This window comes from Acomys russatus, chromosome X (assembly GCF_903995435.1).
Source record: "Acomys russatus chromosome X, mAcoRus1.1, whole genome shotgun sequence".
Classification (NCBI taxonomy): Eukaryota; Metazoa; Chordata; class Mammalia; order Rodentia; family Muridae; genus Acomys; species Acomys russatus.
In genome coordinates, this window is record NC_067169.1 from 84,451,550 (window position 1) to 84,595,728 (window position 144,179).

At 37.8% G+C, this 144,179-nt stretch overlaps 1 protein-coding gene and 1 pseudogene across 2 annotated transcripts; one reads left to right on the forward strand and one right to left on the reverse strand.

Annotated features, from left to right (window-relative positions):
- Positions 1 to 7,308: 7,308 nt before the first annotated feature.
- On the reverse strand, positions 7,309 to 120,283 carry Ammecr1 (AMMECR nuclear protein 1). 2 transcript variants are annotated; one of them, XM_051140889.1, is made up of 6 exons: positions 119,766 to 120,280; positions 69,568 to 69,678; positions 27,420 to 27,534; positions 13,150 to 13,240; positions 11,760 to 11,856; positions 7,309 to 9,404 (listed from the first exon to the last, which is right to left on the reverse strand). In XM_051140889.1, exons 1-6 carry the CDS (start codon positions 120,233 to 120,235, stop codon positions 9,290 to 9,292), a joined length of 999 nt encoding a protein of 332 aa, XP_050996846.1. In that variant the 5' UTR covers positions 120,236 to 120,280; the 3' UTR covers positions 7,309 to 9,289. The 2 variants fall into 2 exon arrangements, with proteins under 2 accessions (XP_050996846.1, XP_050996847.1); XM_051140890.1 differs by lacking the exon at positions 69,568 to 69,678 and having other exon boundaries at positions 119,766 to 120,283.
- On the forward strand, positions 96,275 to 97,130 carry LOC127184565 (protein FAM162A-like; annotated as a pseudogene).
- Positions 120,284 to 144,179: the final 23,896 nt, after the last annotated feature.

A 144,179-nucleotide genomic window follows, 5' to 3' on the forward strand; every position in this document is an offset into this window, starting at 1 on the left:
CCAGCTTACGCCAGTACAATGTCTATTTAACCTTCTTCAAGGCTACTGGAGCAGATGAATGCAACCCACCTGCAGAAGAGCAATGCATTCTATCTGAAAAAATAAGCTGGCCCATATCTCTTAAACCTGTCATTCGGTGGGAGTGCTATTATTAGATAGGCTAGGCCAGACAAAGACAGCAAGGCATGTGGCTTCACTTACACTACGAGTGAAGGCTATACACTTTTGCCTTTGCCTGTGTAAAGAGGCATCTGCCCCAGGGTTACAATGCCTTTACAAAGAGTTCCTAGAATTCCCTTGGATGTTTGAAGTACTGAGTGTGTGGGGGAAATATTTGCATTACTCAATATGGCACTGGTCCTCAAAAATATAGGGGTTTTAGGGCTGGACAGATTCCTCAGTGGGTAAGAGCATGTACTGCTCTTCCAGAGGACCCAACACCCATGTCTAATGGCATACAACTTCACAATATCTGATCTTCATGTCAGTAGGATCAGATACCTCTAGCCTCTGTGGGTATCTGCACTCATGTGTGTATGGTTTCTGTATAATAGTACTTTTACACACACACACACACAGAGAGAGAGAGAGAGAGAGAGAGAGAGAGAGAGAGAGAGAGAGAGAGAGAGAGAGAGAGAGAGAGAGAGAGAGAGAGAGAGAGAGAGAGATACACACAGAAAATACATTTTTCATGAAGTTTCCCACTCCTTCCAGTTCATGCCACTCTCTTTATATTCTGCCAGGCTAAGCTTGAGTGGGCACCATTATGTTCCCTCTCAGGTATCTGGCCAGGCCCCAACTATGTCTTAAGCTGAAACCCAAAGTGTGTATGTACCATTGTGGATCATTCCAGAATATACCTTAGGGGGAAATACAAATTTCACAAAAAGTGACAAAAATGTCCAGTTTCAGAGCCACCTGATATTCACTCAGTGGCCACGATTCAGCAGTTGTCAGTTCACATGGCATTTATAGAATGGCTGTGTTTCCTGTCTCAAAATAGACCCAACTTAGTTTTGCTTCCTTGCCCTTCCTACATAGCAGGTGAGTAATAAAGTTGCCCCGATTTCCCTTTCCTTGTCATTTGACTTTGTTATTCTTCCTCTCCTCCTGCCCCATGAAGAGATTTTTGCCTCCTATGGGATCGGCATTTGACTAGGAATCTTGCTGTGTGCACTTTCATCTCTGGCCTAAAGAGCAAATGGTCTAGACTCTGTCTCTTCTTATCTCTGTCCTCTGTCTTGGCTCCAGGAAGGGCCATGTGCTTCTCAGAGGGCAGGTTCACAGGAAGGAACATGATTTTCAGCTTCCGAATACCATTCTGCATGTCCATAAACCTTGTTCTCGAATGATCCCAGAGACCTTGCACGTTTCTCATTGGATTAAAACAGGCACGTGGTGAGCGTAGGAAAACCATCTGTTTCTACTCACAAATCATTATTGTGCTTCATACAGAGGAGTTTATGGCACTGGCAAGTTGGAGGGCCAGAAACTAAAATGCCATTTTTTCTTAACCTTGGTTTGAGGTGAAACCCATTTAGAAAAGATGTATGATGATAGGGCACTGCTGCCTGGGTATCTGAAGGAGTTTGGCAGCAAGAGCTAACTTGTATGCCCCTCCCAGATTAGTAATTTGTTTTCTGCAATTACATGATAGCCATCCTGCAAACAAGTGAAGCACTGTGACTCTAAGGCCACAGACACTCAATAAATATTGATGGATTACATTGAGCCTGACATTTGGGAGGAAAAGGCCAAACCTGGCATCTAATGACAGCTTCCCAGTGGCTCTCAAGGATACCTCGCAGTTGGGACTCCAGCTGTCATCTTTGGATTGACCTGTGAGGTCCTTGGGTTATTGTAACTGTTCCAGTTTTCCACAACACAATTCAAACAACATGCTTACATTTGTGTTTAAATACATACTATTTTAAAAATATAATAAAAACTAAAGAAAACACCTCATGGGCACTTAGAAGGGTAATAGATACCCACTGGTGAGTTAGCAGAAGCAAGTTGACTCGTTTCTGCCCAACCACAAGGGCGATAACTGTTTCCTGCTGGAACTTCCAGTAAGCTTTGACTGATTGGGTCAGAAGGTTGTAGCTGGTTATAGCTTAGGCTGATATGGACCCACTGCTATGAGATTGTAGGCACACTATCATGCCTTGTTCTTTGTGCAAATTAAAGTCTTCTTGCTATTGCCCAGCCAAACTAAACTATAGAGTCGTGAAACTAGCTACCACTGCCATTCCTCTCCCCAATCACAACTGTATTGTGGTCATTGAAGCGGCCTTATTGTTCTTAACATGATAAGCAACTGGCATCTATTTGTACTGTAGAGGGATGAAATACCACTTTACATCTATTTTTAACATAGTCAAATGATGACTATGATTTGGATTAAAAAAAAAAAAAAAAACCAAACAGCTCTTTCTTCCACTTTGAAAGGAAACTAATGGTTGGACAAATTAGCCACCTCTTATGACCTAGATGTGTTGAAAAGGGAGCAAGAGTTCAAGGATGCCAGGGCAGTTGATGAGTACAGAGGCATTCAAGGCAGCCAGTATCCAGTTGTATGCTGCAAACTTAGACAGCAGGCTTTCTATCTCCCTCAGTCTAAGTATGTAATCAGTGGCCAGGACGAAAATCTGCAAATGCAGGTCCACACCTGTTTACCATAGAGCACATGCCGGTCCTCTCACAGCTCTCTGAGTGGTCTCACTGAAAGAATTGAAGGTACACAGGATCCGCTGAACACTTGAGCTCCAATCACCTTCTGTGATTTCAGATACTAATGACCAATCACAGTCCAAATATATTAAATGGAAGATTGCAGAAATAAACAAGTATTTGTGTTTTGAATTGTATTGTGTTAGAGGTAGATGAAGAAATCTGCCACCACTTCACCTGTACCTGTGCAGGATGTAAGTCATTCCTTTGTCTACTGTACCCCCTGTACCTACCTGTTAGCCACTCAGCAGTCATCTCATTATCAGACTGACAATTGCCAGACTGCAGCATTTGAGTCCACAGAACCCTTATTTTACTTAATAATGGTCACAGATTCAAGAGTAGTGATGCTGGCAATTGTACTACATCATGTTAATGCACCTATTCTTAGTCACTCAACTCCTATTGTGCCTATTGGAAATCATGCTATATTATAGGTAGTTATAGGAAAATAGTGTATATTGGGGTTTTCCATTGCCAAGTTTCAGGTGTCCATTCAATGACTTGGCATCTCTCCCCCACAGATAAGGAATCTGTATCCTGTTCCAGGGCCATTTTTCATGGTGGTGCAGGGGATGAAGTCCAGGGTCTCACACACCTTAGAGAGAAACTCTGTATCTGAGCTATACCCCCCCCCCCTTACAGGGTCATTTTAAAGAGATGGCATACAAGGTTTTTTTTTTTTTTTTGGCAAAAGTAGCCTGGCCTCTAAATGGTACTTAAGAAAATTCCTTCCACTTCTTATATTGGGCTTAGGAGCTGGAAAGTAGGGAGCTGCATGTATGGAGGGGGGCCTTCCAACACAGTTATCAAAACACCACCACCACCAGTGTAACAAGGGCTTGCCTTAGCTGCAGCCTTCCATTCAGCTTTCCCTCTTGGAAACTAAAAGGCCTGGACAAACCCAGGGCCATTCTCAAGAATTCAATGATCCAAACTCATACAGGGTTCAGCTCACAAACGTACAGCTAAAGCAACCAGCAGGATCCATGTTGAACAGGCAGTCATTTGTCACCAGTTCTCCTATCTGGTATCTGAGAACCAGGGGTGCTTTCCCCTTAGCACTTCCCGCCCCCCTCACACTGGCAGGATCCTACGGTTATGATGTTGTCCCATGAACACGGAGAAAGTGTCTCAGCCTCCAAAGCTGCACTTGCCTTGTGAAGTAGTAGAGCTGTTTAAAAGGTGCCCAGTGAGGCATGAAATCTAAAGATGGAATACTGAAACTTAAGGAAGCACTGAGGGAGGTGGAAAGTGATTAGTGAAGCTGAAATCTGCCCAGACCATTGAGTTCACTATTGATGCTATAAAAAGAAAGCTGTGGGCTTGTTTTATTACTCTATTCTACCTGAAACTATTAATATGGCTTAAATGATTAGGAAATCTTAATGTCCCATTAAACAGAAATGATGAAAATGAATAAACCACAAGCAGATAATGATTGTCTTAATAGAGTACCATCCCAAACCACAATAGTTCTTTCGGGTGTGAGATGGATGTTTTTAGCTACCATGATTGGGATAAGCACATGCTATAAAATACACAGGGTACTAGAACTCTGAGGCTGAAAAATTCTCCTATTCATATTCAAGTTAACACCTAAGTCTGAGACATGCAAGATGAGCGCACAATAGCAAAGGATTGATAAGAGCCAGAGGTATGCCAACAATTTGGTTGGTAGCCTTCCCATACAGAACAGACACAAGCAGCAGCTGCCAGAGATCCACACCACAAGTAGTTTTTTCCTTGATGCAAGATCTTATCTCGCCCTTGAAAGTCACAGCACTAGCTGCCTTACCCACAAGCCTAGGCATTTTCCCCAAGCTGGAAGTCACTGGTAAAGTAGATGGTGCTTGTCTCAGTATGGGCCATGACCGTTGTGTGCAGCCAGTGGGTGGCCACTATATTAAGAACATTTTCAGGACCCAATCTGTACTCAGAAAAAAGGGCCAGGCCTGATGTTAAAAGAAAGGGTTTGCACTTAATCATGTGTTTTCTTTATAGTTTACCAATGTCCCCCACCACCTCATGAATGATCACCCTTGGTCTCAAAGTGACTTTGAGGCCAGCCTGAGGCACAGGAGAACCCGTCTTTTAAACACAGAAGTACCATTGAGCCTAACATCCTATCATGAGGCTACATAAATAAATAAATCCAAAACAAAGATTCAGTTTTAACATTTTATTGGGTAAATGATTTAAAGGTAATAACAATAGTGTCAAAACTACTTCAATATTTTTCCCACAGCCATACCTTACAGACCCACATAAACCTTTTTCATTTTTTCTTTTTGTTCATTTTTTAACATTTTAAAGCCATACATGTCATATAAAATGCCCACTTCCAATAGCTTCTTCAGACTAGTAAGCAATCAAGGTGTAAGGAGGGAGGACCTAGTTATAATGAAGGGGTTTCAGATACTCTGCAACGTCTCACTGTAATCAAAACACCAGGCTACTAAGGGAAGGAAAAGCTACTCCAGGTAGCTTTTTGCTTGTTACAAGTCTCACCATTGCATCACCAAAAACTCTTTATGCTGGTGACCAATTCAAAGTAATTCTGGGGAACATATAAAACACTAAAATAACTTAGAAACTAGATCCAAATATCTCAAAAGTAATCAACTTTGATATACAAAAGCAGTCAGAGGTGGTTACAAAAGTAATTTTTGTTTGTTTTGTTTTGTTTTGTTTTTCTCAGTGCGTCTATGTACCAGCGCAGTTACTGGGTCTGGAGCAAAATAAGAGGTTTGTTTTCTTCTGAAACAGTAATAAAAAACAAGGAAAACATATCTTTGTATATAAAGAATCAATGCTGGTCTTAAGAATAATGTAATCAGAAACCCTTAAATCGAGAGGCACACAATGGGTTTCCACTTGTAAAAAATAAAAGGAAAGTCACCAGTTTGTTTAAATGGAGGAGATGCTCACACTCCTCAAATAAACTTAATTCATTTTAACATCACTAGCAAAAAATCACTTAGAAACTGTACAAAAATAAAAAAGTTAACACATTTAATCCTGCAAGGTTTTTGTAAGGACTGGAAGGCAGGCTTTTGGAGCAGCATTTGGGCATGGCTGGGGGCTTCTTTGGTTTGATCTAACACACATAAGAGATGGAACCTATTCCAGATGACAGTTTCGAATTCTTGCACATTTGAAGACAGGAAAAGAGGCCAGTATACAAACTTCCGGTGTGCTGTGTGTGTGTGTGTGTGTGTGTGTGTGTGTGTGTGTGTGTGTGTGTGTGTGCACATGGGCGCGCACATGCCTTCATGTGTGCATGCATGTGCGAGTACTAGCATGTGATGAAACCATTTGCATTGGACTGGACATCCTAGGTAAGGGGTCGGGGGGGGGGGTAAGGTGGGGAGAGCAAGCCTTGCACTTCCTCCATCATTTTCACTGACCTCCTCAGGGTAGGGGAGATTGGAGAGGGTAGTAGCACAATTGTGCAATCAGAAGGCCACTTAAGGGGGGGAGCAATTGTTCTTTTCAAATCTGATACCTGGCTGACCTTGTTTAAGAACAGTAAAACCTTCCAGAAGCGGAAGCTTTGCTACATACCAAAATAAAATACACACTGTTTTCCAAGAAAATATCTAGTTGTATTTGGGGGCAGGGGAAAGGAAAACTTAACTGGAACTAATTAACATTTAAAAGGGGGCTCTGTAAACTTTGTGCTACTCAAATGAAGTTCAAGTATTACTTCTGAGCTGTTTAAAGATCACGGAACTCATACAATATTCTGGTGATAAAGAGTGCAATTCACATTTGTGTTTCTGAACAAATAAACCACAACTGGCTAGAACACAACTTGTGCAATTAGAATCTTTGTCTGAGTTAAAGACACATGCTACATATTTCCACATGTTCAAAGTTATTTCAAACCACATATTTAACAGCTTTGTAATATACAACAAAGTGAAAGGGCCTAGCATTTGTTTGTTTGAAGCACACCATTATAGTTTGTATAACACCCTTTACACTACAAAATCTTTAATCAACAGCTACTTAGACACAAAAATGCACTGTGCATCAACTTGAATACAAAAAGGAGACAAAACTATCCTTTTCCCCCAAGCCATGGTGGGAAATATTGCTGACCTCGTCCTTTGAAGCCTGCAGGATGGTTATTCTTCAGTATAACATTATTACACTGGTAAGAAAATCTGTATAACATCTGCATATATCAAGGATTTTTTAAAAATCTGATATGATTTTAGAGTCCGCATGACCAGTCACGTGACCTGCTCAAGATTGATTAGCACCGTTAAATACATGAGCACACACATATGCATGTATGCACGTGTAAGTATATTTATACATACATGTATATATGTATGTGATAGATCTTTTCTTTAAAAACAACAACAACAAAAAACTAGCCATAAGCTCACCCAGGATGAGGAGCTGTTGAAATGATGAGATGACGGATAAGATGGATTTCGCAACAATATTGGTCTATTCTGTCTCTCTTCAGTTTGTATGTTACACTTAATTTTTTCTTTCTTTTTTTCCTTTTTCTTTTTTTTTTTTACTTTTTTCTTTTCTTTCTTTTTTTTTTTCTTTTTTTTCTTTTTCTTTTTTTGCAGCAGACAATACCATTTAGCTTGTGCTTACTTTCCCTTTAAGGGCAAGAAACATCAGGTAGCCAGCACTTGCTTTTATACTGAAAGACTAATCTATTCCCAAAATGTGTCCAGGTAGAAACAACAGAACTTTAAAGCTTGTTCTTTCTAAAGCTCAGCAGCTTATTTTGTCTCTACAGTCGTTGGAACTGGCTACTGAGAGTGCCTTTCAGGCTAGCAATTGGCTTCTTACTTAAGGCATCAGAACTGAAAATGGTTACTTCAACAATGGATGCTGTGGATGAAGGAGTACCAAACTTTAAAGAACTCTCATCAAAAACTGAAGCTTTGCCCTGGTGACAAAGAGAATGAATTCAGCCAATAAACTTACAAACTGCAAAAAGATTTTCTGAACTACCAGCCTGTCACTTGTCACAGCAATTAAATGTATAAGCTTGAACATTTCAATAATCAGCGGTATGTCATAGTTTTAGAATATACATTCTGCAGCATAAATTCATTCACCACTTGTTATATTGACTTCCTGTTTGAAAAAATTATATATTTCCCAAATATATATCTATATACCTATATATGCATATATACTACCATAAACAAAGGTCATCTTTTGCCAAAATCATCTGTGGGTTTTCCTGGGGATAAACATAAGGGCTTCCCATTGACATTGGTAAGTTCTCTTTGATTGTGCCATGGGAAGGATAGCCCTATAACTGGGCTGGGTTCTAATTAATATATCTGAATGCCATCCTTACAGGTCCAACACAATATCTGTCAACATAGAAATGTGTTTCTATCAAAAGTATGTAGTGCAGAAAGAGATTCAAACTCTTTATAGATTCTCTGAAACTCAGCATTGTCTCCATGAGAGAAAAATTTGAAATCATAGTATGCATGAACTTTTGTTTCACTAGATTATCTTTATCACATCTTAGATAGTAGCTAAAGTTGTCTCTGACCAATTATGACTCATTGAAACCTAAAACTAACAAATTTAAATTAATACAAAATAGACAAATGTCTTTTTGGTTATCTGCTCAAAATAATTTTTTTTCAGCTAAAAAAATACTTTGGAGTAAGGAATTTGTGTAATCTGCTGTTTCTTATATAGAAACAATAAAAATTTATAAGAATAGTTCTCTAAATTGCCTTTTTAAACCCCTCTTAATTTGACTTAATTATAGTCTTTTCAAAGGCACTAAATTCTGCATCTGATCTCTTCCTAATATTGGCTGCCTTTCAAAATGATTTCTGCAGCCCATTTGAAAGGTAGCGTATGCTTTTCTAAAACAGTGTTTTAGTTTGTAAGTTGGTTCTATAACATGAGGCAGTCTCTTCTACAATAACCAGCACAGAAGGCATAAATGAGTTCTTGCTCTCTGTGACAAGTCCTGTCATGGACCTTTGAATGTTCATTACGTAAACTAAAGCTCACTTATTTTAACCATGGGAAAAACGTGTTCTTGACCCAATTAATAAACTGTCATAGCAAAGAGAATTTTAGGCAAATTCAAGAGTAATATACAAATACCTGAATTTGTTATGAATTAATCCCCAACTCAGCTATCAAAAAATGACTGTCTTAAAGACAAACCTAATAAATCCTCAAAAACTGCATATTTTCTTCCATCCACAGTCAAAAGAAGGAGGAAGCAAAAAAGAAAGAAAACAGAAACCTGTCTGAAATAGTAAAGCAAAAATATACCTAATATTGTAAGAAAAGAAAAGCTGTATGTGCTGCAAAAAAATCAGTGATGTAAATTAATAAAATGCGATCTTCTTAACAAATATCATTCTCCTACCCGTTACCATGATGGTCTTAACTGACTATGTCAAAGCTTCACCATGGCAACGGAAACTATCATCATAAAATGGTACAGTAAAAGAGATAGCTAGACCAAGAAGGTGTAGGGTCTCCTGGGAAGAGGTCTGCAGAGAGGCCCACTGACTGGTTGTGCGGCTCAGTGTCAGGAATAATGGTTGTATGGCGGAAGGGGATGCCCAATGCCATTTTGGAAGTGATGATGCTGGCGGTGAGCAAGGTATTCAGCGTAACTCAAGGTCATCTTTTCACTGCGGTACCTGAAAGAGAGTTGGGGAAGAGAAAAGCTAACATTAAAAAAGATGATGACATGCTATTATCAGAGGCAGAGGGGCCTAAGAAGTCATTTTACAGAATGGGAAACAGTTCCTTGCCCGAAGTCACAGTTGGTAAATAGCAAAGCTGAGATCAGAACACAGGAATCCAAACTGAGCCCAGTGCTCTTTCTGCGCTACTGCCCTTGTTTAATGTGCTCTCATTCTTTGGGCTGCCTTTCTTCAGTGACCTTCCATCCCTTCCCCCTTTACTATTCCTTTCTTGGTCCACATATCTTGGGTTTTGCTACTATGTTACAATATATTGGTACTGGGACTGTCTCTTTTGCCTATATCTATTGGTCCATTGCTTTGGGTTTCAAGATAATAGGCATGGGTACTCTCCTTCCTACTTTATCAGTTGCTCAGTGCTCTTTCATTCTGCTTCTGTTCTTTCGTGGCTGTCAGAGACTGCATTGGGTTCTGTTGGAACTTTCCATCATAGTCTCACTTATCACTTGTTCTGTAGTCTCATGGGTTATTCCCTGGGTCTGTCCTTGCTTCTCAGATGGTTTCTTATCTCTTTGACAGCTGCTCCTACTCCTACCTTGGAGACTTCTCCTAGGTTCTCACGCTTGCTATTTAGACTATACACTCTGCCCTCCTCAGTGCACTGGGATCTGTCCTTACACCTTCACCTTTGACCTGCTCACAGAATATTCCAGGCTATCAGCTGTAACATGAACTTTATACATATACATTTTCAGTAGCATGCTAGACAGTTCTATGCAGACACACCTCAAATCCAGGACTGCAACATAAACCTAAGTCTTATTTTGTAGTGCCTCTATTTTTTTTTCAAGGGCTGACGGTGATTCTTTTACCTTGCCTCACTCATGCCTAAGTGATGGCCACGTACATCATTTCTTCCACAGTCTGCTTCTCTGGCCTAGCGTCCCTATCCTGCTGTTATAGCTCCAGTTAAAGGCTTACATCACATTTGTTTACCCTGTTGCACAGTTTCTTAGATAACAAATGTTTCCTACATCACTGACCTGTCCCAATCCTATACTTCCTAAGTTCATTTTTTTCAAGATAGGGTCTCTACATAGTCCTGGAACTTACTATGTGGACCAAGATGGCCTTGAACTCACAGACATCCATCCCGCCTCTGCTTCCTGAATGCTGGGATCAAAGGCTCGTACCACCATATCTGTCCTGAAGTACATTTTTAAAAATTCCTATAATGGACATTAAATGCCTATAGACTCGGGTACAAAATGCTTAGCCTAGAATGTCAAGCATTCCATGGTCTGGGTCAATCTACTTTCTGGACCTCATTTTTCTTTAATGACATTTATTTTCCTCCTCCTCCTCCCTTTTTTTCCGAGTCAGGGTTTCTCTGCCTCCGCAAGTGCTGGGGACTCTAGGAGTGCACCTCCTCAGCTTAATGATGTTTCTTATGTGCACTGAAGGACCAGCCAAATCATAGTTATTCCGTAAACCCAGCTTTGCACTCTACCACCTACACGCTCTGATTCACAGCAACCTTCAGGGAATCCCTTTCCTCCCTTGCTTTCTACCTGTCAATTTGTCTGCCCATTCTTCAAGCCCAGATTTAAGTTCCCTCCTCTTTGAGGTCTTCCATTACCTGCTGACTTCCCCAGCATTATGATCCTCCACATCCATAATATTCTGCCTTGTAGTAGTAGTAATTATTTTTATTCAAACTATAAACTTGGGGAGGACAGAAATGGGGACATTCTCAAATTTGTAACTCTGCAGAGCTGAGTTACAGGCACATAATGCAGTTTTCTGGAATTGAAATAAATGGAAGCAGTAACCCATTTTCTTAAAATGTTCAATACTTTTCTTTGTAAGTAAATATCCCTATTATGCCATGATGAAATTTATTTAGCATTCAAGTTCAGCTCAATTGTGCTTTTCAATAAGCTTTCATAGTAGACTCCTATCACTGCCAAAATTCTAAGGTTAAATTTAAATTTTAGGACTGCTCATCAGAATCCTGGAGTTCTGCTACGCGATGTCAAAAGCTAGTGAACAGCTAATTCTGGTACTTTCTCCAATAAAGTAGTTTAAAGTCTCAGGGGGTTGCTTGTACAAAGCCAGAATAATCACATGGAGTTAAAGATGGAAAGGATGGGCTCATGTATCGTGCAGTATTTACTGCCAAGCTGAGTTCCATTGTATCCACTCTCAGTATGGCCCTGCCACTTGTTTCCAGTATTTTAGACAAGCATAGCAAGTATAGCTTGACAGACTACAAAGAAAATCAAAGTTATGGGCATATACTTGGACATGTACCCGTTAGTCTTGTGGTACAAAATGCCATCACAGTACCTGGTCAGCTTTATGGTTTTCCTGAATTCATTAGTAATTGGAGCTTTATACCCTCCTTTCCTCAGTAAGGAGTCTATGGTCTGAATATGGTCCCATCCTGTGGAGAGGCAATCAGATAAAATATCAGTCAAGCACGTGCCACAAAGCACTTCTGGTTAAAGACAAAAATGACTTTGTGGAGGTCAGCTATCTCTGTCACCAAATGTCATCAAGTCCTTTGGTCCTAAAAACAGTCATACAGAAGAGCTAAGGTTTTATTCTTGTACAGAATCAGGTTCATGACCACATGTCTTAAACTGTCTAAGAAACCATTCAGTCCTGTCTCTGTAACAAATCACGTCTACTGTACTCTTCTCCAATGGCCATACCTTCTAAAGGGAGGGAAAGCCTAAATAAATAAAATGACTTGTGTCAACTCATGGGTATTTGGGGCTCCCATAACTATTTCCTGGTAATTGTTGGTCTTAATGGCATCTTTTATGCTCAATGGTCTATATTTGTGTGAAATATCCAATGGCATTTTATTGTTTCTGGCATGAATGCTATTCTAATATCCTTATGAACTTGATGATCCTGTTGTATTAAGACATTTTCTAAAGCAATCCAAATAACTCTTTGCACAACTGCCTTAAAGATTAACATTTTCATCTGAGGATTAACACATTAAAATTTATCATTATTATCTCTCATATTTATATGAGCATACATGGGAAAAGCACATTTTAAAGACTGTCTGAAAAGATAAGCTCTACAGAATTTTTAAAAAGCATTCATTTGAACTCATGTGAACATCAAATTTAGTAGTGGCTGGGAAGAACCACAGTACTAAAGTGAAGTTGTTTGCTGCCACTATATTGGTTCAAAAAGATGTGTGGTATATCTGTGCAATAAGAAAATTACTTTTGATTATGAAGTATAGAGTAAACATAAAATACTTCATGTATTCACAGTGCTCCCAGTCTTAATGGGATGCTTACAGTTCCACTATTCCCAAATGAGTAATGGCAATCTCATAAGAAGAATGACATGGCTGTGTCTAAACCTGTTAATGCCACGATCATAATTACTGCACACTGGTGCATGGGAAAATTGTGTTTCAAAGTAGTAATAAACTGTTGCCTAAAATAGACCCCAACTTTTTTTTTTTTATAAATCTGTGCCATTTTTAAAGGTATGCATTTATGAGTATGCTGCCAAACGTCACTGCAAAAACTGTAGAATCTGTGTGAGTGATTCACCAATTTGAGCCAGCCATTGCAGCAGCAATGATGGAAAAGTTGGTTATCATAGTTTGATGTTGATCAATTATCAGACAGAACTGCAAGGTCAGTTACTGCATTGCAGCCTGTTTAGAATCATCACTACAGCATATAAAATAAAGCAAAATGACCTTGTTCCTTTGCAACCTCCGGTAGGTAGGTGGCGGTGCGTTTTGATCCTTTTTCATTGATGAATTCTATTCTAATGCCATGCACACCCACCTGAAAGAAATTGGCAGTTTTATTAGCACACACTTCTTCATGGAAACAGAAAGAAAAGGTTAGGATTTAACTTTAAGGTTCAGTGTAATTTCCCTTCCCCCTTTTAGATATTTTTACTTTTCCCAGAGCTGAGGACCAAACCCAGGGACTTATGCTCGCTAGACAAGTATTCTACCACTGAGTTAAGTCCCCAGTCCTTTCCCCTTGTTTAAATATGCATCAGTTTTCTGTTTTCCAAAGCTTTGACTTTGGATTGGAAGGCCAGTATGATATCCATAGAGTGAAAAAACACTGACTTGCATGTGTCCAACATATGTCAGGCTATGCTATTTTGTTTAGAAATCTGAAACAAATTATATGCACAGAGTAGGATAGTTGATGGTAAGAATCTTGCCACACCTCCCAACCTGGAATGAAGAAGCTTCTTCAAAAACATACCAAAACCCCATGTAGTCACATTCACGACTTCAATTTTTGCACGGACTCACTCTCAAGCTTTAGTTCCTTTAAAACCTTAACTCATATGTAGGCAAACCAACGCTGTCTGATAAGCCGGAAAAGGTATACTGGGCTGGATGGTACACATGGAAGGCAAGCCAGGAGGATCATATATGTAAGGCTAACCCATCCTACACAGTTAGGCTGCAGGGTAGTCTGGACAACATGAGACCCTTCTTTAAAAAAGGACTAAAAAGGAATGAAAAAAATCAGACTGTAAGTTGCATTATATCTTTCAATGTAACAGCAATAAAGACTTCACATTAGCCTGTGACAGGGCATTTTTTTTTTTTTGTAGTTTATTATCCAGCCCAGGAACCACTATAACATTTGAAAGTATGAAACTTTTGGTGATACCCAAAAGGGAAGTCTATTGGCTGTGGGAAGATATGCTGTTACTATATTTGTTTTTTGTTGTGTTTTAAGGCAAAACCAATGTGCTTTCCTGTCAATTAGCATATACTCAGAAAGAGGCTGTCTTTTTCCCTCATAGAATAAATAGTACACAAGGCTAACAAAATTAGCCAAAGTTCTTAACTTCTTTGGAAAAACTAATAATAAAAAATGAAAGATGGAAGAGCACAACCACTCTTCCATTCTCCCATGTCTCTAGCTGTGGCACACCAAGAGTCCGCAAGAGCAGAGCATAAGGCTGTATAAAGTACTGGAGAGCAGGGGGAAAGGCAGGCACACACTATTTTCAGGAAAGACTAGTGAAGACAAATGTTTATGCTTTTCATGTGTGCGCATGTGCGTGCGTGCGCGCGCGCGTGCGTGTGTGTCCAGAGAAGGTGCCAGTGAGAACCTCTTTTGTTCTGCCCTTAGGCACAAGTTTTTTTAGTTCTTCAGGGTACAAAATGTCCCCTGGGAAATGGATTTCATACATCTACCCCTTGAGCCTATCAGATTTTTTAAGCAATTATGTTTTTTTAAAAATTGTTATTATTAAAGTGTATCCCTGTGCCCATTTCATCTATTCAACATCAACATCCCTATGAATGTCCTCCTACTAAAAATGCAACCAGGACAGCTGTTTAAAAACCATCACCGTAAGGCTTCTCAGACGCCATGGGAAGTGACTGGATAGCTGAGAGGAAAGATGACTGTTTGGTTATCAAATATTTCCAAAATGAAGGGCATCTACCAATCTCCCAGTGCCTGACAGAGCACTGAGTCATTGACAAATGGCATACTTTTTCTATACTAACTTCCTGATCAGTGACTCTGAGAGCTTCTTCTTTGACAATATCAAATGCTTCATGATTTGTTTCTTCAAAATACACAGCACAAGTAATTTATGGTCCATCACTCACCAGAGTGAAATTTGAATCTACTTCTATCAAAAATCTGTCATGTTAAGATTGAAAAAAAACTGGTGTGATTAAGATAGCTAGTTAAAACTCTGAGATGGGTTCTTTGTCTGCACAGTGAGCAATATTTAACTGTCTTGGGGTGAGGAAGGGGATAAAAACTTTATCTGAAGCCCAGGGCAGCTCATGTTTCAGCGAGTATAGTTTGAAAAAGGGGCAATTTCTGAAGGTGATTTTTAGCCTAGTTAAACTAGATAATCTCTAATAACCACGCAAGCTCTGACAAATTACAAGCCTACATATTGAGGAAAAATTATTAGTCAGATCAAGGGGTAGTTTAGACATATAAATCCTTTCTTTATAGGAACACATTCTTTTCAACAGCAATCTCTGAGATTTTCAAATCCTAGTAATTTAGTAATTAAAACAGGCTAAGACTAATTGTATGGTATATAATTTGCTTCTTGAAAAACCTGTTTATATGAGATCAAACTTGAAGGACATGTCAAACAAAAAAAAATTGCTCGCCAACAGGATTGTTTATTTACTTTTGTATTGTGAGAGGGCCCAGGCATCCAATTTGATTTAAAAAAAAAAAACAAGTTTACTTTTCTGGGTTCCTATGATTTGAACAACAGGAAGCTCCTAAAAACACGGTGATTTTTATGTAACTGCTTTGTGTGCAGCAACAATTTTAATATGTGTGAAAGATACTCCACAAAGCTAACATTCTTTTTGGCATTTGTTAAGCAATAGCTTTTTCATCATGCTTGGAATACAGATGTCAACAAATAGTTACACTGAAGAATCAAAGGAGAGTGGAAACTGGTGTTCTGTGAAAAGCACCCATTTCTGATCAGCCTATGGAATTCATCGGCTTTGCAAACTAAGTCTTCTTCACCAAAAAGAAGGCTGTTTGAATATGAAAAGGCCCTAGTAAGCATCTGTGTATGAACCCTTGGTCTCTAGCTGATGACCTTTAGAAGGTGGAGCCTAACTAGAAGAAGTAATTTGGGGTAAGGAGTGAGGTTTCATAGCTTGATCTCAGTTCTTGTTCTCTACCTGCCTGCTTCCTAACTGCTGATGCAATGTGAGGTGCCACCGTGCCTTCCCTACTATAATGGAGTATATTCCCGATGGAGCTGTAAGCAAAAACCAACGCTTTCTCCCTTAAGTTGCTTTGCTGGGCTGTTTTTTCACAGCTATTGCAGTTATCAATGAGGTATTGAGTTAGTTACATAGAGCATCAGGATTCCCTGAAGCAAGTCTGCTCTCAAATTACCTTAGTAGCTGTTTTAGGATCGAAAAAGAGAAAGTATCTAGGAAAAGAATGACAATGAAATAGTAATATATCCCTAACTAATTGGACCCACTCTCCAAAAATGTAGGCAAGTTGGCAAAAAAATTGGAGACTTACAAGGGACTCTGCAGGTCAGTTTCAAAATGATTAGACTGAGGGAAAAAAATGCTAAAAGATCAAGACTGTACTTTTGCTATGTAGAACTACAAATCAACTAGAGTTGTAATAAATTACATGTAGGAGTTATAGATAAGAGGATGTGGAATTAAAGAGAACTCTATTTGTGTGTGCTGAGAGAACATTAAGACCAGTTCAACAGATTTCTATTTCATGCTAAAAAGAAAGCCATATTTATTCTGAGCCATTCCATAGCAAGCAATTTTTACTAATGATATTATACAACCTTTTGTTCTTAACATTGTTCAGAATGATTACATATCACGGTTAATGTTGGACCCCTAAATATATTATTTTGATTATTCCCTAGTTGATTATCCAGTTTGGGGATTTTGTATCGCTGAGTCTACTGGGCCTCAACCCCCATCATCATCCCTTCTCTCTTTGTTCATTCTATCAGCAATGTGGGTACAGGGAAAAGAGATACACGCAAATTAATCCATTTTGCTTCATAGTAAAAGGTTTGGTAGAAGAGATTATAACTAATGGCTGAAATGAACCGAGACTGCCTGCAGATTTCATTTATCCTCATTATCTGGCCCCTTGTTAGAAACGTGGGCTTCACTTAAAGTTATTATTCTCTAATGCAGTGACCCTCAACCTAAGAGCATTAAAAAGTGCCCTCTTCCACTCTGTCGCAATACATGGTCCATATTATATTCTCTACAGCTGCATAGTCAAAGCTTAATAAACCCTCGTCTATCTGTAAAGTAAGTGTTTGTCCTGCAATACGTTAGCAGCACGACTGGTGAGCCTAATCAGTGAGCAGACAATCTGAATAGGTTAAAACATGATGAAGAAAAAAGTCATCTGGCCAACAGTATAATTGCCTATAAAAAGTGTGAAGCTGAATGGGCTTCATGAAACCTTTGACTACTGGGGTCTACAATTATGTCCAAAGTCCTGACCTTTGAAGCTAAATCTGCACCTGATGATATTTTGGCTAAGAATATCAGTCAATTTCCTCGGATGTTATTTTATCAGCCAGTGGCAGGACCACTTCCATTAAATCCCATTTTGGGACCTCATACTCTTTCAACCGTATGGCTCACCATACTCCTTTCCAGTGAGTTCATCTTGAATAACATACAGAAATATATAGCAGGAGGTCAAAGAATTAAAAGTTGTTTGGCAGGCCTTTTGGATGAAATTATTTGGCAAAATATACTTTGTAATTAACAACACAGCCAGTTACTGGCCATTCACAAAAGACTGACCTGCCAGGCTTAATATACCAGCACCATTGAAGTAAATGAAAGGACTCAGGTCTTAATGAGAGGAGCAGGATGCATGGCACACTCCCAACTCTTTCAAGGCTTCCACTGCTGATGACAAACATATGCATCCAGAAAGAAGCCTAGGGTATTGTGGCCAGAAAAAAATGCTGCATAGGACAGTCTATAGATCTGACCTAGAGTCTGTATCTCCCATTCTTCTAGGTAGAAAACTCAATGCTTCTCGTCTCTGAAAATACCACAAACCCACAGTGCTCTATATTGCTCTCTCAAACTCATCACATCACAGTACATTTTGTCCCTCTCCAACTCAGCCTTTAACAAGAGTGACTTTTCCTAGTGAAAGCAAATTCAACATAAGAGATAGCAATACCTCAAAGCTGGACTTGCTTACTTCAAGTTTGTAATCTAGAATCATTCTGTGGGTAAGATTTTACTTGTAGAAGCTGATAGTGGTCTGTATAGATACTACTCAGTACTTATATTCAAACTTAGTAGTACCAAAATGTTTTTAGCTGGGCGGTGTTGGTGCACACCTTTCATCCCAGCACTTGGGAGGTAGAGACAGGTGGATCTCTATAAGTTTGAGGCCAGCCTGGTGAACAGAGGGAGTTCCAGGACAGCCATGGATGTTACACAGAGAACTCTGTCTCAGAAAAAAAATTCAGACTGCATATTCTGTAGATCCTCCATTCAAAATCTGAGTCATGTGGCTAGATGCATCTCTTTGCCCACCAGTGTGAGCAGAAATTCTGGAGTTCTGCAGGTGTCTATCTGGTTAACAGGACCCCTTTAGAAACTAGCTAAGTTACAAAATTTTAAAGTCTTTCTAGTATTTAGATTTCTTTCTTTGTTCCTTTCTTTTTTTTCCTCCCTTCCTTCCTTTCCCTTAGTAGCTTTTAATTTGTAAACTGTAACAACTGTGACCATGAGTATTTTTGTCCATAAGAAATTCACCCAGGGACTCCTTTTTAGAAGAAGGGAAAGGAGGAAAAGGCGTTGTCGTTGTCCTATAATCCCTACTATGACTAACAGGTAACTTAGCGACTTAAAAATATTTTTCTCTCAAACTGAGCCAAGAAGAAGTGCATCTTAGCTTGCTTTTATCTGTTACACACCCAGTTCTCGGAGCACTCTCAATACCCCTTGAGAAGTCTGGTAGAAAAAATACCAGGAATATAAATCAAAAGGGATAACTGTTTACAAATTCATCACTTGGACATTAGTAATAGCGGAATATAAAAACTTGCCTACGTCATGTACCTCAGCTAATGAATTATTTTTTTCTTGTTATGTAACAACAACCGCAAGTGTCCACTTGAATAAAAAATATATATGCTGCTCTGGTCAAAAATCCCTGTAAATTAGTCACCTTATCTTAGGATGAGTAAATTAGTCACCTTAGCTTAGCAAGAAATTAGTTCAGCCTCTAAGGACCAGCTTTTAGCTTTTGTAGTAATGTCAATTCACATAGGAGACTTAGACTTATCTATAAGGAATACAAGCCTGCTAATTTAGTCACAAAGGCCCATGAATAAAAATCAGATATAACATTCATTTTATCTAACAGCTTGACACTAAAGTCCTGAATGGTCTGACAATAACCCTTATGAACTTCCAAAGAATCTATTAGATTTGAAATAGAGCAGGATTAATGTAGTGGTGCATTAAAAAGCTATAGAAGGATTAATGTAGTGGTGCATTAAAAAGCTATGAAGCCAAACATATTTATGGATCATCTGCAATGAAAGATAATATTCTTACTCAAAGGTTTACAGTGAACAAATGACAGCTCAGAATGTAATTATAGAAAAAAAATCCCACTTCTATACTATATGGCTAATTATACTAAGCATTCAGAAAAAACTGAATGCACTGAAGCTTCCCAAGCAAAGTTCAGGTAACATAGGTGACCTTTTTATTTAAAGCCTGTTTTTCATCAAAAGTTATAAGAATTCATTCCTACCATTTAAAAAAAAACTAATGATAAAGGATAAAAATTTAAGTATGAGAAAAGTGAAGTTATTTATATTTTTCAAAACCTATAGCTATGACTTAGTGTACTGTTCAAAGGCTGGGGTTGTGAGAGCATCTCTGGTCAAACACATTCTGTCGGAAATATTTGCCTGATAAGAAATTAAGAAAAATTGTATCCAAGTTCTAGGTGTACATTGACTATGCGGCTCAATAAGGGTTAGCTTAGTTTACCAAAGAGATTTTTTTTTCTAAACAGTTATAAGGGGGTTGGAGTTGTGAAAAAATTAATCTTGACACAAGGAAGACAATAAAGAAACTATACTGTGTCCTTCTACAAAGCAAAGTACTATTTGTAAAATGAGTATCTTCCTAACTCAACTGTTTTACTTACATTTAGATGTAAAATGCTGACTTAGGGGAGGAAATGACACAGTAATAGAGACATTAATAGCTTAGAATATTTTGTTACCAAAGAGAACTCTTTGTGAAAATGAAATGTAGAATGCATAATTTTAAAAAATGGACTCTTTGACACTTTTTGGCCAACATTTACATTGACAATGGTCATTTCAAAAGTTAGGGGGCTCTTTTTATGATTTCTAAATGGCTGATTCATTCTCTGGATGTAAAATAAAACAGAAGCCATTTTTTTTTAAAAAGGGAGTCTGTCACAGAACCATACTTTGTCCAAAGACCTTAGTCCAACCTTTTCAACTTCCGAGTATAGAAACTGAGGTCCAGAAAGGTCACAGAACTCAAGCCTCCTTTTTCTTAGAATTCAGCACTTTGAAAAAATTCAATGTTGGGGATACATGCAAACTGCATATGAAAGAACTGTAAAAGCCTCCAGGGAAGGAGAAGGAAGGCAGTCTGGATTGTGTGTGTTTGGGGGGGCGGTGCGGGGGAACCAGAAGAACTTCCTCCACCAAACAATACAGACAGGAAGGCAAGAGACCTGAGAACAGACTCTGCTGCTCATTCTCTAAGGGTCCAAATGGACAATGCAAATATTAATGGACTAAACCTACATCTAAGAAGTTGTTTTACTGCTTACTTTTCTATTAGGCTTCTTGTTCCCCAGGAGCCCTTGTTGATACCCAGAAAATCCACTGTAGATGGCCAGTAAGTACAAAGCATTCCTTCCCCAATATTCCACAGCACTCCACCAACACTCAAAGCAGAACTTCATGACAAGGACTGTATTTCCATCACCACAGTGGCATGTTCCACTACATCTCAAGGTTTTTCTGAAAACAACAATGAGGAGCAATATCCAGATATACGTAGACTGTTTTATTTATTTGTTGTTGTTGCTTGTCTTGTGTTCAAAAAGGCAGTACTTTCAGGGCAGAGGAGAATCAGAACATAATGTACATCATAGTTGCAGAAAAATAATCAAGGGGGAAGCAAACCGTATACATGCAACTAGAAGTCATCTCACTTGGTGAATTTGTGAGTCATGCTAGCCATCTGTGTATGAATGGGGACTCTGTTTTCGGTTGTACATTAAGAGGATCTTAAAAAGAAGAAGAAGAAGAAGAAGAAGAAGAGGAGGAGGAGGAGGAGGAGGAGGAGGAGGAAGAAGAAGAGATAAGCAGAGGAGGAGGAGGAGGAGGAAGAAGAAGAAGAAGAAGAAGAAGAAGAAGAAGAAGAAGAAGAAGAAGAAGAAGAAGAAGAAGAAGCCGCCTTTATGGGGAAGGAGAGTGAAAGGGAGAGAATATTAGCTTCTAAACTATAGGGGGTATAATGACAGTAGCCAATTTGTTCATCTCATCTGTTTATTCTCTTGAAAGATGTTACAAAAGCGCCCTATTATCACTGCAACCAGATATATCAGAGATGGAACTGTGATCGCTCAAGAGGTGTGCATTAGAGCTTCTTTTGAAAATGAAGCACAGCTCTCTGAGTAGCAGGAGTCCTCAAGGCTCACATATAGTGACAGATGCTTTGTTATATTAGGGACACGGAGAGACTAGACACATGAGGTCCAGCTTTAATAGTCCAGGTACAGATTTTTGAAACACACAAGAAGCATGCCGGCCAGCCCCAGTAAGCATGGGTTGATTCCATGTAAGAGTGATGTACTAAAAATGAACCAAATCCAGCTGTCTTTGAAAGCCAGACAAGGAAGAAAACATCTTCAGGTTTGTGCAAGTGCCATTCATTTAGCTAAATATGATGTAACCTTCTACTTTAGGATATGTTAGAGAACATTTGCTCTTCATGCCTTTAAATGATCTTCCCTCTAAAGTTCAGAAGAAAATGATGCCTGATTATAATTTAGAAGATATTTTGACTCCTATCAGCGATGTGGTACATTAGATCTCAATAAAATTATGGGTTGCATGCATGCCATCCAGGACCTATTAACACAAAGGCTGTTCACGTACAATATCCTGAATATGAGCAGTTGAGGTGACTATACCTAGAACAGACTCCCCAAATGCCCATTGTCATTTGTCTTACACCCTTTCCCATTGTTTTAAAAGGAAACACAAATCCCAGTGAAGCTACACTAGTTTCAGGCTATGTGTCATTTTGGAAGGGTACGACACACTACACAAAGTTTTCTTTCATTCTATTTTTTTAAAAGAATTTGTGACTGTATATATTTATTTAACTTTCTTTTTTTGTTTTTTTTTTTTTTGGTTTGTTTATTAATTTATTCTTGTTACATCTCAATGGCTATCCCATCCCTTGTATCCTCCCATTCTTCCCTCCCTCCCTCCCTCCCATTTTCCCCTTACTCCCCTCCCCTATGACTGTGACTGAGGGGGACTTCCTCCCCCTGTATATGCTCATAGGGTATTAAGTCTCTTCTTGGTAGCCTGCTATCCTTCCTCTGAGTGCCACCAGGTCTCCCCTCCAGGGGACATGGTCAAATATGAGGCCTCAGAATACCACTCAGCTATTAAAAACAAGGAATTCCTGAAATTTGTGGACAAATGGATTGAGTTAGAAATGATCATAATGAGTGGGTTAACCCAGAAGCAGAAAGAATCAAATGGTATATACTCACTTATATCTGCATACTAGCCCAAGGGGCATGTCCCACGAAAGCCTTCACTTACCAGGAAATTGGGACAGAGGGGAGGGCATCCTATTGGGACTCTAGATGAGAGAAGCATGGGATAATAGCAAAGTAGAAGGATACAGAGGGTCCTAGAAACCTACAAGTAGAACATTATGATGGGCAGATTTGGGCCCAGGGGTCCCGCTCAAACTATGACACCAGCCAAGGACAATACAGGCGGTAAACTTTAAACTCCTACCCAGATCTAGCCAATGGGCAGAACATTCTCCAGAGTTGAGAGGAGAGTGGGGTATGACTTTCTTTCATTCTAAAGTGCCACGTCTGTCAATCATCCCGCCATTAGGAATTAGCGTAACTGTCAGCAGAACACAGAACAGTAGTGGCGATAAGTTCTAATGCTCAAACATGAGAGATTATGTTGGAATTCTCCCTGGGAGAGTAACTGTCCTCATTTAACAATCATTGTAGCCTTGCAGGTGGATATCACAACACATCAGTTAATGAGCATTTTCCCCCAAATTACTCACTTTTCATCCCTTTAAATGATTCCTTTAATTAGGGATTCTACTGAAGTAACAAATGCCATCAGTGGGCCCTATTCCAACTTCTGCTTATAACAAATGTACTATCTTAGTTTTTCTTTAAAATTCTCTATTAAAATTCTTTAGTAATTTTATTTCCCCTACGGTAAAAGCACACGCAAGACTCTGTATTTCACATTAAAATTAAATACAAAAATAGGGTACTTATTCAGGTAAAAGAGTTCTAATTATTTGGCAGTGTGAAATTTCTCAAAAAGAAGGTTATAGCTTTCATAATACAGCTTGGCTTCTCAAAATGAAAGATCAAAATATATAATTAACTAATATACAAAGATAAGCCATAAGGCCATCTTCATGTTTTCTTTTGCAAATAATCAAGTATATCACTAAGCATACAAATGTATTGATACACAAAGAATTGGAGAAACATAGTTTAGAATACCCAAATCCAATGACAGGACGTGTACATATTTCCTACAGATGCAATGTTTTCCAACCATCTCAGTCTGCAGCTGCTAGAATCTGTGCTTGTAGCTCCCACAGATGCTACTAAGGTTCCGACTGTATTAAAAAATGAAATGGTGAGATGAGGGATTATATTCCTTTTTTATAATTTAAAGTTTTCAGTTTTCTTCAGTTCTTCAGTAAGTCAAAATTACTAAAGATTCTCTCTCTCTCTCTCTCTCTCTCTCTCTCTCTCTCTCTCTCTCTCTCTCTCTGTGTGTGTGTGTGTGTTCATAAAAATTTATTTTACTATTTTTATTCTAGTAAAATACAAATTAAATTCACCATTTTACGATTTTGGTTTTATATTTGAATAATTTTAAAGGTATATAATTGAGTGACATTAAATGCATTTATGCTCTCATATAGCCACCACTAATTTCAGAACTTCTTCAATACTACAAATGGAAATACTGTACCCACTAAGTAGTCACCTCTCATTCACCCTTTCCCCAAGTTCTGACAATCATTGCTCTATTAATCTTCCTACAGATTTGCCTATTCTGGACATTCCATATAACTAGAATCATATAGTATGTGGCTTTTTGTGTCTGGCTCCTTTTATTTAGCACAATGCTTCCTAGGTTCGTCCATGGATTACAGCTGATATGGATATACCTAATGATAAACAGTTGGGTTTTCACTGTGTGGTTATTGTGAAAAGTACTGCTATGAGCATTCTTGTGTTTTTGCTTCAAAATCTGTCTTAAATTAATTTGGGCATACATCTAGGAGTGGAATTGTATCAGCTTACAACTAAAAATATTTTAACATCCATTCTGACACCCTGCTTAAAGTAGCAATATTTTTCATAATTAGTAAAGGCAATCTTAGGCTAACCTTCCGCAAAGGACAGCATTCCATTTTAACCACAATACTAGTGAGTGTACCAAAAACTAATTCCTATTCTTATAGTTAAAAATGCAAATGTTAATCTTTGAGAATATCATTCTTAGAAGTTTCCAGGGTCTTATTTTAAAGAGTGATGAAATAACAGAAAGAGATAGTCTTTTTCTCCTAGGACAGGCATTCCAGCAGTGTGTAATTCACTTTCAAATGCTGATATACTGAAACAACAAAACCATGTGTATTGTTTTAATTCAACAAGAGAATGTTACATAATAAGTAAAATATTTACACTCCCAAACATCAAGTCGAAAGAATATAGAATCTTGCAGAGATTCAAGCTGGCAGATAGTGACCACAAAAGATAAATAGCACTTGACAGAATACATAGTGCTAATATTTCAAGTGTCGAACTTCCCATCCACTGCGCAGAAAACAGATGCATCTTATGAACATCAAAGCCAAGTAGCAAGGTGAAAGCTGTTGAGTGTTTGATGTGAACTAGAGGTGATGTTACTAATTCTGTGCTTATTCATATCTAGCTATCAATGGTTGGGGGTCTCAATTTTTTTCCTGTGAAATACATACACATTTATTTAATATGCATACACGAATAAAACGTATTCATGTGTTTACACATGCTCAGACTGTATTTTCAACTCCGTGGCTGCAAGTAAAAGTAAAAGTACTGTACCTTTCCCATCCCCTTCCCCCATGTTCAGTTACCACACCACCACTGTATACATGACATTTTTCAATCTAGAAAGGAAAAATTAAACTCTGCATAGAGAAAAGAAAGCAATAGTCCTGAAACAGTAAAAATAGCCATGTAGACTAGAGTAAATGTTCATCAGTGGGGACATGAATTGGAGCCATTAAGTAAAAACTACTGGGGATAGTTCCTTAACAGCAGTAAACTTCTCTTTTAAAAAAGCTAACCAACCAACAAACGAAAAACCAAAACCCCGAAAACACCTGAACAGGCCTGGTGTTATGAAGCACACCTGTAATCCTGTTACCCAGAAGGCAGAGGGTAAGAGGAGGGTCTTGAGTTTGAGGGCAGTCTGGGTAACCTATCTCAAGCAAACAAACAAAAAGGTTGATGATAGAGGGAAAGAAGAGAAGAAGGCAGGGAGCATCACATAGGAATGTAAAACTCAACACAAAATAAAGTAGAAAATTTTAGTTCTATAAAAGAGTTGACATTTTTCAAATTTCCTAGTATTAAACCCCTTCCCAGATCTAGCCAATGGTCAGAATATTCTCCACAGTTGAGTGGAGAGTGTGATACGACTTTCTCACGTACTCTGGTGCCTCACATTTGACCATGTCCCCTGGAGGGGGAGACCTGGTGGCACTCAGAGGAAGGACAGCAAGTAGCCAAGAAGAGACTTGATACCCTATGAGCATATACAGGGGGACGTAATCCCCCTCAGGAACAGTCATAGGGGAGGGGAATAATGGGAAAATGGGGGGGGGAGGAATGGGAGGATACAAGGGATGGGATAAACATTGAGATGTAACAAGAATAAATTAATAAAAAAAAAAAGGAAAAAAATTATTTCATTTCTTCCTTTATAAAGATCCTAGGATGCTTTCATGTTCTGATAATGACACGGAAAGCTTATCAAAAGACCCAGAACGGACATTTTCATCCTCTTCTACACAAAAAGTTATAAAATAGCTCTGGTGTCACAAAAGTCATTCCTATCGGAGCTCTTCTGAGACGAATCTCCAGAATCTTATTCTGTGCACAAAAGTAGTAAACAGCAGTGGATCAAACCATTGGTAGTCTCACAGGAGATAACAGAGAAAGCAAAACTAAAACTCAAGGCCAGTTAACTGTGAGGACAACGATCTACTTCCAAGGCAATCTCAGTACCAATAGAAATGATTCTTCAAAACCTGCAGAAGGAAATACTCTTGTAAGGATACAGGAACCCTGTTCATAAGTGGGGTGCAAGAGGAATCCATTTATCAACAAATTCCCCTTGTTTCATTCTTCTACCTCTAGTTCCTTTATACCTTACATATATATTTGTCTGCATCATCTTGTCACTGCAGTACTTTTAGAATACAGTCTGAAACACAGCTGGTATTCAAGAAGACAGGCATGACCGCCACTCCAGTATTTCAACCCCCAAAGTAAATCACCATGAGAACTTTTGAATCCCACTTAGTAAAACAGACCAAAAATATGATTAATTATGGGTTTCTCTGAGGATGGCGATGCATAGACATACTCTGGATAGAACAGTATTGTCAAGGTAATTTCAAACGTGTATATTAATGTAGCCGCAAATAAATTCACATTATTTCATTCTAGTTTACTAAGACTCTGCTGTTGTCCCAAACTGCTTCCTCCCAAGTGGCCCACTGTGCTACCTCTTGTTGCTTCTTTCTAACATGTGTGTTCTGACTGCCTGATCATTGGCGGTGGGGACAGCACAGTGCACTGGAACGGAATGGAGATACAGGGAGAAACAGATTCCAGCCAGTCCTTCTCACTACTTATTAACAGCCTTTATTGGGTGCTTAGGTGAGGCAGGAGGATAAAAGTGAACACCACATTCACTTCGGAGATTCCAACACCACAGGGTACACTGCCATTTATAAAATCCTTCGCTCATATTTCATTGTTCTATGGGGAGCTTTATTTCTGTGTTAGAATGGATGGAAAGCCTTATTTTCTGGACCCAGTTGTTAACATCTACTCAGGAGTCACCTTCATGTAAGGTGTCTATAATCAATCTTACCTCCCAGTCCAAATAGTCACAGACATCTTCAAAGTTAGTGAGCAGAGACACTGAGCAAAAAAGCCGTGGCAGCTCATCCCTTGTCATTGGTGGAAAACGGCTGTCTTTAAGGGCACTGTTGAAGACAGAGCAGCGATTAAAGTCATCAGTGGGTAGTAAGGTTCCTAAGTTCAAATACTAACAATCATTTGAAAGACATAAATAACCAAGAAGAATTGGAAATGTATGAAAGATGCACAAGTGATCATCAAAGGCATTTTAAATCCCAGAGACTTTACAAGTCACTATTTTTCATTTAACAGATTCTGTTTCCTGGTCAATCTTGGGACTACTTCAACTGTGCAGAGTTCAACCTCCCAAAGAGTAGTTTCTTTATGTCTTTCCATGTTATCTTTAAAAGCAGAACGTGCTTGATTTATGTTTGAGGAGAATAAAAAAAAAAAAAACTAGAGTATAAAAAATATGTTGGAAGGCCTCTGAACCAATGATTAGAAGAGAAAAAATGTATATATTATCATATATAACTGACAGCTTATATTGAAAATCACATTGTAAAATGTAAAAAAGTTAATACAAGTTGCAATAGTTACCACAGAACATTAAATAACTCAAAAAGATGAATTTTTCATCAAGAAAAAAATCAAAGAAAATGAAAGTAATCATTTAAATCACAGACTAAAAATAAAAGTATTCAGTGTGCCCTATAAAGGACAATTGAAGACGGGGTTAAAAAACCGTGGAACTACAAGAAAAAGGGCTCATCTGTATAACAGAAGTCTGATTAGGAGAGCATGAGGTCATTAATCCTATCAGTGGAGTTCTGAGTTTCTGTGTACATCAACTCTGATTAGACCCTTTAATCAAGTACTACTGTGCCAAACTCTGGAGAGACCCTTGTAAAGGATAAAAAACAGTCTTCTTCCAAGAGTAGAAGAGCTGAATCAATGGCACTCTCCCCCATCCCCCTTTACTTTCTCTCTGTCTGTCACATACACCATGTTCCTTGTACTTTTATAGGAAACCACTTCCTGGTCAAGCAAAACATACCTCTGATTATCTAACATATAAATGGAACTATTGACACAGTATGTTAGGAACCCTTTTCACTGGTTCATTCTCTATATTTTATATGTATAATATATAATATGTATATGTAATATAATCTATATTACAAACTCAGAAATAACAAAGTCCCATGACCATCAGAAATAATTTAATTCCCTTTTAAGCGACTCCTTGCACTTTTTGTATTTTTAATACAGGTTCTCGTTATGTACCCTTTTTTCTCCCTCCCACTTTCTGTCCCCTCCTTGGCATTTCTGAAACTCACTGCATTTAAAATTTCAGTGCATTTTGGTCCCATCCCACGATACAAAAGAAAATCCACTTAGGAAGATACAGAGATGTTATATATTTATAAAGTATAAGTGCCCTTGTCATTCAAGAAGTCAAGATCAACCAAGGAAATTGGGAAGTTGTAAACTCACACTCTGAAGGCAGCATTTCCCTATTTTTCAATTCAACACCATAAATTGCCTATGGTTTGGCTCCTTTTATTTTCCTCTTGACAGTAAAGTTCTTTAAAAAATGTTCTCCAGCTCTCATCCAAAGGCAAGCTGAAGACATACATATATTTAACTACCTCTATTACACACAGACACTGTTAGAAAGTACTAATATCTTGCAGAAGTATCCCCAGCATAAGCAAAAGGGCAATCACAGTTTTCAGTCTTCCCATTAAAAAGAACGAAAAGAAAGAAACATCTTTATACTTAGTATCATATGAAACACAATTCTTGGAGTTAGGTAAGGGTTTTTTTTTTTTTAATTGTGGTAAAGTACTCATAAAACAATGTCTTAATCATTTCTCAAGATCTGTGTTCCTGTAAAATTAAGTATATTCACAGCTCTCACCACCATCGAGCTCCAGAAATTCACCGATTCCTCAACTGAAACAATATACCCATTAAACATTAACTTCCCATTCTTCTCTTTCCTCCAGTCCCTGGCATAAAATATAAGTTAAGCATACTTTTATAATTTCAAATAGTTATGCTATAACATACTTACTTTTGTTTTTATTATAGTAGTCACATATCACTAAACTCACCCTTTTAATGTACTCAATTTGATGAGTTTTAGTATATTTAGAGTTGTACAGCTATGTCTTACTCAATATTAGAGTATTCCATTACTTCATAAAGAAATCATTGACAATGAATCTAAGTTTTCTCTAATACCAGTTTCCTGGTAACCACAAATCTACTTTTTGCCTTCACGGATTTGCCTATGCTGGCTATTTCATATATGTAGAATTAGACTTACAACAAAGTAAAAACAATATTTAAAAATAAAAATATTGCCTTCTGCGTTTGGTTTATTTCACTTAGCATAATGCTTCTGGGACTTCATCTGTGTGTCAGCACTTTATCTTTTCTATTATCTAATAGTATTTCATTATATGAAAAAACATATTTTGCTCTTTTTCATGGATGGATGAGCATTTAGACTGTTTTCATCTTTGAGCTATTATGAATTGTGCTGTTGTAAATATCTACATAAGTTTTAATAAAGACACAATTCTTCATTTCTCTTGGGTATGTAACTTATAAGTAGAATTACTTGTCATTAAGGCAATTCTGCTGAGCTGGAGCAATGGCTCATCAGCAGTAAAGAGCTCTGGCTACTCTTCCTAGAGGACAAGGTTTTGATTCCCAGCACCTACCTGGGAGCTCACAACCACCTGCAACTCCAGTATCCCTCTAGTTCCAGGGGATCTGATGCCCAATTCTGAACTCTATAGGACACAAGGCACACATCTGGTGTACAGACATGCTTGCAAGGAAAACACACATCAAATAAGCAAATCTTTAAAATAAAAATGTACTTCTGTCTTTAACTTTGTGAGAGTTCCTACAAAGGCCCGATGATTGTGCAGTCCCACCTGCAATATATTAGGGTCCCCATTTCTTGACAACCTCACCAATGTTTGTTGTCATCTATTGCTTTCTGTTTGTGTGCTGTTTTGTACAATTCTGGGCCTGTTTTAAGGAAATACATTTTGCATCCAGCCCTATCTTTTTTTTTTCTTCACTAAAATAATACATGTAATGAAATTACTATACTGTTAATTTCTCAGTACATTGTAGTAAGTTACTCGATCTGCCTTATTTCATAAACTGACTGGCAAAGGGGTAGTAATTCAACTCCAATAAAGTTTAACCTATTTCAAATGGATGCATATTTCAAGTACCGAAAATGGAACAAGTTGTTCTCATGCTGTGGAGCCTTGCTGCTCAGTCACTCTAGGATTTAAGAGGAAAAAAAGGGATATTTAGAACAACAAGTGAGGTAAGAATGGATAGAAAATGACAGTAGTACTTCCCTAGCCTAAGATTCAAACACAGTGCTTCAAAGCTCCAAAATAATAAATAAAGGGACATTAGTCAGGATGGGAATCGTCTGATTGTATCAAAAAATTCAAACAAAAATTTTGGTAGTCACATTTTCACCCATCTCTAAGTAACTTTTCATTAAATTTGTGAGCAGAGAAACATCAATGGCTCTCAATGCAAATACGTGGAGAAATACACTGGCAATGGAAGCCTAGCAAGGATTTAAGGGATCCTAAAGAGATAAAAATTGAGCTGGACACTAACCTCCCGGCTGTCAGGCTGGTGTGACCAGCTGATACACAAGAGAATCCAGCTTATCTCAAGCAAGCTCTTTTTAGAATACACTATACACACTGATAAACCATGGGATTTGGAGAGGACACTGCAGTTTGAAGTTGGGCAATGACATATATGAGGTGACCCAATGAAGCCTAAAAAGGAAGTTAATTCTATAACTCAAATTTTTAGGGTCACGTCCAAAATTCTTTCTAGTATCCACATGTTATTCTTTACTTTTGAATAGGTTATCCTTTGACATTTGAAAACGATACACATGCCTTACTTGGCAATTCTGATCTCAAACCCGCAGTGTCTCTGCCTAAACCAAGATACACAATCTTCCAGGGGCATTCATTAGTAGCCAAATGGCAAACATTCCTAGATTTCTTGGCTATTGGAAATCTGCAAGAATAAATTATTAATATTGTCCATTGAAAACATTTTACACTCAATGAGTATCTGCCAATTTAAATTCTAGGGAGTTAAAGAAACCCACAAGAGGATCTAGTAGTAAACTGATAATGAAATCACTTCTCTTTGAAGTGATAGGCAGCCATTTTCTAATGTTTAAATAGTACTAGGGAAAATAACCAATATGTTTATGCACAAAATCAGCTGGCTGCCCCATCAGCCAGATGATGGATATGAAAGGTTTAAAAAACGATTTAGTTCAAATACCACATTCAAATGTATTCAGTTCAAGCTGGCACCTTCCCAAGCACACATTTCACATAATTGGGAAGCAGAGTTAACATCTGTCAAAGTTAATATCTAATGTCAAACAGCACTTCAATGAATACGTTAAGAAAAGAAGACTTCAGCTATCAAGGAATGAAGAGGTTTGTGTGAGTGTCTGCTAAAAATGAAACAAAACATAGCTGAAAAGAGGTACAACATTAGCTATTATGAGGCTCATCCTAAGTAATATTATTACAGGCAACAGCAATGACTGAAATACACCTGTCGAGACATTCATTCGCTTCCCAAAACAGGGTTCGTTAATCAGTTAAGCAGTGGGAAGTTACCAAAGTGACAGGGGCTTCCTATTATAGACAGCCATTTTGCAGCGCAAGTAATTAAATCTACAATTAAGCACTGCTATTGAAATAGGTAAAGAGAAGCAAGTGAAAAGTGCATTTTTAAAAATTCTTTCTGAGAGGTTTAGGCCATTAGGAAATGTCTTGTTTTGTCATTTCCAAGCATTAGGACCCCTGGAACAGAATGCATATGTGATGTGCTTGCCCCTCAGAAACTTAGAAACCTAGAATCCCGAACCTACATCTGAAAATTTATATATAGATTCCTTTTCTCATTGAGTAGTGTGTTTTAGCTTTTTCAAATTCAAGAAACAATGGGACACACAACAAAATGCAAATATGTAAGTACTGCTCCAACCTAAGCACACTGCCAGCAGGAGAGAGGAAAGAGAACTTGCTTTTGGTGAAGGCTGTGCAGGGAAAGGAAATTTCCAACTCTACATCATATGCACAGTTACCTGACCACAAAGTGCTATTTCCTTAATAGTTATAGAGGCAACCTACTGGCTGCATAAGAAACATTTCTGTTGGTGAATTTTGATGCCCATTTTAGTGTGCTATAATAATGGGCAATTCATAAAGAATGGTAAAAAGAACAGAGGGCTAGGATAGAAAGTATAGGGCTGAACTAACCACAGGGGCTCTGAAGCATAGACTGGGCCTTGGCTCTCTACACAGATGGCGCTGATGGGCAGCTCAGGCTTCCTGTGGGTCCCCTAGTAAGGGGCTGGGGTGGGGAAGAGAGGCTGCCTCCCAAAGCCACATGGGAAGAGGCTCAGTCCTGATGAGACTTGATGAGTTGAGGTCGGTGGGGCTCCCTTTTTCTGAAGAATAGGGAAGGGGGGGTGGGTGAAGAGGGAGGGAGGTTGGAAATGGGAGGAGAGGACAGAGGGGGCTATGGGCAGGATGTAAAGTAAATAAATTAATTAATTTAATAAAAGAGCAGGGCTGACAGGAGGGAAAAAAAGAAAAAGCCTTCGGGAGTGCTATCACCCTGCTGGCCTTTTATTAGGGTTCTTGGATTCTTAAAATGCCTGCATATTTATATCATAGTCTCAAAAAATAAAAATAAAAAAAGAAAGAAGAAATCATGTTTTAAAAGTCTGTGCTCTTTGAGGAATCTCCTCTTTGGGCAACGGTATCATCAGAATCTTCTCTGTAGGCTGCAAGCTTTTTCCTTATAAACTAGAGGGATTGGCTGTAAATTTGATTTAGTAGAGCAAGATGAATATTGTAAAATACTGCTACCTAAAGAAACAGATGGCTAAGTGTGCATATGGCAGATATAGCTCATTTCCTCTTACGCAGTGTCCACATAGTGCTTTCTCTGAGGAGTTTCAGCATTACTCTACCCTGGTTTTGGAAACAAACAACTTGAAACCATTTTTTTTTTAATTTTACTTTTTCTGATGAAAATCTTTAAAATATATTCTGCCAGAGTAAATGGTAATTTACTTTTCACTTTATGAGTCAGGTTCATCTTTAAGACTCAACATGAATTTGAGTCATTCATTACTACACACGATAAGAACACTACTCTCGTCATATTGGAAAGGAAAGACTGTGTGGGTTTGGAAAATAATTTCCATTTTGGCAAGGTTCAAATCAAGATTATTTCTGATTCTAAGTGACTGCAATACAATAATAAGCTGGTGCAGACTTAAAATCTTCCAAGGAGTACACCCTCATTTAAGCTAAGGTACTATAACTTACCTTTTGTTGCTGTTGGGTTTTGTTTTTGTTTTTTGAGACAGAATCTTACTCTGTAGCCTTGGCTATCCCGGAATTTGCTATTGTAGACGAGGCTGGCTTTGAATTTAGAAGTCTACATGCCTTTGCATAGGACTAGAGGTGTCCTGAGGTTGAAGGCATGCATCACCACACCCAACTTGTTCAATTTCTTCAAACAGTGTCTCACTATGTAGCTCAGACTAGCTACCAATTCACAATATTCCTGCTTCAGCCTTACAAATGCTGGGATTACAGGCAAGCACCTTCACACTTGTCTTTCTCTGAATGAATTGTTTCTTAAAATGCTTAGAATTGCCAAACTTTGTTTATATTCCTGAATGAATATATTTTTGCAGCTACTGAAAGCACGTCTCAATGGTGGAGCCACTAAAAACAGCACCTAAAGTGCAAAACTGAAGTTGCAGCTAGCACACGAGCACTATCATGCAGTTGTATAAAACCTAATATATTAGCGTGGTCAAGAGCTTGGGTCCTGGAATCAGAAATCCTTGCATTGTGGATACTGGCTTCACTGTATACTAGCTGTGTGCTATCTTAACCTATGGAAGTTTCATTTATAAAATGAAGATAATAACAGTACCTTTGCATTTCTCATAAATGGCAGTAACTGCTTAATAAATATTTTGAAAAATGAAAGAAACAAATGTTTTCCAAAGATGCTTGTTAAAATCTTCCCATTGTGTGATTAAAGGGCCAAGCTTAGACCTGTAGCACCCTTCCTCTCAGCAGACCAGGCCCAGGTCTCACAGTGCTACTATGACAACAAAAGAATAAATGACAACTGCAGAAGAAATAATAAAATAAAAAGGATAAATAATAACTACAAAAGAGATTTGCATACACTAGATGTTTAATAAATAGTGCCTGCTGAAGAACTCTGACAGCAGGTAATATTTGCTAAGTTCATACCCAGGGATTGGTCTGGCGAAAGGATGGGAAGTACAGCAGTAAGATTAATCCTTCAGATGCACTATGAGAAGATTTTAACAAGCAGTTTTGAAAAGCCTTCATGTCACTTTCTTTCATTTTCAAAATATCTGTGAAGCATTTACTGTCATTTGTGAGGACAGCAGAGACTATCGTAGATGGCTGACTATTCTACTGAGAAAAACCCAAAGTCCAAAGTGCTCCAAAATCCAAAGCTTTTTGAGCACCAACAGAAAGTTCAAAAGGTTTTAGATTTTAAGAGTGTTTCAGAAAAAAAAAAAAAGAGTGTTTCAGATTTCAGATTCATATTAGGTATGGAAATTCCCCAACACTGGAAAACCATGCAAAATTGGAAGCACATCTGATCCTGAGCATTTCAGGTAAAGGGTCCTCTGCTTGCAGTAAGTAGAATACTAAATAACACATGGATATGTGTAAACATCCTGTTAAAAGTAATAAATTCCAAAATGTCAAGAGGAATGATCAGACTAGGTTAACTCCCTTTTGGGTAGCTGCCATATGACCTAGGATTGTAGATAACTTTACAGAAATGAACCTATTTCACCAAGTAAGGTATGCCTTCTTCAAGAATTACATCAACACAGAAGAATGTAGTATTATATTATCATTATTATTATTATATACTATAAATAAATACTATGTAATATTTTCTTGGGTTTCCTGAACTAGATTTATCTTAACTCTCTAGGGCAAATTTTACTATCAAGCAATGAAGTTTGTAAAATGAAACCCATTTTGTATAATTAACACACACTAATATAAAGAAACAGTCCTCATGAAATTATAATCGCTGTGCATTATAACAAAATGATTACAAAAAAAAACAACTGCCAAAAGAGGCAGGGGAGCAAGAGAAACAAAGAGAGGCAGAGAGAGAGAGAGAGAGAGAGAGAGAGAGAGAGAGAGAGAGAGAGAGAGAGAGAGAGAGAGAGAGAGAGAGAAGCAGAGAGAAGCAGAGAGAAGCAGAGAGAAGCAGACAGAGGGGGAGAGAGGCATGCTGGGGTGCAGAGAAAATCAGAGACCCCAAAGACAGCAGCTTCTTTCTTTATGTAAACCAGTGCTTTCCAAACTACTTGGGTTGAAGATTTACATCAGGGGAAAAAAACAAAGAAAAAAAAAAAAGCTTGAACACACATTCTAAAACTCTTATTACACTATGGAATACTACTCAGCTGTTAAAAACAGGGAATTCCCAAAATTTGTGGACAAATGGATTGAACTAGAAATGATCATAATGAGTGAGTTAACCCAGAAGCAGAAAGAGTCAAGTGGTATATACTCATTTATATCTGGACACTAGCCCAAGGGGCATGTCCCATGAAAGTCTTCACTTACCAGGAAAGTGGGACAGAGGGGAGGACATCCTATTGGGACTCTAGGTGGGAGAAACATGGGAGAATGGGGAAATAGAAGGATCCAGAGGGTCCTAGAAACCTACAAGAAGAGTATGATGGGCGGATCTGGGCCCAGGGTTCCTGCTCAAACTAAGGCACCAGCTAAGGACAATACGTGCAGTATACTTCGAACCCCTACCCAGATCTAGCCAATGGACAGAACATTCTCCACAGTTGAGTGGTGAGTGAGGTCTGACTTTCACATGAACTCTGGTGCCCCATATTTGACCACGTCCCCTGGATGGGGAGGCCTGGTGGCACTCAGAGGAAGGATAGCAGGCTACCAAGAAGAGACTTGATACCCTATGAGCATATACAGGGGGAGGAGGTCCCCCTCAGTCACAGTCATAGGGGAGGGGGGTAAGGGGAAAATGGGATGGAGGAATGGGAGGATACAAGGGATGGGATAACAATTGTGATGTGATATGAATAAATTAATAAAATATATTTTTAAAAAAGAAAATGATTTTTCACCAACTGAGAAATAAAGCTTAAATATCTGCTCACAGCTTCAGCTCAGTGAACTGGAGCACAGCCCATGATATTCAGCTTTATAAAAATGCTGTTCTTAAAAAAAAAAAAAAACTGTTACTTATACTGTTGTAGAACTTTTAAGGAATGTCATTTTGCTTGGGTTAGTTTACCTAGCTTTGGATGAACTGGTTGAACAGCTTAAGACGATTGATATAAAGGTACTACAAGTTGAAAGAATAGGCTTAAGCAGCCATGTATAAACTGAACTACATTATAGTGTGCTAAGTGTGAGTGAAACAATGTGCTCCAGTACCACATGGCACCAAATGGTGGATTGGCATGCTTTCCTCAGAGTTCCTCATTTTAATGTGATGGTAACCCTCCATGTGGAAGAAACAGGCATACCAAGGTCAACCCAAATACCAAATATTAGTAGGCCTTAAATATTTACACATATTCTAGATAAAAGGACCCTGAAAGGAATTTCTAGTTTTTTCCCCACTCATCACTTGGGCACATCCCTCTGTGTGGAGCAGCTAACTGACTCTTCCTATCAAGTTCTAGAAGACTGGTCCCAATATACTTAGTCATGAGGCTTTGAGAAAAAAAAAACAGCTTGAACCACTAAATACTCAAGATTTATTGAGCATTTACTGGGAGCCAGGTCCTTTGCATGGAATCTTCTGTTTAGTCCTCAAAATGATCCCATTATGTATGTGAAGAAACTGAAGTTGAGTTTAAACAACTTGTCTAAGGTCACAAATTATGAAAGAAACTTACTGTCTGAAGTTGGCACTGTCCACTTCAAAAGCCCAATCTCTTTTGACTGTGTCACATCCCAGAATATAGCCAATACCCATCACTAGACATATAGCCATTTGACCAGTTTCAGGAATTTCCTCTCACTGGAGGCTTCCTACATCCACTAACCAGTTTCAAGAATTTCCTGTCAATGGAGGCTTCCTTTCAGCGAGTTTTCTCAGAAGCTTTAAGCACAAGAATGAGCAGGTTCCCAAATTGCTGCAGTGAAAACCCTTGCTTGTTTTCCTTCCTCCTTCCTCTTCTTTCTCCCATTTGGATCTTGGTGATTCAGAGCTGCTGCCATTGAAAAACATCTGTTTTGTCTAAAGTGAGTAAGTCTTAGTAAGGGGGGTACTAAGCCTTCCCTTAATTCTGAAACCTTTCCACAGCTTGAAATTTAATCTACTGGAAGACATAATAAAGTTACTGAAGTACTAGGATTTGGTCCTATCTAGGCTGGTGAGGCTGTTTTGGATTTTTATCTGCTATTTGGACCTGAATAAGTTGTCTTGTGTTTGCAACAAATGTCATGTTATTCGCCCCCCCCCTTTCCATGGCAATCAAGTCGATAATTGGAATTTCATAAATACAAGACCTGTGTTATTACTCTAACTCTTGTGGCATGTTCGAGCCATTCAGTCTTGCCTACTGATTTACTGTTCTTTCTAACATTATTGTCAGTCCTAGATGCTGGGGCTGGCGACAGAGAGGATGATGGTTATGTTGTATGGCTGGTTGATAATTTTATGGTTATCACTGTCAGGGGACTAAAGGTAACTAAGGGATGAAACACAAAGTGAGCTCTACGATAACTAAGAAATAGACAGAAGGACATGAATTCTCCCTGCTATTTTACCAAAATATCTTGCATCTTTATTCCTCCTCTACTGTACCTTTCTACATGCTTTCCTCTCTTGCCTATTTACCTTTGTAAGGTAAGGAAGAACGAATAGTAAAAGGCCATAAGGAAGACATGAATGAAAATATTGGATGTAGAGAAGAGGTGACTACCAGATAAAGGTATGCAGTGGCCACCTATAACATTATACACACCTGTGAAAACAGGTGCAAGAAGCACCTGTGTCATACGCTTATATTCCCACATTTTCCCACTGGGTCAAGATGACATTTTCCCTTCTGAGTAGGTTTCCATGCTCCAGTTCATTCTTTGATCATGACATAGGTGATCACAACAGAGAAAAGTGAGTGATCCACTATCTACTTCTCTCTAAGGATTTTTGGGGGAAGCCATGGATAAGCAGAGAGGGGATTATTGGGAAGAAACGTAACGTACTTCTTCCCCACAGCCTACCTGCTTAACCAACCAATGTTAAGTACTTTTTGCATGCCTATTTCTCTACAATACATATAAGCACACATGAGTTCATTAGCCCACTGTAATCTGTCATATATTCATTTAAACTGAACTATTTTAGTGTTGATCATTACATGGTCTCTTTGGGGGGAGATATCTGTTAATCACTCATCATTTTCATTTTCCATGGTATTTCACTATTTCCAATATAGAGTTACCTTTTATCATAGATGAACCTCATGAAAGCAGCCTCATGAAATAGACAAAGCTAATAATACAGTCTGTTAGAAACTATAATAGGAGTCCTCCAAGAACAAGTTCCCTATAGTCATGGGTTCAGGCAAGTTGTACTGCTCGAAATCCTTAGAGAACATGTAGTCTTCACAGGACAGTTCAGTTCACCAACCAAAAGTTACTCAGCTACCTGGCAGCAGGACCAAGACTCCATCTCCCGACTTCTTCCTGTTTTCACTGAGCATTCCATTATTCTGCCACATATTACTGGATCCGCTCCATCTGGATCCAATACCATTTCATAGCAAATGTTGAAGGAGCAAAGAGGAAACAGTGGGCTACTGCTCAGCGTAACACAACAATGCTGGGCACCTGGCACTCATCAGCCTGTTAAGGCCAAGGACAACCTAGAAACTGAGCAGTTAAGGGTACAGACAGCAGGGCACCAGCTGGCCGGTGCAGTCTCAATTAGTGCCCTCTTGCATTTCGTACCCACTCCTTCCTCTCCTGCTCTTATCCACTCTTACACAGCAATATTCTCTCCCTCTCCTTCTTCTCACTAGCTTGCCTCAGCCTGCATTCCATCTATTCTGACGCATCATTCCTCTTTAGTTACATAAAGGATCATTCAATAGCAAAAGTCACATATTTTAAAAATAAGACATTTAATTCCCTTTTATTAAAGTCTAACAATTGGAGAGTCCTGTCCCCATGGTAAAAGCCACTGTATGTTCTGATACAGTGTACGCACAAATATCTCAGACTATAAGCTGGTCAGGGCAAGATAACCTCAGTGTTCATTTTCAGGTAAATAGCACACTGCCACATGTAGATTCAGTACATGAGGAAATGTGGTGCTTGATGTACTAGAGCTCTCTCAGACGTTAATCCATCCCCAGTTTCTTAAACTGGAACAAATTTCACTTTGCTCCCTCTATTATGTTTAAACTGAACCTGATAAATAGAAAAGAACATTTTAACTCTTTGTTTCTTGTTTGGTTGTGGCTTAAGAAACCTAATTTTCAAAGGCAAAGAAAAATTTCACTAGTACAGTTTTCCATTCTTTTACCACCAAAACTGGAATAACTCAATGAAAAGAGCCTCCTACTTTGATTTTGTTTCCATGAGAAAAGCACATGGGGTAATAAAATATATTGAAAAAGCTTCATAATGTGCAACTGGAATACCAGTTGCATATTCTGTCCTATGATGAAACATTAGTAAACATACACACACACCTGATACTGAAAGGCCTGACAGCATTATTTGAGGATGAGAAAACACAATGGATGAAAGCCATGTAACTTAAACATAGTCATATGACAGTGGTGGTATCATCCATAGGATCAGACCTGCGATGAACATGTGGCAGCTGTAACGACAATGGGCAGCAGGGAATATCAATGAACATGACTCATTTTAGCAGATATTTATGAGTGCCTGCTACAGGCAAAGCACAAGAATATGTGCGTTCACATATTCTTGCAGGGACTTGCAATATTCTAATCAGCTTTGTGGAATACTTTGCTTCATGGAAGTTTTACTACACTTCAGTAACATGGCTACACTTCGTATGTGCTGCTCATAACACCTAATGACAAGTACAAATCTTATACACTTCTCAGAAATTAAAATAATAAAAAAGAAACAGAATGATACTTAAACTGAAATTCTTTCTACATCATAACTTTTATGAATACTAGTCTATTCACAGAGATATCTATTAGGCTAGGCAAAACTCCATAGGAACCCAAATTTAAAAGGAGTATGCACATATATATTATAATTTAATTACACCCAAAGTGAACGGGTATTATTCTTATTTTTGTTCATTATTATATACCTAGTACATAATATACAGTACCTAGTAAGTAGGTCTTTAATAAATGAAACAAAAATATACAGTCTCATTTAATACACATTTATTGGTAATATAATAAGTATTAAAAGACTTCTGCTACATATACTTGATTAAATGGTTAATGTTCCCTTAAATTCTTTTATCCTTATATTTTATGCATATCTTTTATTGCTCAGTTTAAAATTATGCCATTAAAGTGTATCTTCCTTTCTTTATAGCTATTAAATGGCATTCATTTAGAAAGTGGCAACTGGTCTTTCTAGTTTTTATTTAGATTATTGTGCATTCAGAGTGGCACTGTTTGGCAATATTTTTCTATCTGAAATTCAAATACTGCTATAAATACATAATAATCTTCCATGATAGAGTCACAGAGTAGCTTTGATCTCACAAGCCTTTTCCCCCTGAGGAAAACATGAATGCTCGCATCCTGATGGAGCTCAAGAGCATTTTATGTTTATGTTGTTATTATTACCATTTTGTTGTAGCGCCAAACATATAGAGGCCCATGTTACTAACCTATTTTATGCTTTTCACACTTTCTTATAAAGGACATATTATAATCTGGATGAATCATAAGACATCAAGAGTACAGATGATAAAAGAAGCATAATAGTCTCTTTAAATAGCCTGGAGGAAATCAGCTACCATTCTCTCTTCTCTCTTCCTGCCTGCCCCCCTTCCTTCCTTCCCTCCTTCCCTCCCTCCCTCCCTCCCTCCCTCCCTCCCTCCCTCCCTCCCTCCGCCCCCCCCTCTCTCTCTCACACACACACACACACACACACACACTGTAAAAAGACAAGGCCCGTGGTCACTTCCTGTTCTCTGTTAGATTTCAGGCTAGTGTCTCATGTCCAAAGCGAGAAAAGGCCTTGTTGAAAAATGAAGCCTCTGGCCTGCTCTTTTAGAGGGAGGGATGGATCTGGGGCAGAAGGGAGGCAGGCGAGAAAGACTAGGGGAGAGGAGGGAAGAGAAACTGTGGTCTGTATATAATATACGATAGGGAAAAAATAGATACAAAAGGAAGCCATGAGGATTATATAATAGGAAAGGCATATTCTGTGGACAATGTGTGGGAACAGTGCACACCTGGCAGGACTGTCAACTTCGAAGGTCCTACAACTCCCCAGGCTCATGGCGGCTGAAGTATTAGCATGCACTGCCATGCACTCTGTCAATCACTTTACACTTTAAAATTCCAAGGTCTGCTTTGCTTTTTATATGGAATAATATTAGTTTAGAATGCTGTTCAGAGCCTACTCCACAGTATGAGACCAGGCTATAGCACCTCATTTTCATTGGCCACTGCCATGTCCTCTCTGTAGCCCCACGAAACTAAAAGCTACTTCTTAAGACTTTGGTAAGCAACATTAAGGAGACTGAGTGAATATTTTCTGTGGACTTAACTTTCCTGGAAATAATTATCAATGATGGAAAACAAACTCTGCAAACAGAATAAGGCCTCATTAATTTAAACTCTACTATTTCAAAAAAAATGGCCTAATTCAAACAGGCCTTGGCTGATGGTTTCCTTTAGCAAGTCTGGAAAATAAGGGTCTGCTAAGCAAATCAAGTCTATAATTAAGGTTATAAGGGTAAAATATAGAACTTGGTCAAAGACAACAAACTATTTTATAGACTTTACTTATCTACAAGCACTACAACATCCTAATTACAAAGCCACTGTGTAGGTGAAAATGCAGATTTCTAGTGAACTTCTACTAGATAACTCAACCCTTTTGAGACATCTGTGTCAGTAAACCAAGGAAGCTAATTTAAAAATACATATTTCATTCATCCTCTATTGGCTATTATGATCTTCCTGCAACTGTTTTGAATTTGGGAGCTTTGGCTCACACAGTGATGGTACTAGCCACTTGCCCACTGTGACAATGGCCATAACGTTTATGGTTTACCAGAAGCCACTAATAACTAAAACAGAAAATAAAACAAAAACATCTAGACCGAACTTGATTACTTGCTCAATTACTAACTCAATTAAGTTTAATATATAAGATAGTTCTATCCATAAAAGAGGGAGAAAAGAGGATAAAAAAAGGCTTATATTCTGGGGTTAGAGATCTACACAGCAAACCAAACAAAACAGAAAGCCAAAATAACTAATAAAATCTTTTGGAACACTGTACATTAAGTACTAAATATCTAGTCATTATGAAACATATACTACGTAAAAACCTAACAAAATATACTGACTGTCCAAAGGAAGCATTCCTGGAAGTTGTTACTCCTCATGCATCTACACTGGCTCTCACTTCAACAGCACAGGGCAGACTTCCAGCTCTCTACAACCATTCCCTCTGCGAGCATGGCTCACTGCCTAGGAAACTCTGCTAGTGTTACCCTGTCAAAAACATACATCTGGCCACTCCCAACTATATTGTTAGCTTCTGGATTTATACAGGTTTCCATAAAGCACAAGACACACTAAACTAGCACATCATGGATTTTCTAATAGTTTTGCTAGGTTGGTCAGGATAAGATGCCTCCTTTTCATATACAGAATTGTTAACCACAGCGATTTAAGGGGGAAAAAAAGGCAACAAGATGTTCTGTTTCTATGGAAACCCTGAAAACACCAGAACCACCAAATGTGTTTGCTTAAGAAAATTTGGGACACTAAAATTGATAGGTATCGTTTCAAAGGCCTATATAGGAATACTGGATAAAGTAATCACAGGTCAATGTTCCAACAAAAGGGAAATGCTAACCAGTAAATTTTATACAGGGGAAAAGTCAAAAATGGTTTTGGGCAGGAGAGTCACAGTCTCTGTTTTAAATAGAAGCATACATCTTTATGTTTTGAGTTACTCATTTAGGTCAGCTCTGTATTATCAGTCCAAAAATCGACAGGACAGCATAAGCTTGGGACCTCTAAAATAAGAATTTTTCTTAAGACAATGTTTGTAAGATGGTCAACATACACAGGGCATAATCCAGCCACAGAGTTGTTCCATTTGGGGATTGCTTTTCTATGGAACACTATAAAACTCAGTAAAACTAAATGTGGACTACCAAACAAATATGAAAAATAAACATAGCTGCCAGGAGATAATGGTACACATCTTTAATCCCAGCACTTGGGAGACAGAGGCAAAATCAGATCTCTGTGAGTTCAAGACCAGCCTGGTCTACAGAGGGAGTTCCAGGACAGCCAGGGTTCTGTTACACAAAATGAAAATACAATAAAATAGATAAACATAGCTATAAAATAATTTGGATACTTACTTGTCTGAAGTTGTTTTGCTACACAGTGCTAATCTAGTATAAATCAAGGCCAAAGTGTCACAGGGCACTCCTCTAAAGCCTGGATAGAATTTTACCCCATCTAAACATTTCATAGCTAGGACATCACACAGCTACAATATAAAAACAGACCTTGTAAATTGGAGTCATAGTCACAAAACATCTGGAAAGCTCCCCAAGGGAGAACAGATTACTCAAAAGAATTGCTAAATAGATAGAGTAGAAGACACTGACTTTTATAACACTCAAACTTTAGTTTCCATTGAGTTATTCAAAGGATGTGGTCTTTACCTTTAAGGAAGCCTAGAATCGATTTTACTTTAGCCACAAAATGGAGACATACTTAAGTAATAAGTATAGATATTAAGTTACATAACAACTGCCCAGTATTTACAAACATTCATTTCTTTGCATATTTCTCATCCACAATGGTATTTTTAGTTAGAAATAATTTTTCAAGGTTCTGTCGTATTTTAACAAATGTTATAATATGTGAGGTCAGAGACAACTTTGTGGAACCTTTTCTCTCCTTCTACCTTTGTATTGGGTCTGGAATCAAACTCAGGTTGTTAGGCTTGTATGGCAATTTATTTTGCCCAGTGGGCCATCTCATCATCTACCTCATTTAAAAAAACAATTCGTGTATAATTGAGAAACTCATTCTGTTTTAAAAATTCCTTTTAATTTTGTTAGATTATAATATAATTATGTTATTTCTCTCCTCCCCTTCCAAATCTTCCCATATACTCCTCCTGGCTGTCTCCCCAATTCACTACTTCTTTCATTAATTGCTGTTATATACTTGTATGTATATATATGTATATGTATATATATGAGTATATATATACACATACAGACATATATCTCAATACATGTGTACAACCTGCTTGGTCTATACAGCATTATTATGTATTTTTCAGGGTTGACCATTTGTTATTGGATAACCAATACTTTAATTAAAAGAAATCTGACACTCACAGGCACACACATATATACATAAAAATTAGATGTTGAGGACTCAGAGAAATGGCACAGAAGTTTAAAGCTGCTGCTCTTTTAGGTGACCTGAATTCAGTTCCAGCACCCATATCAGGAGGCTAAAAATTGTCTATAGTTCCAGCTCCAAGATGATCCAGTACCTTCCTTTGGTTTTATGGGCACCTGCACACATGCATGAATACACACATAAAAAAATCATCCATGCTTAAATTTGGGGAAAAAGATAGCTTAAGACAATTTCAAAATTACTTTGACATTAGAAGATATTGCAAATTTGTTTCATTGTGCCCACCTTTGTTACTAATATCTGTCCTTTCCAAGTCATCTTATATGTAGGTAACCAGAGTCATCCCTGATAACCTCGCTCTTCTGCTGACATCTTCCAATGGCAACTCAATGCCTTTACAGTCTATCACTCTATCTTCCAGCTTCCACTAGAGGCCATGCAGAGTTTGTTACAATCCTTCCCCAGATAACACACATTTTACCATCTTAAGTTTGGCTCAAGGTGGTTTTTTTTTTTTTTTTTGGATATAGAATGCATATTCTTTCCATATCTCCACCCTTGAATGTTGAGATTGAATCTTAAAATGTCCATAGAGATTCAGCTTTAAAGTCTGCTCCTTAAAAATGCCAATCTATTGAGCCTCAACCAATCCCTCCCATTTTCAGTGGCATTGTATCGCCATTGAATGTGGGCGGTACTTAATTGCTTCATCAGAGATCTTTTGTATACACATAACTATTCCTTTGAAGGTAGATGCATCCTGATGCTCACAGTTAGTGCCCTGTAGTACTTAGCACAGTGGCCTTTTCAGAATTAAGTGCTCAATAAACGTGAAACTCAAGTGAATAAAACCTTAAATCAGCCTGATGTGATTAAGAAGCAAAACCATGAAGATTTATGAAAAAAAATCTATTTTTAACTACAGCTGTGTTGTTATAATTGCTGCATATTTGGAGAAAACTGACTGTATCTTTCAACCAAGCTTTGGAACTGTAGTGATTATCCTGAGTTGGAATTATCTTATTAAGAAAATAAGTAGAAAAAAGAAAGATGTAGGAGAGCAAACACACTGAAATCTCTAGTAACAGGCTGCCAGCTGGGAAAGAAAGACCTTTACAGGGAATCCAGCTGTACAAGTTCAACCAATAAGCCACAAAGGCCTCTTTTCTAAAGCCCAGAATATGGAAAGGGCAATAGTAAGCGTAGTAATGAGAACTAACTGCGAGCCATGTGTACTGTGTATTGGTACTAACTCACGCACGGCCCCGTCTTGCAGCTAGGTTTGGACCTTCTCCAACTGGAGAGCCAATCCCACTTAATTTCCACATTTGACAAAAAAAAAAAATCACAATTTGCTGGCAAATATTAGACACAGTAAATCCTTCTCTTTCTGGAGCCCCACCCCCACCCCCAACTCACTCAAATGTCTTGCATTCACCACTTTCAGTGCCAGATGTTTTGCTGAAATGAATACATTCCTACCAAATGCATATCAAAAGGGCATTTCCCCCACTGCAGCTCGGCTTTATTACATTAGGTCCTCCATTTAACCTCCAAGCTGTGTGCTACTCACAGAGACAGTGGCCGTGTGATGTGATATTTATTCCACAGGGAATGGGGAAGTCAAGTTCATAAAGGGGTGGAGTCCTCTGGGGAGTGCATGTTACCACAATTAATGACTGGAACCAGGAGCTTTCAACAGGACTTTTATGAACTTGCTAAATTCAATGAAAAAAAAAAAAAAAAAAAAAAGATTCTGTCCCTAGCTCAACTCGTCTTCCCTGTGAAAAAGATATTAAGCAGTACTTCATTTGTTAAATTTAAGTTTTATTTCGGTACCAGCAGAACCTAAGCGTTTTCATCCATTAGTAAAATGATTCATAATTAGTTAGGTCCTAATACACAGCACAATATGAACCCATGAACTTGGGTTGCTTACCTACAACTTTGGTGATTCCAAATTGTTCTGCTTTCACAGAAAGGTCATTTCTGGAAAGCCACCCTCGCCTCCTCACTGAAACTTTGTAAAGCAAAGAACTATAAACAACACTTCGTAGAAATGGCCATCTCTCTTTCATGGGGTTCAAAAAATACACATGTAGTAGTGTAACTATGAATAAAATGTCCTCTGCAAAAACAATTCTAATAGTGGCTTCATTGCATCCTCTCTTAAAAATGTCTGTGATTTATAACTGTGTGCTATAATGTACACCCACACACACGCGCGCGCACGCGCACACACACACACACACACACAGCACTGTGCTTACCATTTCTCTTCATGTTATGTTTAGTCTATACATAGGTTTTTTCCCCCTGGGAACAAATTTCAAACTTGTGTCTCAATTGCCTCATATTTAGGGTAGCATAACCTTATTATCACAACTAGAATATCTAAGCATAAGGACTGAGGATCCCCATCCTTTATTAAGTAATGACTGATGGTGTTATAGCATACTAAGGTAGAATGTCCATGATTTAAAATTAGAAGTAGAAAATATAGATATTTCTCAATTCCTAAGTAAAATGTTACAAATGAAAAGAGCCCATTTTTGCAAAGTGATTCATCATCTATATTTTCAGTGGTTTTCTTGCTTCTCACATCTCTTCTATAGGATTATCATTCCCAGTGCTTGAATTACCTTAATCATCTCATAAACAGATATTTCAATGTACTGAGAGAAATGGCTCTTAGTCAAATACTTATTTTGCTTTATATGTAACTCCTACCAATTACCAAGGAAATGCAAAGGTGTGAAATATCTGAACTAGGTCTTAGGGAAGGGATAATCAATTTATATAGGGTACACAAGTGTGCAAGAAATGAAGCAGGGCTGGAGAGATGGCTAAGTGATTAAGAGCACTGACTGCTCTTCCAGAGGTCCTGAGTTCAATTCCCAGCAACCATATGGTGGCTCACAACCATCTATAATGTGATCTGATTCTGGCCTGCAAGGGTACAAGAAGGCAGAGCACTGTACACATAATAAATAAATCTTTTTTTAAAAAAAGAAATGAAGCAGGCAAGAGAAAGCAAGAGATATAACAGGCACACACAGTGTGATGTGAGCACACAAAGGAAGGAACAGTAACTCTGGGAAGTTGGCGGAAATTTCTAGGTGATTCCTTTGGGAAATAGAAAAGAAAATCTACAGTGTGACATGTATAAAGTTGCACACATTTATTTATTTATGTGTTTTGAAAAAGTTTAACTTTCCTTCTGGAATCGTGAACTGAAAATAGCATATGCCTTACACAAGAACAGAATAGCAACAACCAGCTCTGACGCTCAACTATTTGTCAAAATTACCACTGTACCAGGCCCTATCACCCCTTCTTTCTACTTCTTTAGCCTATGACTTCAGGCTACAAATGACGCTTAAAGTGGGCTGGAGCTCTTCAGTGGTAGGGAGGAGGTGGTATGTCTGCTCTGGGCCAGCACAGCTTGTACATCATAGAGGCTGTACGGAGATGTGGACAATGAAATAAGCAAGGTATTCTGGGAAAGAGAATTGGGACTCCTACTAAATCCATATACTAGCTAGCAATTTCAGGGAACACTACTAAAGTCATGGTGCTGCGACTCAGACAGGAGCAGATTTATCCTAGGTTCCAGAGACGTTTTAACCTGAACCCTAACGTCACACCTCTGAAGTCTTTGTTCTTAGTCACGATTAATTGATCTGGGATCCATTGGCGAGTTACACACTAGCCTACCGATGTGGACAAAAAAACCCTTTGAAGGTGGTGCTGCTGACTCTTGTCACCAGATGCTGATATTTTCTCTTGTACAGGCACATCAGCCTCAGAATCCACAGCACTGAACTTACAAGTTCACTTTACGAAGGTTCCAGATGCAATTATGTTTACTGTTGACATTACTATGTTGAGCCAGCTCTGCTTGAGGCTGAATGAGGATGCAGATGGATGCATATGGTATTTGAAAACCATGGGATCTTTGAGGTGTACCTCTAGGACGTGCTCCTACAGAGTAGGCCAATAATAATTTTGGACTTCGTTCAGGCACTTGTCCTATTAACTTAAAGATAGCTTGACCGGTTGTCTAAAAACACATCTCCTAGCAAAATACCCTAAATTACTGGGATATTGCCTACATGAAAACTAAATAAAAACTGAGTAGACTCCCAAACAGACAGCAGGACCACATCTCATTCTGGAAAGAACAACTAAGAACAAGCCACAGGATATTAGTTAATGATGCTTGCTGAAAAAATGATGCAGCAACAAGAGGAAAAGCAATCGGAATATGCCATGAAGGCACACTGATGGTGATGGTACATGTCCGTAACCTCAGAGCTTGACTTGGGAGGCTGCAGTACAAGGATTGTACATTAGAGGCCAGCCTATACTACACAGTGAGACCCCATCTCAAAAGTCACCTACAAAAATTTGAATCACTTGTGCTAGACCTTCCAAATGTAACTACCGTATTTTTCGGACCATAAGATGCATACACCCCAGAAGTGGGGGCGGGGGGGGGTAATTACAGTGCACCTTATGGTCCAATTGCTGTTTTTACTGTTTTTCTTGTTTTAGTGCTCTAAAAACTGGGTGTGTCTTATGGTCAGGTGCATCTTATAGTCCAAAAAATACAGTAGGTAGCAGGCAATGGAGAAGTTTTTATATAGGATGACCTGGCTCTAATGTCTAGCTGGACGCCTTCTAACCTAGGCTATGACTTGTACTCTGCTCCTGGGTTGTCCTGCAGGCACATGGCTCTTTCATACCTACATGTTTCAGGAACCACTAGTGGAATCTATAAATCAATCCAGCAACACAATGCACAGCACCCCAAATTCCATAAGACTGGAAAATGAACAAAACAAAGGGACTGTCAAGAGAGTCCCAGTGATTATATGTATTACAGGAAGTTTTATAATGGGGATGACTATAGGCTACTCAAGGAAACGTTGGTGCCAGAAGAAGGATTCTCTCAGGGAGAGAAAGACTCATCTCCCAGTTCCAGCAGGTTGTTCTCACAGTTGTATCTACAGATGAAAAGACTTGCTTTCTGGTTCATCTTTTCTATAAATTGTAACTTTCCTATAGGCAAAGCAGAGACAAACTGAGAATTTCTTTCACTCTGGTTCTGGCTAAAATTGTAAATAAATTCAGTTTTCCATTTCTCTGTATAAAAAAATGACATGAATACTGCTTGGACTCATTGACATCCTAAAAGAACAAAATGTTACCAATTTCTGGGCTAGCAACTCCAGCCACTTTGCTGGCTTCTTATCCACTCCAGCCCTAATTTGCAATGTTGCCAATAACAATTATGGAGGCCTTGAATATGTGAAATGAGATTATCTTACACTAGCAATTTTAAGAGATATGTAACATGCACAATGCCCCAAATACTGCTATTAATTTCATGATAATTAACAGATAATATCTGAGTAAAAATAGAAAGACGTTTTTACTGTCAAAGTTAAAAATACCTATCCTGACAAAGCTTTTACATGGATCAGGGGAAAACCCAGAAGACATCCATTAATATCTATGCTTCTAAAGTTCTCATGATTCTTTAACTCAAAAAATTAAAGAGAGTCCATCTATAAAACTATTTCTATAGCTGGGCGAGATGGCACACGCCTGTAATCCCAGTGATCAGGAGGCAGAGGCAGGTGGATCTCTGTGTGTTCAAGACCAGCCTGGTCTACTAAAAGAGTTCTAGTACAGCCAGGGCTATTACACAGAGAAACCTTGTCTCGAAAAATCAATATATATAATTACTATATAATAATATATACTACTATACATTTAAAGTATGTTCATTGATTTCCTATTACTCCTCAAATCTCTGCTACACTAAGAAAAAGACATATTCTGGATGATTACTTAAAAAACCCGATTCTTATAAATCTAAATATGGTAAAAGAGGCATAGCCTCTTACCATATATACACAATTCCTTCCTGAAATAAGTATTTTTCCCTATGAGGAAAATTCAGTCATAGGTACATTTATGTTCCACTTATATAACTGTTTCTTCTTTTATGCTAACTTTTCTTAAGGGACTTCAATTACAAGGGAAAGAAGAAGAAAAGAAAATGAAATCAATGCTTGACCTAAATTACCTAGAAATCTGGGGTACTTACTTTATTCTAATTTCTAAGGAATGGACTAACTTCTCCCTCCTCCTGAGACAATGCTTCCTACGTGACCAGTTGTAGAGAAGAGCAGAGTCAGGATGATTCCTCCAGTCCTCCTATAGTAAATCTTTCCCTAAGCCCTCAAAGTCATAGTAGACTTTAGAGAGCTGTGCTTCTGTAGAAGCTGAGCACTGAACTAGTGCCCCATGTAAACATGCTGAGGTTGGGTACACACATTACACAGAAAGGGAAAAACCAAAGCTTCCAGCCTCTACATCCCACAATGAGAAGTTCTCATTGAGAATATGGGAGTTCATAAAACCAGACTGGACTAAGAAGAGCACTGTGTGCTTGCTGGTTTTGGTCAGCACAAACCTGCACATATCTGGGGGAAAGAAACCTTTAAAAAATGTAAAAGGTCTCTCTACAAGATTGGCGCGTAGACAAGTCTATGGTGTACTTTCTTGATCAGTGATAGATGTGGTTGGGCCCATCCCTCTAGGGGGAGGGGTTTCTGCTTCAGTCCTTGCCTTGATTTCCCTCAGTGATGGACTGTGACCTGGAAGTATAAGCCAATTAAACCCTCACCTGCCCTCACACACACACAAAAAAAGAAGAGCACTGTGAAAAAAACCTTTAGTTTCTTGTTTTCATATATATGTATGTGTGTATGTGTGTATATATGTGTGTATATGTATAGATATGTATATATGTGTATGTGTGTGTATGGATAAAATGGTGGGAACAAACCTCCACTCCTAACTGAATAGCTAATGGCAGCTGACAGCTTCTCAGGGAAGTAAAGCCAATTTCTGCTAAGGGATATATGCCTTGGGATTCTACAAGAGAAGACAACCAAAGAGAAGATAAATAACACTGGAATAAACAAACTGGGGTATATAGGAAGTTGTGGGAAACTAAGAGTTAAGAAACTGATTGCCCGAAAGATAAGAATACTTGCTCAACCATTTTTTAAAAAAATCTGAGATGAAACTGGAAGATTAGTTGAGTGAATGAAGCAAGTACCTCTATAAAGACTTACGTGTAAAGTTATTGTGGTTTGGAATACAAGCTTTGGAGTTTGACTCAGAGTCAAATCCAGGTGCTATTGTGTATTTGCTGTCATTCAATAAAGTTGAATTTTCCTAAGCTCTGGACTTCCCTAACTACATATAGGTGAAATTACTTCAACTTGATATGGTTTCTAAGGAGATTAAAGGAGGCCAGTACACAGAAAATAAAGTTCATTATTATGATTAGAAAACATAACTAGTACTAGGTTTGAGACACTGTTACTTTTATTATATATTTTTATTAATTCTTTAAGAACTTTATCTAATGTGCATTGATCATATTCATGCTCTCAGCCCTCCCCCATATATCTCTGAGTATGGGACTACCTACTAGGGTACAGTTGAATTACATCACGCCCTTAACAGAAATGGATTCTCTCTCCCTTAGAAGACATCAACTGTCAGTAGATCCTCATTTATGAGTGGAGGCTTGTTGCCATTATTGAAGATATTTTTCATAAAAAAGAATACCTAACCCAATAAACTAAAGGTTTTGTTTCATATTCCTATGCAGCTTCTACTACTGCAGGTTTAAAAGATGACTATACTTCTTTTGTAAGTGTATATAAACATGGGTGTAGAGGTCAGAGGCTAACGTGTGGTGGTCAGTTCTCTCTGTCTACCACCTGGGCTCCAGGCATCAAATTCAGGTCACCTGTCTTGGAAGCAAGTGTCTTTACTCACTGAGCCATCTTGCTGGCCCAATCTTGTTCTTTGGATTGAAAAGCTCTAAGTTGTATATTTTATGGAATTAATATAAAAAATATCCAAGGCATGTAGCTTGAGAGTTAGTCTATGAAATGATTCTTTTATTATAGGGTTCCTTAAAATCATGTACATATTAATATAAAACTAAAATACATAAATGTGCATACTTGTATACCTTCTATCAATAAACTGAGTGATAGTTCAAGACAGTGTCTATGTTCTAACTCTAGTTACAATTCTATGTCAGAAAATAGAGACAACTGGAAGATATAATTCTAGTTCTAGCTTGAAATTTCTAGAATCTATGGCCCAGTGGGCCATAGTTTATAGACGGTGAAAAAAGTTGTGACAGCAGTAACTTCAAAGGGGCTATAATAAGGAGCCAGTTAAAAATCTTAGGGCTGACAAACAATATAAAATATCTAGGAGTAACTCTAACCAAGCAAGTGAAGGACTTATTCGAAAAAAACTTCAAACCTCTGAAGAAAGAGATTGAAGATAACATCAGAAGATGGAGGGATTTACCTTGTTCGTGGATCAGGAGAATCAACATAGTAAAAATGGCCATCTTATCAAAAGCAATTTACAGATTCAATGCAATCCCTATCAAAATACCTACAAAATATTTTGAAGATGTTGAAAGATCAATTCTCAAATTCATATGGAGAAATAAAAAACCCAGAATAGTAAAAACAATCCTATACAACAAAAGATCCTCTGGAGGAATCTCCATACTTGATCTTAAGCTGTACTACAGAGCAACAGTAATTAAAACAGCATGGTACTGGCAAAGCAACAGACTGGTGGATCAATGGAATCGAATTGAAGACCCAGAGATGAATCCACACACATTTGCTCACTTGATTTTTGACAAAGAAGCCAAATCTATTAAATGGAAAAATGACAGCATCTTCAACAAATGGTGCTGGTCTAACTGGATGTCTACATGTAGAAAAATGCAATTAGACCCTTATTTGTCACCATGCACAAAACTCAAGTCCAAGTGGATTAAAGACCTCAACTTAAAACCAGAGACATTAATTCAGTTAGAGGAAAAAGTGGGGAAGAGCCTGGGACACATAGGCACAGGAAACAACTTCCTGAACAGTACACCAACAGCCCAGGCCTTAATGTCAACAATTAATAAATGGGACCTCATGAGGCTGAGAAGCTTCTGTAAGGCAGGAGACACTGTCAAGAGAACAAAGTGACAGCCTACAGACTGGGAAAAGATCTTCACCAACCCTTCATCTGACAAAGGTTTAATATCCAAAATATGTAAAGAACTCAAGAAATTAAACACCACAAAACCAAACAACACAATTGTGAAATGGGGCTTGGAACTTAACAGAGAATTCTCAACAGAGGAATATCAAATGGCTGAGAAACACTTAAAGAAATGCTCATCCAGTCATCAAAGAAATGCAAATCAAAATGACACTGAGATTCCATCTTACACCCATCAGAATGGCTAAGATCAAAAACTCAAATGACACCACATGTTGGCGAGGATGTGGAGCGAGAGGAACACTCCTTCATTGCTGGTGGGAATGCAAACTAGTACAACCACTTTGGAAATCTATCTGGCGCTTTCTCAGAAAAATGGGAATAGGGCTTCCTCAAGACCCAGCCATCCCACTCCTTGGAATATACCCAGAAAATGCCCTACCACACAACAGGGACGTATGCTCAACCATGTTCATAGCTGCTTTATACATAATAGCTAGAACATGGAAACAGCCTAAGTGTCCCTCAGTAAAAGAATAGACTAAGAAACTGTGGTACATTTACACTATGGAATATTACTCAGCTATTAAAAACAAGGAATTCTCGAAATTTGTGGACAAATGGATTGATCTAGAAATTATCACAATGAGTGAGTTCACCCAGAAGCAAAAAGAGACAAACGGTATATACTCACTTATATCAAATCACTAATCCAAGGGATACGTACCATGAAAATCTTTACTTACCAAGAAAGTGGGTCAGAGGAGAGGACATCCTATTGAGACTTTAGGCGAGAGTAGCATGGAAGAAGGGGGAAATAGTAGGACCCACAGGGTCCTGGAAACCTACAAGAAGAACTTTATGACAGGCAGATCTGGATCCTGGGGTCCTCCTCAAACTAAGGCACCAGCCAAGGAGAATATAGGCAGTAAGCTTCGAACCCCTACCAAGACCTAGCCGACGAACAGGATATTCTCCACCGTTGAGTGGAGAGTGAGATCTGACTCTCACACGAACTCTGGTGCCCCTTTTCTGACCATGTCCCCTGGATGGGGAGACCTGGTGGCACTCAGAGGAAGGATAGCAAGTTACCAAGAAGAAACTTGATAGTCTAAGAGCATATATAGGGGGAGGAGGTCTCCCTCAATCACAGACATAGGGGAGGGGAGAAGGGGAGAAGTGGGAGGGAGGGAAGAACGGGAGGAAACAGGGGAAGGGCTAACAATCTATATGTAATATGAATAAATTAATTAAAAATCTTAGGGCTGGGTGGATGGAAGTCACTTGTGAAACGTTGAATCTTACCATTCCTAAACTTCTGAAGATGAAGCTATTACTCAGAGGGTAAGTTTGACCACGGCTGGTTAATGTGGTTTTCATGAAGAATAATGCGCTAAATACAGGCAGTCTGTGGCTTGAGGCATTCAGACTAATTGGTGCCTAGTGAAAGAGTAACTGGAATCAAGGTAGTGAGGTTAGAGGCATCTGAAGACGAAATGGTCTGCATAGCTGATAGTGAGTTCCAGGTCAATGGAGATAATTGAGACAGAAGCTAACTGCTCACTTTTTGGAAGATTTAAAGACAATCAAATATGTTATAGCCTAGAAGACTTCTAAGGGTCTCTTCCAGCTCCTTGCTCCTACAGCAAGCGTCAATTCACAGGGAGCTTTCCCCATCACTTATGGTTACTAAAACAAGATACTAGTCTTGTGTTAGTCTGTTCTGTAAAGCTGTACCCAGCTCCTGTCCTACAATTCAGTCAAACTGCAAATGAATGGCCTTAAATCAATTCATCACTATCAATCAGCTTCAGCATCTTTTATAAGCTCAAGTACATTGGCAGCAATGAAAGGTGACAAAAGCCAACAGAGGCAGATGGAAAGGAAGAAAGTAGACATGGCTATCAGCATCAAGTAAGGTTGCTACCAAGCAATGAGACTGGTTTGTGTTTATTTGCTTTGACGTGGCTTGGTAAACTACCACCAAGGGCAATTTCATACCAGAGAGACAAACATATAAAGTCAATAATGATAATCCAGTGGGTTAAATATTTACAACAGAGGCCTGAACAAAGTGCTGTGGGAACACAAAAGACTAACCAGCTTTACTGGGGAGTGTCAAAGAAATTTTATAGAGGAAGTAACAAGCAAGCTGAGTCTTGACTAATGAGTAGGAGTTGACTGGGTGGAAATGGGGCGAGGCAAAGCTGGAAGAGGGAAAAAAATGTTCAAAGCCAGAAAGATATGAAAGAATACACATAGAAAATGGTGCATGAATATGCATGGCTGGAGTATGGGGTGGGGGTTTGTAGGGCTGCTGCTTAGAAGGATGAGACTTCCTCTGTGCAGAGAGTAAGAGCAACTCCCTTAAGCAGTGACATGAACTGTATCAATGAGACAACACTGGAGACTACTCTGAAATAGTTTTGATGGGAAACATGTGAAACCTCTGAGTCAAAATCAGAGCCCTGAGTGAAAGAGAGGCATTAAGGGTTGAGATGAAGAGATAAACTGAGGATATACTTACGTGGTAGTGTAGAACCAACAGAGGATATTGACTGGTGGCATTTTGTTCAATGTGTGTGTGTGTGTGTGTGTGTGTGTGTGTGTGTGTGTGTGTGTGTGTGTTTCAGAAACAAAAATGAAATGGTGACAGATTATATTGCCACTGTTTTTTGTTGGTTTTTTTTTTTTTTTTTTTTTTTTGAGACAGGGTCTCTCTGAGTAGCCCTGGCTGTCCTGGACTCACTTTGTAGACCAGGCTGGCCTCGAACTCACAGCAATCCTGCCTCTGCCTCCTGAGTGCTGGGATTAAAGATGTGTGCCACAACCACCCGGTGCCACTGGTTTATTTTTTAATGATGTCTGTGCCCTTTCATACTATACATGTGCAAGAGATAAAGGAAAATTCAAATTCCTACAAGTGTATTTAAATTTTTACTTGTTTATTATTTTTAGTATTGAATTTCTGAAGTAGAAATATAGGATAAGCAGAATGTACTGATACTTTATATAAATATGATGCTTAAATTTCACAAGAAACCTACCACATTGGTATCATCTCTATTTTACAACTGAAGAAACCAGAACGCCATAGTAATTCTTTAGCTTCTCTAATTTCACAAAGTTAAGGACTGGGGTAACCAGCACCGGAGTGCAGCTGCTGTTGACTCTAAAGCCCGGGCTCTTGGCACACTCCCACACAGCCTCTATTCTTAAAAACTGATTATCAAAAAGATGTAAGAGAGGTTGCTATTCTCAAAAAGACACACCTAAGAATATTCTACGCCATTTGAATTGAGACATAAAAGGGAGGAAATGAGCCAAGGACATAGGTTTCTGGAAGAAGATTAGTCCACGTTGAGAAAATGGCATGTGCAAATTCCCTGAGGAGGAACTGCACTCAACGTGTTCAGGGAAAAACAAAGACGCTGGCGAACTGAGGGGAAATTTGAAGAGCAAAGCAGAAGATTAGAAGGAAAGTGGAGGCAAGTGGTGCATTGGAACACTGTAGGATATTAATTTTACTTTGAGTAAAATGTAGATTTTATAATGACATTGGCTTTTACTCTAGGCAAATAGGGTGGAGGCAGACAGATGAGAGCTTGTCTCAGAGGGAAAGGGTAGCTAGGCCAATCAGTGTCTGTGGCCACACCAGCTAATGGGTAAGCATGCTGCCCTAAGCAATAATAAAACCTACGGAGTGGAAGAGGCACAGGAGGGCACACAGGTTGACATGGCAGATACCCACTTTACTGAGCTGTTACCTAAGGCATAGCAACATCTCCACCCACAGCAGATGAGCATTTTAAAATATAGCCTTTTAAGGTGGACTTTTACATGAGAAGCAACTGTATTCGATGGATTTTTCACCCTGGTAAATTTAATCTAGTCATCCTTTCCCACTGAATCATTGAACAGTGGCAGTAGCTTAACTCTAGTCTTATCTAAAATGATTCGCACTAATTATCTTGAATCCAGATTTTCCTTTTTTTTTCCCTAGTAGTTTGAGGATTGTTGAAGGCAAATCTATGTTCTCAGTTTCCTGTCTACTCCAAAGAACTAACCTTCCCCCAAAGCCATGTTGGCTCTCTTAAGAGAGATTTTGAAAATAAATCAGCAATTTTTAAATATCTGCATTTTTTTCTTACAGAGTCAAAGCAATTATTATTAACTCTTCCTGCAATGGCGGCTCAGTGTTAGAACTCTTAATGTAGCCTGCCTGACACCATGTTTGGATTTTGTACTTGAGTATCCGTACACTCTGCCTGAGCTTCATGCACCATGTCAACATCCTGGAGCCTGGAGTACAGGGTGCTATGAGGAAAAAAACAAAGAAACTGGCTCAAATCAGGATTTAAACCAATGATCTTTTAGTAGCATAAGCCTAACCATCAGTGAATAGTTCGCTACTTTCCATATACAAACTTGCCGCCTATTCCAAAGACTCAGACTAGTTCTCAAGATCCAGCTGCCAACTCCCCTTATCTGAGGAGTAACAAAAGGCCATCTTATAAGAATGACTTGGGTTAAAAGCAGCCTGCTCTGCCATTGCCAATCAAGTGGCTACACTGACTTTTGAGAACACATAAAACAGGCCTAAGGGTGGTTGGGTATAGCAACAGGAAGTTGAGGCTCTCAGCAATCCCTGTAACTAAAGCTTCTATAGAATTTTATATATGGCGTTTTCTAATTTTCCCTTTTACTATAAGGAAGGACATAAGTCAGTATTTCAATGTGGAAACGTTAAAAAAGAAAGAGGGGTGGAAATGGGGACAATAATATACTAATCTTGTTTGAATTATATCCCTACCGTTTGAGCATGGCTGTACAGGCTAATTTTGTGAGCTGAAGTAAGGCTGTAAAAATTAATAAAAATGGGACTGGGCTTAGAGGTTAAGAATACTTGTTGCTTTTGCAAAGCACCTGGGTTTGACTCCCAAAATCCTCATGGTAGCCTGTAATTCAAGTTCCAGAGGATCCATGCCTACTTCTGATCTCCGCAGGCACTAGGCACATATGTAGTGCACATACATACATACAGGCAATCACTTTGACCTTACATCACCATGACATTCATATACATAAAATAAGAAAATCTTAAAAAGTAGTGAAAATGTTTTCTGATGATGACACCAGTTATTAGGCTTCATTTTTACCCTCTTCATGTCAAAGATTTTAAATATGCTGGGAATTATGCTACATAAACTCTTTCCACATATATGATAAGTATGGGTGTATATGCATAACATTTATTTTGTTAACTAAAAGCAGTTCAAACAATGTAGCTCTTTAGTACCTCATTTTATGCCCAATATTTGTGATTTGTTTAAAAAGTGAAGAAGAATGTAAAAACATCTGGAAGTTGTTTCTAAGAAAAATATATTCTTGATGCAACATGAAAGGCTAACAAAGTGTTTGGCCTTAGAAGGACAACAAACTCTTATCAGTAATAAAACAAATTTTTTCTTTCAGTAACTGCTACTTTGAATATTCACATATGAGACACTTTACAGTCAGAGAGAAGGGCAAGGGTCACAAAGAAAGACTTTCTTTTTTGCCTTTTAAGGAAATCTTTTCAAAAGCATTTTCTCATGCTCAAAATTACCATAGCTAGAAATTTAATATGAAGTTGCCACACCCAAACCTCAACATTCATCATTTTAAACTACTCAGATTACTAGCAGTATCAACTTCCACCCCCACCAGTCCAGAATGTGGTAAAATTTTCTGGTTTGTGTGAAATTCTGGAATAATTACTTTGAGCTTACATCAACATGACTACTTTATTTTTCCTGACTAATTAAGACACAAATCTATTTTCTTGTTCATTCAGGTCTTACTAACTCAGTGTAGACATTTATAACTAGAACCAATATTTATCACTAAAATGTTCAGACCAAAAGAAATATACTTTTAAAGCCAGCCATGAAGGCACAGACAGGCCTAAAATTCCAGATACACCAGAGACTGTGGCAGGAATAGCATGAGTTTGAGGTCAGATGGTACCCATAGAAAGACTCTGTACCTCCCTCTAAAAAAGCAATAAACATATTAAATATTTGAATATAATTTTAAGCCTCAGTTAATACAATAGTGTCAGACAATATTTCTATTTTAACATAGCTTTGCCAATTTAATATTTCATCAGAAAAAATAAAGAGTATTTCAGGATTCTTATGAAAGGAGGTGGATATCAGCTTACTCTGCAACAAAATATGAATTCATTTTAATGTAGATGGATCAGAGAAAAATCTAACTTTTCTCATTACTTGTCAAAAAATATGCTATAACAACTAGATACTAGGTATTGTTTGGTGGTAGTATTGGTTGTGTTGGTGTTGGTGGTAGTGCTGCTGCTGGTGGTGGTGTGTGTACATGTACCTATGTGTGCATACACATACTTTTTTAAATAAAGTACTTAATTTAAAAAAATTATGTGTATAACTGTTTTGTCTGTGTGTATGCATGGTGCCCATGGAGTCTAGAAGACCTTTGGGTTTTTGATTCTCTAGACCTAGATTTACAGACTTTGGAAGCTACCATGTCAGGGCTGGGAATTAAACCCGGGTTCTCTGGAAGAGCAGCTATTTGCTCTTAACTCCTGAGCTACCTCTCCATGCCAATATGCACACTTGTACAAGTCTTTTTTTATTCAAAGGATTTTTTCATACTAAGTTCATATCCTTTTTAAAACATGGTATTGCTGGTCATGGTGGTATAATGCAATTAACCCAGCCCTTGGAAGGCAGAGGAAGTGGCTCTTTTTGAGTTCAAGACCAGTGTGTTCCACAGACCAAGTGTAATACATGATGAGATCTTGTCTCAAGCAAACAAATTAAAAAATACTAAATGTTTTTAATCTCTTGAAATATCCAAAATCTTATATGAGGTTAGTTGGCTGACAACAATCTGAATATATACATATATATATCCTTGTAGAAAAAAGTCATATACAATATTTTATAGCCAGTAAAACTATTGGCTGACTGAAGTAAATTACATTAAAGGTGTTTCAGTTTTTATCACACTGCAAAGTACCTATATTTATCTCGTTTGTTTCTGGTAAAAATCCATTCTGCCTTGCACTGTAATTATTTATTTACCTTCTTACTCCTACTTTTTCACAAATTCCTAAGGCAGAAAACACTGACAGATTTCAGGAAGAATTATTTAAACACGATTAAAAAGAGGAAATAGCAGCAGCATGGCAGCAAAGAGGTTAAGGTCATAGGTGTATGTAAGAATACAGTCGATTTCTTGTAGTTCACTCTTTACCTGTCAAACTCTAAAATCAAGAGGCCTGACACTGAAAAGGCTCCATTTGCAGCTTCTCTCACAGTTTTTCTACAGATGGCCCTTTCTGCTTTTCTGCCCTAAGGCATTGTGCCTGTGACACTTAATCAAAGCATCAGGGGAATTCCAAGTGGAGACTCTGGAGATCTGAAAGATGTGATAGGGAATTAGAATCTGACACACTCAGTGCATTTAATGTCTACAGCAGGAGGTGCTAGATGAGTGCAGACCATGCTATATAATTCAGGAGCCATTAGCCATCCTGGGAATGGTCCGGGCTCTTTTGTTTCACTTACCACATCTCTGCACATTAGCACAACCTTGGGATAATGACTAGGGTGCATTAACCCAGCAGCTAGAACCAAGATCCCAGATTTCTACAGAGAACTCTGTTTATGTTTTCCTAAGGCTAACAGTGAATCAAAAACATACAGCAGGCTAGGTTCTACATTGTACCTTAAGTTAAATACTTTATAAAAGTGGGCAAAGTTTCATTGGTAACTGAGAAGAAATGACCATAGTAGGTATAAGTTTTAGAACTCGAGCCACTGTCCTTTCTTCAAATAGGAAAGCATAGATTGGAAATTTAGGTTATTAATTTTGCATTGTATTCTTGATAAATCTATTTTCCCCCAAAGCATACATGAGCCCAGAATCTTGTTATAAACAGTTACCAAAAATAGCCTGTCCCCAACATCTCAGAATAAGCTGTTATGACAATAATGTACAGTCAGAAGTGACTCATTGAGCTTTCATAACGAAAATCAATCTGGGTGATGCTAACATAAGGACCAATATTACACGAAAAGGGAGAAGAACTTGTTTAATTGAATTATTCACAATGAGCCATGTGTATTACTAAAATAATCAATCACAAGAATTAGCACATAATAGTCTTTTCTGTCTGAGTGGAAAAACATAATTGTTCTGCTTACAGTGCTTGTAAACTCATACGACACTGCAAGAAACAAGAGATTATGCTACCACATACAAAAGAAAATTCAGTTTACAAAGCATCTAGTCACCCAGAAGGATCCAATCTGAATAAGACCTTTCAAAGAAAAAAAAAAGCAAAGCTTGTTTGTAATTTTCAATATCTCAAACAATATAACAGAAAGCAAATATTTGTAATGTGCAAACAATGCCTCGATCACTTTCCTTGTTATTCCATTTCCGCACATACACACATACGCACACCACTCATGCACACAAAGGAAAGAAAACTCTAAATCAAAACAAATTCTCCTCTTATATGGTTTCTCCATTTCTTAGAAAGAAGTCACCGCCCACTGCTAATTCTCAGAATTCAGAGCATAACAAAAGCAGCACAGTGAAGACACAAGCTCCAGGTCCTGCCTTAACCTACATAATTACTTCATTGCTCAGAGGAGACAACTCTGTTCCATGAAATAGATGAGAAAAAAAAAATGGTGGTGCCTGGCTGCATCCCTCTCTTTACTAAGTATTCTAAAAGAACACATTATCATCATGATTTGACATAAAGAATTGGACCTGCGCTTTCAAGAGAAATTTATACACCAAATTTTTAGGACACCTTTCATTGACAGAGTCATCTTCATTTTCCTACACACAAAAGTATGGTTTTAAGTACCAAAAAAGAAGTCTTTCTATTGTCTAACCTATAAAAGCTATAAATCCACATAAATACTATGCTGCTGGTTTAAAAATGGAAAATACTAGAAACTCTTCTTATTCTCTGAGACAAAGGACTACCTCTCCTTCAAAGTCTAGGCATTGAAAAAGATAGGACTTGGACACCAATTTTTATGACTATCTGTGACTCTCTGTTCTATATCCTGCTTCTTGTTCACTACAATCTTTCTTGCTTTCGCCTAAAAGAGCCTTCTAGAAGAGGGGAAATGCTGTCTTATTCACAGTTCCATATTGTAACTTCATATAATGATGTTTTCATACTTTCAAATTATGTAATAGTAATAATTGGGAGGAAGTCATCAGACAATTCATAGTCTAATTTCAATCTAAAACATCAAATTTTCAATTAAGAAAACAGTTTGACTATGACAAGATTTCAATTAAAAACTTTATTTACAAATCAAAACTTGATCCAGGGTAGATATTTCATATCAAAAATACCTGGTAAATTTTAAAGAACTATTTTAAAAGGTTAATGGACTATAAAGAAGCTATGTGAGTACCATCTGATATAGCTATCTTTTTTAAAATTTTATTTTATGTATATGAGTGTTCTATCTGCATGTACACATGCAGGCAAGAAGACATCAGGTCCCAGTATAGACGGGTATGAGCCACCATGTGGTTGCTGGGAATTGAACTCAGGACCTCCGGAAGAGCAAACAGTGCTTTTAACCACTGAGCCATCTCTCCAGCCCCCGATATAGCTATCTTTAAACGAGGGTATTCAGGTATCTGCATAGCCATTTTCATTGCAGCATTATTCACAATAGCCAAAAGGTAGACACTAATCAAGGGTCCACAGATGAACAAAGGACTACACAAAACATCACAGATAGGGACACTTGAATAGGAATATTATTCAGCCTTAAAGGGGAAACAAACTGACATATACTAGCACACAAATAAGCCATGAAGACATTATGCTTAGTGAAATAAGCCAGCTGTGTGATGACAAATAGGAACCTAGAGTAGGTCAATTCATAAAGGCAAAAAGTAGAAAAGTGGTTGTCAGAGATTAGGAGGAACAAATGGGATAAACATTTAGTGGGTAAAGAGTTCCAGTTGGGGAAGATTAAAAAGTTCTTGAGAATGCCAGATGGTGGCCCACACCTTTAATCCCAGCACTTTGAGAGGCATAGGCAGTCATATCTCTGTGAGTTTGAAGCCAGCTGGTGTACAGAGTGAGTTCCAGTACAGCCAGAGCTGTTACATAGAGAAACCCTGTCTCAAACAAACAAAAAAATAAACAAAAAATTCTCGAATCACAACATGAAATATACATTTTAAAATGATTAACATGATAAAATATAATTTTATTTATATTTTACTAAAATAAAAGTGGTATAAGTGAGCAGCATTATGAAAAATAGCCACCTAATCGCAGATGAAGACAACAAATAACTAGATATTCTCATTTTTAACCTGTTGCTAAAGAGTGATTTTACTGCTCTGCATGCTCTCTTGCTAATACCTCTCCAGGCCCCTAAGTTCTTCTGATTCTGTTTGTTCGTTTGTGAATTATAGACTTTATGATGGAAAGACCAGACTCCAAAACAATCACTACTTGCTATGTTTAGAAACTCTGGATTCTTCTTGAAGTCTAGGCTACACTACCAAAAATTATAATTTCCAATATACATCCTAAGTGTCACAGGTAGATATGATTCTATAGAAAGATAAGGTAAAATAATTATAAGGTCTTCCAAAAACCTCAGAGACACACAGACTAAGGCATTTAAAGATATTTTTATTATTTCAAATTTACAAAGAGACAGGTTAGCTCCTGGCAACACCCAGCCTACTTCAAATAAGATGATGAGCATCAAAGAACTTCCTTATGGAGATGGCTTCAAATGTGGCAAATAAGCCACTGGGCAAAATGTCCTCATTTCTGCCACAGACAGAATTCTGCATAAAAATGGGCAAGCTTAGATGCAGGCAGAGTCGATGGCCAAACTCTGGCAAGACAGGGTAAGCAAGTCCTCAATAGTTCCTGCCTCACAAATATGTCTGTCAGATATATTGGGCCAGAAGGATGAAGATGACGTTTCAATGTTATAGAGTTTTGAGTGACTGTTCTGGCAGTAAACTGTCTCTGTCATCTCATTTGGGAAGCTGCTAACCTGCACTCCCAGTATAATCAGGTAATCAATTTTATTCCTTCTCAAGTCTCTGATGGGGTTGAAGACCAGATAGTTTAATTTCGCAATTAAGCTTAATTGTTTAGGGGTTAAGATATTTTTAGATCTAGATAGATATTTTAAGTTGATAATGATGAGATATGATAGATATTAATTTACATTCAGAATTTTAGACTCACCAAGATAGGAAAGATGTTTTCTTCAAGGCTGTCAAATACAAATAGCCAAAACACTCTGAATGTAACATTTATATAATTCCTGATTGTTTCGTGGTTCTTCTTGCTGTATGTAGTTTACTGTATATATGTGTAATAATATAAGTGAATATGTAAAAAAATATTTAATAAAAAAAGCTGAAAAAAATTACAATTCCCTATCCCAAGGTAGTACTTTTATATAAACATCTTATATAATAACAATTCAAGTAAAGTTTATTCATAACTTTTTACTAGACTCTTTGAAGACTTATTGATCACTGATTTATTAAGTTCATAGTAATCTTTTTTTGTATTTTTGGGTTTTTTTTTTTTTGTTTGTTTTGGTTTTTCGAGACAGGGTTTCTCTCTGTAGCCTTGGCCATCCTGGACTCACTTTGTAGACCCGGCTGGCCTCGAACTCACAGCGATCCGCCTGCCTCTGCCTCCCGAGTGCTGGGATTAAAGGCGTGCACCACCATGCTTGGCTCATAGTAATCTTTTGAGTTCATTATTTTTACAATGAAGTTACAAACAAAAAACACAATAATTTTTATTTCTAAGGTCTTATTTTAATCTAACTTAATCAAGTTTCATTTATGAGAACTCATAACAGAATTTTGTGTATATATTACAGTGAAAAGTATGTTCTTTGCAGTCCATGGCCTGAATTTGAATTTGAGTTCTACCACTTACTAACGAGATGCAAGACTGAGTAGATTATATAAATTCTTCAATCTCCATTTCCTCACTGTAAAAATGTAGATATTAATACCGCAGAGTTATTACAAAGAATGTACAAAGCTCCTGACAAGAGCCTAACATGGAGGGAACAAATGCACTGTTTGAGTGAGACAAGGATGAGAGAAGGGCTCATGGGGCCCAGCACCTCAGTAGTGAATAAATGCTCGGGGAAGGGCAGTCAGTGTCTTCACTTGTGTACCCACGGGTGAGGCCACCAAGCTTCAATAAATATTTCCAAACTCATAGTTATACAGACAACCTAGGCTACACTCAGTGGGTCATAAACGAAAAAGAGACATGGATGTGACAAAGGGATTTATAGGAAGGATGGGAGTTGACAGTGATGAAAAGGAGATAAAAGAAAATGGTGTGAGGATAATCAGGATGTGTTATATAAGACTGTCAAATAACAATGTTAATCAATCAAAAATTATGTGCCTTAAAAAATTCTAATTCAAAATACATTTCTCTTGCCACAGATACAAGCAAACCAACCAACACTCTCTCTCTCTCACACACACACACACACACACACACACACAAACACACACAGAGGTAGAGATATGTGAGCACACTCTGGGGGATTGAAAAGCATTACTACATTAAAACATCTAAAAATTACTCCATACTGCTTGTAATTCACTAATTAAATTTTTAAGATATATTTTTTATGTCTTCCAAATACGTTAATTAGATTATATTGGTACAAAACAGGAAAGTAAATCAGATGCATATATAAACATAAAATAAGTATATATGTGTGTGTGTGTATATATGTATGTATGTGTGTATATATATATAACCTACTTAATGTCCTGTATACAATTAAAGGAAGCTGTATAGAATTAGAAGGAAAAGACTGAAAATTAAAAGGAAGTTCCCAGCCACAGACTATAATGCACTGAGAGTAAAAATGTACACAAATACAGGCAAATGTCAATTGTGTGAAAAATTCAGTCAGTTCACATTATTGTCGTGGAAAAGAAAAGACCCACAAGCTCAAAAGGAAAAAAATAAGTTGGATATTCTCATCTCCTACGAAAAAGAACTTCTCTGTTCAAAACCAAGTTGTTACCACGGCTACCCAAGATTTGTAAAGTATGGAATATTCATAATGGAATTGTTTCCGCAGTTTCACTTGAAAGCACAAAGAAACTCTATAATTTGTGTGTGTGTGTGTGTGTGTGTGTGTGTGTGTGTGTGTGTGTATGTGTGTGTGTGTGTGTGCCTAAACATAAAGTACAATTTATAATACTTGTAAAATTTCTTAACAGGCTTGTGTTTACAAAGTTGTGTTCCTTGGAATCCTAGTGGCACAAGACAGTAGAGTTGAAGAATAAAAGGGGTCTGTAGTCGAATAAACTGTAGTCTAGAACAGGCTGCATCATGCGGTTTTCTAGCGTTGTAACAGTACTTGCACACAAGGGCCTGAAACCTGCTGCAATGAAGGAGAACTTGTTACATTTATCAACTGGCGTTAATGTTTCCCAAGCCCACCTGGCCACAGAACCCTTGGGAAGTGTCAAGGAGCCAGTGTGCCTCATAACAAGTAACTCTGGGAAATGTATAATAAGTTATTCATTCTATGTGGTAAACATGGAATTTCACACTCACACACACACACACATATACATATATATATATATATATATCTGCTTCCCCAAGAAGTAGTCACTTAAAAAATTTTGATCAAGCCCTCAAATGAATCAATCTTAATTCAGGTTAAAAAAAATTACAAGGGTAGCATTTGTACACTTTAGTGAGTTGGAGTTCTTTCTAGAAGATAGGTAGATAGATGATAGATAGAGAGATGGACATAGAGATATAGATACTTGACTTCTTACCATTTTGTGCTGTTTAATCAAGTCCAAATACACAATTTCTAATAGTTGGAAAGAGACAATAAATGTGGCCCTCCACATTATTGTATCCTTTTTCTTGTGATTCAGAAAACTTTGCGTCTCTGAGCTTTTGCATACTTTAATATGAGAACAGTAACCTTATAGTTTTTCTCAATTAACTGGTTATAGGCCTAAATTTATACAATTCTATCGAAAGATAATTTTCACATTAATCCTGTGGTAAAATAGTAATAGATGATTTCATTCTACTAACATTCTCCTAACACCGATATTGAATATACAGAAGAAAAAACTGTAATTATTGCTTTACCTATGGAAGCTATGCAACTTGCCTCAAGTACCAATAGTTAGCAATGACCAGTTTCTTTTTTCTTCTTTTTTAAAAATAAATTTATTTATTATGTATACAGTGTACATGTATGCCTGTATGCCAGAAAAGGACAAAAGATCTCATTACAGATGGTTGTGAGCCACCATGTGGCTGCTGGGAATTGAACTCTGGACCTCTGGAAGAGCAGACAGAGCTCTCAACCTCTGAGACATCTCTCCAGCCCCAGACCAGTTTCTTATTGCACCAATACCGTTGGATTACAACTATGTATTGGTAGCCACACTAAAACATGAACAAAACCAGGAAATACCTTTACCAATAGCTCATTATTTAGGACATTTTCTTCTGAAATAATTGTGGAACACAACTTGCTAGGTAGTGTTTCAAAAAAAATCAGATGGTATGTTAGATAGCTTTCTGAGAGTCTAGAAATTAAAGGCAAGGTCTTAAAAAAAAGTGTAATGGGGCACTTGTTAACTTTCCCATTGTGTTAGGGGAAGCAAAATAAGCAAGCTACAATCAAGTTGAGGGTGAAGTGTGAATATGAATGGTCACGCTGCTGGGCTGCGACATCACTTTCTTCCTAGGATTTCTTTTGAAGCTTTAACGCACATGAGAGTGTAGCTAAATGTATAAAATGAAGGAAAAACTAGTATTTTTAAGAAGTCTTAAAGGGGAACAAATAAAGGCTGTTAAGGTAGAAATAACACATTTGATAACTGCTGGACATTCAATTATTCCTTTTCAAGTTATAATAAGCTGCCCACTGGAAGAAAAAAATTACTTTAAAAATCAATGGCAAGATAAATGTCATCACAACACTTTTTATACTAATACACAGCAATAATACTTTATAAGTGAAGGTAGCTGAACACCAAAAAGGAAAAACCTAACAAGAAACGAGAGAGGAATGTCAAAACTTTAGTGAATGAAAAAGATTTAAAGTACTTCGTTCAAGTATCATAAGATTTTTTTTTTTTTTTTTGGTAAGTAAAAGTAAATGAAACAAAAATTGGTCTTCACCTGGTAAGTGTGTACTCCCTGAGTCCTGAATGCAAATTCATGGCAGAAAAAGTACCTATGCAGCCACGCAATCTTTTGTCTCGACCAATCTTCCATGTTACAAACAGTGGGCTGTAACAGAACATAAAATAGGGTAAATCAGTCAATTCAACCAAGACAGCATTTATTGAGTAGGTACCGTATGCTAGCTTAGGTACCTAAGAAATAAAGACTAAAAGACAAGCCCTCAGCTCAAGGTTAACTCAGTAATAGAGTGCTTTTTACACTGTGTTGAGTGTGCTCTGTATACTAGGCACCAAAATGAATGCTTTAACAACATATATATGTTAATTCTCATCAGCAGTTCTCACAGACTGATATTAATTTCCTGTGAACAGAGAAAACATAGTAAAATAAACACTCAAACTTGGTAACGTTGAATGTAGAGCCTTAAATCATCAAAGATGCCTACAGGATTCCCTATTTAAACCTAGGATCACTGACTGATTTGTAAGTCTAACTTAGAAAACTGGGAGCAGGTAGTCAACAACGTCAACAGACACCCTTTCTGAAAGTGTAGAGGCTATGAAAGATTAAAAGGCAGTCATTGGTTTGTAGGAAGCCAGTACAGAGCCAGACACACTCACAGCTAACTAACACAAGGCAGGTGAAGACAAGCACTACAAACCAGGCACAAAAACGCCATAAATGAAGCTATAGGGATAGAAAAACATTTCATCAGACCTGATGTGTCTTCAGTTTACCCGAGTAAAATCAGGATGGTTCAGTAAGTGAAGTGTGGCTGTACACATTAACCAGCAAATACCTTTAAGCCAGAAATTTCGTTTTTTACACAAAAGATAGTACATAACACATAGTAGATACAATGTGGTTCAATTTGGTAGACACTTGAGTTCTGCAGCAAACCAATGGCAGCTTCAATTAATGATTAAGTCTAAAAACAATTATGTTCTAATAAGAAATAACTTTATACAACCTATAGACTTTAGAACATTTTGCAAAAATATAAATAAACAAATGGTCTGTATTACTAAGACTATTCACAATAATAGTGGTATATTTCTGCTTTCTAAAATCTTTATATTTAAGGGATATACCATATTTGATATATTTCTAATTATTCACTAATTGAGTTAGAGCACATTCTCTCTTGAAAAGCGTTTCTAAGAGACCAGGCAGTGGTGGCGCACACCTTGAATGCCAGAACTCAGGAGGCAAAAGTAGGCAGATCTCTGTGAGTTCCAGGACAGCCTGAGCTGCACAGAGAAACCTTGTCTTAAAAAAAAATTAAAAACAAAAAGAAAAATAAAGCTTCAGGATCTCCATGACACAGGGCAAAAAGAACTGAGAGGAGTCCCTGTGAGAATCAACACTGCTTGATGGTGTAGCAGAAGGTAGAGGCCTTGAACCACACCAAGGGCTCATTGTAAGCAAAGCTGTTTGGACAAAAGGGTATACTATGTGAGACACCATGACACGCTGCACCTTCCACAGTGAGATTGTGTGTGTGTGTGTGTGTGTGTGTGTGTGTGTGTGTGTGTGTGTCTTTCTTTTTGTGCTGTTTTCTTTTGTAGGAGAGGTAGCAAGGGTGGAGGGTTGATACAAAGGGATAGGGAGATGAGTGGGATTGGGGTGCATAATGTTTAATTCACACACAAAAAATATCAATAAAAAGTCTTAAAATTCTTTTAAACATTCTTGGGAGACAAAACAGTTTAATCATCCACCTTAAACATTTAAAACGTATACAAGTTCTGACAGATAGACACAATGGAAGACTGGGTCCCAAACAAACACCACAAACGAGGGCTCGCTATGAAAAGTTCCCTTCCTCCAGGATCTCAATGTTCAACAGTACTGAAAAATATGATTGCGCTATTGAAGCAAAGGTGGCATTCAGGCACTGGGTGACCCACACTAAATGGAAAAAGCAAAAAGGATGGCCCAACTTTTCTGCTTTCTAGCTGTTATGTGATAAATATAAATAACTTGAGATTATAATCATCCATTTGAAAATTGTCTTCTAAATGCTTTTGAGTCACAGCTCATAAGTATTAGATGGGTTACATTGCCACCTACTCTCCCATTACTCAGAGAAACACTAGTAGCTTAAGATTTAAGCATTCTTGAAGATAAATTTAAGCTCCTTATTTTTCCATCTTCCAACTTGGTGTAGTCCACATCTACAACCACCTCTATAGACAGCAAGGTCATCCATCAGTCCTCTCTGACCGCATTGGCTAGACGGCGTCCCTACATAACACAGGTCCTCTGACAACTTTTTAAAAAAATTTTTTTATTAATTTATTCTTGTTACATCTCAATGTTTATCCCATCCTTATCCTCCATTCTTCCCCATCCCCCTTTTCCATTATTCCCCTCCCCTATGACTGTTCCTGAGGGGGATTACCTCCCCCTGTATATGCTCATAGGGTATCAAGTCTCTTCTTGGTAACCTGCTGTGACAGCTTCAGAATGAAGAAAGTCACCCTGTAATCTATATAATGTTGTGGTTTCAAAGTACCTCAGGGTACTTTTCAAATAGCACAGTCCTACCTATATTGTACATTCTCATCACCAGTGGCTTAAGAAACCAAAGAAGTGGGAGTAAAATCATTTCTCACCAAAACAATTGAAAGCCATTTAAAAATGCTATACCTTCAATTATTTACCCCACTAGAATACATACATATGTCATTCTTACTATAACCACATCTTCCCCAGTAAATACTTAAAATATAAAGGATAAATAGAAGATCTACAAGATTGTATTTTTGCAAGGCAGTCTAAGAAGCAAAGGCACTTCACAATAACCCAGGATATGGGGATGTCAAACCACACAGGGGACTGGTAGTCTGATACCAGCCTTTATAGCTTGCTGTGGTCTCTTCCAGAGTGAACATTCTTTGAATTTTTGATGCTATTGAGTACGTGTTGTTAAGAGTCCTCATAACAGGTAAATTGTCTACGCTATTTCCTATTCCTTACCTGCCCCAGACAATATTCTCTTTGGGAGTTAAGACTGTAGCAAAGCAGCTGTCAAGAATGGGAGGAAATGAGAACCCAACTAAGTTTAAGACAGATGTTTGAAGGTGTAAGAGCTCAGACTTTTAGTAGACAGAATAAAGTTTTTCCTTAAATGTCTGGATCTCCGAATTGTCATTTACAAATGCACATCCAGTAACTTTTATCTTGAAAAAAGTGTTCAAAGACTTAAAAATAAGATGTCTAAAAGCATCATTTAATGGGAAAAAATCTAGGCAGCTGAACATTTTAAAATAGACTGATACAAAACAAACCACTGAGCCCAAAAGATAGCGTCGTGTGCATAATAATGACTTTGTACAGGGCAATGACTACAGGAACATTCAATGCGTATTATCTAAAAATAGCAACAACATATTTACACTCCAAACAGAGGAAAAGAATAGGTGATTTCAGTCTTAAATATGGTATTAAAACATGTACGAGTTCGCCAAAGTACGTAAGCTAAGCCATCAGCATAAGCAGAATCAGATCAAAGGGAAAAGGGGGTTTTGAGCCTGCAGAAAGAACTTATTCAAATAACATGGAAATAAGAGAAATAGTTCATAGTAAGACAAAGACTGAATGTTTTTTGGAAAATGCCTTTGCCATATGGTTTAAGGCCACCTACATACATAAAAAATACTACAAGCTACAAAAAGACTCAAAATGAGTTGAAATATTAATGGAAATATTTATCTGAGGGTAACCAGATGTAGCCTTTAAAGGAATTATCTTCCTTCTGAACATTTTGTACCAGTCTGTTCTGAGAGACCTTCAGAGGAAAGCAAACCCCATTTTCCCAAGCCTGTACATAGAAACAGAAAAAAACCCACCTAATCTAGGTGAATCCTCTCTGCCAACTGGCAGCCAGTACTGTCAGATCAAAAGTGGCTCTCAGGGATGCAGCTGTTATGGAACCGTCAGGATACAAAAAGCAATATAAATATGCACAGCATTCTCCCAGTACAAATTTTCATGCCACTTCCAATGCCCTCTTCTGAGATGGTCTATTGATGTAAGCCACAATACATTAGAAATGTGTTTGGAGGACTGGAGTACAATTACATGAGACAATGCAAAAGATGTGTTTCCTTAACAATAGTGTAGCTCAAGGCCTACTTCTGTACCAACATAAAATGAAAAGTTAAAAACAATAGAGCTCTCAGGTCTCTTGCTTAGAATGAAGCTTACAGGTAGCAAAAATATAGCACAAAACACAACAACACAACAATATAAGCCATCCCTATTTGCTACGGGCACTCAACAAGATTATTTTAAAGGTAGATGAAAAGGAAAAGAGAGAAGGCATGTATCTTAGTTTGTTTCTTACACTGCCAAATAATGATTGTCATGTTTACTTGGCCTCACCAGCAACTTAGCTCAAAAATATAATTATGCTCCTCATACCATGCAACTAAACTCTGGGATCTAGGAAGCTTAAGTAAAGACAAAAATGGTGGTGCCTTCTTTCCACCACCAAATTAAGGCATTTTCCTTCCTATTTCAATGAAAAAAAGTTGTTTTTTTCCCAAGCCATATAAATTAAATACAAAACATGCCCAATATCATTACATCCTGAATTAATCAGCGGGTTGCAACAGTAATTGTCATATTGATAAATATCATATGAATATTTATCAATAATTGCTTAAAGAAACTTTTCCTATAGATTTTGGAGGTACAAATCCCATGATCCAGGTTATAAGAGAGCTTAATTCTTGGAGAGAGAGCCCTCTTCCAGGCTTTTAGAAAGCTTCTTTGTCCTTACAAGCCATTTCCTGTGAGCATATTGTGGTGGCATCTTCAGGGTAGTAAGTACAGCTGTTATGTAAATCACCACAGAATAGGATAATTTTGTGGATATCAAACAGTTAACTATATAGATAAGCAGAATGGACAGTCTCCTCCCCTTCCTCTGCTCAGGAGTGGAAGCATTCACTGAAAAGATACCAGGATACACTAGAAATGCGAGACCACATTTAACAGTGGTTCTCAACATTCCTAATGCTGCAACACTTTAATACAGTTCCTCACATTGTGGTGATCCTCCAACCATAAAATTTTTTCAATGCTACTGCATAACTATAATTTTGCTACTGTTGTGAATTATAGTGTAATTCACATATTTGTGTTTACTATTAGTCTTCGGTGACCTCTGTGAAAAGGGTCATTTGACCCTCCAAAAGGGCCGTGACCCATGGGTTGAGAACCACTGATCTAGAAAGAGAGCACCAACTTATAAGTTCTTCTACTTTGTTAGAAACCCACATCAAAGCCTACCATTCCATCCTTGATTGCTTACAAATACAAGGATGCCTTACCAACACCCTTTATAACCACTTCCTTGCCTTCTCATTTCATGGTCTCCTGTTATTTAGCAGCTTTTGTGAATTTCAGGTCTTCTCTACAAACTGTCCTCCAAGTGAAATGATTGCTTAATGATTATTCAGCTAGGTATGAGATCTGATCATTTAATTATACAACCTATGTTATAGAATGAATAATGTTTAAGCTCCAGATAATCTGAATTTCAAATTGATTGGAAATGAGGCAAAAACTGGCTAAATGGGAGGAGTCAGGAGAGACAAAGTAAAGTTCAAATGGACTTGACACTTTTTTGTCTACACTGTTTATTATAGATTAAAAAAAATCCTTATACACAAAAACAAAAACCCTAGCATTATACTACACACCCCTCCCTTAAACCTTTGTTTGCAGCCTGTACCCCATGGTCCCTGGGAAACTAAGGCAATAAGAACAGACAGCAGGAATAGTATAGAAGATCATAAATGTCTAATAACTTTTGGGGTCTGCTATTCACAGAAATAAAACAATAGCAGCATCAAATACTTCTCTCACATTTTCATATTTCTAATTTAGTTGGTAAATGCCAGGGGAAGAAGAGGGAAAGTCTAACAGAGGATTAGGGAAGCTGAATTCTCTTTATAAATCAAGAATAATCACCATGGACATGCAGTTCCCCCAATAAGAAGTGGACTTTCAGAGATTATCATGATTCTGCCAATTTTTGAACTGAAAGAACCATTTTTTTCCACTTAGCAAGACTAAATCAACCATTTTCAGCAAACTTCTTTAAAAATTCAGTTTCATGTCGACAGGCTGTCTTATTTTTTTATTACAGTCCAATTTAGATAAGAATGATTACCTAGCCTGGAAAAAATAGTATATCTGTACACATTTTCTTTTCCCAACTTATACTGCAGTGGGCATTGAATTTAATACATAGCAACATTCTGAGCTTTGGTTTCTTTCCTGATAAGAAGAACACACAAGAAATTTTTATTAACTGAGTATCTAACTCACTAATTTTAGGTGACAATTTACTACAGATTTAAAAGTGAAATAATTTCCTATTCCAAAATAATTTTCCCAAAGGGCTTTAAGACCTTACGACTCAGCTTTTGCTCTGAAGAGGGTTATTTTAATATGAAACAGACCAAATAAAAAGGAACTTTATTATTGACATCTGAAGATTCCTCATCATGAACAAAACTAAGAAAACAAAATTAGGTCCAGAAGTTTTACAATAAATATTAATGGACACAATTAATGGACATTTTTCCCTACCATTAAAGATTTTTTAATGGGGATTGGCTTTGGTACCTTCCTGAGACTAAGTATGTCACACATTCAGGGAAATTGTAACACTTTAAAGCAAACAAGAGTCTTGTGCCTATATTCTATGTCTTCAGTTAATGATATATCCTTCACTATCTTGTCCTTGCTGTGGAGCCCACTCAGGAGAAATGGGGTCACTAGGAAATAAATATGCTGATTAATTTAAGCACTAATGTGCTGGAAAATCATTTTAGCTTCTCCACTCGAGATTTTATCTTGTTTCTCATTCCATGGAGATTGGATGAAATGGGTCAGCCTAAAAGGAAGACCCGCAAAAAAAAAAACTGATGGATTTGTTTGTCACGTGCTCTCTGGGCCTACCTACCAAGGTTAAGTCTCTTGATTTTAAGGCCCTTCTTTGGATTGCATGCTCCCATGGGGGAAAGGAGCTGGAGAGACATCACTCTGAGCAGAAAATCAGCAGGACCTCACTTTAGGGGGAAGAAAATCAGAATTAAGGGGCAAAGCAGACAATTGACAGTCCAGTTTTATCTTTCTGCATTTCTTCTTTTACCTTGCAGAAAACCGTTGGAACTCCATAAATGAGAGAAAGGGGGGTGTGGTGTGGTGTTGGGAATTGAATCCAAGCCCTCACACAAGTTAGGTAAGCACTGAGCTAGCTATACTTGCTTGGCCTGCATTGTTTTGTAGATAAAATCATTATCTTTCTTCCAAAGTTCTTTAAACATCACTTTTATCTAAATATCGTTTTTATGCAAAAACGCAACAAAATAAAATGTAAAATATAACGAACTGTAGCAAGTATACACACACACACACACACACACACACACACACACACACACACATTATATATAAGTTGAACCACAGTAGGTCTGGAACCTTTTTGTTTGGTTGGTTTTGAATTTTTGAGACAGAGTTTCTCTGTGTAGCCTTGGCTGTCCTGGACTCGCTTTGTAGGCCATGTTGCCTCAAACTCAAAGTGATCTGCCTGCCTCTGCCTCCCTAAGTTCTGGGGTTACAGGCCTGTGCCACACTCCCAGCTTTAGTAAGAGCCTCCTTCCTTGCACCCCTGTACTCTGGCAAACACCAATATACTTTCTATCACTGTAGTTTTGCTACTTCTAGAATGTCACATAAATAGGATTATTCTATCTAGCATCCATTGTGTCAGTATTCTTTGACCTGGCAGTGCTCTGGATATCTAAACATCTTGGGTGCTTATTATTATTGCTTATCACTCCATTGAATGAATATACCAAGAACTTTATCCAATAGACTGCTGATAGATATGTAGGTTGCCTCTAGTTTGGTGCTAAACATGTAGGTTGTTTCTAGTTTGGCAACAGATATGCAGGTGTCTTCAAGTTTGAGATTATTACAAATAAAGACACTGTTATTCAATTTCCCTCAAGTCTTAACAGCTTTAGTAAGCTAAATTTAAATACACAATTTGATGAGTTTGTATAATTACAAACAACTATGATACTGTCATCTCAATCAAGGTAAAAAATATATTTGTCACCTTGCCCAAAGTTATATCCTTTTAGTTTTGTTTTGTGGTAGGGATGCTTAACATCATATTACCCTCATAGATTTTGATATAAGCACATGCTATTCACTGTAGGACTATGTCACATAGGCATTTTTCTTACAGCTTACATCAAGTGTAACTATATCCTAACACACAAAGAATAGCCCTCCAGCCCTGTCTTAAGCTGCTTGTAAGTACTATTACAGACTTCTCACACAAGCATCATCATGCAGTGTTTGTAATCATGCAGTGTTTGTCCTTCTGTCGCTGCCTTATTTCACTTAGTACAATAGTCTCCAGATTAATCCCCATTGTTGTGAATGCCAGGATTTCTTGCATTTTGAAAACTGTGTAACATTTCCTTTATTTATTTTTTTGCTGATTGTTCTGAGTTACTGCCATATCTTGGCCCGTGAATAATGACACAATGCATACTAGACTGGGGATAAGCCCTAAGCTCCTGTTCTCAATTCTTCTGAATAAATACTCAAATGTGGGACTGTTGGAGCACTGTGGCAATTTTGAATTAAAATTTTTGAACAATTTCTATACTGTCCTTCTTGGCTGCTGCACATTCTCGCCAACAGGTTCCAAACTCATCTGCCTTGCAGCATGAAGTAGGAAGAATCCTATTGTCCTCTATATTCTGAGTTTGTCTTATTTGTTCTTTAAACATCTTATAGGATTTACTATCATATATATCAGAGGGTAGAATTTTAATTGTGGGAGGATTCTTAGTTACAAAGTTAATTTCTTTGACAGATGTCAAGCTCTTCAGATGTCGTAGCTCTTAGTTCGTTTTTATCAACCGTGCCCTTCAAGAAATCTTTTCATTTATCTATGTTGTAGAAATCCCTAGCATACCATTCAGAATAGTCTCTTATTCTTTTAATAGCTCTAAGAGTTGTAGCAGAGTCTATTACGTTTCTCCAAGATTGGGTATTTGTGTGAACATGTCTTTTCCCCCTTTTAATCTTTGTAAGTCTAGCTATAAGCTTAGCAATTTTATTGCTCTTACCAGGAGCTGACATCTGCTTTATATTTTTCCTCTATTGCTTATTTTCTATGTACTGATTTTTACTTCTCTCCATGTCTCTCATTTACCTGGAGGGATCTGCACTTGTTCACTAGTTTCCTAAAGTAGAAGTGTGTTGACTTTAAGTCATTTTAAAGTCATTTCTATCCAAGCACTGCGGCACCTGCATATCATAAATTTGCATATGCTGTTTTTTTTATTTATTTAAAAAATCTTCTAACTTTCTTATGGTTTGGGCCCATTATCTTTTTAGATGTATATTAAAAGCCAGGCATGGCAGCTCATGACAATAATCCTAGCACACAATAAACTAAGACAGGAGGATCGTAAGCTCGAGGCTAACTCTGGCTACATAGTAAGATCTGGGCTGTTCTGGATTACACTGAGAGACAGTCTGGAAGAACAATAACAACAAACAAATATACTGTGTACAGGCCAATATTTGAGAAATTCCAGATATTCTTTTGTTACTACTAATTAATTTTATTTTTTATGAAAGAGCATACATTATCTGAGTTTCTTGTTAAATGTGCTGAAAGTGTATTTTATGGCGGAGAGTGAATGTAACATGAATTGGAGAAGAAAATGTATTCTGATCGTGTTGTGTCCAATACTTTATGTTAATTAGATTAATTTAGTTGTGCAATCTGCCTTTCATCTCCTCAATTAAATTTTATCCACTAATTCTAGTTCTATCAAGCACCATGTTTAGATAGTTAAAATATCTAATTCTGATAACAGTTTTGTCTATCTCATCAGAATGTGTTTATTTGCCATGTATTTTGAAGTTCTGTTAGGGGCATATTTATAGTCATTGGCTTCTTGATGAATTTATTACTATCATTTTGAAATGGCTAGCCTTATTTCTGGTAACAGCACTCTTCCTAAGGACTACTTCATCCCATATAAATAGGGTATTCTGGCTTCCTCATGGTTACTGATCACGTATCTTTTTTCATATTCTTTCTTTTAACTTGTGCTTATTCTTAAAGTTAGTTCAGTTAGTTCTTTATTAGATCTTGCAGCTTTGCAACCTTTAATATCAGTGGTTGCATTACTCATATTTAACTACTGTATGGCTACGTTTAAGTCTACAATATCTATATTTGTGTGTACATGTTCATGCATATGATGTATACATATATATGTGAGAAATGTGAGTACACATCTGTGGGCTAGAGGTTGAAACTGTGTTACCAAATCTGGAGTTCAGTGTTTGCTTCGACTGCCTGGCCAGCCAGTCCCAGGACCTATGTGTCTCTGCTCCCATCTGCCATTAATATTTCTTACAAGTGGGGTATGCTGGTGCCCATTCTTTCCATTTTCATCTCAAACCATGTGCTTCGCCCATATTTCTTTTTCTTCTCCATTTTAAAGATATTTTTGTTACCTAGGGATTTTACAGTCACAAGTATTTTTTTTTCTCACTTTAAGCACTTTAAAGATGCCAGCATCCTGTCCTCTGACTGACAATGTTTCTGATGAGAAGTAAATGACCCTCTCTACACTTAATATGTTTTTGTTTTTCTCCAGCAGCATTTAAAATGCAATCACCGGTTTTAGCGAGTTGATTATAATTATTATACTTATTTTCTTTGTAGATTTTTCTGTTTCTGGTTACTAAATTTCTTAGATCTATGGAGAGAAGGGTCTAAAGTTTTCAACATACTCTGGCATTTTATACTCGTTACTTCAACTATGTTCTGCATATCCTTAACTCTCTAGTTACATGGGATATAAATCTACTTAATACTTCCTCATAGTTCACTGAATCTTCCCCCAGCTCGGCTATTCCCATTCTATTTGAGATTGGACAATTTCCACCCTAATATATCCAAATTCATCAGTCCATTTTTTTCTGTAATGTTTTATTTGCTATCTATCTAATCCAGTAAATTTTCATTTCATATGGCACACTTTTCCAGAAGTTCCTTTTGGTCTTCTATTTTTTTCTGAGACAGGGTTTCTCTGTGTAGCCTTGGCTGTCCTGTACTCCCTTTTGTAGACCAGGCTGGCCTAAAACTCACAGAGATCTGCCTGACTCTGCCTCCCAGAGCGCTGAGATTACAGGTGCACACCCTGCTTAGTCTTCTTCTTTTTATTTTAGATTTCTGTTTTTTGTTTAATCCTTCAATGCATTTTCAGAGTTGATTAAGTCTTTCTCTATTAATTCCTTTTATTTGTTCTTATCTATTAATTCTATTGCAATCATCTTTGGTTCTATTTCTATTGACTAACTTTCTCCTAATTACAGCTCACATTTCACTGTTTCCTGGGAGATCTAATAATCTGGGAAGGGGAAACTAGATCTTTTAATAATAGACCTAGGGAGGGGAATAGGGTGAAAGTGGGAGGGAGGAACAGGAGGATACAAGTGATGGGATAACAACTGAGATATAATCTGAATAAATTAATAAAAATAATAAAATAAAAGCTAGACACATTAGTGCAAGTTAAAAAAAAACAATAATTAGATTGTTGAGTATCTGGACTTTGCTCTACTCCTTTAAGGAGTATGTAAGTTTTACGTTCAGTGAAATTACTGCTAGTCATTTTTCAAGGTATGGTTTTATGTTTTTGTTCATTTGAGACCAGAATAGCCTTAGTCTAGGATTAATTTAGCTCTACTACTATGGTAAGGCCACTTACGGGTCTCTACTGTATGCACACGGTAGTTAGACAGTCTCTCCTAATGCTTGGTGTGGGACTTCAGATATCCTTTATAATTGACCATGTACAGATTTACATCTGTGCAGCATTTGAGAGACATTTCTGTGAGTAGCTCCCCATTTCTAACAACCTCTTCCACCAATTCTTGCTATCCACTCCTCCCTGTCTCTTAAGCTCAGCAAGACCACAGGCTCATAGATCTTGAAAGTGCCTGCAGGCAAAATGTCAGGACCCCTGTAACACAAATTTCATTCATTCACTCCCTTTTAGAGATGGCAGCCTACATGCCTGCTGCCCAAAGTCTGAAGACATTTTTTTTTTTCATATATTTTGTCTGGTTTCCAGTTGTTTATGGGAGGTAAGACTTGAAAAGTAGCCAGTCATGTATCAGTTACTCTTTCATGAACAAAACTGTAAGTCTTAAAGCCTTTTAACCCTAGGTAACTTCAAGGATCAAACTCTGGTAGGCTTCATATCAAAAATATGGAAAAACTTGTCACACATAATAGAAGATTACCCTGAACAGGAAAACGGCTCAGGATGCAGAAGGCAAATGGTACAGGTCTCTTCAGTTTTGACAGGCAGTGAAAAATATTAAGTGACTCAACCAATTTCAGGGGTAACACACTGCTTAGACCTAAAGGTTAGAGATGTCACTGTTAAAATTTTCACTTTGAAAACTCTAATGTCCAAAGTAATGAAAGAAAGGAAGAAAAAAAATCCAAAGAACTCAGGTATAAATTGAACTTGACAAAAGTGCCAGTTAACAGTCACACCTTGCCAAAAATAGATCACTCTTTTTATTCTCCCTCTATGAATTAAAAAATAAAATCAATACGAAGAACCATATTTACAAGACCTTACATACTTGACGATGTTCTCAGTAATCATGAACTATATCAAATGTCTTTTTTTAATTTCTATTTTTAAAAAGGACATTTCAGCTGTGACTATTTAAACAGTCTTACATCACAGCTACTTATCTCACTGTGACCAGAGACAACACGAAATGTATCAATTTTACTAGTACAAATCTTGCAATGACAACGTCATGTCTAAAAAGGAGCAGTTCCCTAATGACAAGAACTCCATATGAAAGAAAACAGATATAAAAAGCCTCTATTCACACGGGGGGGGGGGGAGAATATGATAATATCATGAAATAATTATATCCAAAAACTCATTTAAAAAGTACCCTACAAATACATCAGGCAGCACTATGATACTTCAATATTTATAAAGTAGGATTAACTATTTTCTAATTTGGGAGACAAAGTAAATTTCTAAAGAAAATTAGGATAACAGTAAGAGATGCAATGCAGACAAGTGAGAGAAAAGGAAAATCCACAACAATGGCTGAGAACGCCAAGCAGTAAGATGGTAAAACGAGAATACCTGCTTACCTATAAAGCACCCTACTTGCATTACCCTTCTCTTTAAGAGTTCTACATAACTATCTACTTCAAAGCCTGCATCTTTGTAAGCTAATCAAATAGAAGGCTAAAAAAAAGGGACCAAATCCCCTAGGAAGGTAAGAGAAAGAAAGAAAGAAAGAAAAAACACAGTAGTTCTACCAACGACGTCTAATACAATACCTCCCTTGTGTATTTAAATGCTAGGGTTTAAAATGTCTCCAACTAAACTGCTAAGTACACGGTAAAATAGAGACTAATATATGGTCTAAGAATGAGAACAACCTGGTTAGATTAATCACAGTGATAACAGAAGAAAGCACAATGGGTCAGGCCTGTTGGCACAGGCCTTATCATCTTAGCTACTCAAAGGACTATGGCAGAAGGATTGCAAGTTCAAGGTCTGCCTGGGCTATAGTGAGTTCAAGAACAACTTGGGTAACTTAGTGGAAACCCTTCTTATAATAGAAAGTAAGAAAGAGACCTGGGAACTACAACTCTGTATTAGGGTGCTGGTATCCAGGATCAAAGAAGCTGGAGGCAGCAAGAAAGGAAGGAGTGGGTAGAGACCAGGAACAAACCTCTTCTTCAGTGGAAGGAAAGGAAGCAAGGGCGAAATTCATTAGCTATGAGGAACTAATCCGTTAGAAATAAACCATTAGAATTTAGTTACATTCAAATTGCTTTCTGCGGGAACTTGTTTGTAATTTTCTAATGTAAGAGTACAATTTCCAAATGATTGTTTTACTTTGAGTTCTTGTAGTAGACTGCAAAACTGTAAAATACATCAGTGTCTATCTCAATGACCAATTCAATGAAAGGTAATTTTCTTTGCACCTCTTCACATCACCAATATGTTTGGGAAGATAAGATTCAGTTAGAGAAATACAGCGTGTAGAGGGTTTTTTTTTCTAGACAGAGTTTCTCTGTGTAGCCTTGGCTGTCCTGAACTCACTCTATAGACCAGATTGGCCTCAAACTCACAGAGATCCACCCGCCTCTGCCTCCAGAGTGCTGGGATTAAAGGCGTGCGCCACCACACACGGCAATCATAGAGTTTTAAAAGAAACAAATATAGTCCTTTAATTTGGGCTATACTGACACCTGTCCTTATCCACTTTCTCCACTACATTAGGGATTCAGTGCATTAGGCAAATAATAGATTAGCATAGCTGGCAATGAGAGTACCTACTTTGTATGGGGGGTTAGTGGTACTAGGCACTGAATCCAAGGTCTTGCATATGCTAGGCAAGCACTTTACTGAAAAACAGTCTTACAATGTGGAACTAAATTGTTGGTCTTTTGGAGAATATTTAGAAACTGGAATCAACAAAGATAAAACCATACCAAAAAAATCAAAATAAACTTAAGATTAAGAAGTCACTACAAAGAAAAAATATTCTAAAGATAAAAATATTAAAAAGTATATGATACTAATAGAAATGGATTAGATAGTAGTAAAAATTGTCCCACTGAAGCAAAGGCTGAAATATACTTATAGAGCATGCTTACTCGGTATGAATTTAATTCATGTTGGCTACACATTATCTTGTAACACGGATATCTAGAGAGAAGAAAAATCCATATCTTCTAACACAAAGAACAGAAGGTTTATAATGGAAATGTCGTCTATAGAAGCAGGCTGGAGGTATAAATCCAGTGTAGTGAAGTGCCTGCCGATCACATGTAGGGCCATAGATTTGATTTCCAGGCCTGGTTTTATATAGCTTGTTTTCTTCAGTTGAACTGTATAAACATGTCCCTGCATGGTTAATATTCTTTAACAATGTTTGATGGGCTCCATGATATTTCATTACGCAAGTATTCCAAACCTTAGCTAATCATTTCCTTCGTGTTGAACTGTTGGGCAAAGCGCCCGTGCATTATGGTTTATCAGGATATCAGATTTATTTTTTTTAGTACAGATTGCTTAAGAAATGGAATTACCAGATCAAAGTCTGAAAATATTTTATCACTCTATGCATTCTGTCAAAATGCTTTCCAGGAAGACACTGGCACTAAAGAGACTGGCTTCAATGAGTTAAAACTCCACGGATATTTATTTATGACCAGCACGGTTGAATTGATGGCAGCTGCTCTAAATGTTTTTCTCATTGTTACAGAGGCTGTTTTAATTTATAGTCAAACCACAGTTATACTTTAAATTTTACATTCAAGTATGTTTACTCCATGGTAAAAAATTGCTTCTTTCCATCTTACAGGCTCCCTCTTCTTCATAACTGATGTCAAAAAGCATTTATTCTATGGTCCTAATGCCACAGAACTAAAAGCATCTAAGTAGAATGCTTTTTATATAATCTTCATAAACATAGCAGAGTTAATAGATATTTTTAAGAATATCAATTTTCATTGCTCCCAGTAAAAGACACTACCAGACAAGACATTTGAAAAAATAACAGGTAAAATAACTCTGAAATGATACGAGTCTGTTTATCCAAAGCTGTTTCACTCCTAACTTCTTTTCTGTACAACTTGCTTGGCCATGCCCTTAAATTCCAATCTGATCAAGGTTGTCACAACTATATAAGAAATAGCCCAAATCGATGGAAAAGAAGGTGAGCCCTGCAGAGAGCTCTCAAAGACAATGCTCCTCCTCTAAGGCCACCTTCTCTGTGTCAACTTTGTAAAGGGGGCTACCAATGGTAGCTCTTACAATTTGGTAATATCCTAACATAGGCACAATCTGAAGTGCTTTCATTTTTCTTTATAATAACTATCATTATTTTTTATCCTCTATCTCACTAGATTGTAAGTCACAAGAGGACAGAGGACCAATCTTTCAAATGGGCAGGACCATAGCCCTGGCATATAATAAGGATGAAATAGGTTTGTTGAAGAAAAAATGTGAGGAAATAATTTAATCTAACAGTTCTAACATAAATCTGTCACATAAAAATCATTTCTGTCACAAATCTAAGACCGAAAAAAAATACTGCTTTTGAATGTACAGTGCATGGAATGTATACCAAAGACATAAGTAATGTTTCCTGCGTTTCTAAGACAGCACACACTTTAGACTATCATATGGAGAGAGGCATCCCAGGGATGAAATTGGGAGAAGGCAAGAAAAACTTCATTTTTAGAAATCCAGTAATTACATAAATCATGTACCAGAGCTTCACAGTTCAAATCACTGTTGCTTAGTAAGACAAAGGTGATGGAATAGGGCAGAGAGGAGAGGGTTATCAGAAAGCCTGTGCCTATGGGACAATATCCAGTAAAAAGTATAAGGGGTCCATCCAATTCTCTTCATCCACAGACATGGTTATTCAAGATAAAGGCCACACGTGTGATGAATTATTGTAGAGATCTGTTATTATCTGGAGGTAAATGCCTCCTTTAGGCTCATGCATCTCAAAACTTGGCTCCTAGCTAGTGATACTGTTTTTTTGTTTGTTTGTTTTTTCTTTAGTTTTTTGAGACAGGGTTTCTCTGTGTAGCTCTGGCTATCCTGGACTCTCTTCGTACACCAGGCTGGCCTCGAACTCACAGAGATCTGTCTGCTTCCGCCTCCCTGAGTGCTGGGATTACAGGCTTGCGTCACCGTATCCGGCTGTGGTGCTGTTTTATGAAGCTGTGCTACCTCTGGCTGGTGAGGCCTAGGTATAGGAAGTAGTTGACTGAGGGCAAACTTTGATGTTTATAGTCAGATCCCACTTCCTTTTCTCTCTGCTTCCAGATCCTCAGAGATGTGAAAACAATCAAATCCTCATATTCCTACTGCAACAGATGAGCTGGTTCTATCACCATGTCTTCCCATACATTGTGGACTTAGATCACTTGAAATTATGAGTGAAAAAAAAGCCCTTACTCCCTTATGTTGGTATGTGGTCACAGGAATGTGAAAAAGAACTATTACATAACACTACCATAACCCTACTGATTAAAGGTATTTTGCAAACTGTCATGTAGTAGACCCCTATCAATAACTCTAAATGTTACTATCATTTTGGCTCAGTGAGATGCTACTAAGTAGGTATGTAGCCTCTCAATTCCCTTGCTTACACACCTGGGAGAATAAGGGATATTCTAAGGACTGTTATAAATTACAATGAAAATCCTTCGGCAGGTATCTCATGAAAGGATTCCACATCTAGAAACTGTAAGCTTCTGGAGCTGATATGGGCACATCACAAGAGACTGTACCTTGATCACTCAAATGGTTCAGAGTTAAGAACATCAAGAAGGAAAATAAGAATAAGCATTGAGTGAAAGCACATTAGGCACCGAATACTATTGGGTGTTTTCATATGTGTTTTAACCTTCACAGCATGATTGGTTTACCTATATACAACTGTTGCATGTTTAGAAAAATGGTAAAAATAAGTTTAATTCTATCTTTGAAGACAGTAGTTTACTTGCTGAAGACATAATATAGAGCAGACATAATAGGACCAACCATGACTGTTTAACTTCAAAGACACAGAAAAGGCTTCTCATTCCCAGGTATGAGGCCACTTGTACATCATTTCCCTTCCTGTCATTTCACTCATATGGTTAATACCTGCGCTCAAAGATGCCTCTTTGCCACCAGGACCTAGATTATTAAGGAAAAATCTCTGAGTTGCTGATAAAAATTGCTTCTCAATTTGGGGAAAAGAGTTAAATCTAGCCCCTTGGTGCAGAGAAATAGGAAATAATCTATTGAATATAGATAAGATGACTTCCAAAACTTGAAATATCTTTGTCAACTAGAAATGTCCATTTCTAGTATTGTCTATCTGATATTCTCTGGTTTAGAAACTCATATATAGCTGAGTAAGTAAGTGTTCTTCCTAGAAATACCTAAAAGAAATGCCTACCTTAGTTCATTTGGATTGCCATGATAAAATACCATAAAGTAGGTAATAAACAAGATAACAATAAACAAGACAAATTGATTTCTCAAAGTTACATTCACTGAATTTTAAGATAAAGGCACCAGTGGGTAAGTTGTCTGGTAAGGGTCAGTTGCTCACAGATAGCAACTTCTTGCTGTACTTTAACATGGTAGAAGAGAAAATATGAATCCTTGTGCCTTCTTTCTAAAAGGGCTCTAAGTCCTACTTATGAGGCTTATATGAAAACGTTCTAAGTCACCTCCCAGGGTTCTACTCCTTAATTCCATTAGCTTGAGAATTATGATTCAGCATATGAAGTTTGAGAGGAAATAAATATTTATATCATAGTGTTTGTCAAGATACCCTTTTCCAGCCAGGCATGGTGGCGCATGCCTTTAATTCGAGTGCTCGGGAAGCAGAGGCAGGCAGATCAATGTGAGTTCAAGGCCGCCGAGACTACAAAGCGAGTCCAGGACAGCCAAGGCTACACAGAGAAACCCTGTCTGAAAAACAAAACAAAAAGAGATTCTTTTTCCTGCATAGGAACAAAATACCAAAGAAACTTGAATCAAAACAAAATAAAACTGGACAGCAAGAAAATAGTTCCAGAGACAGAATGTTCTAAACAAAAGCCAGTTAAGTCAACACACAGAAGGTCCAGAGCAGGGGGGAAAAAAAAAGAATAAGTCATCAAACTTCAGGGCTAAAAATCTGACACCAAATGATAAGAGCAGGTGGGTAGAAAATATTCTTAAATTAGATCATAATGTAATAAAACTAAAAATTATTAACAGAATCTTGGAAAACACACAAATAGTGGGACATTAAACACATGTTCTTAAACAACAACTGGGCTACAGGAGAAATTTAAAAAGTAATAAAAATGCTTTAGTCAGAAGAAACTGGAAGCCAGGCACAGTGCCATACACACCTACAATCTCAGCACCTAGAAGGCTGAGGTTGGAGGACTGCCATGAAGTCAAGGACAGCCTAGACTCTGTGATTCTAGCTCTAGGAAAAAAAACCAGGGAAAAATAAAATGGAAAAAAAACATATCAAAACCAAATTTAAAAACAACTCTATTAGTAAAATAATAAAACTGAGTAAATCAATATAATAAAAAAGCCAAAGATCACTTATAAACAACAAACATTTATATTTCAGCTAGAGTAGAACCATCTCAAAACTTAGTAGAATAATAAAGATCAGAAACAAATAAAATGTCCTAAAAACAATAAAATAAAATAAGGAGAAACAATGAAAAAATTGAGTTTTTCTCTTTCTTTCTTTTTTTTTTTTTTTTTTTTTTTTGAAGAGAAAAAAATAGACAAACCCCTCGCTCAACTAATGAAGAGAAAGACTATTGGAATAAGATCAAAAATTAAAAACATTACACAGCTGATATCATCAAAACACAGAGTGATGTCCATGGACAATTCTATGTTAACAAACAGAATAGCTTAGAAGAACCTTAATTCCTAAAGACATAAAACAAGCCAAAAACAAACTGAAGGAATAGAAAATCTGAACCCATCAATATTAAGTAAAAGGACTAAACACAATAACAAAAACATCCCCAACTGAAAAAGTCAAAGATAGGTAGGTGTACATCACCACGGCCCAGGAAACCACAAGGCAATATTTCTATTAAATATAAGTACAAAAGTCTTCAGAAAAATATTAGCCAAACCCTATTCAGAAATACAGTAAGAGAATCAGGGCTGGAGCAATGACTGAGCCATGAAGAGCACAGGTTGCACTTGCAGAGGATCTGAACTTGATTCCTAGCACCTACATTGGTGGCTTAGAACCAGCTATAAATTCAGTCCCAGGGGATCTGACACCCTGCTCTCTTCTGACCTCTGCAGGCACCAGGCATGCACGTGATGCACAGACATCCACACAGGCAAAACACACATAGACATACAACTACAATAAATAACATTTTAAATATACTTTTTAGTATTTGTAAAGAAAACCACCTCATTTTAATAGTATTTTTGAAATGTAAAAATTTAACCAAGGAGATAAAAGGCTAGATATTCATTATAGTTCCTCTTGTTGCAAAGAAAGCCTCCAACAAAAGTCTATTAAGGGGTTCTTGTGACTCATAGTTTGCTGGTCCAGCCTTCATGGTGGGACAAGAGTGGGGGTGATGGCGGCTCTAGCTGTGGGGTAGATAGATGTGAGAGGAAGCAGAGCAATGGATGTTGGTGCTCAGCTCACTTCTTCCTTCTAATTCTACCCAGTACCCCAGCCCACAGAATGATGTCCCCACATTTATGGTGGCTCTTCCTTCTGCAGTTGACCTCTGGAAAAATGCTTACCAACAGTCCTAAGTGAGTCTAAATCCATTCCAGTCGACAGGGAAGATCAAGCACCAGAGCTATAGACTGAGAATATGACATCTTGATAGACAAAAAGAAAATATATGGAAAGCTATTCCATGTTCAGAAACTAGGAGAACTGTTGAGAAAATGACCATACTATTTAAAGTTATCTGCAGATTCAATGTAATCTCTGTCAATACTGTAATGTCCTTTTTCCTAGAAATAGAAAAAGAACCCTTAAATGTGTATGTAAGAAAAACAAGGAAATAGCCAAAGCAATGCTGAGCAAGAAGAATAAAGCTGGAACCAGTGTGCTCTCTGAATTCAAAACATATTATAAAACAACCACAATAAAAGCAGCCGGGCTGCTGCCATAAATGCAAACACATTAACTAACATAACAGCAAGAAATAAATGCGCTCATTTATGGTCAACTGTTTGTTTTGTTTTACAAAGAGCCTAAGAGTACACAGTGAGGGATGGAAAGTATCTTTTTAAAACAGTTTAATGAAAACTGGATATCCATGCGCAAAAGAATGAAATTAGACCTTTACCATATGCCACATACAAAAACTCCCCTGACCAAGGCTCAGGGTAATCAAACAAGAAGGGGCAAAAGAGGATTTGGGAAAATGCTATGAAATGCTGTCTTCTGGACATGACATGGCTGTCAACACTCTCGAACTCACAGCACAGAAATAAGCTGGCCAAAGTCCTAGCGTATATGGGTTATATCTGAGCCCCAAGCTCCGCGTATCACTAGGCAGCTACTGGCAGATACCTTCTGGGGGAGGGAAGATCATTCTTTTGTGAGAATGTAGCCACCTGTGGGTTTCCTTCCCAAGCTCTAGTGGACAGCTGGCAATTATGTTGCAATTATCTGATCTGTATGGCTTAGGAAGCTGATAACTGATACAATGAGACTGAATTGTATTTTAAAGCTGCAAGCATTATGCTGGGCAGAATCTTAGTACTACTAATCTAGTCAACTAAAATAAACTAATCTTATGTCCTCATAAACTACATATATCCCAATCACTTGCAAATCTGCTCCTCCTCCACCAACTCCCACTGTCAACTGCCAACTGTCAACTCTCCTGCTTCTGGCTCCTCCCACCTCCTGTGGAATCCCCATCTTCCAGTTCCTATCCTTCTGCCCAGCTGAATGGCTAAGCAAATATATATATATATATACATATATATATATATTATTTCTCTCATATATATTGTATACATGTATGGAACTCCCCAAAAGAAAGAAAAATAGAAAAATTCAAGATAAAAGACTTAAATATTATAAGATTTGAAAACAGAAAACTACTAGAAGAAAACAGAGAACATGCCATATATAATAAGCTTTTGACAGAACTGTAAACGCCACATAATCTCATCTCATATGTGAAATGAAATATGTAGATAGTTGGACTCATGCAAGAAAACTACTGGAGGCTGAAGGGCAGAGGGCATATTGGTTTCTTAGTCAAAGCATACCAAGTTATGACAGGAGAAATAAAATCTGTTCTCGACTGTCCAGTAGGGAGCCTGTCCATAGTCTGCAACAATTGCCAAGAGAATAAAATTCAGTCATCTAACGTGAGTCACAAGGAGTCACTAAAGAAAAAGCTTTTCCTTCTCCGACCTAACTCACTAAGAACTCTCAAGCAGTTCCAGTTTCTTCTCCAGTCCTGAAAGAGAGGCCACTTTGCTGCTTTAGGAGAAAGGACACCTGAATATCAGGACTCCAGGCACAATAGTGATAAAAACTGGCATAGTTTATTCTAATTTCTACCTGGAGCAGTTGACTCTTTGTTGGGTAACCAGGGAGGAATCCTTATTTTCCTGGCTTTCATTGTTCTGGGACAGAAATGAGCATGTATACTGCTGCTCTGAATTCTTTGTCTCCATCACTACATGCTCTTCAAATCTATGCAGCAACTTGTTACATGGTAGAATGTCAACATTACACCCATGGAGGATTACTGTGTTACATAGAGGCAAGTCATTGCAGGGATTTCAGACATAGGTTGCCTATATTAAGATAGACTCCAAACAAGCCTATGAGGTTTTCCTTTGTAGAGAGAATTGGTTAGAGTATGCAAGACAATCCCATAACACAAACAAGATGAGAACCCAGAGTGCAGTTGATCAAGTCAATTTAATATAAGAGACATGACGTGGCACCTAAGAACAGGCCCTGCTCTTGCTCAGGATCTGAGTTTAGTTGTCAGGACCTACACCAGGTGATTCACAGCCACCTCTATACAACTCCAGCTCCAGGAGATCCGATATATCCTTGTACCCTCCACAGGCACTGCACTCGTATACATAAAGACACAGAGACACGCATGTATAACTAAAAGTAAAAATTAATCTACAAGGAGAAAGAATTACGAAGCATCTTCTCTATTATGTGCCATGTTCTAGGAATCAAAAGTTAACAGGCTATCCACCATCCCTAGTCTTCAGGAGCTAGTAAGGGTGGGAGAAAAATTAAACAGAATTTTCTGCTTCTTTTTTTTCCTAGGGCTTCCAGATGTGGTATGAAAGGAATATATGGTAAGAATGTAGCTATGAATGAGAAATGTGAAGAAGGCCAATTACCCAATTTTCAAGTTCAAGTTATGGAGGAAGTATATTATATCCTATTTATGTCTTGGAGCCATCAGAAACCATAAATCAATAGAGGAAAAGGAAAAGAAAGGCCAGAGTAGTTAATTTTTTTTTTTTAGAAGACAGAGGACTTGCCAGATGGGCAGTTTTCATTCAACCAAGAGTCCATTCACTAAGACACTAGCATACATACCCTCACATGGATTAGCTTAGTGGAAAAAGAGAGAAATAATGGGATGTGAAGCATCCAGCCAGGCACACGTCACAAACTGTGTTCTCTTTCAGTAGCATTAAACTGGAGATCTGGACAACTTATGTCTTATTATTTGCACTCTTTTGTTCTTCTCAAATCTAACATCACCACTAATTCTTATGTAGACCAGAGCCCTCTCTGGGCTGTACACTTCCAGTGATCTCTTTAACAACACCTGGTTTTATTATATGTGACTTTCCCTTACTCTGTTTCATCCATATACGTCTTACAGCATTCTCCTGTAGGTCAGAAAACGAAATAAACATGACTGAACAAATGCTTTCATTTCAAGTCATTCCAATAATCTGGAACACACTTGATTTGAGCATTCTCAAATATCCTTGTTACCTTGTTCTCTGAATAAAACTAGTCATTCAGCCCAGCCTGTGGCCCTCAGTGACTGGAATATCTAACTGTCATCCTCACAAATTCTAATCACTATGACTTGAGCTATAATTCAAGCCTATTCCTGAATCCTTCCTCAACATACAGTTCATTAACTGAAAAATGACCACTATGTACACTGCCATTCCCATTGTCTAACATACTTATTCAACTCACCATGTGACATTTCTGCTCCTTAAGTTCCCAACTTCTAAAACAACCTACTCCACTAAAAGCAATGGAGTAAAATGAAAAAGGCATACAAATGAGGGGACAGGTCAAGAAAGGGTATCAAGATCATAGTAATATGTAGCACAAAGGTCCCTCACAAAAACAAGAATAATGGCAAGTGACAGTCATTTCTCTATATATTTAAAGTTGGATAGTCATCATTAAGTTGTCTTTATATACATATGTGTATAGGAATCATTACCGACATACAAATATGTGACACATACCTCACTGCCACAGAAATAGTCAACCATTCTGTTCCCTAGAAAAGATCGCATGTTGACATATGCTCTGCTATAAAACTACATGGGTTTATTTGATGGATATGCCAAGTATTCAGACCAAGATCACTATAAGGTATGTGTGCATAAACACACATAGTCACATCATCAATGTGCCCATCCTTGTCACTACTATAAAAACTTGTGAAACAAAAAAGATACCTTCTATTATTTACATTCCTACTAGTATGCAATAAGCTGTCAAAAACATACATAGCATTGGAATGATAGCTGACAGTGATAATTCAAATTCAGGAGAAGATTAATGTTTAATCATAAAAATTCTCAAAATCAACATCCTGCATGTTAAAGCATTCTTATAATTATACTAGAAGTAATACTGTAATTTACTTAGTGTAGCCAAGAATTTATAGAATCATGATTCAGAGTTGTACATAATCTGATTTTAGCAATAATGTTGAAAAATAAGCCTACTGGAATCAACCCAACATGCTGTATTTTCTGAAATACAGGTAAAGGCTTGTTATAATTAACAGCAGGTTAACAGAGCTTCTATGAAACAACGCTTAGTCTCACATTGAACCCATAATCCTTTGTTGCTTTGGTTCCAAGAAAATTGTTTACAGCAAATAATCAAGAAAAAAATGTTTTCTCCAATTCTCTTTAGGTACTAACCATCTTTTATAATGAAAAATATTCATGTGCTGCTAGTAAAGCATTTCTCACTTGATAATTCACTGTAAACATTATAAATGAAGAATAATCTCTTTCACAGTCTCTTTCAACACAACTTCTACTACTATCTGCTTAATTATTACATATACCTCCCCATTATGAATGTCAAACAGGTCATTCTCTCATCTTAGGATTACTTTTCAGAACCATGCCATTTTTACAGCTATTGTTACCTATTTTCACTTGTCACGTGTGTAAGATATCCTGATCTGGCTCAACAGTCAATCTACTAATTTTATTTATTAATACAAAGTTTACTCAGAAGATGATGTATTTACCCAAACAGTATAGTTTCCATTCTTCCTTCTCTGCTTATAGCAGTCATGTGTGTGTGTGTCACATGTGATTCCAGTGATATGTTTTAACGAAATATTTAATATAAATTCATAAAGCATTTCTAGTGCTTAATAGTTACGATACGGTCATTCTTAAAAATGCAATTTCCCTCCTAAATCAATGATAAATTAAGATCTGATAAAAATCAAGGATTGCTATGATATAAAATATATGCGCTATCTCAGAACTATACTTATTTAACATAAACACAAAAGCACATAATAAACTTTAGGTTTGTTCCAAATAGAGCTTGATATGCTTTCTTTGACCTATAAAAATATAAAATTATTTCAAATACATCAAGTTCTTAAGACACCCTTGTAAAAAATTATTCCTCTTCCAATATTATAATATTCAATGGAACAAAAACTCAACAACTTGCTTATTCACAAGAAGTGCTGTTACTCTGGTTTTTCTTCCCAAAGCTATAATCCTTCAAGCTTTTGAAACTGCAGTACTCCGTCATTAGCGGGTTGATTTCATAGCATATTCCTTTGCTCCCTTGCAAGAGTGGTGTGTGTGGGTATTTTAATTCAAGTAATTTGAGTTTTCAAATTTCAAGACACTTTCTTAAAGTGTTCAGAAGCAGATTGAAAATTCATTGCTCATGGCTTTCTTAAAGAAATGTCAACAAAAATTCCTGCAGCCCTTTTATTTGAAAATGTTCCATGAGGAGAGGCGACCAAAGATGAAGACATGAGGTCTCTGGTATTGAGAGCTCACAATCCAATGTAAAGGGCAGACATATACACAATAAAAAATATACAACACCTGAAGAACAAGTTAAGAAGCTATGTGTGTGCTAACTCTGAAATGGGCAACTTCAAAGTCTCAAACTGGAACACTACTATCATGCTAAAGAATTTCAAAGTATACTGCACTATCAGACACGGATTCCAACAGAGATCCAGAGAATTGCATGTACAGGTGCTAAATGCAATTGCTCTGATTGCACTGTGTTTTCCAATGCATGTGTTTATAGGGCTACATACATCAAGAGGGCAAATTTTTCCTAATTGACACAGTAACATATGTTAGCAGTGGTTGTGAATATACAGATATGTCCTGTTTCATGTCCTTCTTTATGCCAGCAATACTATAATCTGAATGTTCATCAATAAAGAACTGATTAAATAAACTATGTTATACTATATAATGGTATACTCTGAAGACATTAAGATAAAAGACAGTAGAATAGTAAATTATATACTGAAAATTAATATCTTGATATTGATAATGCATTATATTGATGTAAGATGCTTCTCAGTGGAAGAAGCTATGATGAGTACATAGGAGCTATCTCTCATTTTACAGTATCTTACGAGTCTATAATTATTTCAAAATAAAAATGAAAAGTAAACAGAGAACTTGGCATTTGTAAATACAGTTGACAGAAGTATGTCCAATATTTGGAGTAGCAACATAACTCTAACTCAGTAATAGGCAGGATGGGGATGGCAGGGGAGAATGGTCCAGCCAACTCTGGAAGAGTTTGGCTGTTACTCATATTGCGTGATTCAATAACTATTCTCCTTGATATTTATACGAATGACTTCAATTTTTATGTCCACATAAAAACCCCATACACTGATGTTTAAAAGTGGCTTTATGCCTAATTGCCCAAACCTGGACAACTGGAATAAGTACACCATGTTATATACCGATAATAAAGTAATATTCAGCACTTAATAAGAAATGAACTATCAAGGGGCACTTGGTGACATTGACACAAGCACTTCGGCCACTGTGGGTACTAAGTGTGGGCAGAGCAGTCAGTCACAGGGAGCCTAGTCAGCCTGTGCCTGATGGCTGGATATTGTTTTAGGTTATGTGAAAAATGCTTCCTCGTCTCTAAGATTTACCAGAAACACTGACTTGAAGAGGATCAATGGATCTTGCACCAAGCCACAAGAAAGTCCCAAAGCTACAACCCAGTCTTATAGACACAGAGTGCCGCTGCACAAACCCATGAACTTTGAGAAGAAGGTACTGCTGTGGTCAGAAGGAAGAGATCCTGGAGACGATCTCTTTTGAGATGCTTGATGCCGCCAAGAACAAGCTCCAGGTGAAGGTCAGCTATTTAATGAGTGCCCTGACCGTGGCACAATACATCTATATGGTTATTGAGGGCAAGAAGGCTGCAAAAAGACATGAGTCTTCATCAACCTTGAACCTAGAAAGGAAAGCCCATCTGAAAGAGGAGGCAGCTCTACAGGCCAAAACAGAGTAGAAATGTTCCTGCTGGATCTGGAGAGCCCGGAGTAAGGTTGCAACAACCAAGCCTGCATTAGAAAGGATGTGATACGAGACTCACTTCGTTTTGCACAGCCTTATTCTACTTCCCTATTTCTGCTGTAGAGGAACGAATAAATTTTCTTAAAAAAAGAAATGAGTTATCAAGCCACAGAAAGACATGGATGAAACTTAAACACAAATTACTAAGTGAAAGAAACCAATCTGAAAAGGCTATCTACTACATGATTGCAATGACAAGGCATTCTGGAAAAGGCCAAAATATGGCAACACCAAAAAAGATCAATGGTTTCGGTGGTGGAAGGAATAAATAAAGCACAGAGGAGTTCTAAGACAGTAAAACTATTCTACATGAGCCTATGACAGGAGACATGTATATATGTGTGAGTCTGTAAAATGTATACCACAAAAGTGAGCCCCTCAGTGCCTGAAATTTGAGATGGTTTACCAATGTAGGGTCATCATTTTTTTAAAATGTACTCTTGATGTGTATGTGTGTGTGTGTGTGTGTGTGTGTGTGTGTGTGTGTGTGTGTGTGCGTGTCTGCCCCCAAAATAAAATTTTATAAAAGTGACTCCCAGCTGGACATGGTGGTGCACACCTTTAATCCCAGCACTCAGGAGGCAGAGGCAGGCGGATCACTGTGAGTTCTAGGCCAGCCTGGTCTACAAAGTGAGTCCAACACAGTCAAGGCTACCCAGAGAAACCCTGTCTCGAAAAACCTAAAAAAAAAAAAAAAGTGACTCCGAAAATCAATTCTTAAAAGCTGAGGAGAATGTGTAGAAAATTATGTATATAATATTCTACTTTTTGTATAAAACAACAAAGTATATGCACTATAAATACCAGTCTACACATAGAAACTCTCTGCAAAGGCGCAACCAATTGGATGCAATGACGGTTACCTCTGCAGAGACAAATTAGGTAGCTGAGAGATGGGGCAGGGTTATGCTGCATTTTCTTCATACATTTTTGAACATACTATGTTTATATCATGAGCATATACTATTTCCTCAAAAAAGAAGTCTTTTTCATGGGCGCATTTTCCCTGTTATAAACTTTATAAAGGTAGCTCCTCCATCTTGCATATTGCCTTTCACCCAGCTGAGTTCTGGAGATCATGGGATGGGATTTAGGGATAGGCTTGTTTTCTGCTGACGCAGTATTCTGAGCTACACTATGAGCTACTCAAGCGCAATGTACCACTGTACGAGCTGTTGCTGTCACAGTGACTGACACAGTATCAGACACGGACCATCACCAATTAATTCAACCTATTAGCCTGACCCTTCCATTTGACTTACTCTTAAATCCCTAAAAAAAAATCCCTTACCGACAGCACTGCTCCTGTGGAAATGAGTTACTTATACATTTCTTTGTTATGATAATATCTTTCTATGTGTCTGTGAAGCATGACCATATGTCACCTTTGCTAAAATTCCCTAAGCCTTATTTGGACCTCTATAAGGCAATTAGGAGTTTTCTGAGCTTCTCCACTTAGTTCTTGCTCTAGAGAATAACTTTCTTAAGGGTAGGGATGCCTTTGAATCTGTCATAGCATTCCTCACAGCAACTATTATGTAGGTCACTCATCTTGGAAGATAGTTTATTTAATTAACATTTCAAAATTTAAAAATTAAGTAACTATAAAAATAGAATTGAAAGCCAAACTCATTTGCTTAAAATAGAACAGCGGTATTATTGTGAAGGCAATGAAAAGGATTTTATAAGTGTTATAGAAAGAAATTATGCACTCATAACTAACAAGGCTTTATCCCTTGAGGATGTTGTTTTGACTTTGTGGGTGGGAGACCAGCACTTCATGCATTAAGGAAAACTGTTTCCTTTCTCCTGCCATTCACCATGCAGAGCTTGCTTCGCAGCTGAAACATTACTACAAAATTGCTAAACTACTCTCTTGAAACTTGGTAAACAAATGCTAAATAAGGAGGCTAGGATCCCTGGAGGCAGATCGAAGATGGTAGTCCCTTCTGAGAGCACAAGTTCAATGGCTTCCTAGTAGCAAAGCATCTTGCTTTGTCTGTTCACATCCTGGATTCTGAAGGCCATAGAAACACGCATTGCTTGTGTGGTACTGCTCACAACCAACTCAAAATAACACTGAAAATTATTCAGTTTTTACTCATTTTGTCTGTCACATTTCCCCCGTTAAGTAAACTTAACAACAAACAAACCAAGGGAGAGCATACTTTCTTCCCATAGGAACAAATCAACAATATTGTTATATAAACTATAATATTACTTATGACACAGAACTTCATTAGTATATTCTGCAATTAATCAAGTTATGTAAGTTTGTGTAAGTTCCAAGCAGGCAAAGATTAAATTCACTTCAGTAGAGCTTTATCAACTTCAAATTATAAGAACTCATAGTTCACTTTAATGTTCTGAGAGCTGATTGTTGTGAATTTTTAAGTATCTTATTAAAGTTTATTCAGAAAGAAACTAAAATATTCTACATAGGCAAAATATTTGTACCTAGTTAGAATAAATGAAAGAAAGTGTTAAATAAAGCTTAATTTTGGAAATAGCATTTATTTTTACTCTCAGAATCTAGATTTTGAGTATATGACAAAGCCTTGAGATTCTAATGCTAAATATCAATTCTTAAGTCATTTTCTTAAGGGCTACCTGGGAATGATAATATCTTAAATCCATCTACTTTATATTAATAAAAAAATAGCAATATAAAAAAAACCCTCTACCTCTATATCTGTTCATTACCACCTACCTTTTGTGTGCTATTCTACCATTCAGGTACATTCCCCCTTCTAAGATAGGGTCTCTCTGTAACCCAGGATGGCTTGGAACTCACTACATAACCCAGACTGTTCTGGAAAATGATTCTATTGCCTGAGCCTCCCAAATGGTGGGATCACAGCTGTATACCACCATGCCTGACTTCAAACAGCGTATTTGTAAGTGATAAACCCACCAACAGTTTTACGCAGCTCCTGTCTTTTACATCAGAGAAAGCAGTTGTAATCAAACTACTTTTATCTTTTCTTTTTACCTTTATAGTTAATTTTGCAACTGTCCTTTATTTGTGTGCATTTAAGTTTATATCTACAGATATTTTGCTTATATGGGATCACATTCTAATAAACCCATCATGAATTAAAAACCACCCTAAGTCTAAAATACATTTAATAAAACCAGCCCGTCCAAACAACACAGCTTAGCAACAGAGAACACTGGATCTCCCTTGTTTACCTTAAGATCACATGGCTCACAGGGAGCTGGGACTTTAACTGCTTGGTCCCTGAGAAACCATAATATCCTTAGCCTGGTAAAAGTTACAGATTCACAATTCAAACTACAGCCTCTAGTTAGTATCTACCATTTGGATATCAGCATAATGCCACATAAAAATAAAAAACAAAACATTCAATGTGCCTGTTGTTCCTTAAAAAATCATCTAAACTAACTTACTTTCAAATTTCTTGATTTTTTTTTTCTGACATGGTGCCTCTTGCCTTTTATCCTAGCACTCTAAAGGCAAAGACAGTGGATCTCTGTGGGTTAAAGGCAGAATGCTCTATACAATAAGCTCTAGGCCAGCCAGAGTTATTTAACAAGACTCAGCCTCAAAAAACAAAAATAAATTTTATTAATTCTTCTTCCTGTTACATAATTTTAGTGAATTTCCATTTCATTTATTGAAATTTTAAGTACAGATATTTTTTCTTCATAATTTATCTTTTTCTACTGTATTTGTCAAGACATCATTCCTAAAATGCTTTGGATATAGTTTCTTTTAAATGACTTTATTTATAATATCTAAATTAAAGTAGGCAATAAACACCATATCTGGGCTTCCTCAGACACAATTTCTACTGGCTGTTTATTTACTTATGTAGTGCCCTGTTTAGGAAAATTAGACATTTAAATAATGATGTAGAATGTTTGAAAATCAAATTCCCTCCCTCTTTTGCTTTTCACTCTTGTTTGAGACTTTTCTGGACTAATACTGTAAAGCCTGTATTTTCTGTCATGTCAGGCCACTAAAGTCTCTCTTCTATTACCTTAAGAGTCAGTTAGGGATATGGATAAGTTTATAATCAAAAGATCATCCACTCTTCATCCAGGTGTCCTGTATAGAGATGTACCTTCAATAGCGTGGTAGATAAAAATCCTATCTTAGCTTTTGCTTCCTGCTTACATGCAGGTCTTTAAAATCAAGCACTTCAGGAAGATTCAGGGTTACAATACTGTCCCTGATGGTTTTCAACAAGTGCCCTGTGCTTTTCCCAATGAATGAGGATGAGAAAGTACAAAAAATACAAGTCATGTGAATACAGCCTTTCATAGACCTCTCATATAGTTCCAATAATAAAAATTGTGTGAAGACAGGGATACCATACAGATTTCCCCTTGAGGTGACTACATATTTCCAGTTAACATGTTTGTGAAGTTGCTGGCTTTTAAGGCTATCATGGAGATGGGAAAGAAGACAAAAATAAAGGAGATTAAAGCACAAGAGGGTTTACTGTTCTGATACAATATTTAGATATTTTATAAAGTAAATGTTCTTTCATGCTACTGGGAGCATTTAATCAAATTTTTAGAACCATATTTTAATTATACTGTGTGTGTGTGTGTGTGTGTGTGTGTGTGTAAGTCAGAGGAAAATCTATAGTAGTTGTTTCTCCCCTTCCACCATGTAGGCCCCTAGGATCAAACTCAGGTCATCAGTCTTTACAGCATTTACCTCGTAAGACATCTTGCTGGCCTCAAAAGGTTGTTTTTGGCAATTGTTGTCAATAGTCTCATTGATTTTATAGAGGAATAAAATTTCTAAGTTCTTAAATCCAGTAATCCCTCTCTTGAGTTTGAAAATGATACTGGTAATGGTCCCTTTTAAAAAGTACCTTCAGAGACTAAACTCACATAGTAAAATATGTAGGTTCCCTGGTCATATCAACACCTAGATTGATATTCTAAGGTACTCTATAAAAGTCTATAAAATCAGTAGAGGAAAGAAATATGATAGGCCTTGATACCTGTTCCTTTTTTTTAAACCTTTGGTGAATACAAAGAAATAAATGTGAGTTCCAGTGAAAGATAAAATAAAAATGTATTTGTTACTATCAACATTTCTGCTATGGTTTTAAAGATTCACATGTCAATTTTACATAAAAGAACATGAGAAAAAATGACTGATGCTAGCCAGTCGGACTAGTTACACAATAATGTTCAATGCCTAACCTTGTAACTCAAGAGATGAAAGGTTTCACAGAGGAATCAATGCATTTCTTTGATGAAATGAAGAACACAGTAATTATAAGCTCTAAGTCTTGCCTTTCATAAACAACCAAAAAAATCTTTAAAAATTCATTTCAGTACAGAAGTTATTGCTTTATGCATTACAACTGACTATTCATCATGATGTTGCCAAAACATACTAGGCTATGAAAGTCTGACAACAGTAACATCATCTTAATGCTAGATTAGGAGATAGAAAACATAAAAGTGACTCCCCACTTAAAGAGCTTTCCGGGTATGATTAATAACAACATAAATATAATAATGTGTGCACGCGCTTGTGTGTGCATTCAGATGTGTAGAGAAGGAAATATGGAGGAGGGGAAGAGAGTGAGAGAGATGGAGATCATGAGAGGCAAGAAAGAGAAGAAATAATGGGACAGGTAGATGGACTAATATGTCACATTTTTTTTCTGCCCCTATTAGAATAGCACCTGAAGTTATATATGAGACTAGTTTGAAGACTCATGTGGTAGTGTATAGATTTCTGCTGCAGGAAGAAAAATGTTGAAAATCAGTGGCAATTTATAAGTGATTGCAAAATCCAAGCCCTTTTCTGGGAAGCCAATTTAAAAGAACAGATATTGAATATAAGAAATTACTCATACAAGCAGCAATAGCTGTGCTGTTATTTATGGTGCTATCCCCTTTTCATTGCCTCATTGTTGTACTCCATATGGATTGTACAAAGAGAGCATGGACTCACAACATATGTATAATGTACGACATGTATTTTTATTACTAAACCTTAAAATCAATGGAATTAAAGTCTGCAATTCCAAAAATTTATGGGCAAAAAGACATTTATGGACAGCCATTAAGGTCCTTGATTAAATAATTTTTCACTTGACAGGCATTCATTTGAAGACTGTCAATCTTATATGTTTTAAGGGTAATCTGGGAATCAGGTGCTTATTGTGTCTCTCCTGTTACCTGACCAGGCTTGGATGTTTTGTTTGCATTATAAATTATGTAATAATTCAAGCTGTGAAAACATTTTCTTTTTAAAGACACTCTTCTTAAATACCTATTGCTGGAGATTAACATAAGGAGTGGTTTAAGAGTTATAAATTAGTGTTGGCTCTCAGACAAAAGATTAATTTTTCACAAGTTAAAGACTAATGTGTTGAATTCAGTTTTGATTCAGAGCTACAAAATAAATAAGTGGGCCATAGAACATTTTTGAGAGTGATTACATATGAAAATAGTATTTGTGCCCTCAAAGATACCTTATAATCCTGTGGATCAGGCGTCCTCAAATCTGCTTTTCTACATTTTATTACTGTGAGTACAGATACATCAAGACTTTTTATGTAAACAAGGCTGAGTGATGTTTTAGTAGGTAAAGTGCTTGAAAGCATGAGGACTTCCATTTGGCCACCTAGGAACCCATGTTTAAAAAAGCAAACAGGAGGGAAGAATGGGAGGATACAAGGGATGGGATAACCATTGAGATGTAACAAGAATAAATTAATAAAAAATTTAAAAAAAAAGAAAATAGATTGAGAAAAAAAAAGCAAACAGGAACAGCAGTACATGCCTTTAATCCTAGTGATGGTGAGACGGAAGGCAGAGAACAAGAAGATCCTTGGAAGCTCGCTGGCCTATTAGACTGACATAGCTGGAAAAACTTCAAGTCAACGATAGACCTTTTCTCAAAATGAAGGATGAAGAGCACCAGAGAAATGACACCCAAGGTTGTCCACTGACCTCCACAGGCACATATACACACATGCACACACCCTCTACACACACACACACACACACACACACACACAAACTGCCACACATACAAAGGCATTCTCTTTTCTTTGCAAAGCATGCAATTAAAATTATGGTATAAGCATCACATTGCAGTTCACATCTTTCATCCCAGCACTCATGAGGCAGTGGCTGGTGGATCTTTGTGAGTTCAAGGGCAGCCTGGTCTTCATAGTAAGTTCCAGGACAGCCAGGGTTACATAAAAAGGCCCTGCCTCAAAATATACGGCATATATTCATGGTATAGTGATTACTTATGTATATATTTTTATAATGACTTATGATAATCAAATGAACATATCCATCATGCCCATGCTGTACATCAGATCCCTAAAACTTGATTCAGCTTATAACTAAGTCTACACATGTCGAGTCAGCATTCCTTTCAGCCTTTCCCTTCAGACCCTGGCACTCTACTCTATATCCATGTTTTACTATGAGTTTGATTCAACAGATAAAGGACCTAATGTGGCCTTTTTTGTGTGTCTGGCTTATTTCACTTAGCATAATCTTCTCCAGGTTCATTTAAGTTGTTAAAATAGCAGGATTTCCTTCCTTTATGGCTAGATATCACTCCAACGTACATTTATGTCTATGTGTATATCAATTTCCTATCTATGTTATCACTATACACTTAAGTCATTATCTTGACTACTATCGATAATGTAACAACATGAACATGCAGATATATCTTCAACCCACTGCTTTTGTTCTCTTCAAGTATATACCAAAAAGTGCTTTAGCTGGGTCATATGGAAGCTCTCTATATTTAAGAATTTCTATATACTACTTTGCATGATTTTTAAGAATTGGCTAACATTAACTCCAAAAATATATAAGAGTTCTTTTGATCCACATCTTTACCAATGTTTGTTATGTTCTCCCTTTTTTATAGCAGCCATCTTAGTAGGTATGAAATGATATATTTTTAATAGTTCTGATTTTTATTTCCTTGATATTTAGTAATATTAAGAATCTTTCCTTTACTTGGTGGCTATCTGAATCTAATTAGGAGAAATGTCTAATCGGGCTAAAAGGAATTTGTTTTTTCACAAAATGTAGGCTATCTAATATAATGACAAAGTGAGTATATGGTAGAAGTCAGCTTTCAATTACACTGCTTTATTATTTTTCTTCTTAGCTGGTTGAGCCATCCTCAACAAAGGGTCTTACTGGTAAATAATCACTGGGCCAATATACCATAAATATTTTAAAACTATTCAATTTAAGTATCATGATGTAGACAAAGGGTGGAAAAGCATAAATGGGTTGGTTTTGATGAGAGTTGCAGTGAGTAGCAGTTGGTCAGTCTTTTTGTTAGGTGAAAAAATACCTGAAATCATCAACTTAAACAGAGGAAAGGTTTACTGTTGGCTCGTGGTTTGAAAGGTTTTAGTCAACAGGCATCTGTTTCTGTTGCTTTAGGCCTGTGGCAGCATAATGTATCATTGTGGGGAACACATGGTGGAGTGAAGCTACTCACCTGATGGCAGCCAGGAAGCAGAGAAAAGAAATGAAGGGGACTTTTAAGGGCATGTCCCAAATGAGCTAACTTGCTCCTCTAAGGATTTATGTCCTAAAGGTTCCACCACACCTCAATACTACTAAGATAAGGAATAAATTGCCTTTGGGAAACATTCCATGTCCTAACAATAACAGTAGCTCTTCACAAATGGCAATTTTCTTGGTATTCTTATGTTTTATTTTTATGAATTTATAATCAATGCTTATACCTATTTATTTTAATATCAATTTTGTGTTTTAAATTTTCATTCTAGAAAGCTGTCTTCATTTATTTTCTAGCATGTGTTATTTATCTTCTACTAGGTATCTACGACAGGTATCAATATGTTCAGGCTAATGTGTGTGTCTTAAATTTTTCTACAGTCAGGAAGTATAATCTAGAATCCAAACACAGAGTCTAGGCACTCATGACTAGATAAACTTCATTGTTTCCTAATATGTGTATGTTCAAGTATATTTGCATGGAAGAGTAGATTTCAGAGTTTTGATGAACATCATCAAAGTTTATGCAATACAGAACATCTCACTTATTCTCTGCTTTATATACAGTCTAGAAATTCTATAAAATTTTCAGAATTATATTACCACAAATCCAAAATTGATCCCACTAAACAGCATATACACATTCTTTATATAACTCAAATCCACTCTGTGAGACAACTTGACAGTCATAAGTCTATAGTCCCTTCCACTCATTACTACACTAGGTTCCCCAAGTGGAAGAAAAAGTAAGACTAGGGAATAACTTTCCATATGATATAAAGGGGTAAGCATTGCTAGAATTCAAGTTGTAAAAATTGTGTAATGTAGGTGCTACCAGGCATTTAGACATTCAAGAAATTGAACATTCTTGAAATTGGCAAAACAATGAAGAGGAATTATGCAGTGGAAGGGAAAATGGCTCTTCCTAAATTTATATATCAATTTTAAGGTGAGACAGACTAGGAGAGGAAAGTATTCAAATTAGCATGGCAATTCTGATACACGAAAGCAGCAGAGACTATCCTGGGTTGATGAAAAAAATTATTTAAGCTAGCAAATGGTAATAATTCCTCATGACTGTGAAAAGAAGCTTCAAGATTAAACAACAACTCTTCTGTAAGAACTGACATGCATGTTGCTATACTGAATTGCAATAAACATGAGCCACGGTTTTAGGAGCAGCCTATTCAAGACAAGAATGAAGAACCATGGGACCCAAGCCCAGCTTTCCACTTTAATATGGAATTTACTTGTTTTACTGCCATATCCAAAATGACTTTCTTCACTATTATGCCTACTCTATGGTGGCCACCAACAAAAAGAAATATACAGTCTTTGAAACCTGGGAAAAATAAAGGTAGCTTGCATGGATAAACAATATTGTCCTATATAAACAATATTAGCTCCCACGCCTGGCTCCGTTGGGAGAGTGTTTACCTAGCATGCACTAAACCCTGGGTTTGATCTCCAGTGCCACATAAACCAATCATGGTGGCATATGCCTGAAACCCAACAATTGAGAGAAAGAAGTAGAAAAATCAGGAAATCAAGGCCATCCTCCACTCCATAGCTAGGAGACAGCCTGAAATATATGAGATTGTTTTTAAAAAGCACAAAGAAAGGTCTCATTTAGCAGTCGTCAATTTCTGTATCTTAAATTTATGCCTTAATATAATTAAAGATAAATTATTAGCTAACAGATGGAAAGTTTTGCTTCTTTTCTTTCAAAGAGTAATAATCAGTATTCAATATGCAATAAAGTGCTGTTCTATGATAATTTAGGAAATGATTCTAAAATCTGTTCCAAAATAGTAGTATAGAGCCTTTATGAAATTTGCTTGTATGGTTTGTCCCAAAGTTGAAACATTTTTAGAGTATGTCAAGAACGACAATGAGCACATTCATTAGACTAATAGATGTTTAAACCAATTTAAAAATGAAATTATTCAACAATTAAGATATAATCCTCCTATAATTAATATAACTTTCAGTACCTTCATAATATTAAATAAATTTTGAGTATCCAAGTAAAATTGTATTAAATGTAGGAGGAAAAAGTGGTTTGAACTATTTAGTTCAACAATAATTTGGAGTGGTTTATTTTTAAAATACATAATCTTCGCAGTAAGTCAGTTTTTCCAACTTCACATTTAAGAATGGTGGTATAAAGGAAAAGGATACTGAGGAGAGAAAGCACTCCACCAGAGTATGATATAACCTATGTTCTAACTGACCTATGCTGAGTATGTTACTGATGAATGAAAGCACTTTGTCACTTTGTCTATGCAGTGGACTCCTGCTTGTGTTATTTCCCAGTCTCATGTCCAGGCTTCAAGACATTCGTGGCATTAAAAGAGCTGCTGAAGCATAATTAACTGAACAAAATGGAAGCTTTAGCAAGAAAGAGGGAATTCACAGGAACGTTACTGGTTGAAAACTGTCAACTGGTAGGCCATCATTTCCCAGTGCCTGAATTTTAACGAACAGCTAACAGGTCCCCTTCTTGCTAGGTTCCTGATAACTTCAATGTACCTTTGGTTGGTACTCAATAACCACTGTATAATGCTCATTCTGATCTGATTCTTTGTTTCCCCACCTAGAATGTTTTTTCTGTCTATGAAATTCTACCCAGGGTGAATTTCTCTTGTCTGTAAAGCCCTTCTATGCAATCCCAGCCCACATCAATTGGTGCAAATTCCTATGAACCTCATTGTCTCTAACCCTTATTCGGTGACAGAAGGATGTGTAACTTCATTATGAATTTCATGAACCTCAACTCGTCAAGTTTTTAAAGGGAAGAAATGCCTTTTTATAGACTTCTCACATCCACTCCAAAACTACACTAGCACAGTTGTCTGCCCACAACAACCATACTGTTTGAATTGCATAGAGTATTACAACTATCTATAACATAAGAAATGTACTACCCTAAAATAACACTGGCCATTACATTTTTAAGGTTTGAAGAATATTCGTTTTTAAAGTTTATTTAAAAGTGATAAGAATGGTAGAAGTTCCATTTTCTAATTTAGAACCGAAAAGCTATCATTCAATGGAAGGGGGAAAAGTTTCTAAATCCAAATTGACACTTTGAAATTCAATGGCAAAGAACCTCACATTGGCTGGGCAGTAACAAGAGGGGAAAAACAAACGTAGATCCATGGCTTGACCTCATGTACTATTTCATAGGTGCTACTCCCACCTTTAGATGACATTTTACATTAGAAACCAGTATATACAGTATAAAAAGCAAGCTCATAAACTACCTTAACTTAAAGTTGCTTACAATACACATGGACATAAAGGCCCTACTTATAATACCCTTTATGCAATTTATCTTCCAATTTTCCAGCTCTCTAGAAAGTACATTTTCTCAGGCAGATTTCTCAGAAACCGTCAAAAACAATTTTCTCTTTTAATGCCTTAGTCCTCATACCTTTAAAAGTAGGTGAACAAAGGCAAAGCTTCTACCTGTCAAAGACATTTCTGTATATTATTATTAGAAGATTCAACATAAAACCCTAAAGGACAGAGAGGAGAAAAATAATCTAAAAAGAAAACTAGAAGGTCAAGTTCTTCTCAAATAAAACCCCTTAGAATTAAGTATAGCAATTAATGATTAGTATGAAGCCAATTTGGAAATTCAAGTAGTTTAAAACATTTCAGATATTGATTTGCAGTTATTACATTTTAACCTAGTTTAGCCATAATTATCACCAAGTTTGGAAAAACATATTAAACCCTAAATTGAGCTATACTGTAAATAGCTCTGTACCCTCTACTATATGTTTGGAAATTTAACTTTTAAAGTAGTCCCCAAATTCCTATGAAAAAGATGGAGCCACTAAAATAAGTACTATTTGTTGAGGAAAGATCAATCTTGTTATGACTTTACTACAGTAAAAAAAAAGAAAAAAAAAAAAGTAGCCAGGCATGGTAGTTCACGTCCATAATTTTATCATGAGAACCTCAAGTTGGAGGATTGCCATGAATTTGAAGCCTACCCTGGTCTACAGAGTGAGTTCCAGTTCAGCTTGGGTTCGAGTAAGACTCTGGGTCCAAAAGAAAACAAAAATTGGGCTAGATGGACAGCTCAGCAAGTAAAGCACTAGTTGGCACAAGTATAAGGAACGGAGTTCGGATCCCTCCCCCAAACCATGTAAGTATGTGTGGTGGCCCACCTGTAATTTCCAGCTGTGTGAAATGCAGAGAGAAGATCCTTGGAGCAAGCTGGCCAGCTATACTAGCCAGAATTAGGGAACTATAGTTCCAAGTAAGAGATTTTTGTCTCAATGAATTAGGTGGAAAACAACCAGTAAAAGTTTCCCAACAGAGCACTGGGCCTCTAAAGAGACATGTACACATATGTTCATGCACAGAGACATACACATATGCACACATGCATTTAAAATGAATACTTCTTTAAAAACCAGAAAATAAGTAATTCTTTGCCATGGCAGGCAGAGTATCAGTCTCATATACATAAAAGAAACTAAAATCAGCAACATGTATGATTAAAGATGGCTGACACTGTGCGAACATTATGTGTAAATTAGGTTAGGGGTTTTGGAAGTCAACAATGTAGAACATATAGGGATGAGCCTTCATATAGCTGTATTATGCAGCTGTACAATAGAAACTAGAGTGCAAGGCTAGGGCTGTCCTGCATTTAATCCCCAGTACTACGAAAAGGAGGGAAGGATGAAAAAAGTTACAGTTGGGTCTATTCTTTAATATTACCTGTCCCATGATCTCTGTTATAAATAAAAAGTGGGGGCAAACTAAATAAAAGACACATCACATGCATCTAGGTAGAGGCAATTATTATATAAATATATATGCATAAACATAAGATATAGCTGAATAGCCAAGAATCTATAACTATACTCACAGCAGTATAAGAAAAATAAAGGTAACACTCAGAGGCAATTATAACTAGGGTAAAATTGTTTGTCTTATAGCTTTCAAATATTTACAAAGGCCTCACTCTGATGAAAGCATGTGGTACTAGTTGTTACTGTGGTCTGCTGAACTTACACAGAGGACCTACATTTGTTATATTTGTTTCTGATTAAAATAATTCCTTTTTATCAGGAGAGCATGGCCACTGGTTCTGAAGGAGAAACACCTTAGTTCATATACTATAAAACATGCCTCTTAAAGCCCTCCTCTCCAGACCATGTGCTCAGACTCAGAGGAGTCAAAAAGAGTTTGCCCCTAAATCAAGGTTACACCACTTATTACAGCTCATTTCTACCCTCCTTGATGCCCATGAGCCCTCTAGTCCTGCCTCCAGCTCTGTGTGACTCTCTTTCTACAGATAACAATATTCCTGTGGAATAGAGAGAAAGTGAGTTGGAGGAGTTTGTGGAGTAAAGCACCCCATAAGCCACACATCGCCTTGTTAATGTCAGAGGACTAGAAGGTTCTCGCTCCCATTTGTTCTTGACAGGGTTTTTTGAACTGACAAGGAGAAGACCTCAGCAATAGGTGGACTCTGGAACTGAACAAAAATGATAGCGACTCACTGCTCCAGCACCTACTGTTGACTTCACCAAACATTGATTTTTGTTTTTGTAATGAGGGAATTCATGAAACATGTTGAAAGCACCACTGCAACATAGAAACAAGGTCAAAGGACATTGCGAGACTCATCTTTAGTGAACGAATCTATACCACTGTCTACTTACCACATAAAAAGGATGCAAAAGAGCACCCATCATATACAAATACTTACCTCCTAATGGTTCAAAATCAGCCAACACTATATGGAGACATGTACTGGGGTCCTTTTCCCAGCTATGAGACTGAATTTGCACCCAAGCCACCTATAATTAATTGTGTGGTTGTTAGGCTACTATAAGCAATTATGATATCACTGAGAAGAAACACACAAAAGTGACAATTACACGAACATAGAAGGCAGACACAGTCCTGTAGAAACCTTAAGCCAAAACTAGCAAAATTATTTTTCACACCTTCCATTTCTGTAAGTCATTCTATAAGAATGACACAAAGATCCACTAGTACCTAAAGGAAAGCATAAAAGCTGTTGTCACTTCACACATCAAAACCCCAATGGAGGGAAAATATGGTTCTAGGATATGAGTATAGGCTGCATTAAAATATATGGCATGGCAAAGCAGACTACAGAAGCTGGTAAGTCAGTCAGTCTCGTTAGTTTCCATTACTAGAGAGCTGCTCGGCATCTTCTGGCAGGATACTGCCTAATACACAGTCAACCTTGCTTTCCCACCGTCGCATTGGCTTTGGGTCACAGTACAGATTATCTATAAAACAAAACGGATAGGAGAAAGGCAAGAATCATCAAGACTATCATAGATCATATTCTCTAACTAATATGAGTAGGCCTGGACTCAAGCAGGACTTTTTACAGTGGCTCACAGCAAAGATCATAGAGCAATAAGGCTAATCCTTCCTCTACTGTTGAGCAAAGCTGCAAAAGACTGCCCTTGATTCAATCTATTTTACCTGCTAAGCCTGAGGGCACAAAACCTAGCATCTAGTACCAACCAACAATTCTAGTCCTTCAAATTTTCCTATAATTGAAGTTTTGAAACTATTAAATTCCCTGGGTGCGCCTCCGTGAGACAAGTTTGCTGAAGGCTGTATTATAATACATAACTAAGAAAATATAAGAATCCCTGACTGCTTTACAAATTGGTAAGCCTGAAAACTGAATGTAAAAATATACATTAGGGAAATGCGATCTTCTGCCAGTTATTTTTACCAGCAGTACAAAGCTGGAAGCTATCATTGATCTCTGTTCATCTGTGCAGTTCAAAGGCACTGTGTGGCTGGAGAAGCAGACATGATCCCAAGAGACTAACCCAAACATCACAATAGCTCTATGGCTGCTCTGTGGTTCTGATAATTCAAAAGGAAATGGCTCAGGGGTAACGGTGTTCACCATGCAAGCCTGATGACCCAAGTTCAATCCTCATGTAAGAAAAAGTTAGGAAAGACTCAACTGTAGAAAAAGACATGGCATCTAATAACTGGCAACATGTGGGGCTTTACATACCAAGAAATACGATTTCACCTGTTGGACCATTTGGTTTTTCGTGTTTTCTCTGGTGCGCCCTGCCACAGGCTTCAGCCTTTTAACCTCTGAATCATGTTCAACCCTCTCTTCCTTTAGTTTCCCAATGCCACCAACTAGAACTCTGATGAGTAGTATATACTGTTTGTTTCTTAGTTTGGTTTTGTTCACTCATATGTAGTCAACTAGCATAAAATCCCCTTCCAAAAGCTATCCTATCTTTATACTTGATCCAAATTCCATAAACCAATGTCCTCTTTCTCTTAAATCAGATACACTTCTGAGCAAATTACACAGCCATTCCAATAGAGTAGCTTAACTTTTCTGAGCACAGGAATAACTTAGATAATGAGGGAAGCCAAAAAACAGGTGAGCTGCAATCTTCCCACTCCTACACAAAACCTGGCCCTAGACAAGGAATACCTGAAAATGCCGATAGCTGATTCCAATTCTTCCTTTTGCAGCATTCCCACAATCACAATCCCCACTCCGTGCCAACCTTTCCACTTTCCAATACCACTTTCCTACTACCTATCACATCGTCTCACATTGGTGTCTCCTATCTGAAGACTCGCCTTCCAATTCCTCTTACACTGTAGACGACTCTCTTATAATCCTGATCTCTAAAACAAGAAATGATTATCTAATTCAAAACCTCTTAGCTAGACTTCCCTGAGAACTTCCAACACAAAGTGTAATTTCTTTGAAGTTTTATGAATTAAAGAGACCACAGAACAGAATGGTGTGAAAAATGTTGAGAGTGCAACTTGCTGACTGAAGACAGCTGCTGGGAATCCCCGAGTACTGTGGAAAGGGTGTGGCAGTAACAGCAACTGGTTTGAGAACACCCAAGAGTTCAAAATCTGTTGGTCATAAAAGCTCCTCACCAGTAATCCCTGTACTTTTTCCATTTAAAAAGCTAACTTAAGTAATTCCTTCCCAAATATCTTCTTCCTGATCACTCTCTTATGACATGCCTTCTAATTTTACCTGTTTTATTAACTAAGCATGTATACATTGTGTTGAAATAATTTTAAGCAACTTTTTTATTTGTATCACTGCTTGAATAATGTAGGAAACTTGAAGAGAATAGGATCATTTTTTCCACATGCTTAACACACACACACACACACACACACACACACACACACACAACCAACACAGTGACACAGAATTTCAAGTCAGCTATTCAACACTAACATATTTTAAGGTTCAGCAAGATGTAAAGTATGATATATTAAGAAATGTAGAAAATACACCCACACTTGATACAAAAAAAAAAATGCCACTTATAGTTGAAGCAAACATAATTTTCCTCCAACTAACAATATACTATTACACCATACATCTTGCTTTGGATTTTTTTTTTCTTTATACTACATAAGCTTGTGGTTCATTTTTGCTCTTAGCAACAATAACTACAGAAGCTCAACTTTAAATAAGTTTACTGTTGGGAATCTAGTCTTCCCACCTACACAACCACTGGCTTCCCACAGCCTCCAGTGTCTTGTGAGCAACCACCCAATTACTGAATGTGGAAAGACAGCTTACACACTGAAGGTCCGTTCTTGGCAGCCACTGGCTTTTACTGCTAGTCTTCACTTACTTAGCTTAATTGATTCAGAACAGTATAAAAAGAGACATTATTACACAAGTTTGAAAAAGAGACTACTTACGAAATGTAAATGCAAAAGCTCTGGTCATTGTGCTGCTTTAAAACAGGCGAGCATGTGTGACATGGAAAGCACAGAATAATGCCTATTGAAATCCAGGAAACCTGGGAGCTCCAACTAATCTCATTACACAAGTTTAGTGTTCCATACATATACATTCTCAACAAGTGAATTTATCCATAGAAAGGGGAAACCCAACTGACTTAAAAAAAAATAAGAATCCATTGTAGCAAAAGGGTTTTGTGTCTGTGACACAGCTTCAGTTTCAGAAAGTGGACAGTTTGTAAGAGATAGTAACATATTTAGAAAAATAACCCATACATTGCTAACAAAGTATCTTTTACATTTTCTTGTATGATCTTCCTTCTCATTGAATTGAAAGATCCTAGCAGAGACTCTTCCTGGCCTGCTACAAACTGGAATCTGAACTCAACCACAATTTATAAGCAAGAAAAAAATTATAGGCTAATTATCACTGCTTTCAGCCATATGGGGAAGAATGGAAAATAAACACAGCTTCACTTTTTAAAAACTAAATATACTCAGCTGTACACACACCTGTATGTACAGATATAAAAATACCTTTATAATGTATGTTTCTACCTTTCTGTGCCAATTGCTGATGCTTTGTGGCACAAGTAATAAGTGAGAATACGCCTGTCTTCTCTATCAGTAGGAAAACACATTGTTTTCCAATATAAAAAACATATTACACCCTCAAAAGTCTCAATAAGTATCAGAAAAAAAGTTTTTCTTTTATAAGAAAAGCTATACAATATGGTCAGAGAAAGGAAGTTAGTACCATTCTGTTAGCATGGATAAGGATACCTGTCATGGTCCAGTTGTATCATCTGCAGTAGAGATACACTTTCTACCTATTTTAGCCACTCTTCATCCAAACAAACTACAATAGAAACGTAAGAGCTTGTGTTTAAAATGCTAATTTACTATCATTTCAGCCTGAATTGCATTATCAAATCATCTTTTTCACAGCTCAATAAACAAGATTGCTACTACTCTGGTAGAACAAAGTGCCTACATCTCTAACACAAGCCAGGTCCTCCCAAGCATGTTGAAAACAGTACTTTTCCTCTTGCACTAAGACAAGAGTTAATGCTCAATCCTCTGACTTGAGCGTCACAAACAAGATCTGCATGTCCAAGAGTGGATTTAAAAAAAAAAAGTTTTCTCCCTTGTAAGAGAAAATCACACTTACTAATATTTAAAAGCAAAAGATCCATGTCTACACAAAATCTAGCATTACATTAATTTCCCAGATGGTAAGATAATTAAAAGGTTCATGAGATATAACACATTAAAACTCTATACAATCTCAGCGCTTTAAGCCGGACTGTTTTCATCTTTCTTTACTTATGAGGGAAATTACTGAATTGAGTTCTAGCAAACATAAGTACAAATAAGGGCCTTTGAAAAATGTTAACTCATCCTGTTATTTAGGGAGCCAACTGTAAAAGTACTTTTCATGAAAACAAGAGGGGTCTTCACTTAAAAAAAAAAGCCTCACATTGAGATATTCCATTTGTGCTGTTTTTCACTTCTAAAATATATCCTTCGCATGAATCATTTTCCTTTTAAAACCTAAAATCATATCACAAGATTCCTAGAGTAAGCTCATCTCCAGACCATCCCCAGAATCTCATTCCTCCTCTCGGTAGCACTCAATTTCCCTAATGTTATGTGACAGTGATAAGGGACAGAAAAACAGAATAAGGACCAGTCCAAACTGCCACTGACAGTCACTCAAGCACCCATTCAGGCCCTCATTTCTCTCTAGCCCACAGTAACTCAGTGTGTGACCCTGGGAACTGTAGCATCAGCATCACCAGGGAGCTTGTTAGAAATGCAAATGTACAGCTCCACCCCAGAGCAACTGGATCAAACTCTGGGAAAGTGCCCCAGCAACTTGCAGTTTTAACAAGCACAACAGAAAAATACAATGTATGCTCAAGTCACAGAACAAGTCCACCATAAACACTACTGTGCATTAAAAGTTACCTGGGGAGCTTGTTAAAAATGCAGATTCTAATTCAGGGGCATTGAAGTGGGCCTTGGGATTCTACATTTATAATAAGTTCCCAGGTGAGGTATTTTATGGACCAAATTGATTGTTTGCCAAAATTACCCAAGATGCTCATAAAATATGGAGTTTGTGGCACTATCCCCGATCAAATTAATCCAATTCTCAAAAAGAAAAAACTAGAAAATTGCCAGAAGTTCTCCATTCCAACTACACACTAAAATTACCTGGGGAGTTTTGAATAATCCTGATTCCCAGGTCCCACCCACGATAGACTAAATCAGAATCTCTGGGGGTAAAGTCCACATTTGGAATAACTTCCCAGTGATTCCGATGCGCAGTCATGGTTGAGAAGGAATGCTCTCGAGTCTAACTGGTTCCACACCTGCCACAGTGGAACCTTTATAAATGGCTTATGTGGGCTTCCTCACAGAAAAGTGCTTTAATTGTTCAATAGGAAAATGTACCCAAAATTATGGTTTCCTTGTGTCTTGAATCTTATTTCTGGAGAAGAAGAAGAAAATGTGCTTCCTGCAATGGTTGGGTACTCAAAAGACAGGGGCAACCATGGAGTATTTGTATCTACATGACCTTTCATAGATGACCTCTTTCCCAACCCTGAAGCACATAAATAATTGAAATTTCTAGTGACCTTTTAGAGTGGCAGAGTAACAGACATATCTGCAACTTCTAAATCTTTAAAAGGCAGATTCCACCAGTTACAAACATTCTGACAGGTAGGGCCTAGGAGGAGATGGCAACACTGTGCTTTTACATGTAACAATTTGAAATTGTCCAAATCCTGTGTTTTGCTAGACAGGAAAATAAAGACAGAGCTTAACATGCTGCCCTATGACATTATATCCATAAGTCAGTGGAGTAAAAATAAATGTTAAAACCTATACGATGCCACATTAATAAGCACACAATATCATTAAGTATGGAAAATAGAAAAAATGTGTGGTGGTTACAAAGGCACTGTGAAATAGTGAATTCACTCCCACAATCAGAAGACTTTTTTGAATTTGACATAGTACACTTTAAAAATTCCGTTTAGATGAAAACAAGACACAGTCTTTCACTCTCTGGTTGCTTGGGTTCAGTGTCTTCTATAAACTAGCCAATCTAGAGACATGTGACACATTGAAGGCCTGCTAACCCTCCATAGCTACAATTCTGCCACTGCCATCTCAACATATTCACAGTGGTCAGATGGGTGTCTTATTTATCTGTTTAATAACTTCAGAGGCAGCAATTCGGCTACTAGGGTGTTAAAAAGGAACCAACCTAAGTATGTGTGGAAAGTGGCCACGGTTTAATTTTTTTTTTTTAAGAAACATTTTCTTTATGAACTGGTCAAGCTCCTTTTCTTCTTAACTGTTGTTATAGTCATTCAGTTAACCCAAACTCACTTTAAAATGTGCGAAACTAGCACCTCCTGAAAGTGTGTTCTCATATGCTTTGGAGCAATGGAGCGTGAATGCTAAATCAGCCTTTGCCAAACTCATGTAACAGCTCAAGAACCAAACAGGAGTACAGTTTTACAGTCCCATGACTTTACAGAGGCAACCTAATAATCATCCCAGGGCTAGCTTTTACTACATCACAGGCACCCAAAGAAGAGAAGGAGGGAAAAGTCACAAATAAGTGACTTGAGCTAGGGAGAATTTCATAATTTCTTTTTTAACATGGCCATCTTTGTTTTTAATGAATTTTACTTCTTAATGAAAAAATAAATAGGCCAGATAAAGGTGAAGACTTTGGATTTAAACTCCTGGAATTAACATTAGGAAAGGTACGAAGGTACTTAATTTGCTTGACAGTGTCCACCTGGACACCCTTTCATACATTTCTCATAAACTGATACCCAAAGATGAACCAAATCTAAAGAAATGCACAGAGCACAACAGAGTCATACCAAATTAAAGACATTTAAAGAATGAAAGCAAAGAAAACAAACAATACAAATGCACAATTTCCAGGACACTTTATTGTAATTTCCACTTTACATATTAATTTAATATTTTAGTAGAGTCAGACTGTTTATAAGTATCCAGCAGCAGTTCATTCCTCTAATCTCACAGATGAGAAGCAGCAAGTTAAAAAGAACATCAATTCAGGTATTTACGCTATAGGAGACAAGGCGCTCTTAGGCAGAAGGGAGGGGTTTGATGGTTTTCAGTACTGAATTTTTTTCTGCATTTTTCTTGTGGATGAGAATAGTCATAATAAAAACAATCGTCTTTTTTTTTTTTCCATCCTGCCTTCTTTTGGACTTTACATTCTGTCTAGCATTTAACGCAGAAAGTCAGTTTACACTCAGTTTACACATTTTAAAAGAAAAACCATATGCCCCATCTCCCACACATCCAAATGGACAGAGATTCGAAGTAACCTGGCTTTTAGCTTGTAACAGTGCTATTTTAAACAATTTCAACCATATACTTGAAGGGTAAAAAGCATGTAAAGTACAAAAAAAAAAAACAAAGAAAATCGTAAAAGTGCCTACACATTTACTGGATTGTTTGACTATCCCTCAAATCATTGAGTTTAACATAGGTTGCTTAAATGTGAAATCTACACAAAAGCGAATACACGCTTGGTACAAATTGACAGTGCCTCTTTGGGGACAACGTTCTTTGAATGTTCTATACCCAGACACTGGAATGAAGAAGGAAGGGGTAAAAAAAAAAAAAAAAAAAAAGTCTCACTCTCAAATGTGAGGAAGCTGGTGGTATGCTAGTTTCACTAGAAACACATTTTAATGGGTATGGTCAGATAAAAATAGAAGGTGAAAGGTGTTTTAAGAAACCTCTCCCCTCCCCAAGGAACAGGGAAACCCGGGGAAAAGGATGGGCAACCTCTCTTGAGAGCTAAGTTCCATCACTAGCAGAATAGAAGTTAGATCACTGCTATTTTTCACCCTGCAATGGGATAGTAGCTCTCCATGTGCAAGGTACGCCGGGCGGGAATACTAGCGGGGCTTTCACGTGGGGTAATGGCGAGGAAAGTGAGGAGAGGTCGGTACCAACAGTGATCCAGATATCCAAAACCGCCGGTGGGGTGGAGGGTAAGGGGTAGAAAGAATCGAAAGAAAGGGTCAAAACTCTTGGAAGTTAGCGCAAAGAGGAAGCGGAGCAGTCTGGAAGCCAGGGGGCCATGTCTGGCAAGCAGCCCCCTGCTCCAAGTGTGGGTTGCTCGCCTCGTGGAGCAGAGGAGCGCCGAGTGCCCCTCAGGTCGGGCGGCTCAAGGGACCCGGGCGGTGAGAGGGGCTGAGGGGCACCCGCGAGCAGGAGGCGGAGGACTTGCACTTTGCCTCAACTCTGAGCCCCATCCCGAGCCCGGGGGAAGAGGGCGACGGGGAGCGCGGTACTCACTAGGGCTCGTTGGTGAAGCGGGGGGTCCGGGGCTGCTGGTATCCATACAGGTGACAGTAGAGCACGTCGAAGCAAAAGCAGCACATCTCCGCTGACACCACCATCTTCCTGGAGCCCGGGGATGAGGACGAGGAGGACGGCGAGGAGGCAGTGGCGGCGGCTGGAGTAGAAAGTAGGGTTCCCACTCCGCAGCTCAGAGGTGGAGACAGCGAGATGCCCCCGCCGCCGCCGCCGCCGCCGCAGCCCTGAGGGGGAGAGAGGGTACAGCCGCCGCCGCTGCCGCCGCCGCCGCTCAGCCCGCCCAGCCCGTTGAGCCGCGTCCCGGCGCCTCCTAGTCCCAGCTCCCCGGCTCGGCACTGGCTCTCCCCGCTGCAGTGGGAGGAGGAGGAGGCGCCACCACCGCCGCCCGAGCCGGAGGGGGGCGAACTGGACAGTTTCTGCTTCTTCACCCCACAGCAACCCGCCGCCATCTTGGAACAATCTCCCCCACGCAGCGCTTCCGACCCATAAGTGAGGCGAGCTGGCGGCGGGGGCGAGCACGCTGCGGCCCCGGCCGCCGGGGGCGCGCTGGGGGCTCGCGGTCTGCGCGCGCGCGCGGCTCGGCGGACCGGCTGCCCGGCCCCGCCACTGCTCCAGTGTGTGCGCGGCCCCGCCTGCGGCTCGCGCCTCTAGCTTTCGTGGCTTGGCGCCTATGGTGGGTCCCGCCCGACTCGCGCCTCCTAGGAGCTGGGCTCTGGTCCTAGGATGGAAGACGGAAAAGCGAAAAAGCAGCAAAGAGAGAATGAGACTGGGAGAAGTGGGAGCAAAAAGGAGAGGTGGGCAAGCTCCAAGAAGAAGCAAGGAGACAGAAACTAGTGTAGGGAGGGAAAGAAAGAAGAAAGTCTGAAATAAGCATCCAAGTTCCAAAGCACACCTTGGTGATACCCCATTGCATGTAGTGTTAGTGACACTTGAGCCCAGTTAGGTGGAACCTGAGCCACCCGGCCTCAAATACACTGGTTCTGAACTGTTGGAGTGTGAGTAAGTAGGTGCTCCTTGGAGCTCCACACCTGAGACAGCCACTGTAAAGAATGTACGAAGCAGTCCTGGAAGTGGCCACGGTACAGTCTTCAATGCTACCCTAAGAAGACACCACGGTTGTTCTGAGATTCTGTTAGCCCAATTCAATATATCTTGTATATCTTATTACTTGTTCCTTCCATCTTCTTCTGTTAGCCCATGAAGAATGTTTAAAAAGCAAAAATAAATATATAAATAAGTGCCTCACAAACACCTTACAGATTCAAAGATATTCGTTGCGTTTTCAGACTTGCAACCGTGGGCTTTTTGTCATTTTTGAAACATTGTCCAGGTGTGGTGGCGCACGCCTTTAATCCCAGCACTCGGGAGGCAGAGGCAGGCGGATCACTGTGAGTTTGAGGCCAGCCTGGTCTACAAAGCTAGTCTAGGACAGCCAAGGCTACACAGAGAAACCCTGTCTCAAAAAACAAAACAAAACAAAACGAGCAAACAAACAAAAAACTGGTTGAGTGAATGAGGAGGTGTGTGATTGAGTCAGCCCATTCTGGGCACCGAAGAAGAGGCTATGACATGACAGTAATCAGATGCAAAACTTCATTTAAAAATGGGCCGGATAGAAAATAAGTGATCTCCATTGTGTCTACATCATGTTAAAATATCATCCACAAAGTCAGGAGTCTGTCTGCTTGCATGTAAACAGTAGAAGATTGGTTTTGGTCCCTTTGATCTAAGTGTGCGGGACCTTACAATAGTTGAGAGCATTTCTTACCACTCAGGGTGGAGAAAAGAGAGGCTTATTCACATCTTAGTACATTTGTGTTAAAATCTGAGATGTGTGCTGAAGATATGTATACTTTCCACTCTCACATTTATAAATTAAATCAGATCTGCCTATCTGATCAGAAAAAAATGCAACTATTATTAAGCACTTTTTAGGTATCAGTATTATACCTGTCTTACATAATCATTCCAGAAAGTAATGTATCATCTCATTTTATCTTCACAGAATGAGTTTCTCAGTTAAAACTTTTTTTTTTCAAGACAGGGTTTCTCTGTGTAGCTCTGGCTGTCCTAGACCCACTTTGTAGACCAGGATGGCCTTGAACTCACAGAGATCCACCTGCCTCTGCCTCTGCCTCTGCCTCTGCCTCCCTAAGTACTGGGTTTAAAAGTGTGCACCACAGGCAGCTTTCAGTTAAAACTCTTAAGTAATCAAAAAGCTGGCTAAGGAGGGATGATGGGGCTAAAACCAGGATGTAAAGTGAATGAATAAATAAATAAACAAGTAAATTAACTAATTCACCGACTCTTTTTTTCACAGTGTATTTTTATTTTATTTTTTAATATATTTTATTAATTTATTCATATTACATCTCAATTGTTATCCCATCCCTTGTATCCTCCCATTCCTCCCTCCCTCCCATTTCCCCCTTACTCCCTTCCCCTATGTCTGTGACTGAGGGGGACTTCCTCCCCCTGTATATGCTCATAGGGTATCAAGTCTCTTCTTGGTAACCTGCTATCCTTCCTCTGAGTGCCACCAGGTCTCCCTATCCAGGGGACGTGGTCAAATATGGGGCACCAGAACTCACCGACTCTTAAGTAGCTTGCCCAACATTAAAAGCAAGCATGTCTCATTCTTAAACCTATGACATGGGGCTGGAGGTGTAGATAGCTAGTGGGTAGAGTGCTTGCCTAACTGAGTACAAGGACCTGGAGTTGAGCTCCAGCACCAGGAAATAATTAATAAACTATGATGCCACAGTATATACTTTTTTAAAAAGTAAGAAAAGAAAAATGACATTAAACTCTAGTAGAGTAGTATCAAGGTTAAACAGAAAGAAGAATTTTGTTTTTAGGGACTGAAAGATTGGAAAACACTAAAACATGTTACCAAGAAAGAAATGCACTCCAAAAAAAAAAAAAAAATACTGTATGAAATGGACAGATCAACTGGAATGATTAACTACTATCTACCGCCCCCAACACACACACACTATTTAAATTGGGTAGAATGGCACATACCTGTAATCCAAGTACACAGAAGACTAAAGCAAGAAAATCACAAGGTCAAGGTTAACCCAAGCTACATAGCAAAAGACCCTGTGTCAAAAAATCAGATGAAGGGAGGACGAGGAAGACAAAAAAAGATTTAACTGGTTTGTGATAAAGAAGGCAAGTAATTATTACCAACTACTATTGGAGTGAATGTATGCCATTTTTTATGTTGCAAAACAGAAAACAAAGTACTTTAAAAATTAAAAGCAGTATAAGTGATACACCGCATGTTTTGTTTTGTCCTTTATTCTACATATGAGCCTATTTTTGAAACCGAATCAATATTATACTGGATACAAGTACTGAATTATAATACTACATCCCTTAAATAAGAACAGCTATTATATTTCAATTAAACAGAACTTATTTTTAAAAGAAAGAAAAAGAAAATCATACTAATGTGATATGACTATGTTATGCAGCTCAGTCACCATTTCATAATATATACATATGTTAGGAGACATCACATTCTGAAACTGAAACAAATACGCCTTGCTTGTCAGTTATATCTCAATAAAATGGGGAGAAGGTAACTAGATCAAATACAATATTATACAATAGGTGTCAATTTACTCCTCACACCCGCAAAAGTGAGAGCACTTGTGGAGTCTAAAGCCTGAACCATTTATGACATCACACTTCAAAGTAGGATACCATGGGTGCTGCTTCTGCTGAGGGAATTTAAGAAAGCAGAATGTAATCTCCTGATTTAGCATTCTGGCCAGTAGACAAGAGTCTAACGCCCCTACTCTCGTGAAAATAGCAAGGATTCTTTAATAAGCACCAGTAGACATGTCTTTAGTTCTGCATTTCATCTAAAAGATAAAACACTGTCGCGGCTGTTTTGCCAGGCTAGGGGACTGACTGATGCAGTGGGAAACCCAATGACAAGGACACTCCAGCTGAATTACAAAAATAGCTTTCCCCCCAAGGTTTTTAAAATTCCAACTCCAAGCTTCACTACCACAAGGAAACTAGACTGCCACAAATGTGATCATTGCAGAAAAGGCATCTTTACCTGACCGCTGGCTCTTACTCATCTCTAGTCCTTTGTTGTATTGGTTGGCTGAAATGAAAAGAAATAAATAGTAAACTTTCTCTGTGTGTTAACTTCTAACTTAGCTCCTGTCCCATAATAAAGTCACTAGCACAGAAACCAGTTTATATAGACACATACAGATACATACATGGATATAATTCGAACATATGAAATCTACAAAATACATGAGATATCTCTAAGTTGTATACCAGATGGGAAACTGACCATGATCAGTCTTCTCTTGACTCAAAGTACAAATGTCAACTAAGTAAGATAGCATGGTGTTTCTACGCTTTGCTGATTCTGGAGCACAGTGATAATACTTTCCCAAGGAACCTTTAAGGCACCTTTTGCCTTTGTAACTAACCATCAAGCTGGAAGCTAAAGATTCCACATTTCTCTTAAGCAATTAAAAATAAGTAAATAAGCCACTGGCTCTCTATCACCATTCAAATTGGACATTCAGATAGAAACCATCTCGGCTTCTTCGTCTGCCTCTAAATTGCTATTAACCACCTTGTCAAAGATTTTGTTTTTACAATAGTGGAAACACTACTCAAACAGAGAATATGCACATCATTTATTACATGGTAAACTAAAAATTGAATTAAACTTTATGGCTATTGATTATTTTATCATTACTTGAATTTGTTCTCATATTTGTAGTTTTTTTTTCTTTTCAGAAAAAAAAAATTGTACTTTGATGTGATAAGTTAACTTCATAGTGTTGCAAAATTATTTTCTTAAGTTTCTGGACTTTGTGGTAAGATAAGAAACATTCACATTGTTAAATTAAAAACAAAGCACCATTTATGACTAAACAAGTGTTATTTTTATCCTCTGCTATCCAACTTTCTCAACTGTCATCCTTGAACAACTGCAGAATGGAATATTCTTAGCTACTACTTTGATCTAACCTTGTACACATGTAACCCATGGTTATGGAGGTAGAAGTGGACAGTAGTTCCCCCTTTATGTCTCATTAATATATGAGTAAATATTAAAATTCCTTACCAGATTTTTAATTCAAACTGAAAAATCTATTTTTGTTTTCCTGGTAACAAAATATATTTTTGCCTCTTACATCTTTGCTTTCTCTAAAGGACTGTTTTTCCAGTTACACCGTTGACATTTTCTATAGTCTACTGGAGTACACACTTGTTGAATGATGCTTTGCTACCTATTTCCTTGAGACAGAGTTTCTTTAACTCTTTAATGAGACTTAGATATGCTAATATGCGCACTGAGTCTGGAACAAATGATAGAGCCAACACACTGTAAATTAAAAAGGGAGACTTCTCAGGCAGGAGATGATGAAAGGGTATATTATATGGAGCAATTTATAGCAACCAAGACATGAAGGTGTCAACTGTAGTTTGGAGAATCTTAATTTGATTGTTTCTTTCTCTTTTAAGGTGTTTGTCTATATATCCATTAGTGTGTAGAAGTTTATATGTTATAACACCCAGCTTCTAAGTTAATTATTAAAATATAGTTTTTTCTATAGCTAATCTCATCACATTCTGGAAAACCTATTCCAGTTTATTAGAGGCACCGGTTGGGCAAGGTGAGGATTAACTTTGTTAATTAAAATGTGAAAAGTCTATTCTGAGTTAGAACTCTCTTTTGTGCAAATACACAATTTCAAGCTCAGATTCACTTACGAAGCTGAGGAGCGGGGATCTGAATCCCAGAGTTCCTACACGATCCTATTCATTTGGTTCCACTGTATCCCTTGCTTAAAGGTCCACAGTTTATGTCTCATTCTCAGCATGAGTGACTCCATCCTGAGAATGGTGGTCTGGAGGGCTGTTGTCTCTCTGGGTGCTTAGTTTCCTGAATTCCTGCCCCCAATTTCTAGTGGAGCCATGAAGCCAATTTCTGTCCAGCTAGCGTCGACTGTTCATACCACAGACTCTTCTTTTGAACAGGTCACCCCCAACCCCCCCCCCCCACCCTCCACCCCCACCCCCGTGCCACAAAAACTGCCTGACAAGTCAGCTGCTGTTTAATCCCCCAGCTGTCTCCTGCATCTGCAAGGAATTCACAGAATTCCACCAGGAGGTCTGCATTTCTTTCATGAGCTTCTCTAACTAAAATCTAAGGGGCCATTTCTACTGCATTTGCTTCCTATGAGCATGCAGTTTCAGAAGCACTTGCAATGTCTCATGCTCTACCTTGCTCTGGAAATCTCCAACCCCAAGATGCATACAAGCCACCCATTTAAGTTTTAGAATTCACAGTGTTCTAGAGTATTCTTTTAGTTTTACAACTATCAATTATGAAACAAATTCACCCAAAATAAAACCCTGTGCCAATTACCAGTTATTGACCATATCTTCTTACTGCCTCCTGCCTCAAACAGCCACTAACCTACTTCCCATTTCTATGGATTTACCTTCTTATTCTCATAAATGGAGTCACACAATGTTTGGCCCCTTATGGCTGACTTAATTCATTTACCACAATATTTTCAAGATTTCTACATGTGACAGCATCTACCAGTAATTTATTCCTTTTTATGACTAACTAGACTTCCATCATATAGGTAGGTCAAATTTTGTTTGCCAATTCATGCAACCATTGATACTTGGGAATTTGCACATATTATTATGAATAATGCTGCCATGAAAGTTTGTATATACAGCATGTTAAATGTATTTTTTGAGAATTTAATGTATTTTTTTATCATATGCCCCTTCTTTCTCCCCTTCAACTCCTCCCGCACCCAAAATTTCTTCCTCCTAGCTTCATGTCCTCCTCTCTTTACCGTTTTAAAAATAACCAGCTGAATCTATCTAGTGCTGCCAGTGTGCGCACATGGGTGTGGGGCCCATTCGCTAGAGCCACGCCCCTGAAAGAAACTGACTCTCCTTTCCTCCCTTAGCAGAAATCAACTGCTGAAAGCTCTCAGCTGGGGGTGTGGCCTTGGGAGTCTCTCCCCTACCACTGTTGGAATGTTGACTGGCTTGATCTTGTGCAGGTAACCAGAGTCTCTATGAATTCCTGAGTGTATCAGCCATGTCATGTCAAGAAGACAATGTTTTGCAGGACTACTCCCCAGCCTCTAGCTCTCATACTCTACTCTTTCTCTACCCTTCTGTGGTATTTCCTGGGCCATGGGGGTATACATGTGATAAAGATCATCCCCTTTAGGGCTAAGCATTCCACAGTTGGGAGTCTCTGGCTTAACCATCATTCACTGTAAAAAAAAAAAAAAAAAAAAAAAAAAAAAGAAGCTTTTCTTCTGAGGACTGAAAGCTGCACTAATCTATGGGTAGAGAGATAAATACTTAGAATGCAGCTTGATACTATGTCCATTAAGCAAATTAATGACAGACATTAGATCTATGTCCCCATTTCTCTTGATTATATACTTCATACTGAAATGACTGGGTTATATATTTAATCACATTTAACCTTTACAGGAAGTGAGAGACTATTTTTCCAAACTGGCTACAACATTTTACTATCCTATTTCAAAGTATGTTAGGATTCTAATTTTCCACATCTTTATGACCCAGTATCATCATCATCATCATCATTATTATTACTATTACAGAGTCCAATTTAATAATGTTTTCTTTTTAAATAATGTTTTCTTTTATTATTACAACTCACCAATACTTGCTTTTATCGTTTATACTCTTGATATCTTATGTAACAAACTGTAGCCAAATACAAGATTGTGAAAATTTACACCCATACCTGCTACTTAAAGTTTGTATAGTTTTAGTATATAATGCCAGTGTGCAGGAGGCAGAGATAGGAATTGACTATTTGGAAGAGTAAGCTTGCCAGCCAGGCTAGACAAATAAGTGAATTCTGATTTAGTGAAAGAACATGCAATGTGGAGAGTGAGCAATGAAGACCCTATCACCATGCTTTCACATGCATGCAAATATGTAAGACACACACCACACACACACACACACACACACACACACACACACACACACACAAAACACTCTAAGACTAAGATTGAACACTAAAACCAAAGTTCACCTTTAATTAATAATTTTAAATGAAAAAGAAGTTTCACCGGTGGTATAGGAGGAAAGTTAGCAGCTTATGTTGTGTTTCCCCCTCCCCCAAGCATTTCAACAAGCATGGGATCGTTAGCAATGTAAAATGCCACAAGGAATTCAAACAAAACAAAATAGAGAAGTATCTATTGCATTTGGCATGCTAGAGGTTGCTTGCTGCGATGACATGAATAGATCTTTCTGGTGCTGGGGCCACAAACCTTATTGGAGTGGGCCGAAAAAGGGTGAAGAGGAACACATAGACAAGTCTGTCAAAAATATTTGGTTCTGAAGAGAAACAGAGACATGAGACAGTAGTTAGAGAGGAATGATGGATCAAAGAAGGGCTGTTATTTAATTAAGGATACGTTTTAGAGCTCTTATTGCTAGTTGTTATTGTCTTTATTGGAATTATGCCTTTGATGGCCATCATTAAAGTTTTCTGTGAAGTTCATCTACAAGCAGTTGTTGGACAGAATCACTTCTATCCTGAAAATAACAAATACTTAGATCTTAAAAATGTCAACTGTTGCCGGACATGGTGGCGCACGCCTTTAATCCCAGCACTCTGGGAGGCAGAGGCAGGCGGATCTCTGTGAGTTCAAGGCTAGCCTGGTCTACAAAGCGAGTCTAGGACAGCCAAGGCTACACTGAGAAACCCTGTCTCGAAAAAAATCAACTCTTCTTTTCTAGTCTCATAAATAAGGACATCAATAAGACAGAACAATCCAAGAGCAAGGCCCGATCTAGAGGATCTAGCTGGAGTCTGAAAAGCTCATAATTGAAGCTAAAGAAGTCACACGTGATAGCACTGTATTCCTACTGGTTCAGCAAACTTTTGCTCTCCAGAATCTCAAGGTTGCTTTGCACATAGCTTGGCTGAGGCTACTGGAAGCATCTATTCTTAGGTCATCCCCACAACATTTGTTCATCTACTACACAACTTCAAGCATGTCATATAACCTCACCTTCTTTATATCGCCAATTGGCTGTCAGTATATGCTTCATAAAATGGCTGTTAGGGTTGAAATGGAAGAATTCCACACATATGTTGCATACACATTAGTGCATGAAGACAAACATATGAAATATAAATAAATAAATCTTTTTGGAGAGAGAGAGAGAGAGAGAGAGAGAGAGAGAGAGAGAATGCCTAAATACCTCAGCATGATGTTTATATTGATTAAAGTAAATTACATGCTCTAACAAGTAGATTCAAAGATATAACAGCTCAGTAAGGGGCTTCAGTTTCTTACCTAGCAGTTGTGAGTATTCCTTTCAGTAAAGTGGCTCTCTTAACAAGGTCATTTCAAAGACTCAGTCTAAATCCAATTTGTAACTTTGTTATCCTACGAGCCTTGCTGTCCAACTAGTAGAAGTGAATTCAGAATGTACTAGAAAGACATTTTAAAAATGTAGCTAAAAGAGTTCACATACATTGGGCTGGAGAGATAGCTCAGAGGTTAAGAGCACTGACTGCTCCTCCAGAGGTCCTGAGTTCAATTCCCAGCAACCACATGGTACCTCACAACTATCTATAACGTGAGCTGATACTTTCTTCTGGCCTGCAGGTGTACAGAGCACTGTATACATAATAAATAAACAAATTTTTTTAAAAAAAGAATTCACACATGCGAGCGTGTGTGTGTGCATACACATACACACACATACGCGCACGCACACACACACACACACACACACACACACACAGACTGTTCCGTTCCATTGTCTAAAATGTAGTCATATGACCATTTTTAACTTTAAGGGAGACTAGGAGAACCAGGCGAGGTGGCGCCCGCCTTTAATCCCAGCACTCAGGGAGGCAGAAGCTGGCAGATCTCTGTGAAATCGAGGCCAGCCTGTACGACAAAGTGAGTTCAGGACAGCCAGGGCTACACAGAGAAACCCTGTCTCTAAAAACAACAACAACAACAACAAAGAATGAGATTAAAGGAGACTAGGAAATTCAACCTATCACTTGCCTATTCTAAGGAAAGAATAACATTCCTGGAGTATTGCGAGTTGGGGAGGTCCTGTAGGAATGTATGCTACTGCTGTGTATCTCAGTTTCCTTATCTATTACAAATTAACCATGCAATTTTCCACGGATAGCTTTTGTTGTTGCCTTTTATTAGTTGAATGACTGATTGATTTTATACAGGGTCTCATGTAGCCCAGGATGGTTTCAAATTTGCTATATAGAAGAGGATGAACTTGAACTCCTAATCTTAAGGCTTCTACCCCCAAAGTATTGTGACCACAAGAGTAAGGCTCCATGCCTAGCTTCCTGTAGAGCTACATTACAGACTAAATGAAGTCATGTGTATAACACCTTTATTACATATGACACAAGGTAGGCATTCAAAACATCTAGTTCTCATTCTTATGAATTATACCTTGATATCTGGACAGTCTCCCAAGAAATGGAGCGTTAATGATGTGGCATTTGAAATGAAAAGCTAATCATTATGTGGGGTTTATGTTATGCCAAAAAGCGCTGTACTGGACTTTTGTAGAGTCTATCATTTAGGCCTCATGACAATTCTCTGATATTGGGTCATTATCATCATTGCAGTTCTACACAGATGAGAAAAACCAAGGCTTAAATAGTCTAACTCACCCAAGACCATATTGAGAACTTGGTTGCTGATTGATGGGCTTGTGGGAAATTCCTGGATCCCTAGAGCTCTGGCTGGAGCAATGGGTTAATCTCCTGGTCGATTCACAATAGGCTGACTTTATGGAAAGATAGTGAAAAGTAGAGTGTCTTGTTGAAGGAAATAGATTGCTGGGGTCATGTTTTCTGGAACTACAATTCCTCCATGGATGCTTCCTGAATTTCTTTCCTTTCCTTCCTTTCTACCTTCCTTGAGGTGAGTAGCTTCTTTCTTCTTCTGCTTTTTTTTTTTTTTTTTTTTTTTTTTTTTTTTTTTTGGCTGCCATTACTTTTCTTTGCAATGGGCTTAGAAGCAATGGAACTAAGGAATATGGACCAAAACCCAAGCTGTGAGTCAAAATAAGCCCTTCTTCATGGACTCGTTTCTCTCAAGTGTCCCGTCACAGTGAAAACAAACAAACAAACCAAGTACATGATGTGGCGTGATCTCATAGTACACCGTCTAGAGCAGAAAGGGTCGCCTAAAGGAAGCTGTGGACATCATGTAGATTTGCAAGGAAGATGGAGCCACTAAGCTCTTCGCTCTGAGATAAGGACAATACAGTTGCAAGAAGCTTCTGTGTAGGAAGGTTATGAGAGAAGCTGACTTGTCATGAAAGAAACTGATTCTATGAGGATAGTATTGAAACTAATTAGAGCATCTTTGGCAGAACGGCAAGAAGCAGCTCTATTCTGGTGTCTGTGAGTTAGACTCGAATATGCTTTCTTCCCTGAACCACAGTTTATTTAAAAGTATGTTTTAAAATGTTTCGATATGTCTTTTCTGTTTGTGATTTTGTGTTGATTTCTGGCTTCATTACACTGTGATTATAGAGTGTCATTTTTTACTATAAGAGTCTTTGTTTTATGAATCTGTATATGGTTAATTTGGGGGAATGTCTGCAATCGTGAGAAGAATAGTTTCATATTCTGTTAGATCAGTTACTCTAATAGTGTTATTGAAATCTTCTCTACACTTAATGATTTTTTTTGGTCTACTTCTTCTGGAAATTACTGAGAGAGATGTTAAAATCTCTCATGATTATGTACTTGTCTATTTCTCCTTTTAGTTTTGTTAATCTCATTTTATTTTGAAGTAAATATTATATTAATGCAAATGTAACATCATTATGTCTTCCTATTGGATTGGATGAAAAATAAATGAAATGGCCCTCATTATGTTTAGAAATTATTTTTAAAGATTTTTTAAAAAGATCTATTTATTTATTACATATACAGTGTTGTGCCTGCATGCATGCCTGCACACCAGAAGAGGACATCAGATCACATTATAGATGGTCAAGAGCCACCATATGGTTGCTGGAAATTGAACTCAGGACCTCTAAAAGAGCAGACAGTGCTCTTAACTGCTGAGCCATCTTTCTAACCCTGATTTATTTTTTAAACTCTATTTCATCTGAATCTAAATAACAGGACCAGCTTTCTTATGGTCTGTATTTATGTGATGTCTGTGCTTTCAACTTTTACTTGTCATATCTCTCTGTATTTTGATGCCTCTATTGTAAGTAGCTTATATAGAGACATTTTTGAAGACTGGGTCTCTATATACAAAGCAAGTGTAACTTCAATATTCAGTCTTCCTACCTCACCTTCTTAAGTTCTTGAGTGCTGGGATCACAGATATGTGCCACCATCACCCATTTATGTGGTTGAATTCTTAAAAGTTAGTGTAGTAATCAAGTTTCTTTTGTTGGTGCATTAAAAACAAAAAATTAAGCTGAATGTAGTGGTGCATAACTGTAATCCTAACACTGAGGTGACTGCAGTAGGGGGATAGTAAGTTTAAGGCCAATCTGGACTACACAGTGAAACTCAATGTCAAGTAAACAGGCCATAAAGTTGCACATATTAATGGGCTACCCTGTGATTTTTTAATACTTATACATGTTGTATAATCAGGTAGCACATATCTATCTCAAAATTATCATCTGTTATTGAAAAATACTCACAATACTTTCTTTTAGCATAAAGTATATGTGTACATATAGTAACACATACATATGTATATACACACATACATTCATGCACCTAGCTTTAGTTATTTTCTTACGCAGTAACACACCATAACATTAATTAGAAAGTAATTAATACAGACCATTAAATTCTTCCAATTTCTTTACTATTGTAAAAAGTATTACAATAAGCATGGGAGCTTAGATGAATATCTTTTAACACAAACATTTAGTCTATTTGTGTTTAATGTAATTTCTTACTTGTATTTAAATATAATTACTTATTCAAATGTATATTGTTTTGAAGTGACTATTTGTCTTAATTGTGATGTCTTTTCCCCCTTGTTTACTTGGTGAGTTTTAAATAAATAAGATATCATTTCTTACTTTTGAGGATATTTAGAATTTTAAGACAAGAGTAAGTTCTAGCAGTGAGCATTTGCATTCTGGCAGGTGCCTGATGATACTACAGTCTGCACTTGTTTTTGCCTTAATTCAGGACTTGGGGGACTTGAGAGTACCTAGGAAATATAAATGTGTGTTATATATCTTTATTAGACAAGATTATATAAACTCTCTGAAGCAGATGTACGTATGAGTCTGTAGCATTATTTCCAGTTCACCAATATTATGGTCATTTCAATTCTTGTCATTTAACTTTTATCTGGCAAGGAGTCTTATTAAGTTCCTCGCCTCTGATAGGTTTCCTCGTTGTTTTCATGTCCCTTAGAGCTCATTCCTTAAAGCTGGAAATTACCATCAGGGAATGTTCTGAACAGTAACTTCCTAATTCTGCCTTTCGCTAGGTCTGGGTTTAAAATGATTCACTATCTGTCTGGCTTCTTGACATCCTTAAGACTATCCTTGTTTCCCTTCATCTAGCATTTTGGTTGTTTTTCGCGGGAGAGTAAGTCCGTATACTGCATTACTGGCACACCACTATCTGTTTTCTCTACTTCTGCTCTGTGGCAGCAAAGTCACATGCTTAAAATGCTTGCCTCCATGACAAGTTGACTAGTTGCAGGCTAAGCTGCACCTTCTATATGATGGGCTGTTTTTACAATCCTTTGATTTCCTTTACCTCTGCTCCACAGCTCATTTCCGGCAACAGCTGTTTTAGCCAGTAACTCCACTCCTCCGATGCTCCCACGGCAGCTCCTTCCTCTTGGAAGGAAAATGGAGCTTCCTACTTCACTAACAGTGGCTCCTGTTTTCAAATCCCCTCAACTCTCTGCCATTCTATTCCAAAGTTCTTTCTTTTCCTTCGGTTGTCCCCTTTCTTGGAGTATTCTTTCTTTCTGCTTTTCCAGGGCCCTCTACTAAAGGTTCTAGAATAGTAACTTCTCAGTGTGTGACCTTGGATCCCTTCGCGTACTCAGTGTGTTTTATAAGGATCCACATCATCACACGTACTGAAACCAAGAGCAAGAATTTAGAGACCTTTACAGGAATTTGATAACATTTTTTTCTTACTGAATCTTGTAATGAAAAACAAGAGCTAATAGTTTGAACATCTTTGTTTTTTGCACGGCATATTTTCTAATGATTAATTTCTGTTGTACTTCACAAAAGTACAAATATACGACAGATTGGACATTTCAAGGAAATGACCCTTTATCAGAGATAAATTTAGAAGAACTGCTTTAAAACACATCCTATCTTTTTTTAAGTTTGTTTATTTGTATTTACTGGTTCTTTCTTTCTTGTATACATTTTTGATTAAAATATAATCACATCACTTTCCTCCTCCTCCATCTCTTTCCATGGACAATCATCATCTAATTGATAGCCCCTTTTTATTTGATGATTGTTACACACACACACACACACACACACACACACACACACACTCACACCACCTGCTGAGTCTGTCATTGGTGTACGTGTTTGTGTGTATACCGTTTTGGGGGCTGGCCCCTTTGGATTGGATACCCAATTAGGGGCTCATTATCCTCTGTCAACTTGTCTGAGACTCAGTTGCTATCATTATCTCTCTCGTCCCTTGTGCCTCACTTTGCACAGACATTCTTTCACATTAACGAATTAATTTTGAAAGAACGGGGCTCAGTACTGTTTCCTTGTTGTCTATTTAGCACCTAAACTACAGTAATCTGCCTCATACCTTCACTACACTTCGAACAAAAGGGACCAGTTCCAGTCCATACTGCCCCTTCCAGACCTTGGCATGCTCTGATTTCACTTTGCATTTCTGTTCATAGCCAGGCTGCCCTCCAAAGAGTTCTCCTGTATTTGTCTTCCAGCTTTCATCTGCTTCTACTTTTCTATGTCCTGTAGTGTTTACCCTTACTCCAGTTCCCTGTTCTGAAGGACTCAGCCCTCAAGCCTTTCTTTATGCTTAACGTGACCTTTAAGTATTTTAACTCCATTCTTGGCTTCCTTGGAATGCTGAATTTTCAATTAGATTATTAGATAGTTTTCATAGGGTATCTCAAAGACACTCGAAATCCATCACTTCTGAATTTCCTTATACATGCAACCTTGTCCTTCTTCTGGTTTTCCATATTTTGGTTGATATCCACCCATGGCCATTTGACTACCCTCTCCATAACCATTATTACTCTCCTCTAACCCACCGTGGCCCTCTGTCAGAAAACAACAATTTCAAAATTGTACATCATAGTGACCTTCCATTCATTTTATATTGCCTCCAAGAATCTCAATCTTTTTAACATTGTACATGGAAATATTTACAAACAAGAAGTGATCAGAAAGAGAGTGGTGTTAAGGATCAGTGTGTGGGTTCATTTCTTTATAGTGATTTTGGTTTGGGAATTGCTTCTTCCCTCCTTCATTCTATTCCAAAGATTTGTATCTCAAAAAGTAAAAACCACATCTTATATATACTATACAACACAGATGATAGTAATAGAAAAAAAAAAAGTACCAGTAAATATTATAACAAAGTTTCTTTCAGGAGTATGTATTAGCCCAACATAGATGTCCTCTGAGAGTCTCCACTCAGCGGGGGATTGGGACAGATGCTGGGACTTCCTGCTGGACTCCAAGTGAGAGTGCTATGGAAGAATGGGGGGATGGAAGGACCCAGAGGGTTCAGGAGCCCCACAAGGAGACCATCAAAGCTGGTGGATCTGGACCTAGGGGGGCCTGCACAAACTGACGCACCAAACAAGGACAATGCATGCAGTGGCTAATAGCCACTTATAAGTGAATATATACCATGCATGTCTTTCTGGGTCTGGGTTACCTCACTCACCACGATCATGTCTAGTTCCATCCATTTGCCTGCAAATTTCAAGACTTCCTTGTTTTTAATAGCTGAATAGTATTCCATTATGTAAATGTACCACAGTTTCTTTATCCATTCTTAAGTTAAGGGACATCTGGGTTGTTCCCAGTTTCTGGCTATTACAAATAAAACTGCTATGAACACAGTTGAGCAAGTGTCCTTGTTGTATGGTGGAGCATCTTTCAGGAGTATACCCAGGAGTGGTATGGCTGGGTCTTGAAGTAGAGCTATTCCCACATTTATTTGCGAAATTGTTGTACAAGTTTGCACTCCCACCAGCAATGGAGGAGTGTTCCCTTGCTCCACATCTATTCCTGCTATGTCCAGAAGATAATGTTTCATGTGGTCATCCAGTGCCTCTGTCATTTACATTATGTCCACCCACTTCAATAATTCCTGAGCTTTGAAAAGGTGGAATGTTCCTTTAGTACTGGACATTCAGCAGTTTCGTATTCTCTGCCTTGGTATTTCCTTGTTGATGTGAGATTTTTGTAGCGGAAGTTGGCTTTGAATGTTTTCTGAAGCCCAGGCTAACTTTCAACTCCCAATTCTCCTACCTTAGTTTCTCCAGGTTCTGGGAAGACATACATGTGCTAACATGCCAGCTGTGCCATATGTGTCCTTTTTCTTTAGGTCCAGGGAAGGGATGTTAGGATTAGAAACATGAGACAGAAGTTGTCAGGGACTTAAATTGCCTGAATCCAAAGCTTTGATTTCAAAATTCTAGGCATGTTGTGAGAAATTATGCAAACTGGTTCCACAGGGTTAACAGGTAAGGACTTGAGAAGTATCAGACGCTGTCTGATCTTAAGGTGGAGGATTCTCTAGATCATAGAGGAGATGGGAAAAGTAAAAAGTTCATCGAGCAAATTGCCCCCTTCCTATTCCTCTAAAGAAGAAGCAAGGCCACAAAGGAAAATATAAGCCTGGCCCATATGAGGAAGACATAGATTCTATGCCATAAGACTGCTAAGCTCAACAAAAAAATATCCCTACACTCACCAGTAATGTGTAAAGTGGCCCACGAACAAATGATTTGTGTACTTTGTAGGGGATTCTCTTGACAAACAGATGAGCAATGAGAGTGTGGGTAAAAGGGTTAAAGGCTTAACCTGAAAATTAAGATCCTGGCATTTTGAGGTGTGGAGGACTAGGACCACTAATAATGATGAGTGAGTGAGATTGAATTGCGACTCAGCTAGAAAGGCGAAACGCTCAGTGTACACTGAATTTGTGCCTATGACATAAGAGAAATAAATCATTTTTGAACTCTGGTGGTGTGGACCAAGTTTTACTGCCACAATTGTAATTTAGCATTCTTGGTAAATTACTTCCCCACTTTAGCTTAAATTTATACTTTTGTAAACAAAGACAAGACTTTCCCATTTGCACCTTCTTCAAGATTTTATGAGATAAAAATAAAAAAAAGTAAAAAAAAGTTTGAAAAAGCAATAAATAGGTTCGGTAAAATGTACAATCAGGATAAGAACAAAACATTTTGTGTAGCTTTGAATTCTATATTGAACATAGAAGATATATTGTGATAAAACTGATAGCACAATATATTTGTTATCAGAATTTTGGTTGCCTGTATTGAGCTATGGTTTTAATATTTCTCTACATACACACTAGCTGTTTTCCTCAGCTTCTAATTGCTTTGTGTTTAATCATTTTCAAACAAAGAAAGTACAAATACATACTGTTGTCTTCTTAAAGTATATCTTCAGTACAGTAGAACATCTTTATCTGAGGTTTTACTTTCCAGAATTTCAGTTATCTGAGGTCAACTTCCATCTGAAAACATTACATGAAAAGTTCCAGGAATAATTAATAAGAAATTTTAAGTTGTTGGGTGTTCTAAATAGCATACTGAAATCTTATATGTATATGAATAATCCTTTTTCCAGTATATCCATGCTGCTGTACTACCTTTCCATTAGTCACTTATAAGCTATCTTAGTTGTCACATCCATATCACATTTGTGTTCAAATAATTGTTAATTTACTTACTATAATAACTGATACAACTGATCTATAGCTTAAGTGCACTTGTGCCTCATGTTCTGGACCATGCAGGAAAACCTGTGCTTACCATTGCCAGATCCTCTGACAACCCTATAACATGAATGTTTTGGCAGTGTCCTATTTTCTAATTGAATGGAGAGCATATGTAATACATGAGAGGCACTGCTGCATATTCTGTCATGAGGAAGAAGTACATGGTATTGGGCATACCATCTTATTTCACTAAGCTTCTGTTTTTTTTTTTCTCTAAAAAATGGGTGCAATAATAATATCCTCATAATGTTATTGGGAAGAGTCTTACTCTTATTGAAGGGCAAGTAATGTCCTGATTATTGCTCTATCTCCCCAAAGAATAATGCATGGCTTCTAGTCACTCAATCAACAGGAATAAAATGGATGGAAGTGGAGGTTACCAATGGAATTGTCCCCAGAGCTCAATAACAAACAGTTCACAATGGAGAGCTTAGCACAATGGCCTGATTACAGTAATTTCTCAAGAAAGAAGGGGTGGTGCTATCTACCCCAGCTACACACCTTTCCATAATTGTACCCATTGGACCTTATTTGGATACACTGCACGATCCAAAGTTCAGCTTTCCTTGTGTTGACTCTGTTTTATCAGCTGTATGTTTCCCCCATGACTTTAAATTTCCTAGTTCATTGCAGATATTTATTTGACAAATACTCTTTGCTAAATATGTTAGGCATTATGCTAGATTCCAGGAATTTTGAGGGGCTTGTCATTCAGCAGAAAGATATAAGTCAATAGACAAGATGATTTCAACTAGTGAAAAGTGAGTGATATGAGAAAAAGAAAAGAGGATAATTTCATGGGGCTTACTTTGGGGTGAGTGGTCACAGAAGCCTTCCCCAAGGATGCAACTCCTGAGTCCAAGTTTTACAATCAGTAATTGCAGAAATAGAAATAGCTTGCTGTATAGAAGTGGTCCATTTTTTCTGAAAAGCTGTGAAAAAATTTTTTTGAGAAAATGAACAGTTAAACAGACATTAGAGATGGCACAAGAAGAAAATGAAAAAGGACTGGCAAATTGCCATCTTGCCAAAACCTGTCTCATTTTTTTAAAAAATTGTAAAGCTCTTTTTACAGGTTCTTTCATTGAATGTCAAGATTAGAAAGTCACTTAAAGATCATCTGGATCAATGCTTGCTATATGTGCTATATATGAACCTATGGGAGACACAAGGGGTATTTTGTTGCTCACAGATGAACAGTTTTTAAGATGCCTTTAAAACTCCATCTAGAGTGGAGCATGATGATGCACACCTGTGTTTCCAGCCCTCATGAGATGGAAGCAGGAAGATCATGAATTTGAAGCTAGGGTGGCTACACAGGAAGTTCCAGGTCACTTCCCCTACCTTATGAAGACTTGTCTCCAAAAACTAACTAAATCATCACTACCACCACCACCACCACCACCACCACCACCATCATCATCATCACTGTAACTAACGTGCAGTGAATATTTCTGTAAGAACTGTTTCTTGAAATGAGAATAACATGGGGCATCAAAGTTTACTTTTCAGAAAGCAACCTGGATAGATTAGAATGGATGCTAGATAGATGGGTTATGCCAAAGGTTGGGAATGGTGCCACTCTTACCCCCAGGGAATAAAAGAGAGAATACCCAAACATTTCTGTCTCAGATTAACATTGTCTTTGGAATGCGAAAATTTGTGTAGTTTATGCACACATGAAAATATTTAGGTGGGTGCCACCTTATTTTTCTTTTCCATTATAAATTTTAAACATTTTTGAGAGCTTCATATCTATATTATTGTATCTATATTATTTCCAGCCCTCCTGTCCCCTTCTAAACTTCTTTTGTGTCCACTCTCTACTTTCTTCTCAAATTCATGACCTCTTCTATTATTATTGGCACACACACGTACACACGCACACATATGTTACATATATAGACACATATGTATATAAAACTAAGCCTTTGACTCCAGTTTAGAGCTGAACTCTTGGGATCAGGGGCTCCTCCCTTGAGAAGACTGATTCTCTCGCTTTCAGAAGCCATTAATTTCCTGTAGCTCTTTATATAGGGGTGGGACTTTGTGAGATTTCACTCACTCGTGTTGACATGTCAACTGGTCTTGAGATTGGCAAGTCTTTTTTTTTTTTTAAGAGAAAGTACACTTTTATTAGTAAAGCTAGAGACTTTTTTCCTTCTGTTATTTTTGTTTGTTTGTTTGTTTTTATTAATTTATTCTTGTTACATCTCAATGTTTATCCCATCCCTTGTATCCTCTCATTCCTCCCCCCGCCCATTTTCCCATTATTCCCCTCCCCTATGACTGTTCCTGAGGGGGATTACCTCCCCCTATATATTCTCATAGGGTATCAAGTCTCTTCTTGGCTACCTGCTGTCCTTCCTCTGAGTGCCACCAGGTCTCCCCCTCCAGGGGACATGGTCAAATGTGAGGCACCAGAGTACGTGAGAAAGTCATATCACACTCTCCACTCAACTGTGGAGAATATTCTGACCATTGGCTAGATCTGGGAAGGGGTTTAAAGTTTACCTCCTGTATTGTCCTTGGCTGGTGCCTTACTTTGAGCGGGACCCCTGGGCCCAAATCTGCCTATCATATTGTTCTACTTGTAGATTTCTAGGACCCTCTGGATCCTTTTATTTTGCTATTCTCCCATGCGTCTCTCATTTAGAGTCCCAATAGGATGCCTTCCCCTCTGTCCCAGTTTCCTGGTAAGTGAAGGCTTTCGTGGGACATGCCCCTTGGGCTAGTATGCAGATATAAGTGAGTATATACTATTTGATTCTTTCTGCTTCTGGGTTAACTCACTCATTATGATCATTTCTAGCTCAATCCATTTATCCACAAATTTCGGGAATTCCTTGTTTTTAATAGCTGAGTAGTATTCCATAGTGTATATGTACCACAGTTTCTTTATCCACTCTTCTACTGAGGGACACTTAGGCTGTTTCCATGTTCTGGCTATTATGAATAAGGCTGCTATGAACATGGTTGAGCAAATTTTCTTGTTGTGTGCTGGAGCATCTTCTGGGTATATTCCAAGGAGTGGAATAGCTGGGTCTTGAGGAAGCCCTATTCCCATTTTTCTGAGATAGCACCAGATAGATTTCCAAAGTGGCTGTACTAGTTTGCATTCCCACCAGCAATGAAGGAGTGTTCCTCTCTCTCCACATCCTCGCCAGCATGTGGTGTCACTTGAGTTTTTGATCTTAGCCATTCTGATGGGTGTAAGATGGAATCTCAGAGTTGTTTTGATTTGAGATTGGCAAGTCTTGTTTAAAAAATCATGCTGTTAATATTTCATGGGCGTGTGGGGTGGTGGTAAACTCACTCCTTTAATCCTAGCACTTGGGAGGCAGAGGCAAGCACATTTCTGAATTCAAGGCCAATTTAGTCTACAGAGTGAGTTCCAGGATAGCCAGGGTTACACAGAAAAACCAAAAGGAAGAGAAAGAGGAGGAGAAGGAAGAAGAAGAAGAGGAGGAGGAGGAGATGATAATTTAGTGGGTTCAGTTGACTGTCATATGCAGATGTTACTTTGCAGCAGATATCGTGGTCCTCTGGCTCTAAAAATTTTTCCACCTCTCATCTATGGCTCTAAAAAAATTTCCACCTCTCATCTATGCTGTTCCCTGAACCTTTAGATGTACAAATTGTGTTTTAGATGTATCAGTGGGAGATGGATGCCCCAGAGTCAATTGTTCTTTGCATTTTCACCAGTTGTGGATGTCTATAATGTTCCTCGTCTACAGCCAAAAGAAAATTCTTTGATGAGTGGTGAGAGTTCCACTTATCTGGGAATAGAAGGATATGTATTTAGAATGAGATTAGAAATTATACTGGTTTAGGAAAGCGGTAACAGTAGCTTCTCTTCTAGGATCCATGACCTTCCCAGTCACAGGTACTGGCTAGGTTTACAGTACGAGGCATGAATTCCCTCCTATTGAGTGGTGCTTAGGTGCACTTAGGCAGGTGTTGGTTGCCCCAAAGATATATGTGCCAGTATTGCATCCTTGGAGATATCTTGCCAAGCTGATCATTGTTGTGGTTCATAGGTTTCACAGATATGTAGAACTATTGCTTTTCTTCCTTGGCATCTTGCATGGCACCTTCAGATACTATGAAGGCTAGTTGTCATGGAGGAGGCTTCCAGGTGACTTTCCAATTTGTACCTTCAAGATTTTATGAGATAAAAATGAAAAAGGTAAAACATCTTAAGGTCTGACAGAACCTACTGCTAATAATAGGTTCTCAGTGTTAGTTAGACATGGGTTTGAATCCAAGATCTGCCATTTAATTGCTCTGTGGCCTGGAGGAATCGTCTCAAACTCAATTCACACTAGTTTTCGTCTCTATAGACATGTGGATTCCAGGACCTCTTATACTTGTTGAAAAGATTAAGTGAGATAATATACAAGAAAAGTACTTTCCTGGTGCTTGTTACATAGTAAGTGCTCAAAATATATTATAGCTATAATTATCCAAGTTTTCTGGGGCAGTCTTAATTTTAAAATATTCCGTTATACTTTCAGTCTATTTGTTATCATGTGAAAGTCCAAAATGTGACCACTGAATTTCTCTTTAGAGTTTTAAGGAAGTTTTGTTTTTGTTTTTGGGTTTTGGCGGGGGGTGTTGTTGTTGTTGTTGTTTGTTTTTTTTTCTTTGAATAGCAAGATGTAATTCTACTTCTCTCAGTACTTGATTTCAAAACCTCCACAAGTATGAGCTATCTTGTTAATACTCAAAGCATATGATGGCTGTTATCTACAAACAGAAAATAACAAGTATTGGGAAGGGTGTGGAGAAATTGGAATTCTTGCACTCCTGGTGTGAATATAAAATGGTACCGCTGCAGTGGAACACAGTATGGTGGTTCCTTGAGATTTTAAAAATAGAATTACCATATGATCCAACAATTCCACTTCTGGATATGCACTGCAAAGAACTGAAATGAAGATCTTGCACGGATAGCTGTACTTGAATACTCATTGCTGCATTATGCACGGTAGCTAAAATGTCAAAGCAACTCCAGTTTTCACTGACAGGTGAATAAAGAAAATGTGGTATGTTAATGTACAATGTATTATTTGACCTTTAAAGAGAAAAATATTGAAATATGCCTGAACGCGGATGAAGCTGGAAGACACTGTACTGAAAAAGCTGGTAAAAAAAAAAAAAAAAAAAAAAAAAAGACGCAAGCACTAGGGCCAGGAATATGGCTGAATTGGTAAAGTGCTTGATGTGAAGAACTGAGTTGATGCCCTCGATATCCGTGAAAAATGCTAGATGTGGTGTTGGGCACCAGTAATCCTATGGCTGGCATGGGAAATAAAGGCAAGGCAGTCTAGCCAATCATCAAGAAACCTTATCTCACACAATAAAGCAGAGAATTAATTGAAGAAGACACCCCACAGTAACCCCTGAACTCCATGTGTGTGCAAATACACTCACGGAAAGACAAAATACAATACATACATATACACATAACACCTCAAGAAAAACAAACAAATGCTTTACAATTGCATTTCTGTGGGATACTTGGAATGATCAGATTCACAGAGACAGAACAGATAATAAGTAGAGTGTTAGTTGCCAGGGACCTTGGGTGGGATGGCAGAAGGAATAGGGATTATTGATGAATAACCACTATTGTTTACACTCCTAAACACGAAGAGCTCTGGAAGTGGGTGGTGTAATAGCAGCACACAGGTGTAGAGACAGTTAATAATTGTGAGCTGCACGCTTAAAAGCAGTTAAGATGATAAATTTTATGTTGTACATATTTCAATGCAATACATATGGCAATAAGAAGGCCTACTAGGGAGGTGTTCTTATGACAAATGGAGTAAAGAAGAATTGTGATCTTGATTCTAGGGGAACTCAAGGAGTAAAACTTTGAGTCTTTCTTAGAAGTATGTACATGCTCACTGAGCAGACTGACTTAGAAGCCTGCATGGGAGACTGCTGTCACTGGATGTTACACTTCATTTTCAGTTTAAGATTTTGCTTCAGTTTAACACATAGGGGAAGCTCAGATTGTAAATGGCCTTACATTGCTCATGATCATTTTTCATAATTATCTAAAGCTCATCATAATTACACAAACAAAATGTCCTATATTAAAATTACATTTGTAGACGGGGGCAGGCAAAGAAAAATAAATAAATAAAATTAATTGTAATTGCAATGCGTAGTTGTCAACATCAGTATTCAATCTGCAAGCTACGGCTACCTTTTAACATTAATTACAATTAAATTCCACCTGTTTACAAATGACAGCATGAAAAAACACTACAAAGTAAATTTTGTTCGGCAATCTATATGGTCATTAG

Coding starts and splice junctions, on each gene's coding strand:
- Ammecr1 (XM_051140889.1), bottom strand. CDS start 120,235: ATGGCGGCGGGTTGCTGTGGGGTGAAGAAGCAGAAACTGTCCAGTTCG. Junction 69,679..119,765: donor CGCTTCACCAACGAGCCCTA/GTGAGTACCGCG, acceptor GTTCTGTTACAG/CCCACTGTTTGTAACATGGA. Junction 27,535..69,567: donor AGGGAGTACACACTTACCAG/GTGAAGACCAAT, acceptor TGTCTTCAACAG/TGCCCTTAAAGACAGCCGTT.